General features: G+C 43.7%; 8 protein-coding genes across 11 annotated transcripts; 7 read left to right on the forward strand and 1 right to left on the reverse strand.

Annotated features, from left to right (window-relative positions):
- Window positions 1–6,875: 6,875 nt before the first annotated feature.
- Window positions 6,876–10,523, forward strand: PET117 (PET117 cytochrome c oxidase chaperone; the record flags this gene model as incomplete). Its single annotated transcript, XM_083857249.1, has 2 exons — window positions 6,876–6,971; window positions 10,362–10,523. 2 exons carry the CDS (start codon window positions 6,876–6,878, stop codon window positions 10,509–10,511), a joined length of 246 nt encoding a protein of 81 aa, XP_083713375.1. The 3' UTR covers window positions 10,512–10,523.
- Window positions 10,524–10,549: 26 nt separating this feature from the next.
- KAT14 (lysine acetyltransferase 14) lies at window positions 10,550–28,091 on the forward strand. Of its 2 annotated transcripts, none has more exons than XM_083857247.1 (10): window positions 10,550–11,032; window positions 12,729–12,847; window positions 16,145–16,266; window positions 17,847–18,028; window positions 18,552–18,971; window positions 19,868–20,439; window positions 20,950–21,086; window positions 21,591–21,766; window positions 24,787–24,977; window positions 27,468–28,091. In XM_083857247.1, the coding sequence occupies exons 1-10, from the start codon at window positions 10,777–10,779 to the stop codon at window positions 27,639–27,641; spliced, it is 2,349 nt and encodes a 782-aa protein (XP_083713373.1). In that variant the 5' UTR covers window positions 10,550–10,776; the 3' UTR covers window positions 27,642–28,091. The 2 variants fall into 2 exon arrangements, with proteins under 2 accessions (XP_083713373.1, XP_083713374.1); XM_083857248.1 differs by having other exon boundaries at window positions 18,555–18,971.
- A 1,916-nt stretch (window positions 28,092–30,007) lies between these two features.
- Window positions 30,008–31,425, forward strand: LOC310906625 (baculoviral IAP repeat-containing protein 5-like). The gene is made up of 4 exons (XM_083856041.1): window positions 30,008–30,128; window positions 30,211–30,320; window positions 30,446–30,563; window positions 30,777–31,425. Exons 1-4 carry the CDS (start codon window positions 30,015–30,017, stop codon window positions 30,855–30,857), a joined length of 423 nt encoding a protein of 140 aa, XP_083712167.1. The 5' UTR covers window positions 30,008–30,014; the 3' UTR covers window positions 30,858–31,425.
- A 426-nt stretch (window positions 31,426–31,851) lies between these two features.
- DZANK1 (double zinc ribbon and ankyrin repeat domains 1) lies at window positions 31,852–52,251 on the reverse strand. The gene is made up of 20 exons (XM_083857820.1): window positions 52,126–52,251; window positions 51,339–51,492; window positions 50,187–50,304; window positions 49,709–49,805; window positions 48,834–48,946; window positions 48,212–48,297; window positions 47,417–47,534; window positions 46,413–46,526; window positions 45,382–45,474; window positions 43,400–43,522; window positions 42,547–42,708; window positions 41,722–41,956; window positions 37,624–37,727; window positions 36,379–36,450; window positions 35,373–35,469; window positions 34,486–34,574; window positions 33,358–33,438; window positions 32,690–32,817; window positions 32,260–32,334; window positions 31,852–32,044 (listed from the first exon to the last, which is right to left on the reverse strand). The coding sequence occupies exons 1-20, from the start codon at window positions 52,232–52,234 to the stop codon at window positions 31,924–31,926; spliced, it is 2,289 nt and encodes a 762-aa protein (XP_083713946.1). The 5' UTR covers window positions 52,235–52,251; the 3' UTR covers window positions 31,852–31,923.
- Window positions 52,252–53,369: 1,118 nt separating this feature from the next.
- On the forward strand, window positions 53,370–59,936 carry POLR3F (RNA polymerase III subunit F). The gene is made up of 9 exons (XM_083857818.1): window positions 53,370–53,480; window positions 53,937–54,054; window positions 54,957–55,024; window positions 55,149–55,216; window positions 55,473–55,585; window positions 56,145–56,288; window positions 57,645–57,752; window positions 58,470–58,661; window positions 59,241–59,936. Exons 1-9 carry the CDS (start codon window positions 53,425–53,427, stop codon window positions 59,316–59,318), a joined length of 945 nt encoding a protein of 314 aa, XP_083713944.1. The 5' UTR covers window positions 53,370–53,424; the 3' UTR covers window positions 59,319–59,936.
- Window positions 59,937–65,190: 5,254 nt separating this feature from the next.
- SEC23B (SEC23 homolog B, COPII coat complex component) lies at window positions 65,191–79,691 on the forward strand. 3 transcript variants are annotated; one of them, XM_083856517.1, is made up of 20 exons: window positions 65,191–65,227; window positions 67,010–67,245; window positions 68,242–68,299; window positions 68,878–68,964; window positions 69,149–69,385; window positions 69,771–69,856; window positions 70,305–70,449; window positions 71,001–71,159; window positions 71,859–71,974; window positions 72,894–73,017; window positions 73,501–73,581; window positions 73,898–73,987; window positions 74,252–74,358; window positions 74,494–74,647; window positions 75,984–76,061; window positions 76,356–76,517; window positions 76,751–76,837; window positions 77,844–77,999; window positions 78,803–78,868; window positions 79,433–79,691. In XM_083856517.1, the coding sequence occupies exons 2-20, from the start codon at window positions 67,025–67,027 to the stop codon at window positions 79,520–79,522; spliced, it is 2,304 nt and encodes a 767-aa protein (XP_083712643.1). In that variant the 5' UTR covers window positions 65,191–65,227; window positions 67,010–67,024; the 3' UTR covers window positions 79,523–79,691. The 3 variants fall into 3 exon arrangements, with proteins under 3 accessions (XP_083712643.1, XP_083712645.1, XP_083712644.1); XM_083856519.1 differs by lacking the exon at window positions 65,191–65,227 and adding an exon at window positions 65,259–65,312; XM_083856518.1 differs by lacking the exon at window positions 65,191–65,227 and adding an exon at window positions 65,890–66,249.
- A 297-nt stretch (window positions 79,692–79,988) lies between these two features.
- On the forward strand, window positions 79,989–81,409 carry SMIM26 (small integral membrane protein 26). Its single transcript, XM_083858294.1, has 2 exons — window positions 79,989–80,131; window positions 80,922–81,409. The coding sequence occupies exons 1-2, from the start codon at window positions 80,008–80,010 to the stop codon at window positions 81,113–81,115; spliced, it is 318 nt and encodes a 105-aa protein (XP_083714420.1). The 5' UTR covers window positions 79,989–80,007; the 3' UTR covers window positions 81,116–81,409.
- A 988-nt stretch (window positions 81,410–82,397) lies between these two features.
- On the forward strand, window positions 82,398–94,395 carry DTD1 (D-aminoacyl-tRNA deacylase 1). Its single transcript, XM_083857821.1, has 6 exons — window positions 82,398–82,488; window positions 84,400–84,490; window positions 86,441–86,676; window positions 90,208–90,305; window positions 92,242–92,418; window positions 93,783–94,395. The coding sequence occupies exons 1-5, from the start codon at window positions 82,446–82,448 to the stop codon at window positions 92,395–92,397; spliced, it is 624 nt and encodes a 207-aa protein (XP_083713947.1). The 5' UTR covers window positions 82,398–82,445; the 3' UTR covers window positions 92,398–92,418; window positions 93,783–94,395.
- The last annotated feature ends 44,777 nt before the right edge of the window (window positions 94,396–139,172 follow it).

The raw sequence follows: 139,172 nt of genomic DNA on the forward strand, positions 1-139,172 counted from the left end.
AGCAAAGCTACTGCCCTGGGCACCCTCTGTGCTGCCTGCTGGCCTCTGTGCTGCCAGCTCTGGGGCCAAGCCTGGCCACTGGAAAGCCCTGCTTCCAAGCCAGGTTTTGGCAGCACTCCCGCTTAGATGAGGAAACACTTCACCGCAGCCGCAGGAGCCAGAGTGGCTCTACGCCAGCATTATCTTGGAAGGAGGGAACAGTGGCTCTGCAGGCTGCCCCAGTTTGGAGGGCGATCTGCTTTCCTTGACTGAGCAGGGAGGGATAGCGAAGGTGCCAGCTGGGGGGAGATGGCTCCCCAGGCTGCGGCAGAACCTGCCCTGCCTGTGCTTCCCTGCCACGTTTCAAAGCACCCCACCAGGCTGACTCACTGGGCTCCTGTCTCCCTGCCTCCCACGGCCCCTGCCACTCCCGGCGTCTCCCTGTCTTTCTCAACCTATAGCTCCACTTCCTTCCCACTATCCCCAGCCAGCTCAGCACTCTCTCTCTGGCCACCCATTCAGTGTGGCTCTGCTTCCTCAGGGCATGCAGCATCACCATGGATTCCCACTGAGCCTACAGGTCCCACTCCCTGTGGAAATGGCCCCCCTGTGAGTTCTGTGGTGGGTGTTAGACCCCAGCAGCATCCCCTGAGCATCCTGCCTGGTGCTATCCATGGCCCTGTGCTTAGGGGAAGAGGCTGCTGGAGGCTCTTTTGTGCCTCATATCCCCTACACATGGTCCAGCACCACTCTGGGAGGACAGTGACCCTCTTGGACAGATGTCTACTCTCACAAGGTGGTCAGCAGAGCCCTGAGCTCTCAGACTGACATGGAAAGGTGATGAGCATCTGTGTTTGGAGATCTCTGAAGCCCCTTGCCAGCTTTGCCTGCACTGTCTAGCTTGTTTTTTGCTGTTGCTTGGTTTCCTGCAATCCTACTGCCCAGTGTTTCCTCCCTGGGAATTTCAGTGTGTTCCTACCAAGCTTGATACAGTAGCAAAGGTTCCAAAGGTAATGAAATCCCAGGAGTATCCTACAAGTCAGCAGCTAAATACTGGACAGAAAGCTATTTCCTCTGAACGTTTCTGCTGTGCCTCAAAATACATCACCTTTATTAGACACCAGCAAATCCACATGGGCTCTAAATTCCAAAAACTTCCACACAAGTCAGAACCCCTCCAGCCTCTTCCAGTCACCAGTCACTACTGGTGGTGGTCCTCAATGCCCTGTATTTCTCTAGTGTCTTCATAGGAGACACCTCTATGCACCAAACCCCACAGCTGTGTGAACAATGAAAAGATGCAGCAGCAGCATCTTCCTGCCCAGTTGTTTCGATTTTGGATTCTCTCTGGCAGGTCACAAGAAGCTTCAGCCAGGTGGGTTTGTCCACATGAGCAGCTTCCCAGTTTAGTCTTTGGAGAGGGCTGCTGGAATGCAGTGGAAAGGATACCACAGGTGATCTGCTGACACTGCACTCCCTGGCTTTATCCTTGTGAGAGGCATTTTCCCTTCTTGCATTATGCTCCACTCATCATCACCACATCTCACTGTTCCCATTTTGCTGCCCAGCTGGAATCTGCTTCCCATGCAGATGGGAGGTCTTGTCCTGGAAAAGACACATTTTCCCTGACACTGGGATGCACAGCACATCGGGATGCACTGCCACCAGGATGCACTGTTGTTGGGATGCACTGCACACCAGGATGTGCTCATGGAGGCTGAGAGCTCAAGAAAGGAATGTGAAGCCCATTAGCTGAGTGGGATGACAAGCATTTGTTGGGATTTGGGGAGACATGGGGAAATCTCTCCTTGAAAAGCTGGTGGAAAAAAAGCTGGATGAGCCACAACTAGGAGCTGACTGAGCATCTTTCCAGGTTCCTAAAAATGATGAGTGTGACTTTGAAACCCGTGCTTCCCACGGCTGGCACGGCATGATAAACTGTGCTTCCTGCCTCCCACAAGCCCTGCCATCTCTGTCATCCTCCTCCAAGCTCAAACCACAGAGGTAGAAAATCCCCTGTCCCCTCCCAAAGGACAAATGGCACCTCTGGGGTCCCCCAAGGCTTCCTCATTCCTGCCGGATGATGACGGCTGCCATAAATCCCTTTGTATGCCTATGGAGCTCAAGCATTTCTTTACCATTTCAAATACCTCCAGGAGGGGCTAGGTGCTTTCCCTGCCATCCCTCTCCTTTTCCAGGATTATTAGAGTGAGAAAGAAGTGGCAAGGGCAGAGAGAGTTAGCTGGAAGAAGGAATAACAGTCCCCAGCTGGGTGCTCTGGGATAGTCCCATTGCTGTGACCTCTGGCCAAGCACACGGACAGTGCAGCTCCCTGAGGTTTTGGCAGCAGGAGAAAGAGATGGTTCTGCTGCACTCCTGTCAGCTCCTCCCTGACAAGGAAGACCACCAGGACAGCAGTGGTGATGCCAGCCTGAGCACAAAACAGCTCCAGGGAGGGCCAGGGGATGGGACAGGATGTTCCAACCCCTGTTCAGACACTGCCGTGTTAGAGATGCACCTTTCCTGCTCCTCGTCCTGGTGCCACACGTGCAGGGGGAGGCTCCTTCCCAACGGGAATCCAGCGCTGCTGCTGGAGAGTCTCTTCCTGTCCTGCCTGTGCTACAGCAGAGCATGTGCTCCAACATGCCCAGGATGAGTGAAACACTGGGATATACAGCCGCTGCCCATGGGCTGGCCTAGGGAGCTCAGTGGTGCTCCTTCCAGCTGGGCCCCTTTCCTTACAGCTCTGGTTTGACTGCTGAGGGGGTTCAGTGCTGGCTGCAGCACTCATGAGCGCCTCTGGCCCCTCCACACACACCCAGGTGAGCCCTCCTCTCTCTGTTGCCTTCATGGCTGCAGCCCAAGAATCCTTCCTCCTCATGGGAGGGTATGAGCTGGGGGGTGCAGCTCACCCAGATTTTGAGGCCAGGACCCTCCCCCCTACACACACCTCCCTGTCTTGCAGCAGCCCTACAAAGCTGCAAGGTGACTGCAGAATTACCCTGGCAACATTTCAGAGTTCCATACACAATGGTTTTGATCTCCCAGTGCATTTTGCAATGATTTCCAGGAAAGAAAAAACCCAACCCTAAGCCCAAAAGCACCCCAGCTCTCAGGTCTCAGCAGCGCTGCCACCATTCCCACCCCCCGCGAGCAAGGGTCTGTACAATTGCCACCAATATAATTATTATGTGCTGGGATTACATCCTCTCCCTGCTGCAGAGCAGGTAGACTTTGGCCTCTGCCAGCATTTCATCCCCCTCTCAGGGGAAGCAATTGCAGGAGGGAGCCAGGCTACACTCCCTGGGTCAGGTACCCTCTGCAGCACCCCAAAACGAGGGGCAGGAACCAACCGTGCCATGGGGAGAGATACGGTGGGGAGGTGGCGTCCCGACCCTCCTCCTCAATCCCTCGTGCTGGTGATGCCAGGAAAGGAGCAGCGGGTGTTTGGGGTCACAGGGGGCCCCTTTTCACCCTCTGGCCATGGCAGTAGGAGGTGTTGGCGCCTGGTGGCAGCCCCACACCTTAGTTGATTTAACTGGAGGTGACCTGATGACGTCCCTGGCGCTTGCTGGCTAACGTGTAATCTCACAAGCCTGGCTATAAAACCAGCAAGGTTTTATACAGCTGCTAGCAACCACTAGTGTCTGCCCCGAGCCCCTGCTCTCACTGCTGGAAGGAGGAAGTGCATGGGGAATTTAAAATCCAAAATAACTGTTTCACAGGCTGCCCTGCAAATGGAAGGAAAGTTTCAGTGCTCCTTGCTCGAAAGAATTCTGTCATCTTTCCCCCTAGTTTATCTTTACTCCATTATTCAAATCTCAGGACAATCAGATTTGCTTTGCTCCAGCTCCCTGAGAAGAACTATCAGGAGGTCCTGGAGCTTCTCTGAATGGGAGGAGCAACAAAATTCATCCAAATTGCTGGTGAGATTCATGGAGCTTCTTTCTGTACAAGTGCAAAAGGAATGAATTCCAAGGGCTTTCACTTCATTCACGCCCATCAAAAAAATAAAACACCCAAGCCAGACACACCTCCACCTGCCTGGAAAGGAGGCTGGCCTGGTCAAAATAAAGCATTTTTAATACATACATTTCATGAATTAAAACTATTTTTGGAGTTTCTATGCACAGAGAAGCCCTCAGTCAGGCCTCTGAATTACAGAGGAGGAACATAAAAAGTTACATTACAATTTTTTCCTCTGCAATATGCACTTTTGAATACCAACAACATACCCTTGGCCAGCAAATCCTACAGAAACATTTCCTGCAGGGACAGGGTGGCTGCACTTGGATCATCAATGCCTACACCACCTGTTGCCGAGGGACGGGAATAATTCCGTTTCTCGAAGGGGAAAAGGTATCATAGTGAGATAAAAGTGCCTACAACACAGCAATTAGTTATTTTTGCTGCTATAATTAGTGCTGCCATAAGGAGAAAATCAATGCTAACAGCAGCAGGCACAGCTCTGCCTCTACCCTGACACCTTGGTAAAGCCTTGCAGGCACCCACATTCATACTCATCAGCCACACTCAGCTTCACAGAGCATATGGAAGCTTAGGTTAGGCTGAATTCAGGTTTTGGGTTTTTTTTGTCTTCTTTGCCACTGAGGCAGCCAAGCTCCTGTGTCCCAGTGGAGAGCTCTGGGTGTGTGCAAAATTTCCCCATGTGAGCACACACACACACATATGCACTGGGAGGGAGGGAGGGAGGGAGAGCTGCCTCTGCAAAGAGGGAAGGACAGCTAGCAGCTCACCAGAACCCTGGGGGGAAAGCAAGAAAACATACCTTTAGGATAATTTTTTAAAATTATTATTATTATTTGTTAGTTTGCAGTTTGATAAGAGAGGTTCCTCACATTACACAGGACAAATGGAGCAGGAGGGGGCTGTGGTTCAGGACAGGAACCTGGAAATGGAGTATGTTTGAACTTTTCTCTCTCCCCTTCATCTCTTGCAGGAGTTTCCTAAGGCTTCAGTCCTTTTTCTTTTGCCACTAAGGAATGGCACAACTGAGCAGCCTGTTTTCTGGATTCTCTGGTGGCTAATACAGGGTTGAGCTGGCACTGCCACCCCTTCTCTTCACAGGATGCTACCCAGAGTAGCCACCCATGGCACAAAGCCTGGCCAGAACTCCCCATCTATCAGAATGGTTGGAATAGGGAAATAAGCATGGAAGTCTTACTGAGACAGGGCCTGCAGTGCAGCCTTATCAAAGTGGGTGCCAAATGCCTGTGAAAAGAGTGTAGAAGGTGGATGAGGCACAAGGGTTGCACAAGCTGAATTTTCTTTGAAATCCAGGATAAAAAAGCCTCCTAAGGATGGACTGCAGATTTTACCCAAGATCATTATCCAGGTCTGCGCTGTTTGCCCAGGGGAAAAATGGCCTTGAGCTCTCCAGTCTCCTCCTGGCATAACCCAAACCCTTCCCTCCTGGCGCTTGGCTCCGCCTCCATGAGCGGCTGTGCCGCTATTCCCGGGCACAGCAGAGGAGGAGCCCGGCACAGCAAAGAGAGCACCAAAGCCGTGGGCAGAGCATCATTTCACCAGCAGAGAAACCCTCCTGCTCAATCTCTCCCTCAGCTCAAGCCCATCCTCTGCCTCTCTGTTTGGAAGCCTCACGGACACAGCCACTAGGCTGAAACCTCTTGTGTCCTTCTGCCCAGCACCGGCTGGAAAGGTTTTCCCAGCGGCATCCCCATCCCCTCTGGACACTCCTGCCCTCTCTCCCACCTCCAGCACACCACTTCTCTGCTCCTGCAGCCCAGCTCCGAGATAGGAAAATGGGCTTTTCCACATCATGGCTGCTGCAAGGTTTTAAACCTGAGCAGCTGCTTATCTGGGCTTGGAAAAGGTCCCCTTTTACCCCAGAGCAGGGAAAGGGGGCAAAGCAGAAGAGCAGGGTCACAGCTGAGCCCTTCAGCGAGGCCCAGCCCTTGGGAGAAAGGGAGGAGCACAGGAATACCGGAACCACCGGGGCAGAAACTGAGATTGTGAAAGCGCAGCCTGAACGCTCCTGCCTGGGGATTTCAGCCCCTGCAGTGATTAATGACAGGGCTGGGCAGAGGCACTGGGGGGAGCTGCACCCTTCCCCGGTGCCAAGGGCGCTGTGCTGGCTCACAGCCACCAAGCCTGACCCCGATCTTGGCACTCCAGCGGCCTTGGACACGTTACAGGCCCTTCTGCAGTAAACACAGTAAACACAGCAGTGTGAGCGCAGCCATCAGACTCAATTGGAACATTATCGTTCCCACTAATTTCACCTTTCATTTTAATCGCGTTCATTCAGCACAGAGATGAAAAGGATGATAATGAGGAGAAATCGGCCTGACGTGTTTGGTTTCCCTCCTGCACTGCAGACGGGGCTGGGGATGGAATAACAGTGTCTGCAGAGCAGGAAAACTGGCAACACACGGGGCCTTCAGGCCACACACTGAACAATGAGAAGAAACCAAACAATTGAAGAGCAGCTTTCTCCAGCTGCTTCTCCCACGCAATTGGGGATTTCTGGGCGAGGAGAGCGCAGAACTGGCGGCCTTCACCCGACAAAACCAGGAATGTTTCTTGCACGCAGAAAGAAACCTCCTTTTGTTCGTGCTCGCCGGCAGGAAAACTCCAGAGAACAGCCCCGGGAGACACCGGCACAGCTGGGCACCCACTCCCCAGTGGCGCTGATGGCACAAAGGCCCGTTTTTAGCACCCCATGTCAAAGTTTCTGGGCAGGAGGCTGCGAGTTCCCAAACCCGGAGCGGCTGTTCCAGGGAGCCCCGCCCCGCATCGGCGCTCGGCTGCTCGGGCCTGGCTCGGTGCGCTCGGCGCTCGGCCGGGGCGCGCCGCCTCACGCTCTCCCGCAGCCCCGCCCGCCCCGCGCTTCCCCCGTCGCGGCCCCGCCGGCCATGTCGCGGGGTTCCCGCCTGGCGCTGGCCGTCTCCGCGCTGCTTTCCGCCGCCATCGTGGCAGCCGTGCACATCCAGCAGCGCCGGGAGCTGGAGGTGAGTGCGCGCCGCGGGCCGCGGGGGGGAGGCGGCGAGCAGGGCCCTGCCCTCACTGCGGCCACGCCCCCCTCTGTCAGGCCACGCCCCCGGTCATCAGGCCCCGCCCCCTCACTTGGCGCCCTGCCCTGCCCCCACTGTGGGCTCAGCGCGGAGCCCCGCCCACCCCTAAGCCACGCCCACCGCCAAAAAGCCCCGCCCCATGCTCCCTGCGGACCCGCACCTGACTGAGCCCACGTGTCCCTGCTCCATCCATCCATCCATCCATCCATCCATCCATCCATCCATCCATCCATCCATCCATCCATCCATCCATCCATCCATCCATCCATCCATCCATCCATCCATCCATCCATCCATCCATCCATCCCCGGCCTGGCTCCCAGAGGCCAGAGCTGCCCCTGCCCAGCGCTGCCCCGCTGGTGCTGCCTCGGCTGCACTGCCCCTGATGATGGTGCTCTCTACACAAGCAATCCCTTCCCCTCATCTTCCTGCCTTGGCGCCTGTGCTTTCCATGCTCTTTTAGCTGCACCAGCTCCCTAGTGGTGCTGTCCTGTGCATTTCCCTTCAGGGGCAAATAGCAGCGAGGAGCTCCAGGTGAGGCTCGATGGAGGTGCTTCCCTCCCTCCCCAGCAGCCAGCAAGCAGAGAGGATGTGGTCATGCAACCTCTAGGCCAAGAACAACCCCCTGGCAGTGTTCCCTGGGCTCTCCCTATCTGGCTGTGCTGCCCCACTGGTGTGCCCTGTTTTTCCTCAGCCCCACAAGTGCACCCTGCTGAAGGACAGACAGCTCTGTGCTGTGCCGTGCCCCTGCTCCCTTCTTGTTCTGCCGGAGCAGGCACAGTGCAACAAGTTGAACAGGGTTCAACTGTGCTACATTGACAAAAATAAGGGAATTCCTGGCAGGCAGCCTGTGTGCCGGAGAGCCCACAGCCAAAAGGTGTCAGGTTTGGCCGTGGTGAGTCCTAACACAAAGCTGTCCTGCCTGGGACTAAGAGCTGTGTGGTGGTGTAAAGGTGTGCTGTGTGGGCAGTGAGTGTGCTGGTTTGCACCCTGGTGATGAGCCAGAGGTTATATGAGGGCACACATCTGACCCTTCTCCACTTACATACAAAAAAATCTAGAAAATGCACACAGAAAATGCCTGTGTCAAATGACACTGAAGCAATCAGAAGTTACAGAACACCAGAGTTCAAATTCCCAATCCATAGCTCAGCTCAGCTGACTGCTGCTTGGGCTTTATGATACATTCTGTAATCAGAGGATTCTATTTTCTCCCCCTCGAGAGATTGTCTCTATCAGTGCTCGAGAGTGATGGAATTTGGAGGATGAGACTGGTCTGGGTAAGGAAAGAGGCAGGTTTGTGTGAGCAGGAGTTGGAGAACACTGTGAGTGGTTCAGGCAAGAAGAGGAGAGTTGGGATCCTGGAGTGGCAACCAGCAGTGGCTTTGCACTTGCCAGAGCTGATGGATGGGCTGGGTAGATCACCTAACACATTTTAGGTAGATCACATCACATATTTGTAGCTGGCTGCTCTAATTCAGGGCGCTTGCCTTGAGCCACTGAGGATCTGGCAGGAATATCTGCTAAATGCTCCTGAACTAAACTGCAGCTGCAGTTAATGGCAGTTGTACTTTGAACACGTGCTGCAGAATAAATATCACCCTTGGATGTTTCCATGGGACACATAAACTTCGTGGATCTTTTTGACCGAAATCCTTGGCTAATACCTGTTCAGAAGAGCCAAGGCTCAAAGCTTATGTTCTATAAATTAAATCTGAGGTTTTCTTTTTGTAATTCTTCATGGCCACGTCAAGCAGTAGTGGCTTGATGTTCAGTAGATCCAGTTATTTAGATAACATAATGGAAATAAATAATATGAGTATTTTACACTCCTAGCATAGAGATTGTTTCAGGTTTATCTTTATGCAGATTAATAAACTTTTGACTTTGAAAATTTATGAATTGATGTGGCAGGCCCAGAGTGATTTGAGCTTGAACATGCTTTTCATGCCTGCAGAAGACAAGCAGGGCTAACTTCTAAGAATAGAGGAAGATGAGAAGATTAACTTTTTGATAGATTTTTTCCACATGTGACTCTCAAATTATAAAGGTGTCTTTTGCAAAGTGTGCATTTTCTAAGTAAGTACATTCACCATCTGGAAGATTGCAGTGTTTTATGAAGGAAAAAGGATTATATTCTTGGTGCAATTGTATCTCCCCACATCTGGATTGTTACTAACTAATAGTAATGTAATAATAAATTTATGAACTTTGTGTTCAGTTTCAAATTACTGATTTGTAGCCTTAGTTCAGTTGATGGATGCTGGTGGGAAGGAACAGGTTTTATTAGATTAATTTCTGGAGAGAGTTTTGATTATTGGCTAACATGTGTCTGTGCATTTTCTTAACAAGAAAATGCAAGATAAAATTATTTCTTAAGCAAAGCCTTCCCGTTTTGATCTTGACAGGAGGAATGAGTGCATTTGAAGTGTGCAGTCATTAGCATGCTAGGCGAGGAATAAAAACCCTGTGATAACTGTCGAATAATAGTCACAAACATCCTCTCAAGTCACTTCAGGGTCAGCTTTCAAATAAAATATTTGCAGGTGCATTTTGGCATCATTCAGATGGGTCACCGATTATTGTTCTTTCACAGAATTATCAAAGTATCAATGTGAATAAAATGGTAAGAGGGAAAAAAGCATATGGAGGAAGCAAAGAGCAGCTGGAATTTTCTTAGGGCTTTTTACACCCATTGAGGGGTTGCACTCCAGGTTGAAAGCTGTTGGTGTTGTGTTCCACATTATGTATTTATTTATATAGACGTTATATATTTACATGATTTATAACGAACATTTTAGGTAAAGGGGATTTTTTTTTTAAGCAAGTGCCTTGCTTTTTCAAGAGTTTGGCATAAGCAGGCTGTGGGCATTTTTTTTAAGATTGAGACATGATCAGAAAGAAGCAAATGAAAACACGTGTGAGTTTTTCTTAAAATAGTTTCCAATTTGTCACAAAATTGCCTCCAAGCAGAGAAGTTTTGAGGAGCATTTTCTGATTTGGTATAGATTTAGGTCAGAGATAACAGGATATTTTAGCTCACATCCATCCTGCGTGGCATGGGAATTACAGGCTCCGAGCATTTATTTGCTCTGTAGCTTTGTCACTTAGTAAACTCAACCATCTCAAGTGAGTGCAAAAAAAGCACATTTTGGTGTAGCGATAGTGGACATTGGCTCCTGAAGACTCCAACTAGGTTAAGCTGCTGTGGTAAAGACCCTGTAAAGGCAGCAGAGTAAAGCCTTGCAGGAGGGGTGGAGCCTGGGTGGGGTTGATACCGATCAGCATCCCCCGGGCTGCGATAAACCCTGTCCCTTGTGTTTTCAGAGGCTGCGAAGTGGCGTCGTCAGAGATCTTGAGCGTCAGAATCAGAAAAAGGAGAACCTTCGTCTGTTAGAAGAGCAGATTGCTCTGACAAAGCAGCTCATGGAAGAGAGAGACAAGGTGCTAATGGAAAAACGTTCCCAGCAGCCCTAGGCGCGGGCCTGGCTCCTTAGAGGTTTGATTAAAGACGTTTGAAGGTCATTTGCATCTCACTTCTCGCAGGTGTTTTAACAAGCAGTCTGTGAAAGACTGGTCATTTTGCAAAAGTTATGATCTCGCCTCTAAAGCTTTAGGGCAGACAAAAGCCCATTTTCTCTGTGATTGGTACTTAGACTGTGGAGACTTAGCTGCGGCCCATCCCGCGTGGATGGACTGAAGGCGGGGTGGAGCAGCTCCCTGTTGTGCAGGCTCCTCTGGGATGGCCAACAACGTTCACATGAGCGGGCTGCTCAGCCGCCACGACGATGAGGCCACCAGGACCTCCACCTCTGAGGGCCTGGAGGAGGGCGAGGTGGAAGGGGAGACCCTCCTGATTGTGGAGTCCGAGGACCAGGCTTCCGTGGATTTATCCCACGACCAGAGCGGGGACTCCCTGAACAGCGATGAGGGTGAAGTGTCCTGGATGGAGGAGATGTCCTACTACTGTGAGAAGTGCCAGAAGTGGATCCCAGCAAGTAAGGCTGCCCGTTGTGTTGTGCCTGGCCATAGTGGGTGTTTGTGCTGTCCTGCATCCGTGTTTCACATCTAGTTGGGCTGTTCCCCGTCCTGTGCAGGTGATGCAGGTGATGCCTGCTGGCCGGGGCTGTGTTAGACACTTCAGTCCAGGGGCTGTGTGTGTCCAGAGCTGGCCCTCTCTCTACAGAAGTCAAACTGTCTTCTTCATTTTGTAGAGAACGCTAAAGTTCAGAACCGTGCCCACCCTCACAATTCTTGCAGCTGTTTGGGGGCTTGGGCCAAGTGACCTGACCTCCCTGCTCACTCAGATAATGACCCTTGCTGGAAAGCTCTGGGGAAGAAAAGGACTTCGTGTGTTACTTTTTTTTCCCCTTCCCTGTTGATTTGTCACATCTGTGGAGCATATGGCTAAATCTCAACCTTAACGTTTTCCCAAAAATGTGAATTAAAGTTGGCTTAGAAACATGCCCAGCCTTCTGGGGGGTGTTAGGTGCAATCTGCAGAATTTGATGCCTCTCCTCTGGCACTTGATATAAGATATATGGTGTTAGCAGTGTAATAGACAACTTTAGTTTCTAAATTCTGGACCATCTGATCTGTTATTACATCCAGATATTGCTAAACACTGATTGGCTTTGATTTTGGTGAGGGGATTTTTGTTTGGTTTGATTTGGGGGTTTTGTTTGTTTATGGTTAGAAATAATAAACTGTTTAGGTGGCACCTGCCTTGCAGATATGCCAGAGCTGCCCTTTTTGCCTTCTTAGAATTTGCCAAAATTCATAGTGTAAGAATCTCCTCTCAAGGCATGTTAGTGAATGTTTAGGTCTTTATGTAATGAAACCAGCAGCAGACTATTAAATTACTATGCAGTAAAGGGAAATATAACTTGAAATATATTAATTCAAAAAAATGAGGCAGAGTTAAAGGTAGCATGAGCTATCTCATGCTGGAGTGTGATTTAACATTCTTGATTTAACACTCAACTTGTTTTATTTTACAAAGATGTTCCTCTCTGCAGTTGCTGTGGAACAAATCCGAGGAGCAGAGAAGGGCAGTTGCAAGGCAACTGTAGCCACATACAAATGTGCCGAGTAAATGAGCTGTCAAAGGGAGATACTGTGCTTTTTCCTAGTCATTCACTTCTAGGGAGTTCAGTTGTCGCTTGTGAAAATGGCAAAGGTGCTCAGGCAAATAATCACCTTTTTACATTGAGCTACTATTTAGAAATTCTCTTAATCTACCAAGTGTGAGGGGTTTTCCCCCATCAGACACAGCTGGAACTTGAATTCTGCAATTCAGTATGGAAGCAGGGGATCCATGTGTTAAAAATGCTTGATCTGGTGGCGTTATGCAGTAAAAGAGATGACATCCTTGTAGAGAAATATCTTTTGAGTGTGACTTTTCAGAAACACTCTAGTCTTAAGTTTCTCTGTCCTCCGATGTAATTTTTCAATTGTTCATGTTTTTGTAAATTAACTCCTGGTGAGTTTAGAAGCCCTGATTGATATGATCTTTTTTCCTCTGCTGTAGAAACATGGAATTAGAGCCTGTAACTTTGGATGCATGGGGATTTACAGGTGGTTCTGTAATTTTTGTTCAGACAAACCCGATCTTGGAAGAAATCCAAATTTCTTTTTCAGCACTTTTTTCTTATAAAAGGACAAAAAGGATTGATTTTTACCTTTTCATTTTAGGTCAACTGAGAGAACAGCTCAGCTACCTCAAAGGAGATAACTTTTTCAGATTTACTTGCTCTGATTGCTCAGAAGATGGGAAGGAGCAATTTGAACGTCTGAGGTTAACGTGGCAACAAGTAAGTGAAATGTTTGTGCCAGCAGAACAACCATGAGACTTTCTGAAATTGTTGCTTGTTGTTTGTATGCTCCCTGGAATGGGAGGATCAGGTATTGTTAACAAAGGAACATTTGCATGAACTTGAGAAATTAATTAGCTGAGGATTGCTGGCACATGAGAACTTCAGCATTTGACAGGGAAATTGAAAGATAATGATACAAACCACTTTTTTTTGGTTGGTGGTTTTTTTTTTTTTTTTTTTTTTTTTTTTTTTTTTTTTTTTGTGTGTGTGTGTGTTTGGTTTTGTTGCCTTTTTTTTTTTTAATTTTTGTTTTTCCTTCCTCTTACATTGCTCATAAATTCATGGCTTTCAGACAGGTGTGGAAAAGCAAAATAAATGCAATTTGGCTTCTAGGCATGAACAGTTTTTTGTATCTAAGAAAATGTAAACTCGTGAGGTGATAACATAGAAACAGAAAGCTTCCAGCTCCCTGGGTACAAAGCTCCAACCTGGCTGCTGATGCACTAGCATCAGTCCTTGCTGGAATTCACTGTTTCCATCATTTGCACACCTGAGCAATCAAAATAACGTCTGTTTGCATCCTGTGGGCCTGTAATGGTGTGTTGTCTCATGGAATATCACAGGATCAGCTAGGATGGAAAAGACCTTTGAGATCGCCAAGTCCAGCCCATGCCCTGACACCACGTGGTCAACCAGACCGTGGCACTGAGTGCCCCATCCAGGTTTTCCTTGAGCACCTTTAGGGATGGTGACTCCACCACCTCCATAGGCAGCCCATTTCAATGCCCAATCACTCTTTTTGTGAATAAATTTTTCCTAATGTCCAGCCCAGACCTACCCTGGTGCAGCATAAGATGTGTCCTCTTCCCCTATCACTTGTTGCCGGAGGAAGATGCTGAACCCCCACCTGGCTGTACCCTCCTGTCAGGGAGTGGCAGAGAGTGATAAGGTCTCCTCTGAGCCTCCTCCTCTCCAGCCTAAACACCCCCAGCTCCCTCAGCTGTTCCTCATAGGATCTGTGCTCCAGACCCTTCACCAGCCTTGTTGCCCTTCTATGGATGTGCTCCAGCACCTCAACATCCTTCCTAAATTGAAGGGCCTGGAACTGGACACAAGGCTTGAGGTATGGCCTCACTAGTGCCGAGTACAGGGGAAGAATCACTGCCCTGGTCCTGCTCACCGCTATTCCTGATCCAAGCTAGGAAGCCATTGGCCTTCTTGGCCACCTGGGCATGCTGCTGGCTCGTGTTCAGTCTGCCATCAGTCAGTACCCCAGGCCCCTTTCTGCCTGGCCTCTCTCCAGCTGCTCTGTCCCCAGCCTGTAGTGCTGCAGGGGGTTGTTGTGGCCAAAGTGCAGGACTCAGCACCTGCTCTTGTTAAACCTCCTGTTGTTGGATTTGGCCCATGGATCCAGCCTGTCCAGGGTCCTCTAGATAGTGTCAAAGGCTTTACTGAAGTCCAGATAGACAAAATCCACAGCGTTCCCTGGATCCACCAGGCAGGTCACCTGGTCATAAAAGGAGATCAGGTTGGTCAGGCAGGACCTGCCCCTCCTAAACCCCTGCTGTAGGTGCCAAGTGATGGCACTCAAGATGATCTATTCCATGACCTTGCCAGGCACCAAGGTCAGGCTGACAGGCCTGGAGCTCCCTGGATCCCCTTTGCAGCCCTTCTTACGGATGTGCGTCAACCTTCAGCCATCAGGTACCTCCCTGGTGAGCCAGGACTGATGGTAAATGATGGAGAGCAGCTTGGTGAGCTCATCCACAGATGCCTCTGTACCCTAGGGTGGATCCCATCTGGTCCCATAGACTTGTGAGCATCTACAAGGCTCAGCACGTCATCAGCTGCTTCTTCCTGAAAAACAAGAGGGCTGTTCTGCTCCCTGTCCCCATCTACCAGCTCAGGAGGACACTTGTCCTGAGGCTGAAGCTGTCAGATTGTTGAAAATTATATCAGCCTTGTTGAAAAAATCATACCAGCCTTGTTGGCTTTTCCTTGATTCTTAGCCACAGGCACTCAGCCTTATCATCATGTAAGATAATTTGAAATGCCAGTTGTAACTCCTGCACTGCTTTCTTACAGTGGCTAGTGCAGGGAAAAAGGTTGGTGTAGGTAGGGGTCTGTACTGGCAGAGTTTCACCAAGTTCCACACTGGGAAAGCAAAGGCTGCTGGCGTTGCCCAGGTCTCTTCAGAGTGCCAGGGGGAAGGGGCAGACAAAATGGAAATGGGTGAGGAGGAAAGCTGGGACCACCTCCCTGGGCTTCCAGCAGCCAGAGCTGCTACTGCTTCTGGGTAAGTGGAATTGAGAGAAGTGGTCAAACTAACTTCTAACTGAAGCAGGGAGAATGGGGACAGTGATTTCTGGATTTTTTTCAGAATATGTGACCTCAACAGATCCGTATCTTTAGCCAGTTGAAAAGATATTTTTGACATCCTGAGACACTGTTCCACGTGACTTTAAAACCCACAAAATCCTAGTTATCAAACTGAGAGGCGTTACGAGGTAGAAATAGGGTGAAGGGGACATTAGAGCTGTCCATATTTCATAATTTTGACATCTTTTAAAATGCATCCCAGAAAGACTAGGTCCACTGTGAGGAGACCCATCTCCCTAAGAAAAGCAGATTTCATACTTCTCTGAGGATGAAAGGCAAATTGTTATTGGAAGAAGTGTCTAACTGAGGCTGTGTGATTGTTAAAAGATGATCCCAGCCTAGCTGACTTTAGTTTTGTTCTAATAAATTAATTAAAATTAATTAAGTAAATGTAATTAACAATTGGTCCTACTTGAAGGAGATGAGATGTTTTGCAAACCTGCCCTTTAGTTCGGGTGTGTAACAGGTCGGAGTGAATTTGGCTCTGAAGTGTGTGTGAAAGACCATTGTCACAATGTTTCTGATGTATTGGATAGCAGGATTACTTGTGACCTTTTTTTTATTTGAAAGACTGTTTCCCTACCTCTATTACATTGAGACCTCAGCTGTACTGTAATTCATTTATACAACAGCTGCTCAATTCTTGTGTCTCAGCACAAACCTCCATAACTAGGCAGCTTGTTATTCCCCTGGGATGGAGAAATCTCTGGAAGAATGTGCATCTAACAATAGAAAGACAAGAACGGGCAGCACGATACCAGGAAGAAGATGGATTGCAGAAATTGCCTGTGAGATGTTGCAAAAATAAGAATATTTATGAGGGAGCAAAGATTTGTGTGTGTGTGGTAGCTGTGGCAGTCTGTTCAGCAGAAAAAGCAGAAGGGATTCACTTGTGTCCAATACTTTCTGTTCCAGGTTGTCATGTTAGCAATGTACAACTTGTCTCTGGAAGGAACGGGCCGTCAGGGGTACTTCAGATGGAAAGAAGACATTTGTGCTTTTATTGAGAAACACTGGACTTTCTTATTAGGGAACAGGTAAAGACATGATATTTCCCTGAGGGTCTGGTTGGTGAGCCAAAGGAATTAAAATCTGTTATACAGATGGACAAGAATCCTGGTTAATTTGGTGTTTAGAATCTGTATGAAGGCATGAGGGGTACACTTGAGAAAGAATCAGCATTTCTTACTGGGGAAAAACAGCCCCAGGAAAGTCCCACAAAAGCAATAGAAATGCAAGTATTTTGAATTATTTCATATTTTCCTTTAGGCAGCATATGAACCTGCAAAGAACTGAGTTTTTCTAAACAGTCACAATGGATGGGCTGATCCTGGTATTGCCAAACTTTAGGGACAAAAATGTGGTCCAGCAAAGTGCTACGTTCCTTGGCTATATAGTTTGCAAGGACCAAGTTCTTCAAGAAGAACTGAGTCTTTTAGATTGATTGTTCTGGATCTTGATGAAATGGCTCATACATAGTAGCTGCTAAACAACTGAAACGTTTTTCAGAGTAGGAACTCCTCTCATAGAGGGCAGCCTTCATTTTCCAGGTGAACAGCACATTTTTTCTGAGCATGCTGAAGCTGTCAAACCCAAGCCTCACTGTTAATGCATGTGCTTTGGAGGCAGGAAAGGAACTGAGTAATCTTGGAAGTAGATTTGATTGACTTCACAGCTTCTTTTCTTCCCCAGGGATTTCTCTGTTGTAAGCTCTGGCCTTTCTTCCTAACCAGATTTAGTCTTTGGCTTTGCTTTCAGTGCTTGTTTGTGCCTGCTTGCTCAGAAATCTTAGCATTTGTCCTCTCTGGAAGCCACAGGGACCGTGACAGGAGGGCAGCTGGTGGCCCATTGTCCTCATTCAGGGAGTCTCTGCCTCCCAGCGTTTGCTGCTGCCTTTTGAGACTTGCCTTGGGAACTGGGCACTCCTTGCTCTGATTAAAATTCAGAGAGTGATTCCTGGCCTCAGACACAGCATTCCCACTTGCCTGGACAAGCCACTGATGGAACAGAGAGACAGATGAATTATGTGTGTAGCAGTACAAGCCGTGCAATGATCTTCTTCCCTGGCACATTGAAGCACAGCTTATCCAGATTTCTGTAACACTCCAAACTTTGAGCTGCAGTGGCTGGATTTCATCCCCCACCTTTGAGGTTCAGTATCCCAAGGTGTGTAAGGGCAGCACTTGGGCAGCTGTGAACATCATCAACTCAGCCAAACCTTGGCAAGCACAGAAGTTTCTGCATGTGGGGTTGTGCAAAGGCAAGAAGAAATCCTGAGATTCTGGGCAACTGAGGTTAGACACTGCACCTTGAACCTGACTCTCCAGAGTCAGGGCAATTCTTCAGTATTTGTTCTCACTTCTTTCCTAAGTGATATCTCAGTTAGCCCTGTGATCAATTCCTTAAGGAACAAAAAATGCTTAGATGCCCAGTAAGAGTGCACTGTCCAGCAGAGGGAAAGGCTTAAATGCAGCTCCCTGCCTCCAAGGGGCCAAAAAAGTGCTTCAGGAGTAGTTCAGCGGGTGTGTGTCAGTGCCACTGGCAGAAACACTGTCCAGGATGGAAGCACAGCTGGTGAGTGGGGACCTAACCCTTGTTTTCCTCTCTCCCACCACAGGAAAAAGACCTCAACATGGTGGAGCACAGTTGCTGGCTGTCTGTCTGTGGGGAGCCCTTTGTTTTTCCGCTCGGGAGCGCAGGAATTTGGAGAACCGGGATGGTGGAAGCTGGTTCATAACAAACCCCCAACACTGAAACCTGAAGGAGAGAAGCTGTCAACATCTGCTCTGAAGGCAAAAGGTAACTCTGTCCCCAGTAGGATGTAGATTCCTCGCTGGGCCAGAGCTGGGAGACATGAGAAAAGCTGAGTTGAAACCAGTTTGTGTGCATGGACAGCTCCTTAGTTTTGTTCTGCTGTAATGGTTGACTGAAGAGACCTATGGTGCATATACTGTAGCGTGAGAAGCCTGTAATATTTTATTACCTTTTTCCATTGTGCTGATTTATAGGGTTTTGAGGCTTGTGCAGCGTGGTTTTGGTTGCGGTTTTTTAGCTGAAATCCACAATTTTCCCACTTTTCTTTACCCTGGGGAATGTCTTTTATGTTTTGTCACTAGATGCAAATTCTCCTCTGTATGGAAGAACAAAATTTGGGCCTTAATGAGGCTTTAGTCATACACTGGCTTAATGCTACATGTCCCAGAGTGAATTTCCTGTACACATTGAAAACCCCATCTTTTAAGCTTTGTAGCCAGAGTGGTTTTGACTGCGTAGTGTGAATGCAGCGACTGCAGGAGCTCAGATAAGCAAACTTCCTCTTTAGCAGCTTCCAAGCCCCCGCTGGATCCCATCATCACTGTGGAAGGCCTTCGAAAGCGGGTGAGCCGCAATCCTGTTGAGTCGGCCATGGAGCTGAAGGAGAAGAGGTCCCGCACTCAGGAAGCCAAGGACATTCGGAGAGCCCAGAAGGAGGCGGCCGGGTTCCTGGACCGCAGCACTTCCTCCACTCCTGTGAAGTTCAGCAGCCGCTGCCGCCGGCCCGACATCGTCCTGGAGAAGGGAGAGGTCATCGACTTCTCCTCCCTGAGCTCGTCCGACCGCACGCCTCTGACCAGCCCCTCTCCATCCCCGTCCCTGGACTTCTCTGCTCCCGGCACTCCTGCCTCCCACTCGGCCACTCCCAGCCTGCTCTCGGAAGCAGATCTCATCCCGGATGTCATGCCACCACAGGCACTCTTCCATGGTAAGAGCCACCGTGGGTTTCGTTTAGTGATGAACTGTGTGCAGTTTTCTAGGAATGTTTTTTAAAAAAGAAGCTCCCAATGAGCTGCAGGGTCCTTTCAGGATAAGATGGAAAGTAACTGGCAATATTCTGTTGTCTTAGTTGAGTGTGAGAATCGACTGGTTTTCCATAGATTTATCACCAGCTTCTAAGGCCAGAAGAAAACCCCATTATCATTTTCTGAGAGATCCTGAATAAACAGTGGGTAGACTTCACACAGCCACTGCTGGACCACTCAGCATAAGCATTTCACTGCAACACAGATTGCACTGCTACACAGCGAGTCTAGTTTTGTCTCAAATATATTTGAGAGACATTTTATTCCCATGGTGATGTCCGAGTGTTTTATAAGTTTGTGCTAATTAAGGGATGCTAAATTTCAGTGAGATTGCAAAGCAGTGATGCAGACTGAATTCTCTTAGTTTCTTAAGGAGCCAGTCTTCTGGGTCACAGGAAGAATAGTGAGGTTCTGTAGAGGACAGAATCTCTCCGGGGTATGCCAGCTGAAGATACAGCTCACCAGTTTGACTTTTTGATCCCCGGTCTTTGGGAATTTTCAGCAGCTTAATGTTCCTGAAAGAACATGTGCTTGCAGCTCAGGAGGGGCACAGTTTCCAGATGCCAAACTACAAGAGCTTTAGGAGCAGGATTGATTCCGTGTCCTGAAATTGGATTCTTTTCAGCATCTCCCGTCCAAAATTAGGAGATTTGGGAGTACCTAGAAAATGAAGTGTGTTGGGTAAACGCACATTATTGTTCCTTAGCAGAAAAATGCTGTGACAACCAATTTTGAAATGGGACTTTGATGTTTAAATTACTTTTTCTTTCCCCTTGAATTATTTTGATCTGTTCCACAGATGATGAGGAGATGGAAGGAGATGGAGTCATAGACCCAGGAATAGAGTATGCTCCCCCTCCCAGTGGGGCAGCTGGTGCTGGCACCATGATAGCGAGCAGGAAAAAAGTGAAGACAGCTGAGCAGATCAAACAAGAGGTGGAGAGTGAAGAAGAAAAAACAGAACAGACAGAAGGTGACAGTGAAGATCCTGAAGAGTCAAACACACCCTTGCAGGTGAGAGGACGAGACAAGGGGAAGTCACAGCTGGAGAAGGATGCCAAACCCAGAGTTCTCAAGCACACCTCAGTTAGCATCTATGAGGAAAAGCTGCTGCTGAAGAGACTGGAAGCCTGTCCCAATGCTTTGAGCATGACCCCGGAGGCACGGAGGTTGAGGCGCAAGCTGCTGGTCAGGCAGGCCAAGAGGGAAAGAGGACTCCCACTCTTTGACTTGGACCAGGTTGTGAATGCTGCACTGCTCCTGGTTGATGGGATTTATGGAGCCAAAGAAGGCAGTGTCTCTAGGCCCCCAGTAGGGCAAGCAACATACAGAACTACTAGCCAGGACTTCAGGATCTTGGACAGATACCAGGTGGGTGTTCCCAGATTTAAGTTAGCTTTTGGCACTGGTTATTTTAAAGCTTTTGCTGCAGCCAGCAGTGTCAGATTGAGGTTATCTGAATCCTAAAGTGAAAAGGATTATGTGAACAAGACTCATTTTGGCTTAGGGCTGTGTCCTCGGCAATGCTCTCCTAAGTCCCTTTCTTCTTGGGACATGCTGGTTCAGCACTGCTGTCTGTCAGTGTCAGCACCACAAATGTTGATGTATTTGTACTCCAGCCCTGCCCAGATGCTGGTGGAGGGCTGGAAGTCAGGAAGGTGCTCTTTCATGTGTGTAGGAGGGAGATAACTTGCAGCGCTTTTAGGTTTGGGCACCACGTTTGGGATTGCCCAGCAGACTCCAGAGGTGGGAGCACCGTGGTCCAGTCCACCCTGTCACACTGAAAGACCCTTACTCTCCCTCCATATGATCCCCTTATGATCAGTTAAATCACTGACTGACCTTCCTGCAATTGTTGTGCATTTTTTTTTGTGCATCCAGACAGTGCTGCCCGCCACGAAAGGATATCGCCAGCAGACAACCAAGTTTCTGTACCGCCTGGTAGGCTCAGAAGACCTGCTGACAGACCACAGTATTGTCAGCCCTTACACCTCCCGTGTCCTTAAGCCTTACATCAGGTACAGAGGGTCTGAGCTTGCTCTTGGCTTGTGCACCGCCAGCCCACGGAGAGGACACCTTTCTTGGGCAGTGTTCCTCACTCTTCCTCAAAGTACAACCCAGTGCACCATGGTAACCCTGAAGGGATAGTGTTTGATTTAGCTGAGTAGTGAAAGGGATTGCATTGGGAAGGGGAATCTGCAAGAGGGGGCAAGGGCAGAGAGGGCATTGCTGTAGCCATTCCATGCAAGTTGCACCTGCTCTTGGGTCAGAACCATGATTTCCTTGCTCATACCGTAAGGAAAGACTGGCTGGACCTGCTGTGGGTCTGGGAAGTGTCCTGGCCTCTGGCACAAGGGTGTTTTTACTGAGCTAGGGGCTTTTTCCCCATGTGAATGGAAGACTTCTTTTTTTTCTAAAGTTGAGCATGTCAAAAGATATCTCATGGGCAGTACCTATTTAGCTGCAGTGGCAGTTCTTGTTGCTCACTTGCGTCTTGTGTTTCTTTTTCACGTTCCTGGCAGACGTGATTATGAGACAAAGCCCCCAAAACTCAGGCTGCTGGCAGAAATCCGGGCAAATCCACACAGGAATGATGTCAACTGGAAGGCTGAGCCAGAAGCACCCATTGATTACTGCTACGTTCGCCCTAATCACATCCCCACCATAAACTCCATGTGCCACGAATTCTTCTGGCCTGGTAAGATTCCTCCAGTGCTTGTGTTTCCAAGAAAGAAGTGGTATTGTTCAGAAAAAAAATGTTCTTGGGCCAAATTTTTCTTCAGTTGGTTCACTCTGGCTGATTCTTAGAAACCCATTATCTGATGTCACAGGAATGCATTTGAGGTGGAGAACTAGGTTTGGTGTCTTTGTCTCTTGAGATCTGTAGAACTGGCAATTAGCCCCTAATTAGCACAGCACTTACAAAAATAGGTGCCAGTAGGGTAATTTAGTAGTTAACTAAACTTAAGCATCTAGTGAAATGTTTTGCACAATCAGGGGTTGAAATAAACAGTTTTATACCAGGGATTACTGTTCATTACCTGTGTGAGAAGGTTTCTTCCTAGTAGCCATAAACTGGGTATGTCAGAGTGAAAGTTGGGAAGTTGTATGAGGAGCCTGGAGAGGAGACTGAGGGGAGACCTCATCGTGGTCTGGAGCTTCCTCAGGAGGGGGAGCAGAGGGGCAGGCACCCATCTCTTCCCTGTGATGACAGGACCCAACAGAATGGCTCTCAAGCTGTGTCAGGGGAAGTTTAGGTTGGATATAAGAAAACTACCCAGAGGGTGGTTGGGCACTGGAACAGGCTCCCCAGGACAGTGTCACAGCACCAAGCCTGCCCAGGAGGAGTTTGGACAACACTCACAGGCACATGGTGCAGTTGAAGTTGTCCTGTGCAGGACCAGGACTCAATGATCCTTGAAGGTCCCTTCCAACTCAGCTTATTTTGTGATTCACTGAACTGTTTTTACAACTGTAGACTCCACTGTGATGTCCTTTATTTCTTCAAGCCTCAGTACTTACAAGGTATGGGAAAGATTAGGTTTATATTTTTCTGTGTCATTTCTGGAACTGCAGGTTCTTTGGGGATAATGGCTGCCCTTTCTGGGGGTGGTTACGAGGCCGCAATCTTTAGTTCTTCTGAAATAATAATAATAAGGATGTTCATCTGCTGCATGCCTCAGCTTCTGATCACCAAACAATGCAGCAGACTAATTTAGAAAAGCCCAGTACAAACAGTACACACCTTTATTCCAGGCAACTGTTTGCTTTGTGTTTTGATGTGCAGATAGTGATTCAGCAGGGTTGTAGTTCAGCAGTGCTCATGTGCTGCAGTCAGGATGGGAGCTCTTTTTGCTACTCATTACATGCAAATTGTACAGTGTGGTGAGAAATAACCTGGTACGCCTTTTCTTTCTCAAGCTGCTTCAGAGCTTGTGAGACACTTGCAATCCCAGCAGATGCTGAACCGCTTTGTCATAGTCTCTCCTCTCCTGAAAACGCATTTGAAATTCTGGCCAAGTTGGGTTGCAGCTTCATTAAGTTCTTCAGGACTCACCCTGTTCTATTTAACCTAAGGAGCCATGGGCGTGTTCCACCCAACTGTGAACTGTTCATCATTAAATCAGAAGGCTGACAATCCTATCACTCTCCTGGGATGGGAGGAGGGGGCTGAGATATGATGGTTGCACCTTGGTTCTGTTTTAGCAGGAGAGGGAAATGAGGAAGTGATGCCTGGGAGATAAAGCCTGGATGCAAAGGGTTTAGCTGCTACAGCTTGGGGGTGGGAGGCAGGGATATGCAACTGAGTGAGCATCATTAAACCAGCACTTAGTTCTTCTGTCCCTCCAAAGCCTTCCTTTCAGAGCTGTTCTTGCCTCTCCCAAGGCAGAACTATGTTTCCAGGTGACTGCAAATGAGCTGGTGGAAGAGAGATTCCCCAGTGTTGTTTCTCACAGTGCCTTGGTCCCCTAATAGGAGACCTCTCCCTGGTGGGGAGTGTCTCCAGTGGTGAACCATCCTGAACTAAGCATCTTCCTACAGGAAAAACTGCACCACTTGCAGAGACGCCAGCGCCCAGGGCAGTGCGTGTTCCTGTCCAGACACGCTGCAAGGCACTCCAGAGGCAACGCAGCCTTGCCTTAATTAACTCAGCTCCCTATTGCCAATCGATCCCTCCCACGTCTTGCTCCACCCAGCCTACTCTGCTCCACCCAGCTTACTCTCCAGCAAGAAAATAACTCACCCACATCTTGGTGCCTGATGCCTTATGAAGTGTTGCATCTCATCAAGAGTGATTACAGGAAAACGTATTCTGCCATTCTGTTACTCCATGTTCCAAATACATTGCAATTGCCAACTGGAGGCTGAGGCAAACTTCTGGCACATCTCCTCTGTGTCTTGCATCTCATCTAAGGTCTGTCCACACAAATTACTAAGCAGTCAGTCTTCAGTGCCTCAAGCTGCACTGCTTGGTGCTGACAGGCTGTGTGGATGCTCCAGGACTGCAGCAGCAGGGTGGTTGGGCAAGGTAACAAAGTCCCAGCCTCTTCCTGTGTCAAGCCTCTGACTCTCACTGCCTGAGAGGCTACTTCATCCCCCAGATTAGAGGATTTGCATGCTAAAAGCAAGTGTTTTGATAGTGTTGGAAGTTGTGGTCAGGCCCAGTGCAGCTCCACAACCAGCTGAGTGTGCACAAGAGACAGCAGTAAGAGCTCCAGGCAAGGTGGAGGAAAAAGACAGGAACTATAGCAGGCAATGCCGCCAAAGCTGAAGCCCAGTTTCATGTGTGCTGCTTCTGAAGAGCTTTTCATCCTCAGGTCATTTAAAAGGAAATCAGCTTTGTTAGTTTTTCCACGCAAGCTTCCCTGCTAAACAGATCTTGTTTTGTCTGTTTTGTTGTATGATCTTTTCCCTTTCATACTTACCTGGCAGAGGAGACACCAGGATCAGGCAGCTGGTTTTCCCAAGGCAGGGTTCATCCTCTGCACTCTGTGTGTCCTGACCCCTGGGATTTCCCAAAATGCAGGAAATTTGGCTGCATAATTCCTAGTAACAGAGGATTACTCTAGCAGGGGCCTTGGACTATTCTATGATGCTGTGACCTCTTGCTATCACAAATCTGAAATAAAGGTAAAAAGAAGGGATCAAGTGTCTCTAAAAAGCCTTAAGCCCCTGGATTTCAGTGCTGCCAACTGCTGTTTCTCTCTTACTCCCTAGGAATTGATTTGTCAGAGTGCCTGCAATATCCAGACTTCAGTGTTGTTGTCCTTTACAAGAAAGTTATTATTGCCTTTGGCTTTATGGTGCCAGATGTAAAGTACAACGAAGCTTACATCTCTTTTCTGTTGGTACACCCTGAGTGGAGAAGAGCTGGGATTGCAACCTTCATGATTTACCATCTCATCCAGGTAATGCAATGAATCATCCTGTGAACCTGCCAAAGATCCAGCTCCGCTTCCTTCCTTGTGCACACGTGCAGATATTAGAGAGTAAGAACCCTTTTTGTGAGTGTCTATGGGGGGAAGTAGCTCCTGTGTTGGAAGTTAAAATGTGTTTAGGAAAACAACCATCCTGGTCGTGTCCTCAGAATTATAGAGGGATGCTGCACACTTCAAGTGTTTTGGGATTAACTCTTCAGCAGTCAGTAGTTTGTATAAAAGGGATGCTGTAAATAAGGATTTAAAGGAGAAAATGATGTAAGACTGGGCAGAGTCAGTTAGAATTATTGCAGCTTTCTTGACTACACCTGGAGATTATTTCATGCAGTAAATCACTTACTGATCTCAATCACTCACTTTCACTTTTATACTCTGGTTCAAATACAGCCAACTTAAAGTGTTTGCAGCCTCATTGTTTGTTTAAACTGGCTTGTACTGGACCTTGTTCCACAGGACTACTTGGAAAAAGTAATTTTTCTAAAAAATAAATGGGTAGTATTAAAAGAGTTAAACTTCATTGAATCTCTGAATGAATACTGTTATTCAAGTGACTTTAATTCAACTGACTTTCTTGAATTAAACTGCAGGAAAGGCAGCTTAATTGTGAGTAAGGATGCAGATATATGTCCTTGACAGAGCCCAACTCCAGTTTTACCACTCCCTGAACTCTCTTGGCAGAGCTGCCGATGGGAAACGTTTCTTAATTTGTTGTAGTCAAGATGAGCTGCACTAACAAACTCACCATTGAAACTGTTTTATCCTCTTTCTTATTTGGCTGAAGCAAGGTAGGGAGTGCTGGCAGAGCCTTGAGGAAAGTGATTTATGCTTTGGAAAAACATTTTCCACTTTTGGGCTGCCTGAGGGGTAACTGCTACCTGCACAGCTCTCTGCAGTGCTGACACAGGCCTCTAATCAATATTCCTTAAACTCACCCCGTGCATTTCCCAGGCAGCTCTGTGTGAAGTGTTGAAGGAAATTGCCCTCAGCTCAGTCTGCTGATGTGAGATGTCAACACTCAGTGGGAACAGGCGCCAAGGTTTGCAGGGATCCAGCAGGTGGACTCTCAGAGACTTCCCTCTCCAGCAGAGCTGGGATGCTGGAGTTGGCGAGTCAGCCACAGAAAATCCTCACACCTTTTTGTGGGGTGTATCACGTCAATTAACCTAATCCTGCTTGCATGAAATTCCTTGTTGAGGAAAGCCAAGCAGATTTAAGGGATTTGGGTCTGATCAGGCACACTAGCAATGAGAGATCAGCACTGTGTGTTTCGCTCACATTAGGTTTATTTTGCTGTTGCTGACTTTCTGACAGTGGTTTGAAGGGGTTTAGTACTGTAGAATAAATGGTGGTTGTGACCTTCTGTTCCTCAGTCTCCAGGTTGTAGGTGCTGCTTTGCAGCCTGCTTGGGCTTGGGGTCTCCTCTCTGTAGCTTGAGACACTTTGATGCTCTGTTTGGATTAAGAGCAGGTCGCTGACTTTGGGATCAGTGTGATGACTTTGGGGCTGAATTCTTGGGAACAGCATAACTTAACAGGAGAATGTTTTGATGCAAATGGTGGTGGCTGGTTTTGCTGTCAAAATTTTTCCTCTCATGCATCTGTCCCAGAGCACTGAACTGGATTTTCTTAATGATCTCATTCAAATTTTCTTCTCCCCAGAATAGCTTCCAATTATTTTTTTTCCCCCTTCCCTCCTTAAATTCCTGAGAGTTTTCCCCTTGAATGTTCTATCTTGGAGATTTCCCTAGAGGGTATTACTGTTCCCACTTAAGAGTTACAATACACTCAATATACATGGAATGCTATTAAAACACTAGATGATAGCAGAAAATAAATTATCTTGGCATCTTCATTAGAGTGTCGCTGGTTAGAATAATTTAGGATCTTCAAGGTAACTTCAGCCATGCTATTATTTGCTGTCTGAACTGAATTTCCTGCTTTCTCAGGAGGTGAGTGCTGTGCCCTGAAGGATGGGAGAGGAGATGGGTGGGATAGGCAGGAATTCCAGCATGACAGCACAGAGGTGCTCAGGCAGTCCCAGAGAGCTCAGCTCTGTTTGCTGACAGGGAGGAGTGCAGAGCCTGATCCTCTGGCATGTTTTGTCTTTTCTTCAGGCCATTGTATTTGCAATCAGGGCTGTACACCAAGCTTATTTTTAATTAACAGTTACTTTTAGTAATTGACAATGGAAGGATGACAAATTACAGTCCCGAACCTGCTTTCATTGTCAGAGAATCCACGTTTCCCAGAAACAAAGGTTCGGAGGAGCAGCAGCAGCGCTCCCTTTGCTGTTGCTATGTGTGGTAACTCATGTGCCGGGGCCTGTGACTTTTCTCACATTTCCTCAGCACCTTGGATCCCTGAGCTGATGAATCTCCTCACCTCCGCATTCCCCCAGAGGCTGTCTCGTTCTCTTGCAGTGATATCTCCTTTTTTTTCCCCTCTCCCCCTCCCTTGGCAGACCTGCATGGGCAAGGACGTCACCCTTCACGTCTCTGCAAGCAACCCTGCTATGCTGCTCTACCAGAAGTTTGGATTTAAGACCGAGGAGTACATTTTGGATTTTTATGACAAGTATTACCCCTTGGACAGCAAGGAGTGCAAGCACGCCTTCTTCCTCAGGCTGCGGCGCTGAGCTGCTGGAGGGGTCTGGGGAGCTGGGAAAAACCCAGTGCATCCAAAAAACTCCCCCAGCTTTTGGTGGAGGATGTTGGCTGCCACAGGAGAGCTGGAGCACGCTGGTGTGTTTATCCCTAGGACTTTGGATGTCAACAGTGAGATGTTGTACATGGAAAATGCAATCCCAAGAGGATTGATTCTTGTGCTCCAAGGGGAGAGGCCTGGAAATGCCAACTAGGATACACTGAAACCACTGGAAAATTGAAATTCCTTATGGGGAATTTTCCTGCCACTGTTACTTGGGGATAGCCTCCTTAGCAACAGACAAAAATACCAAACAAAAAAGTGTTTCTCATTTCAGAGGGGCCTCATGGATTTCAAGTTTTGAAACCAGTCCAAAAAATGTTGCGGGTTTTTTGTCTCTGTTTTTGTTTATGAGCAAAAATGAACACCTAAACTTAAATCATTCAGTGTTTCTGTGGTTTGATTGCTTTGTTAGGAACTGTCTTGAGTTTGTGAAGGGAAATAAGGTATTGGTGCCTGTAGCTGGATGTTAACTTTAGGAAAGTTCTACACATGCCAGAACCATAGTCCTGGAATCATGTTTCAGGAATATTGAAGAGCATGTGGATTCCTGTTACCCCAAGTACAAGGCTCAGAGGAGGCACTTGTGTTTTGCTGCTTCCCTGCTGCCTTCCCTTGCCCTCCTTGCCCTGTGCTCAGTGTGAAGTTCTCATAGCACACTGTGTTTTGTGTTGGGGAACGGTGTCAGGTGGGTTTGTGTCTAGGCAAGGTGGGGCACCACAGCTGCCAAATTCAGCTCTTTGGAATCTTTCCACCTCTCTGCTGGTTGTTGGTCTGCAGATCAGCCCTTGGGGCACACCTCTAACCACAGAGCAGCCTCACAGGCTCCAGCACCCACCTCCTCTGGCTGGAAGAAAACCCACAGCAAAAGTCAGTGGGGATGTTTGAAATGCAGGCTCTGATTTGTAGAAGCAGTCTGGAGCTTGGAGGGAGGAGAGGGCAGAGGTGGCCTAGATCCAGTTCTTGGAAGCACCTAGGCTCTAAGCATCAGTAAAGAGGAGAGCAAAGAATAAATAGAAATACCCGAGAATTACAAAATACTACCTAGTTTCTGTGGTAGTGGCTCTTGTCCTTTTCCACAGTGTAGCAGCTTCTCTCCCTGACTTTCAGTGCAGGTGAACAGAAAGCTGCACTGACCAAAAGCCAGGCTGTGCATTTTAACTACGGGATGGTCCTTTCACATCAAGCCCATAGAGAACTACACACCAAATGTGACTTTTTTGTCCTTAATCTAATGTGTGTACCTGTTGGCTACCTGACTATATCAGTAGTTGCCATAGTGGAGTCTTAATTTTGGTAACAGAAGAGAAAGGGACACAAAATATGTTTTTGTGTAGCCAATCCATCACCACCAGCACAAAAGCAGTGGTAGTGGGAGGGGAAAGCCCAGCCAAGGGTTGTGTGCCCAAACGTCCGTGCACATTTCTATCTGTTTCATGACTGTGAAAATTTTCAATGTTCTTAATGTTATGAGTTAGTTGGACTTTGAAAGAAAAGAAATATATGTCTTTATGAATGGAATTAAAGTCCTTCCCTTGGAAAAGCCTGTCTGTAGTCATACTGTTTGTTAAGGTGTCTCTCCATCATCTTATTTCATTGGAATCTAGCAAACTCCAGTTTGGTCCTAAGAGGATATATGGGAGCAATTGACCAAGGCAAGAAACTCTTTATTTCCCTACAGAAGGCACAGTGCAGGTATTAGAGGCTCCTCCTTTCCGGACAGAATTAGGTGATGCAAAGTATTCTGAAGGAAGATGAGCAGTTTGCATTGTGTTCTCAAAGGCGACCATGACGATTTTGAGCAGTGTTGCTGTGTGGTTTTGTCCCTCAGCAGAGTCTGCCCAGTGACAACAGTGTTCCAGCAGCCCTGTGACTCCTGCTGTGCTGCAGACAGCTTATTATCCAGGTCCCTCATCAAACCCCGGATCCTCAAAGGCGATGCAGGGATCCTCGGAGCCAGGGCTTTGCAAGGGCTGAGGTTCTAAGGCAGACAGACGGTGCTCAAGCGCTCTGCTCCCTCCTGTGCCTCGGCTGTGCTGGGTCACCGGGCTGTGCCTTCCCCGAGCCGGGCAGCGACCGCGGCACTGAGAGAGGAGGAGCCAAACGCAGCTTCACAAAGCAAACCTTTCCTGGGAAATAAAGGTGGAGCCTTTCCTAACAGGGCGGCAAAGCCCGAGCGTTTCCCCGGGCTCGGATTCGTTGGGAGCAGGAAAAAGGCGTCCCTGGGGCCGCGGGTTCGAGCCCCGCCCCCGCCGCTCCGCCCCGCTCCCGGCGTGCCCCGCGCGCGCCGCCGTTTGAACGGGCCATGGAGGCGCTGGCGGCGCTGCCCGAGCCCTGGCGGCTCTACTTCCCCTCCGTCCGGGCCGCCACCTTCCGCAACTGGCCCTTCACCGAGGGCTGCGCCTGCACGCCCGAGCGGGTGAGCGCGGGGCCGGGGCAGGGGTGCGGGAGCGGCGGGAGCGGGGCCGGGCGGGCACTCACGGCCTCCCCTGTGCCCGCAGATGGCGGCGGCGGGTTTCGTGCACTGCCCCAGCGAGAACAGCCCCGACGTGGCGCAGTGCTTCTTCTGCCTCAAGGAGCTGGAGGGCTGGGAGCCCGAGGACGACCCTCTGTGAGTACCGGTGATCCCTCGGCCTCCATCCCCCCCGGCTCGGGGAGGAGAGAGGGGCTGCGGGCCGCTCGTTGGGAGCTGCTGCTTCTCTTTTATTTTATCTTTCTTGTCGCTTTTTTTTCCAGGGAGGAGCACAAAAAACACTCTGCGGACTGTGGCTTTCTTTCTCTTCAGAAGGAACCTGCTAACCTGACGGTGCAGGAGTTCCTGAAGCTGGACAAAATGCGGATGAGGAAGGCACTTGTACGTACCCTGGCTCCTGGTCTTTGGCTGGTTCAGCCGGCCTCATTCCTTGCCACAAGGCTTTGTTGTGTCCAGGTTCGGGCTGGATCGGCTGCTGTGCCCTTTCCTGGTTCTCAGCCATGCTTTATGTGGGATGTGTCCCACTTTCCCCTCGAAGCTGAACGATACTCCACTTAGTGGTAGGTAGTAACGTATTATTTTTACTCTTTGCAGAAAAAAGAGATTTCTCAGAAGATGACTAAGGTTGAAGATAAAGCCAAGATCCAGCGTTGTAGTATAAAGAATCTGGCCTAGACTGTTCATAGCTGCCAGTGATGTCTGTCTTGTCCACATGCTGTGGCACTGCCCCTGTGTGACTGAATGGCTGTAATTCCTGAGGCTGCTTCAGACTGGCTGTCCCTGAGAAGCAGAGGGAATTCTGCTTCACTCCTCCGAGTCTGTCTGGGAAGGACCTGGCGTTTGATGCATTGCATACATAATCTTTCTGCAGGGACTCTCCTAATTTTCCTGCTGTTTTTTTAAGGATTATTACTTATGGGTTGACTTGTTTTCTTCTTACCTTTTTTTTTTTTTTTGTAAATCCAGCTGTTTATAGATATTGCTGTCTTACAGAGATACTGGTAACTGGTGCTAAGACTTGTATTTTTGCTAGGAGCTGACGTGCATTTCCATTTGAATATACTGATGCTTTTAGATACTTTGGGACGTAGAAAGGGGGAGGAGTTTTAAAAATACGTCAGGGATTTAGGATTGTGGCTAATAATGTTGAGTTATACCACACCTTAGTGTGCCTGGTATTCTTCTGTTTATTTTTGGCTGCTGCCTCGTGTTGATGCATTTATAAATAAAAGTTGAAGGCAGAACAACAAAACAGTTTTACTCGATTTTCTGGAGGACAAGAATTTGACCTTTATTGCAATGGGCTGCTCTGAATGCAGTTTTAACATCAAAAAGGAAAATAAGGTCATCAGTTACAGCTTGCAGTGCCATTGCTCAAGTGTCAAACTCTAGTAAGCAGTGTTCATTAGGCATTATAGACATTTCAGAGACATTGAAATTTGTGTCTGGGAAGGCTTGGATTTTCCCTTTGTTTGGAAAGAAGAAGAAAATTTGCAGAATGTGTGCAGTCACAGAGGAAGAGGAATTGTGCTCTGAACTGTCAGAAAGGAATGGGGCAATCCTGGAGAAAATATCTGTTACAGGGCCCTGGCTGATCACACAAGGTTGTGGATTCTACAGACAGAACTGGACACACGATCAGGTGCTCCCAAAGTCAAAGAACCTTCAGATTTATTTGGGGAAAAAAGTTACTGTAATAACACATTGATGAGAACAATGTTCCTATGTCTCATAAGTTTGTTCAATGTTCTCTATCCAGACTTACTTGGAACAGTGAAATAACCTTATTATCTCCAGCTGCAACAGCCAAATCCAGTGCTGAGTGCCCTGCTGCATTCTTCTTTTGCACGTTGGCATTGCAGCTGTAAATACAGAACACATTTAAATTGCTTAATTCATTGCAAGTGACTGCACTTAGTGATGAAGTGGCTTGTAGGTGAATGCTGATGTAGAGTAACTTTGGGATGTCTGGATGCTCGTCCCCGTGGGGGCACAGGGCAGGCTCTGGCCCTGCAGTGGTGCCAGGCAGGCTGTGGGGGAGCCTGAGCTGAGCTGGGGGCCCAGCCACAGCACCTACCATAACAGGGCTCGGATGCACTCCTCTCCCTCCACTCCCTGCAGAACTGCCTCGTGGAGAGCTGTGTTGTTGTGCCTGCACAGGAGGAACAAGCAATGCGCTTACTACCTAAGGAAACTAAGCAAATAAAACTTAGGAAAATTTATAGGAGGATACAGAACACACTAGAAGCGTGGTAGGCTTTGGTAGCATTTATCATATTGAAGTGAATGGGAGAAGGAACTGAATATAACAGCACTTTTATAATAGAAGTTATAAGAAATCTTCAAAGCTGGCAACTGGAAGAGAGAGTGTGGATACTGTCATTGAAAGGAGCACATTTGTGGAGGAGAGGTGGAGTTTAGTTCTCTCTAAAACTTGAGCATGTGTGATTTTTTTTTTTTTGCTAAAACTTGGAAAGAGGTGAGGCAGAGGATCAGAGCTCACTTACGGTCCTGACTGCTGGTCAATGTCAGCCCCTTTCTGCACGAGGGGGGAGATGGCTCCTGTGTGCTTGTTCAGGACAGCAACTGTGAGGGCAGGGCGCTCTTCCTCACTCACGGAGTTTGGGTCAGCTCCCTGGAACAGAGCAGAGCCAAAGGGGGCTGGTAAAACCATACAGACTCTACAGCTTCCACCTTGCTTTTGTATTATGCCAATTCAAGTTGGCAGATGGGCTTCATGCTCAAGACAGAGAGGTTCAAAGTGGGTTATTTTGCTTTCTTCTGAAAATGTTTGTCATCTAGCTCAAAGCCAGAATAAATATATGTAACAGTAGCCAAATGAGATCCCAGAATAGAAACACAGAGACTATGCTTGCTTTTGCTATACAGAGGACTTAACCCTATATTATAAAACTAATACATTTTTTTGTTTGTTTGTTTGGCTTTAACAAACCCAGAGAAGACTGCCTTATGCACTGACCAAACAGAAATTTGGGGAGAACATCTATAAATGTAAAACAGGCCCTATGTTCTCTAAAATACTCTTTGAATTTGAAGACTGGTATTGTAAGGCTGTTGCCTCCTAATCATCAAGCTGAAGTTGCATCCCAGGCTAATATTCATGCAGTAAACAGTCAAAGAGTCGAAAAAGGAAACTTCAGCAAGCGTAACTTACGTCACTGAGCAATTGTTCTATGAAGGTGATTCTTCCTTTCCCAGTTTGACCCAGTTCATCCAGCAGCTGTCTGGACTCTGCCTATGGAGACACACAACAGCCAGGAACATGTCACACAAGGAAAATACATGTAAGGGGCCAGATTCTGCCTTGGAATGAAAGTGCAAAATGCACGAATTTGATGTATCTGAGCTTCGTTGTTACTAATCCCTGACTTTGGGAATGTCTTTCTGAACCCAAGCAAGTGTTGGGTAACCCTGGCTAATATCTCACTACTGAGGTCTTCATCCAGCAAATGTGTCTGCAGATGATTCACTTTACATCACTGCAGCTCTCCAGGGCTGTACAAAGATCTGCTCAGCACAGTAAAATTAAACATGGGTACATGTTTAGGAGTAAAGTTTGAAGCTTTCAGAACTTGTGGAAGTATTTTGATTTTAAAAGGTGTATGTTTTGCCTCAGTGAAATTAGTTTATTAAATCTTAACAAACAAACAACAAAACCTAAAACATTTTCATTTTATTTCTTCTCAGCTTTCAACCTTTTCTCATTTTGAAAGCTCAGTCACTTGACCAAGCATTTTTATCTCTAAACTCATCAGAGAGCTCTGTATCTTCTCCCACATTTGATCTGGCTGACTGATCCAAGCTTAGATTCATGTACATTTCCCTTTTGAAATTTTCCATGTCATTATTGACAATCCCTTTAGTAGACAGTTCTTTCAGGAAATTTGATCTCCAGTGGAAGTAAATCCTTGCTTCTTGAACTAAACTAGGCCTCTATGGAGTCAAATGTGGTAAAGCCAAGGGAAGATGACATCACCTCCATATGATGTTGCTTCTGAAAAAAATCTGTAAGAGAACCACTGCAACAGTCCTTAGGCCGAATGCAGTGTCAAAATTGAATGGGTTCAAAATGAGAGAAAATCTAAACTCTTAGTAGAAAAACAAATTAGTTATTTTCAGTCCTGAAGTAAATGTCAGTCACCAATGTTCAGGTTTTATATTAAGTTGGACTTTTACCCCCTGCCCCCAGTCAGGGTGTGAACTTTTCTAATTTAACGCCTGGATACTCTCCTTCATACTGCTCTATAAATCTTTTTTTCCTGTATTTGCAGAAGATACTTACAGAGAGCTTATATTCCTGTCCCATGAGTGTTCTTGACTTGGTTCTCTTTATTTTGCCTCTTGAATTGAAAAGATTATGATCATCTCTGCCTACCAGAGAGGAAAACAAATATTAATTCAAAGCAAAGTCAGTATTCTAACTAGAACTTGGAGGAGAGATCTGGAAATAATTTATCCACAATCAAAGCAGTATTTATCAGTTTCCCACATGAGAAAGTGATGAAGTACTTGTTGCAGTTCATACTGGTTTTAACAAAAGGTTTGCACAGCTCCCAGTGCAGTGACTGTCTCTTGCCAAGCCTCAGACTGGAGGCACGAAGTGGATGAAACTTACATGTGAATTAAGTATGTCAAATGATGCTATAGGAATTTCTGAATTGTAATGCTGACTTCACAACTGGTTGATTTAATGAAAACCTAAGTCCAATATGAGATGCCCAAAATGCTGAGCTGTTACTGACATCAGTGGAAGATGGCAGTTAAACAATACCTCTGCATGAATGTATTTCATAATTTCTCATCTTTGCCAAATATGCCAGAGCTGGCAGTCCCTGGCAGAGCTCAGAAGTAGAGATAATATTGATGCTTATGGTTGTAAAAGAGTACATGAAACATCTAAAGTTTTAGTGCTATAATAAAAACACCGCTGTGGCCTGTGGCTGCAGTTCACTGGTCTCCTCAGCTCTCTGGGGATGAAGTATTCCCAGGAGTTTTTGAGAGAGTCTGTGCTTAAATCTCAACTCAGACACATTTTGAGACTTAAAAGATCAACCTAAATAGGCACAGAATGTTTGCCTACCTTGGTGTCTAAGCTTCCAAGCACTACTTCTGTATTCCTGACTGCTGTATTTATGGTCTACTGTAAAGACAGGAGGAAAAAAATCTCACCAAAATTAATCTGACTGCCATCCTGTCCATCTGTGACTTCTGTTCCAGCACTCAGATAATCATTGCTGAACTTTGCTGTTCTGTTAGTATGAATACCCTGTAGAATCATCAAATGCAGGCAGTTATTAGGATTATCATGTAATGCTGCTATAACTTAGTGGCACAACACTGTTGCATATGAGAAAATACATAGGCTTTGAATATCAGTGTCAAATTACCACAAGACATTATCATATGTAATTAAAGTCTGTTTTGAGGCAAAATTATGTAGCATTTTTTTCTGAACCTTGTGTTAGGTATTACTTTTGACTTAGAAAAAAAAGTGATACAACTTCACTTAATGAAATGAAGATTATAATTCAAATGAATGTGTTTCTATAACTTGAGAAATTTCACTTCTTAAATGATGTGATACAGCATTTCAGGCCTCACATGGCAAGGTAAGCTTTCCAAGATTCCACACAGGAGACAGTCTGAATTTTGGATTTTTGAAATTGTAGATTTTCATCTTTGAAAAGCTGGAAATGCGTATGTTGCAGTTTTTGGAACATGGTAATTCTTGAGACAGAGATTCCAGATTTTGAATAGAGTTAACAGGATCTCTGACAAAAGTTATCTCCCAACCACTAAAAATTACTAAGCTTAGTTTTTAAGAGCATGCTTTGCAGGGTGAAGAAAAGCAGAATCTGAGATCAAAAGCTGAGGGGTGCTAGAATCATCAAACAGCATCAGCTGAAAGAAGAAAGTTAATACTAATAGCAAACTAGCAAAATGTGAGATGATATTACCATAACCATGAAGTCTGGCTTAATCAGATAAGGGATACCTGTTCATCCAGCTCCAACACAGACAGAAAAAGATTCTTTTCTCTGAAGTGATAAGTTAACACCCTCTGAACAAAAGCATTTCTTGTTTAGACCTGAATTTAAAATACATCAGCATTACACTGCTCTAGTGACAGCTTTAGACCAGCTGCCTCTCAACAGGCCCCATCTCGTGAACTGACCTTGTTGACAGCAGCAAAATTCAATGTAATAGTGACTTCACAGTCATCTTCAGAGATGGTGGCATAGTTAATCTAGAGGGAAACAGCAGCTGTTAGTATATCTTAGCAAAAAAAAAAAAAAAACCAAAAAAACAAACCCACAGAAGTACTTTTAAGAATAAGTCTTGCTGATGGTGTTTCTTGTGCAGCCAATGCACAAAGTCACACACATGTGGCCTTTGCCTACTTGTAATATTGTGCCAATGTCAATGAGAAAGGGGCTGGTGTTTTTTTGAGTTACTGGAAGTTTCACAACAACTGAAGTGCTAAATGAATCCAAAACTGTAATGAGGCTGCATTTCATGAATGTTCAGTCATTCTCCACTGAGATTTTGTAGCTGCATAAAAGGCTGTGTTGTTCTTGGGACTCCCAGACCCAGGAGAACTGGTGGCTGCTTTAGTGACACCAGTCTGGGGAAGCACAGTCTTATTAAAACTTTGGTACCTTTGTGTATCAATTCCTTGAGGCAGTACTGCTGGCAACAAGTCTATGGAAGTCATACAAAAATGAGCGCACAGGGGATTCTGAAGAAGTGGAATGAAGATTATATTGCAGCTGGTTGAGAATTTTGAGGTAAGGTTGATTATATTTCTAATCCACATGAAAAACTGGAAAAGCAGCATTAAATCCAGATAGTTGGCATCTACTTTGAACCATTTCAGTTACTTTTGGGGGCACTGCTTTTAAGACAATAAACAGACAAAAAGCCAAGAAGCAGCAGGAATAGCCTTCCCTAGGCAATTTTTTATTCTTCAGGCCTATCCTTTTGAATCCTCCAGCAGAGGAAAAAAATTGCAATGGACTGTACCTCAACTTATACAGTTGCACTGCAGCTCCTGAAGATCCTGGTGGACAATAGGTCTCAGGATATCAGGTGCAAAGTATCTACTGGAGTATCTACTCCTTAGGAAGGAGTCCTAGAAGGTTTCCACCTTCTTACTATATAAAAGCAGCTGAGCAAAAGCTTTCTCCTATTACAGCTCTTAGGTGAGAGAATACAAATTGCCATTGGAAAAAAAGCAGAAAAAATATTCAGGAAAAGACTGACCAAAACATGGAACAACCAAATGAGACAAATGGCATACACGAACAGGTCAACATTTAAAAAAAAGGGACACATTTCTTTTTCCAGTGTTAATGAAGCAGCCACAATAATCTTTTCATGACCTGCCATAGGGAGATATTACTCACAAGCTCCTTCCTACCTTTCCCATTTGAGGTTCTCCAATCAGTGTTCTGAATTCAAGGTTGTTCTGGGCATAGCTTCTAACATGAGCACAAACATGATCCAGCTGTTTTCTCCAGTAACCTATTCACAGGGAGTTAAGCAGGGGAAAAATCCTTAAAATGTGATTAACATTCCTTCTAGTCAAGTGATGAAGGATTTAAAAGATAGTGTAATTTCACTGAGGTAAAAAACACTGTAGAAAATTCATCTAATCAAGAAAATGAGAAGGCAATTATATCCTAAAAAGCCAGGCGAAAGACTGTTTTATCCATAATTCATCCTTAGGGCCTTCTTTTCACAGCAAAGCCATGTCTTGGAATGATCCTTAAGAGTCCAGACTGGTCCTGTGTGAAGGGAAAATCTCACACTATTCCAGATCATAAGAAAAGAAAAAAGTAAAATATTACAATTAAGCAATTATGTGTTATTGGACTGAATTTTAGTTGATTTGGGATAACTGACAGGGAACAATAAGCCAAATCTGAAAACTGCAAACACAGAAACTCAGGACACACAACATTTTGGTCTGTGTAAATTATCCTCCAAATAAATTCAGTCCAATTATACATGTGAGAGTATATTAAAAGCTTAAGCATTCCTGCTCTTTTGCCTGTCAGGATCTCTGGGACAGTGTCAGCATTCCTTTATGCTGATAGAGGACAAAAAACATGAGGGGCTGAATGTGTCTGGATTAAAAACTCATCTTAAGCCATCTAGAGCTTTTGCACCTCCTGTCCAGGCAATTTCAGAGCTACATCTTGTTTTAATCTGAGAAAAACAAAAACAAAAACCAAGAGGACTTGTTCTCATTTTTAACTGATTATTTTAAGGAACTGGCTAATTTTCTTTTTTAGCATCCTTATGGTAAATACAGAGCATGATTCATTTTGTTGTAAATAAACTGTGTAGGCTTGGCAACCTCATTTAACTTACACAATGCAGCTGCTCTGAACCTTATCCTTTCCTTCGTGTCAAGTGAAGCTTAAAACAGTGAAAAGAGACCAAGCCAGAAGGAGAGTGCTGCTCTGGCTTTTACAAGACAAAGCAAGAGCACAAGGTGCATTGTGCTTGGAAGACTCAAGGTTAAACTGGTATGACAAACAAAACCAACAAATCTTACTTTTTTAGCAGCTTTAAATGAATAGAAAAAGAAGGATCCACGGAACAACATAAAGTGTCCCCTGCTGTGGTCTCATATGCAAAAACTAATACAAGTTGAAAGTAGTATTTAAAACATCTAAAATAAACCCCTTGGTGAGTGATCTCTCCATGGAAGTCAGTATTATTTGCAATAAAGTGGTTCATACCTAGCCCAGATCCCCAAACTTAATTTGAAAAAATCCACATGGTCAGGAACATGCTCTTGCATGGTTGATATTTTATTAGATCTTCAACGATTTTTGGCAGCATTGATGGAATACTTGAATCCACGCTGCCAATAGCTGATTACACCTATATCATACTGATTTAACCTTTGTTACAGTAGAAAAGGGAAATCTTCTTTGTAAAGTTTACCTGGTAAATGTCTTGGCTCCTGTTCAAAACAGACTGAAAGTCCAGCAAAAAAACCCAAAAAAAAACCAAAACCAAAAACAAACCCAAAAAACCCCCCAAAACAACAACAACAACAACAACAAAAAAAAAACCCACACAAAAAAAACCCCCACCAAAACACAGCAGAGGATTAGTGCTTTGGTACTGCTGTTTTTTTCCCCTTTCTTAGCTGTTTAGTATTTTTTTAATCTTCACACATAAAAAGAAGGTTAGTTGATATGGTCAAGAAATAATAGCCTCCAGCATTTTATTTAATCACTTGTATTTAAAAACTTCAATATCAAATGTTTGGTCCTATTTTGATTGAAGAAAGAATAGTCATATTTGGCATATATAGACAAGACTTTCCTCTATATATATATATATATATAATATAACAAGGGTTATAGTGCATAGTCTTGTTGATACAGATAATTTCAAGCCATGTATATAACTCAGCATGAACTGACTGTAAGAGACATTTATTGATTTATGAAATGAAATAAGTTCCTCAGTCCTTGGCAGGATTTAATGGAGAATACCTTACACAGTGCAACTTCAACAAAGTTACCTCTGGTAAATGGATAAAAATGAAAATAATTCAAAAGCAGCTCAGAATTTATTCCTGACCTTTCCCAGTGACAGCAGTTCTCACAAGTCAAGAGCTGTACTTCTGACAGAGACAAACAAATATTCAGTGTTACTTTGCTTTTTTCTTGGCACTATTCTTTCTTATCTCTGACTAAATTAAGCTCCCTGACATGTTGAGTCAAGTGTTGTATTTCCAGCAGCATGCCCAAGAGAAATGTCACATTTCAGAGGAAGGGAGGAGGAAAACAGATTTCCCGAGTGATTATTTTAAAAATCAGAGTCCATCTGAATACAGACACACATAGTCAAAAGAGAAATTCCTAACATTCATTACCAACTTTTACTACCCAATAGAAAACTAATTCTGGTAACAGCCTGAGGAGTTGACCATCTGATTGCTGAAGAGAGCTAGATGGGAAAGTGGAACTAAAAGAGTAACTAACTGCTCCTCCAAACCAGGGTTTGGTGCTGTAATGACTTAAAATTAACTCATTCTATGGATTACCCAACTGGACTGCCCTGTGAGATTAAAGACAATTTTGCCCTCTTGTAGGTGTAGAAGAAAGACTTAAAGATGACCTTACCCCTGATAAGTCACAGCTGTACTAATTATAAAGAAGAGGAACAGCCTTGCCCTTAATGGGTCACAGCTGTGACTAATAAAGCTAAGTGTGATAAAAAAGGGTGGGTGGGCCAGAGGGAAGATTTTGAAGAAGAAGAAACTGAAGGAGGACCTGGAGGAAGAACACCTTGAGGAAGGAGTTACTGAAAGAATGCTCAGAAGGATCGAAGGAGTGGGAAAACAGGAGAGAGAATCACTGTTGCGAGGTCAGTGTGGGTCTGCAGTCAAGCCTGTTGTTAGAACCTGCACCCACAGTCTAGCCAGGTAAAAGCCTGCATTCAGAGCCTGCAAACCAATACCTGCAGTCATAATTTAGCAGGAAATAACCAGCAGTCAGAGGCTGCAAAGGAAACCTACAGTAGGAGCTTCCTGCAGCTCAGAGTCAGTGGATGGTTGGAGTCAGGATGGCTGAGCTGTAAAGGGGAATAAACCAGGACCCTTTTCATGCTGTGATAAATGAGAAGTCTGTGTCTCGATTAATTTCTACCCTCTAATGAGAAGGCTGCTGCAACACCCACTGAGCCATTTATTAGATCCCTAATTAATACTGATGGACTGTCTTTCAAGGGTTTGAGATCCAAAAAGCTGAAGACTTTTCAGGATAATAAAGCTAAAGCTTCTAAAAATGGCAAGCATTTAATGGCAGCAAACAGTCAAGTGATTTCCACAAAGAACAAAATTACCACAGAACTTGCTGTGGATGAAAGGTGTCTGCAGTACTGGTACTGCTCCTACTGTAGTCTCTGAGAGGAAAGACTCTTCAATGAATGATGTTTTCATAATCCTATTAAGAATCCTTTCCTCCAGTTTAGTTTTCTTTGCTTCTGAAGCTTCTACAACTTATTCCACAACAGCACCCCAAACAAGTTCCTCATGTAGACAAAGCTTCATTGTATTTTCAAGAGCTCTGACCCCTGTGTCTCAGTTTTGTTTATCAATATCCCTGCAGGTGCCACCACAGCTCTACCTGAAGTTCACATTGTAAGGGCTGGGGAGGACCCTGGGAACTGTTCAGGGGTTTCCAAGTCAAAAACATGACACCTGCCTCCAATCTTGTTGGATCTGAAAAAATCAAACTGCTACCAAATTAGTAAGGCTGTACAGGGCTCAGTAACCCCAATTTTGATACTGCTGATAGCTTTCTTTTAGCTATTGGTGGAAATCAGTGATTGACTTCTAAGGCAGTGGATTTACAAGTGACTAGTGGAAACACAGACTTGTAAAGATGTAAATCAGTCCTACTGATGCCACATTCCATAAGCTATAATATTTTCAAGAAAAAAGCAAGGTCATAAATTGTTTAGAAATCATGAAATCAGAACTTCTAACCTTTTCCAGGACTTATGGCTGTCAGAAGAGGCTTACGATCGTTCATCTTTTCCACCTTTTCTTTTTGTGAAATCAGCTCAAGCTCCTTCTTCTCCAACAGTTTGCTGGATGGGTAAAAAAGTCCAACGGTTTGGGTTCCTTTATCTTCTCTTTCTGTTAGTTCTGCCCTTGATTTGTGCAAGGAAACAGGACAAGTTTGCCAGGCTACTTGAGCCTGTGATTGTTTTACCTGTGGCTGGTGGAGGAGAAGGACAAATATAAGTAATATAGATATAATTCAATGGCTTCCAAACATAACTAACCAGAACAGTACACCAAATTGTAAGGGAATGAAAAAGCTAGCATGAAGAATAATTAACAATTTTTAAATTTAATTACCAGTCTGTAACAGCAACGCGACTTATCACAAATATTCAATTAAAATCCAAGTTCTTCACGATTGTTGGGGTACGTGGATGCTTGTGTAGGACAAGAGCTGGCCTTGCTAAGTATTGGGTTCTTTCTTGAAAGTTTTAAAAAGCTATTCCATTTGAGTGAAAGAATACCTTGTATCAGCAGACCACAAATAATTCACAGCCAATAAGATAAAAATGCTTAAAAAAGCTAAGACTTTCTGAAGGCTGATTGTTTCACACTTTGCATTTAGAAAGAGGCTGGATCAAGGCTACGGGACAAGGCTGCTTTTCAGCAGAAAGCAAAACTAACATTTTTGCTTTCCTTGTGCTTCCAGCCCACAGCATTGTCCCAAGTAAATGAATGGAGCTGTGCTAATCCATACCCCCAGTGGAGCAGCCTCTAAGTTACAAGGCTGGCTTTGTGTGCTACCTGAGAGGATCCCAGTGAGTCCCCAGGATCCACGGCACTGCCAGGAGAGCTCTGTCTGGATGGGGGCTCTATGTAGACACCACAGGACACGCAGAAGTGAGCGTAGGGCTGGTTGCTGGTACCACACTTGGAACAAGTAAAGTAGGATGGAAGAGGTCCAGGCTGGAAAGTTCAATGCAACATTTGTCACTAGAGAATCATAGGGTGAATGACTCAGAAATTTTAAGAGCAGAGGAATGAATTAACAGGAAGTAAAGTACCACCCTAAGTGTCCTGCTACAATACAGGATTAATAGTTATTTATGCATATAGGGGAGTGTTGTTTCAAATTTTACAAAGAATGAATTCTCTTTGAATGTGATTTTGGGTAGAAGTACTGTACAAGGGGAAATTGTTTACATTGATTGTAACTCTACTGAGCAGCAGTTAAGTACTTGTCCTTACTGAAGTTAAGGAGGCCTTCAGTCAAAACAATTGCATGCATCATCTCATATCTGGTAATGGCCTGTATAGGTGATTATAGCCCAGAGTTGTTATGGCAAAACTTCACTTGGGTCAGACTATACTTTAACCTTTGGTGGTTAAGTTACTTTGCTTGAGCACAGGGTTGTTGCATCTCAGCTGATGCAATGATAATTTTTTTGCAACTCTAAACCCTGGGATCACTGACTGATGTGGGGTTAGCCCTTCTAAGCCCTTCATTTTTCCATACACAATCTTCTATGCTGTAAGCAAGTATCTTGATAATAACAGTATTTGCTGACTGACAGGAATTTTGCAGAGAGAAATTGCAGTGACATTGCTGCAGAGAAGCAGCAGCAGGTTTGTCCCCAGAGAGAGCAGGAGCACGTGCCTTGGCCCCACACCAGGCACAGAAGCGAGCATCGCTCTGGTTCACACCATTGCACTTTGAGCACTGAGCTGTCTTCCTCTGCTGGCCCTGGAGAGGTGGGCAGGAGTCTCCTCCAAACACGGGCTGACAAAACAAAACAAGCATTAGGAGGAAAATGCTCCTCGTGAAGAAAAGTCCACAAGCCTAATAAGGGGAAAGAGGAAAGCAAGCTGCTCTCACAACATGAAGTAATATTCAGCTTAAAAAAATTATTGCAGCTTAAAATGAGCAACAGAGTGACTTCCATCTAACCTATAATTTTGTTTTTCATTACAAAGCCATGGTAAAATGTAGCATTAATTAATTTGAAAATATTTTTAGCAGAACTAGCACCAAAGAATAAAAACCTTATCAATGGTGTGCTTTTAAATTGAGTATTTATTAACAGGGCCCTATGTATCAGTACAGATGAAATTAAGATTGAGGCTTCTCTGCTGACAAACTTGCATTTTCAAATCCAACACACAATTTTCTTTGTATCTTTCTTTTTTCTTTTAGTATGGCAGGGAGAATGTATTCAGGCAAGGAGTTTCCTCACAGTTTGGAATTTGCTGCATAAATATTTTTTGCACTCTTTTGCCTTGTGCAAATTATATATTACCCAACTTTTCTACAATTAACTTATATGAGTAAGCAAAAGAAAACATGTTTTTCATCTGAAACTTCTAGAGCTTAAGTATAGATCCCAGTTAAGACAAATAGGACTTAAAAATGTTTTGTTAGGTTTTGCCTTAAGGCTTATGCAGTTTATTTTCTCTACAAGTCAGGAATATGGATAAGGGACAGAACCCAAGGAAAATTATTTTGATTACACCATAACAGCAAGTAAGCAAACACAAAATAACCCTGTTTTAATCTGTGGCCTGCACTGCAATTTGAACAATGTAATCTGGGGGTCCAGTTGGAAAATGAAATTTACAAAAGCAGTCTAATATGTTCAAAATAAAAATTATTTAATAGCCATTAATAACAATATCAGCATTATTGCTATTTATTAAAGACTATTATCACTAATTACTATTATTAATAAATTTTCTGATTACTATTAATAATTCTTAGTAAGCATTTAACTTTCTCAGCTAGTACAGGTCTCACATTCAAGTCACATGCCTAAATACATATACTACATACTATCTACACACATACCTGTATTCAGTGAACCAGCCAAACATACATTTAACTTAGGTGAGTACAGCATCCTACTGAAATTCACTTTGAAATAACAGTTATGTGGCTATACAAAAGACTTTTGCCTCTAGCTACAGTTTTAGAACTCAGGATGTTAATCATTATAATCAAAAGATTTTAACTTGCAAGCCATTATTGTTCTATCATTTTTGTATTTACCACAACCTGGAGAAGTGAAACGTACCAGACACTTTTCATACAAGGCTTTTCAGAATGAAAATAAAATTCTTCTAAGGAACCAAGCTAAACAGAGAGTTGAAACAGAGCAATTTTAGGGGTAATATTTCAGTGCTTTTCTCACCTCTGTGCAGAGTGACAGCCAAACACAGGCATGCTAGCTGCATGCGTGTAGGAGAAGCAGCAAGTGGAGATAAGAAAAATAATGTAAAATTGTATTCTATTTTCAGAAAATAACTGAAATCAGTGTGAATTATGTTCCTGATAAATACACTCTACTTTTCTATTGCAACTGAAAGTAATCTGGACACAAACTAGACTCCCTTGGAGTCAAGACTACACATTTTCTAAGAGCCTTCTGAGCTTTCTCAATGGCATTCACAATCCTGAATTCCACGTCAGAAACTTGAAGGTATATGAGACACATTTGTGGTGGAGCTTCTGTGGGAGGACTGGGCTTAAATATGATGTTTGGGAGAGAATCTCTGCGATGGTAACATGGGGACATGACTTCAGTTTTCCAAAGATAAAGGATGTTCTGCTGTGGTTTGATTCACTCAGTGTGATTGAAGTCTTACCATCTGTACTTCAGGCAGTTTGCTCTCACAAGTTGCACAGTGTTTATGATGGAGAGGATTTCCTGTGCCACACACCTGACAAATGACTTTGCCCTTTTAAACAGAGAGAAAATACATTTCATATGGTATTTGAAAACTGTCAACAAAAAGACAACGAAGAAGACTTGATCTTACAAAGTGCTGTGGTTATTCAGCCCTGCAGATAGAGGATAGCCTTCAAGTCTGGGCTGTTTCACACTTTAGTTAGGCCATGTTGCCTGCTCATCACATGGGGACTAATTTTTTTTAATTATGGTATTGTTTCCTCAGGACATTCATTATCAATATCTCCAGGTCTTTGCATACTCTGGTTTCAGTTTGCTTAGTCACTATACTCACAAGAAATAGACAGCCCAGTATCTGCATTGACAATTATTAATAATAATACAATACCATAACACTATGAGGTGCCTTAAAAGACCTCTGGCGGTGAGTTGACTCTGGCTGAAGAGCAGGTGCCCACCAAAGCCCTTCTATTACTCCCCTCCTCAGCTAGACAGAGAAGAGAAACTATAACGAAAGGCTCATGAGTTTAAGGGCAGGGAGAGATCACTCACTGATTACTGTCAGGGATAAAACAGACTCATCTTGGGCAAAGTCACTGAATTTATTACCCATCAAATCAGAGTAGAAAAAAGAGGAATTAAATCAAATCTCAAAAAAACTACCTTCCCTCCTTCCTGGACTTAACTTTCCTCCAGTCTCCTGCCCTCCTCAGCAGCACAGGGAAATGGGGGTTAAGGTCAGCTCATCACACATTGCCTCTGCTACTCCTTCCTTCTCAAGGGAAGTGTGTCCATGTCTTTCTTGTACTGGGGAATCTTAATCCCTTTTTTCATTCAAACTGGTTTTAATCCCACTAACTCTTAAAGCTGTCCATAATGTAATTACACAAAGTCAGGTTGGATCAAAACATTTGCAATGAAGTCAGCTGTTAGAAAAATGCATACCAGGAGTTAAATCACTATTTTGTTTTACTTCTTCTCAATTACCTTTATGCAGATGTTGTTTTGGGGCTGCAGCTGTGGAGCTATTGGTGACTCACAGATAATGCAAGTGGGTGTATTCATTGGCACAAGATGTCTGCATTCAAGGCAGGGTGCCATCTGAAGGAAAAGCCAACATTACAGTTATGTTAAGGACCACAATAAGATCATGAAGATTATAATGAAATTTCAGTATTTTTCTAGCTGGAGTCTACATTGGCAGCAAGGTCACTGGAAACACAGAAATTGACAGCAACTAATGCTGATATTGATCCTTAAAGAGCAAAGGATCATATTGAGAAAATATTAAGACATCTGGTAAGAGAATGCCAGAAAGGTATGAAGGTAATTTTCAATAAAATTAAAATGTTGCTATAAAATATAGTATGACAGGCAAGGTGGTGTGGTCCTTGAGGGGTTCTATAAGAAGGCTTTATTTCTGTTTCCAAGACTAAAATTACAATACTGTTATTCCACTGCCATCCACTTCATACAGGAGAATGAAATTCTCCTTACTATGAACCTAAAGAGGTGGTGAATCTTGGTCACTATGTAAAACTACAGCATTGCCCAGACTAGACAACTTTCTGATAGTACAGGAAGGGAAACACACCAATGACTTGTTAGATCAGATTATTATGTCTTGGGAAGAGCTTAGAGAAGACAGTTAAGCACACCACTGCAAAACCTGATGCATATGCCCACACATGCCATCGTTTAAAGTTTCAGGGCGGGTACTGTTGCCTGACATAGGCAAATAATTCACTTTTTAATTGTTTTCCTTCTTAGAATATATGTCACTTGAAGAAATTTATGGTCAGTTTTGCCCATTGTCGGAGAATTTCATTGGATCCAGTGCTAAAGGTATTGAGCAGAACAAAGCAATTGGAGCAAAACTTTCAAATGAAAGTGTGAGTAGGTAGCAGGTTTGCCAGCATTGACTGTGTAACTTGCAGAGGCTGTTGTTCTCTCCAAGGATGAGGTGTGGATTGCTATGATGTTTTGCTGACCTGTTTTCCTTCGGGGAGTGGGAAGCGCTGGACTGGCACAGGGGGCATAGGAGATCCACATTTCTGGCAGAAGTGTGCCAAGGGCTCAGACAGGCGAGGGGCAGAACAATGTGCACATCTGAAAATAAGAGCAAACTGCCTGAGCTTGGTTTAGTATTGCACTGCTGCATAATAATGAATAATCTGGAATTTGTTGTGACAGGACTTAGGCTACTGATTTCTCAGTGCTTTCCAAACTGTGGTGGGACACCAGACCATGCCCCAACATCCATGATATGGAGTTCTGAACTCCAAACAGCTTTGCAAGCTAGAAAGGTCTCTGGATACTATGGAGTTTAATACTTTCCTCCTCATCATGGGAGGTAAATAGGTCTCCTGAGAGGCAGTCTGTGTCAGGCCTCAGTGCTGCACCACAGTTCTGGGAGCCATCTGATGTGGATCACAGAATCTTTTCAATACTGATAAGCATTAATGTTCTGGGAGATTACTCCAGTGAGCAGTGTTGACCTACAGCACTGAGGGTGTACTATAATTTGAAAAGACAGTTTATCCCCTGATCCTACGGGTGTTAGGAGTTTTTTTAAGGGAGCTAAGACAGCTGATAACTGGCAGTTGAAAACTACATTTAATAAACAGAATTTTCAAAGTCCTACCTAGATTATACACTCCAGTTATGAGCCAGTGTCTATCTTTGCCTTCCTGATTTTTATAGAGCCTCTCAGTATTAACAGCTTGGTTGCAAAAGGCTCAGATACTTTCCAAAGGACAAATATGTTAAAAGGAGAAGTCACTTACTTAAGGAAATCTGTTTTGCTCTGGATCCTTGACACCTGTGTGCTTGTTAAGCTTTTTTGGCTAGTCACTGCAGAGGAACTCGCAAACTGAAACAGAGGTAATTCTTCAGGCTTTAGTAAGGAAATATTTGCAAAATGCACATAAAGATAGAAAAATCAGCTACAGATGTAACTTGAAATAAACTGCACTGAAATGCACTGCTTTGAGGACTACTTACTATCCTTGATTCCCCCATTAGCTGCATTAAGGACATACAGCTTCTTCCAATAAAAATAAATCAATGCCTTTCTATACACTTCTACCACAGCATTACTGAATATTGAGTTTTAAATATTAACTTGCCAACAAACAGCAGTTTCAGGAATGTATTAGAAGAGAATAAGTAGGAATGCAGACAGTGTTGATTTCCTTTGTCAGATTTTGTCTGTACTGAAAACTGTGTCCTGTTTTGGGTATTCCCATTCTAGTACATCATTACTGTTACATTTAAATCAGGACTGTAGAATGCAGGCAAAGGCATCAATAGCTGAGAGAGATCATATATCTTCACCTCCTCCTATTTTTAGACCTCTGCCTTGATGACAGCCTTGTACAGTTTTCTTCAGTTTACCCCTTTGCTCACCTGCAATGACTCCTTTGGTTGTGCTGAGGTGGATTCCTCTCTGTACTCTGTGGCTCCCAAAGGACTGGCAAGGAGCTGAGGTCCTTGAGGGGACCCGTGAGAAGGTTTTGTGTCTGTTTCCAAGATTAAAATTGCAATCCTGTTACTCCACTGTCACCCACTTCATGCAGTTAATATCTGAACATGAATGTTACATACTCTCACTAAGCATAATTAAAACACACATTTGGCATCCATATTTTGGGTCCAAATAAGCTGCAGGGAATTACGGGAAATGAAACTACAAGAAACTCCACACTTCTCTGACAGAGCTTACTCTTGTGTTTTAATTTATTTAGTTTTCTTCCCTCCTGCATGCTCAAAAAACCCCAGCTCCTAGGAGTAAATTAATGAGTAAACATTTACACAATTCCCTGCTCTAAAACAGCTCTATTGCTGTTGCCATGGAAAAAGAAGCTTTATCTACAGAGAAATCTGTGAAGCTTTCATTTCCGTTTAGTGTATTTATTTTGGAATCTTACTGCAAGCAAACATCAGTAAAGAAATTCTGTAAAGGATTTGCAATCCCATCAGTTTAACAGCATTTTCTGGCACAAAGGGAAATACAGACAGGGCTTTGTTGTGTTGCTGAGAAATTAATGACATTTTAATATGTTTTTAAGAAGTCACGTGAAATGTATGGAAGGTAATTTTTGTTCTCTATTTGCAGTGCAAATAGTGATTTGAGCAATCAAAACTGGAATTTCCAGAGGATGTTTTGTCTTCTGAGAGGGTTTTAAAATTACCCCGATTTTACAAGTGATACAAGAGGAAAATTCTGTGCTATTTTCTGCTAGAACAGAAGACTATCTCAGTTTCACGAAGTGATACTGTACCTTGAAGGTCTTGGGGCCTTTCATCCCAGGCAGGCTTGATTTCCACATTCAGTCTATTCTTCTTAGGTTTTGTAGTAAATGTTCTACATTCCTTATTCTGAAACATAATTCCATGTGAATTCCAAATAACATTTGCTTTTGCTCTAATCTTCTCTTGCTATAGTTATTTGTTAAAATTTTACAAGTACGTGCTTAAGGTATTTATTTTCAATATAAACATTTGAAAAGCCTAACTTATAAATGTATTTTTTTAAATATTCGACCTCAATTAGTCATAGAATACTACTGGGGGGGGGGGGGGGGGGGAGACTGTCCCCTTAAAATTTTAATATTAAAAAAAGAACCAAAGCAGCAAAGATGGGCAAACAGAGAAAATAAGATATATGAATAAAACTGGCAGTCAAAGCTCAGTCTCTAAATAATATAATATATACAACATTTTATACCCACAAAAGGGGCTACAAGTTCTAAAACTTACTTGTGTGGCCATATCTTTTAGGAAATTCTTGTCATCATCTTCAACAGAGAAAAGAATGTTTGGTTGCTGGTACTCTACCACAAACACCTTTGTCATAACTGAACTCTCCCTGTAGTCCCTGAAAATCAATATTGAAAATCAAAGCTATGAACCTGCCTCAGACCTGTGTGCTGCAAAAAGAAAATCACTGATGGATGTGGCTTATTAGGTGGAACATCCCTTCCAAGCCTGCCAGTCATTATTGCAGTAGAATCCTGAGCAATATTTATTTGATAAAACTGTCATTCTCTAATATCTATTAAATTACAACAGTGGATTGAAATGGCTGTAAATGTCCAAACCACTCTTTAATGATTTATTGTCATTATAGTGATTCTCTGAAGATGTCTTAATAAAACTAGACTGGAAACAGGTGTTAGCCTAGGTAGTGATGGCAAGAAAACAAACACAGGCCTAGGTTTTGTGTGTTATATAATATTATATGCCAATGCTTACACAAGCACAGGCTGGCTGCAGGTGCTGCTAACAGGGAACAGCAAACACAAACTCCAAGTGAAGTGGAAGTTTCTGCTCCCTTGGAAATAAAAGATAATGCAACACAGTACAAACAGAGAATTTATGTGTCTTCTCTGTCTCTAAGCATGAAGTTAATTTGGACAAAGTCAGTAGCTGTGCAGCAAAATCCAGCTTTCTTGCTATGTATAATATTTTTGCTTCACCCAACGTTGTACTTAAGCTGTGAAATTCAGCATTCTGTGATCCATTGGAAGAAACTAAGCAAATTCCTGGGACAACCAACTTCTATAAATCCACTGAACCACTGGATGACCCCAGAAACACCACCCTGGTTTCTCTGGTGTTTCTGATGATCACATTCCTAAGGATGAACTCTAAGGACAGTACATCATTGGACACCCAGAGTCCAGGAGATAACATCCAAGAGGTAATGCAACCACACAAACACTTGATGGATAAAGGTTATCCTGGGAAAGCCAAGTCAGTGCTATCCATGAGGATCATTTAGATTGCAAACTGCCTGGGGAAAGGCTCATCTCTCACCTGCAGGGTATGGAGTGCTTTAAACAGCACATGACAGGGATGTCTGTCCCTTGCCATAACAGGACTAAAATAAACCAAAACCAAGATACTCACTTTGTAACTGCCATGGCCTTGACCATTATTTTCCCCACTGGTAATGTGATAGGACCCTTATACTCCAAAGTGTTACATGCCCTATAGCCAGGTTTCTTAATGAGTTCTGGTTTACTTCCATCCAAAGTGTAATAAATAGAGGCCCCAGGTGTATCTGAAAGACACAGAAAAAGTAATTCCTCAGGCTGCAGACAATCTTAGAATAACAAAGTACTCACTTGATTTTTCTCACGTAAAGAAAATAAAGCAGTTCCATAAGTGACCAATGTTTGAGATGAAAACTGTTTCTCACATGAAATATCAGTTACTCAACAAACACAATTTCATTGTAAGCAATATTTCTGACAGCAAAGTATCTGTGAAATGATTTTGCATGGAAACACTGCAGAAACTTATGCATTCCAATGACAGAAAGGGTATTTTCTTGCCATAGGAGCAGGTGACAATTCAAAAATTGTAATGACAACATTAGGAGTGAGCCTGGCACAGGATTCTTTCAAGCATTGTTTTCACAGTCAAAGCAAAATGCAACAGCTTAAAAGATTGGCCTTGGTAGCAATTAAGACTGCTAACAAATCCAACTTTTATGTCAGTAATATTGTTTGGATGCATAAAATTACATGCAAGTATATTTGGTGCATCAAACCTTTTAGTTAATTTTGTAAGTTCCTTAATGAAATGCCCACTCCAAAAATCGTAATTAAATGTGAAAAAGGTATAAAGTCCCAATATTTCAAATGGACCCATAGGTAAAGGTCTGAGATGGAGTTAAAGCTCTTGTTCTTACCTGATTTTATTTCTATGAGAGTATTTGTATCTATTTCCCGTTGAGCTTTCCCTGGAGGTGGGATTCGAAGTGGGATAATCTGAGGAACTGACACAGAACCAGCTGTCATTTTTCTCAGCAGTGATCCTTAAAATAGAAAATAAAAAAGGCAGACAATCATTTTCCTAAGAAAGAAGAATGCACTGAGAAATACAGACTTTTAGCATGACTCCTCGTCTTTGTTTCTCTTTTGAGAGAGAACACTGGATTCTTTAAACCATCCTGTGGCTGTGATTCCATGTGTTTGAGCTAGAACAGCTTTAGCACCACATGTCAGTGATCCATGGAAGGAGTAAAGGACAGGAATCTCCATCCTATTTGTCAGCCTTGTTCCACTAAGGCCACCTGAATAGGTACAGGATGCCCTTGAAAGGACTAAAGAAAACCAGCTATTTCTTAAGCTTATGCCAGTTATCATGTGAATCAAGAACACATCCACAAAACAGGTGCCAAACCTGATTTATCCTGACGTACAGCCATTATCATGTCATGTAATTCAGGAATGAAAAATCGCATTGGGATATAGGATGACACTTTACAAAACAAAGATATGTACTCCAGATCTTGGGAATTGATGCTCAGGGCCAGGAAACACGTCTGTGCTACAAGGATTTGGTTTTGTAACCAACCCTCCAGTGCTCCAGAAACAATTCTTACGATATTTATCAATGCAGGCAGTGAGGGACACTCCCCACCCTCTCTGGGCAATCTGTCCCAGTGCTCAGTCACGCTCGCAGGGAAGTTCTTCCTCAGGTTCGGGTGGAACTCGCCGTGTCCCGGATTCTCCCTTGTTGCCTCTTGTCCCATTTTTCGGCTCCACCGAGCAGAGCCCGGCCCATCCTCTGACACATCAGCCACAGTGGGATCAGGTCTTTACCCGACCTGAGGGTGCTGATAACCTTTCCCTCACGCTCCCAAACGCTTTTGGCACACCTGGACCAAAGGTGTACGCGGGACTTCGCTCCAGCCTTTTGGGAATCGCATCCCTGGCGGAACCCGGACGCGGCCGGGCCCCACTGGCCACCCCTCCACAGCGCGGTCCCCCGCCCCTCACCCCGCTGCACCCCCGCTGTCCAGCCCCGCTCACCCCGCCGGATCCGCTGGGTCCCGCCGGATCCCGCCCCTCCCGCTCCCGTTTCCAGGGACGCCGCGCGCCGGCCGCTCCCGCCGCCCATTGGCTGTCGCGTAGCAACCGGCCCCGCCCGCCGCCTTCGTCGCGCTGATCTGACGTCATCTCGGCGCGCCGCGTCCTGCCGTGCTATGGCGGAGGTGAAGGTGAAGCCGGAGGTGCCCGACCCCATGGACATCGAGAGCAGGTGCTGCGGGCGCCCTCGGGCAGCCGAGGAGGCTGCCGGGCTGGGGGTGGGTGTGTGGAGGCCACGAAGGACGCGTTTTGGGGCGGGGGGGCAGCGGGCGTGGCGGGGCCGTGTTGTTCAGGGCCTGGGGAGGGTGGTTCGGCGCCCGAGTGTTAATCGGGAAATGGGTGCTGGAGGAGAGGGTTGTTGGGGGCACTGAGAGTTTCGTGCTGGGAGGCGCTTAGCGGGCAGTAGGGGTTGGGTCAGGCCACTTTCGGCTGTCCCGAGTTTTTCTGGCCTTGGAAAGGGAAAGGGCTCACAGGGAGTTGGTGCCGAGCTCCCTCAGGAAGCAATTGATGGATACCTTCCCCCTGAGTTTCTCTTGTCGTTCTCTTCCATCCCGACTCCTGTACTGTTTGGACTTGGTTTTGGATGCAGCAGAACATGACTTTTAAAGCTGCTTCTCTCCTCCTGCAGGATCATTGAGCTGTGCCACCAGTTCCCCCACGGCATCACAGACCAGGTGATCCAGAATGACATGCCTCACATGGAAGCCCAGCAGAGAGCTGTGGCCATCAACAGGCTGCTCTCCATGGTAAGGACCAGCCCACCTTCCTTATCTTCCTCAGCACATACATGACCACAAGGGCCATTAGTGATGGGAAATGAATTAGCTGTAGAGAAAAGGATGGGTGTCAGCCCCTGCTCTCATATGTGGAGGTGTTCTCTGAACCCCTCACAAAATCTCAAGCTTGTGGATTGCTCTGATGGCCCACAGGGGAAACCTGCCAAAGTAGGAACCAAGGCTGTAACTGTACGAAAGGATCAGCTGGCAATGAAAGAGCAAATGTTAATGCTGCACTTACACTCTTAGGCTTGTCTAATTGCTTTCCTCTTCAAAACAGGAAATAAGGACTTTTTCTGGCCATGAGCATCCAGAGCAGAACAATCTTTTTGTGTGTGTGTGAGATGCTAGTAATTGGCTTCTAAGAGTCACTGCCCATCAAATTTGGCAGCTTTCCAGTGATGGCCACTTAATAAAAAGTAGAACTTTGCTACTGGAACTTGGAATTGTTCCAGAGCTCCACTGTAATTTCTGGGTTGCTGTGCAAATGAGTGTTTTGGTGGAAACTGAGAGCAAAGTGTACAAGAACTCGATGTGCCTTGTACCATGTGAAAGTCAGGAGAAATAATAGGAATTGTGTAGATGTTGTGGGAAGAGTCAGGACATGTTTGTTATTTCTGATAGCTGATGATAAGTGGAAACTTGCCAGGGGAAAAAGATAATCCTCAAGGCTGTTATTGTTTCCAGTGGTTAAAAACGTTAGTTTTCATTTGTCTTTATGTAGGGTTAAATAAGCCTTCCAAAAATTCCAAATTCTAAAATAAAAACCTTAAATACAGTTTTTATTTTAGAATTTCAGAATATTCCTCCAAACCACCTTCTGAAACAAGCTGTTTGAAGGAAGGTAAATGCATTGTGCCCATCTCTCCTAGGGGCAGCTGGACCTTCTGAGGAGCAGTGCAGGCCTCCTGTACAGAATCAAAGATTCCCAAAATGCGAGGTAAGCCTGTGTTTGCTGGGTAAGCATATTTTGGAACACAATTCTTGTTTGTAGTTTAAGACAAATCCAACTTCTTTCTAAATTTGGACCTTTCAAAAATCGTGATGTTTGTCTTGTTTTGCAGTAAAATGAAAGGCTCTGACAATCAAGAGAAGCTGGTTTACCAAATCATAGAGGATGCAGGCAACAAAGGTACTTTAAATTATGACTCTGTTTACTTGTGGGACCATTCCTGTCCAAAATCATAAATGCTTGCCCAGACAAAATATAAAATCTAATACCCCCACACCTGCTTGTTTTTCCCCAGTCCCTTCTGTCCATTCCTTCCCTCTTGCTGGAAGTGGCAGGCAAGCAGCCCAAGCAATGTTCTGATGTGACTTTTGATTGGTATGTACAGAAACAAATGATTTCTTCTATTTATATTTGTTCACTTCTCTCTTTTTAACAGGTATTTGGAGCAGGGATATTAGGTACAAAAGTAATCTGCCTTTAACAGAGATAAACAAGATCCTGAAAAACTTGGAAAGCAAAAAGCTAATTAAAGCAGTTAAATCTGTGGCAGTGAGTATTTTATGACTTTTTAAAAACAATTTCAAACATCTGCTACCTGCTTTTGTATGCTTTTAATTTCAAATATCTGCTGCCTTTTGTATGCTTTTCTCCGGGGGCAGAGAAACCTCATTTTGCCTCCAGCTTTCTCTTTGACTGTGCACCTGTGTTTGACTCTCTGCCTTTAGTGTGCAGGTTTGAGGTGCAAGAGATTCTGGGTCCACAGGTCAGCTTCTCTGCTGTCTGTCTTCAGTTATCTGGTTCACACTGGGTCTGGTAAAGCAGAGGGAGGTAGAGAAGTTGGACATAGAAAAGCAGTAGCTTTTTCGTGTTCTTATGAAAGATGCTGCCTTCCTCTAGTCTTCCAACACTGTTGTAAAATTATTAGGAATCTAAATGGATTGATTTCTGTCTTACCTGAGGGTCAAATAAGTTGAGGATAGCTTGAGTTAGGTGGATTGCTGTGCCTTAGGTATAGGAGTAATAAACTTCTTTTGCAGATTATCTGTTTGAATGTTCCTTCCTCATGAAGGCTTTCAGCTGTTGAGAGCTGCCAATTTCCCTCCAACAGGCATCCAAGAAGAAGGTCTATATGCTGTACAACCTGCAGCCCGACCGCTCTGTCACCGGAGGGGCCTGGTACAGTGACCAGGACTTCGAGTCTGAGTTTGTGGAGGTGTTAAATCAACAGTGCTTTAAGTTTCTGCAGAGTAAGGTGAGTGACAAATTTACCTGCCATTTGTTTTGTAAACAGGTGCTAGGCAAGGCTTATGTTTTCCAAAGGTGTTGGCCATTATTGCAGCTAGACTGGCAAATCTGTACTGGACTATTACTTTTGACACAGTGAGCGTGATGGTGTTGTATTTTAATGATGGATATTTTTACACCCTGGACAAGGAGGGAAGCCTTTTATATCCAAGGTCCAATGACAGACTCTCCTAGGTGACCCAAAATTGTGTATTCCTTATCTTTTGTATGCCAGCCCAAGAGAATTACCATCCCTAAGACCCAGCAACCCAGGAGGGAGGAACTTTTGTGTTTTATCCTGGAAGGGGGTGCAGGATCCCTTTAAAAATGAGAAATGGATGCGAGGGGAGGGCTTTTGTTCTCCCTGGTACCCAAGGGGGTTTCCTGGGGCAGATCTCCAAGTCGAAACCTGAGAAGCTGCATTTTGCAGTCCAGACCAGCTCCAGAGGAAATTTCACAATACCTGTTCCTGATGCTGCTCTGGACAGCTGAGGAGGAGTCAGACCCTCTCTCCAGGATTTTCTGGCCATTTGTCGAGGAGGGGACAGACCTGCCACTTGCTGGGAAGTTTTCCCCAGCTTTTTTGGCAGCACTGGAGCCTTTTGGATGAAAATTGTTCATTTGGGGTTTTTTTGTCCCTGTCCCACTCTGATTGTTGTTGTGGAAGTTCTGGAACCGTGGAAGCTGTTAGCTTTAATCTGCTATTTTTTCCCTTCTATCTTCTCCCATTGTCTCTTTATTGGTGAAAGGAGATTGATTAAAACTAAAGGGGAAGTAACTCATTTTGGCATCTCCACTGTGTATAATTGTCTCAAACTAAGACACAAACCAGGCAGCGAAGAGCACAGGACCAAAAAATCTGGGAAAAGTCACTGGTTTCTGCAGAGCACCTCATTTCTGATGGGATGTAAGGCAGCTGTTAGTCAGGTAGCTCTGCATAGCAGACAAATGCCCCTAGTCTAAATTAAATAAGTCTGCAGATTCTAAACATATTTAATGCATTTGTCTCTTCTGTTACAATATATTTTTAACTGGCTCTAGGTACAGCAGAAACTTTTTTTTTTTGTCAACAAAATGCCAAATGCTGATATTCCTTCATATTAATCTGAATTACAGTGTAAATTTTATGTAATTTATTATAAAATTATATTTGATTTTTCACTGCATTGTCTCACATACACTAGTCTTAAGAACATGGCTTTAAATGCCAAACATGTCCCAGAAATGGAAAACAAGTTTTGTTTTTGAGTCTGCCTGAAACTGAACCAGGAAGGAGGCTCTTAGCAGTGAGTGCTGACTGTAACTAACCTTTGCTTTTTCTCAGGCAGAGGCAGCTCGAGACAGCAAACAGAACCCCATGATACAGAGGAACAGCTCGTTTGCCTCATCCCACGAGGTGTGGAAATACATCTGTGAACTGGGCATCAGTAAGGTGAGAACAGATTCATCTCACTGCTATTCACTATATTGTCAGTGCATGATTAACTGTAGGAGCTGAGTACTGCAGACTTGCTGAAGGTCTCATAAGTGTCTTAGAACCTCACAGCTTGTATAGTGGAGGTGAGCTTTGTGGGTTCAGTGCTTTTTGGGGAGGGTCACTGGAACTGCCTGGCATTCCAGGATTGTGCATGCATGTTTTGAAAAATATGTAAAAGAATAAACATTCACATCCTTGTTAACTGTCCCAGCTGGTTTAGATGTCATAATTTCTCTTAAGTTTGCATATGTGCTTTGAGAAATTTGATGGGAGGGAAAAAAAGAAGGGGAAAAGTACCCCAGCATTACTGGTCACCATCAACAAGTATATCTTTAGCAGTCTTGTCTTTTTCTTCTTTCACAATTGTTTTCCTGCAAAACTGGAACTGTATTGTGTTAGGATAATGGAGACATCTCAGGTACATTGGGCGGTTCTTTTTGGTAAGACCAAGGTTACTGCAAATTGAAAGTGCTGAGGAGATAGGAGGTATTAATATTTGCTTTTCTTCTTGCATCTGCACAACTCCATAAAGTTCCCAGTGAGACTGGTGTCTTTTTCTGGACTAGGTTAGAACTCTATGGATTTGTTACTCATGGTATTTACTCATTTCCTCCTTGCAGGACTCACTGGGACACATGTGTCCTAACATCTATTTCACAAATTGTTTCCTAGGTAGAGTTGTCAATGGAAGACATTGAGACCATTTTGAACACTCTGATCTATGATGGCAAAGTGGAGATGACCATTATTGCTGCCAAGGAGGGGACAGTGGGGAGTGTGGATGGGCAGATGAGGCTGTACAGAGCCGTTAGTCCTCTCATCCAGCCCACTGGATTGGTCAGGACACCCTGTGGACTCTGCCCTGTGAGTAACTAATTGTTTATTGTTAGTGGTGCATGCAGCTCTTGAACACAGGCCTTGCCAGATGGCATATGGCCACTTCTGCCTAGGAGTCAGCCTTGGGGCTAAGCCAGCTGTGCTTAAAAACAGCCTGTGATGCCTTAAGCTGTGGTGTAACAGGTTTGGTAGTTGGTCTAAACACCTGCTCTGCCAGGTGTTTTTTACTTCTAGCCTGTCTCTTTACTGGACTGTATGAGAAAGGATGCTGTCAAGTGTAGCCAGTTCCAAATTATGTTGTTATATTTCTGATCCCAGGTTTGCCTGTGTTTTTACCAAGCTAAATTATTTCTGTCTTGCTTTTGGTCTCTCCTCCCTGGACTGTGAACTGGTTTGTAGGTAAAACTTGCCAGCATGTCTCTTTGTGGTGGGATCTGATTTTCTCTTCTCCCTCAGGGCTGCAAAAAGACTTCCTAGGTTTTGGCCTCTGTTACACTAATGCTGATCTACTGGGAAAGAAGCAGAAAACATGAGAGCATGTTCCACACAGCAAGTACCATCCAGCTGGAAGTCATTACTCTGCTGACACAAGGCTTTCTTTTGCAGGTTTTTGATGATTGTCATGAAGGTGGTGAAATTTCTCCATCAAACTGTATCTATATGACAGAGTGGTTGGAGTTCTAAAGTGAAAGAAGACTGTAAACTGGATTCATTCTTCACTGCCAAAGTGACAAAGCAGCTTGCTTTTTTTTTTAAAAGCAGATTCCTAAATTTGTAAGCAACTTCAGGATGTGGAGTGACAAACCAGCCATGTATCAGCTGTGTGAATCGTCCTGGGAGTGGACTGGAAGTGGAGTCAGTGCTGAAGATCAAGGTTGAAGTGGAAATGTAGATGCATTCTTGGATCTAAATTGGAGATGGTAACTAAGATGGTTAATGTTAAAACAGATTTCTAAGCAACAGTTCAAAATCAAGTTCAAACGACTTTATTTTGAAAGGTTGAGCATTTTAGTCTTAACACTTATCAGTCCCTCACAGCTGATCAGAAAACCTTGCTAACAAGTGATACCAAGAATGAAATCCCAGATTTTGCTTTCAGATTATTGCTTCTGATGGGTGCTTAAGTTCTAAAGCTGACACTTTTCTCCCATGATAGCTTCCATCTAATTGAAGTTTATGAATCTGATGTGGGAAAGATTCTGAATATGTCAAACAGACACTGAATATGTCAAACACTTATTGGCTCTTTATTATCTTTCTTACTTGCTAATTTATCATTAAACCCCTGATTTTTCTTATGTACATCTGTGCTTCGTTTCCTCTATTGCTGCCTAATGATGCATCTGCTGTATTTATTCCTTCATCATCAAATTTCTGGTGGTGTGTTCTGCAGCTGTGTCACATACATGGCTATCTCCACTGGAATCTAGAAAAAGAGGTGTTCTGGCAAAGTATGTTTTCCACAAGAGAAAGGGTTCCTCTGGCCTGATGATACAGAGAAAAATTTTATAGATTCCAGCATCCAGAGTAGCAGAGGGCTGGAATGACACACTAGGAGGCAGAGTGGGGTGCACAGGGGCTGTGCACAGTCTGGCCCCTCTACCACTTGCTGCCTGTGGCTTCCACTGGCTCTGGCCTGGCTGGATCTCTCCACAATTACTCAGTATCTTCACAACGTCTTCCAGCACTTGGAAGAACAATCAGTGTGAATCACAACACAGGGTTTGTTTCATCTGGCTATTTTCAAATGTGCCTGGCTGAAAACAAGCCCTCTGGACACTGTGTTGGAGGAGCGTGGTGGGAAAGCACCTCTGGCTGAATTAGCAGCATCCTGGGTGCCCTGACAGAGAGTTAATGTAGACTTTGGAACAGTTTACCTCATAAGGTTAAGAGACTTTACATCAGCACTTTCAATATTGTCCAGGAGTTTGCACTTCTAAAAGCAGTCTGGATCACATATGAAAGTGTTCAAATCTTACTTGATTTCTATTTCTCTCCTTAAAATGTGGATGGAGGACAGAGGCTAATGTTCAGAGAATTAAAAAAACCTCCCATGGCTCCTGTCCCATGCAGGGAGGGTAAGGCTCCTTGTGTGGGAGCAGTTAGGTGTGTCCTGGAGCAAACAATGAGCACTGATAAGCTGGTAAGTCCATGGAAGGACTTTGACTGTCCCAGCGATGTGAGCACCCCCAGCAGGCTCTCCTTTTGCTGCAGTGTTGACTCCAGGTAAAAGGGATGCATATCTCTACAGAAGCACAAGAGCTCTTACAAAAGAGATGGGGGGGTGGTGAAATGATGGGAGCTTTGTTCTTCCTCTGCCTCCTTTAGCCACTCAGTACAGAGAAGCCATGGGGAAAAGGCTGCTCTCTTCCCTGGAGGCAGCCTTGGATCAGACATCCTTTATTCCACCCAAGGTAATTTCATTGAGATATGGGGCTAGGATTGCCTTTGTCTTCCTGCCTTCAAAGGGGACCTGACACAATGGGGTCCTGAGTCCTGCTGCTCCAGAGATAACACAATGTGCTCTACTGCAGCTGGAAGATAAAGTCCGGTTGTTTTCCTGAAGTTATCATGCAGGTATGTCACTTTATGCTCTATAATCACATTCGCTGGCAATAAGATAAAGGAGAGAAGGCTTCACCTCAAGGAAGAGCTTTAGGAAGTAGAGAGATGGTTTATTAAGCTCTTTAAATTTTGGCATTGGGTTTATCTGGCTTAGATGACCTTTGTGGTATCTGAAACTTCCTAGTGTTGAAACTGTAACAAGACTTCTCAGATCTGGAAAAAAATGCCTATAAGGGAAAAGTAATTTCTATTTTGTTTCTTACTGATAGGGATCTGTCCTATCTATTTCTATATGAATCAGAGAAATGATCTTTCTGTCATTCTGGTTCTTCATGAACCTGGCTGATCTATCAGCCTGACATTCTTATCTGGAAAGGAAGTAAATGCTAAAAGGTAGCATTAATAGTGTCCTGAGTTTTGTCAGTCTCCCTGGCAAAGCTGTCTCTATTCCGAACTGGTATGAAATGTAATGTTTTGAGGAAGCTCCTATAGTAGCTTCAGTATTCAATATGAAAACACTTATGTGTAGAAAGCCTAATTATCCCTTAAAACATGGATGACAAATTGGAAGCATGATCTGCTCATTTATTTTCACAGGCCTCACACAAGAGGTGAGAGTTCAGCTGCTGCAGGACCATGAGATCTCTCCTCAGCTGGAGAGAGCTCATCCTTGTTTTCATGAGCCCCAATTCTGCTGTCAACCCATGAGCCTCTTCTGTGTGGTTGCCTCACTAGTAGTAGCCAACTGTCCAAAGGCTAGTTGGAGGGTGGGCACACACACACATGCCATTTTCACACGGAATCGAGTGCAAAATTGTTTTTAATTCCAAGAGAAACATTGACTGTGGTAGCTGGCTGCAGCTGCATTGTGAGCTGACAGTGTACAGCTGGCAGGTATTGCCTGGCACGTGTAGCAGTCACACTCCAAAGTTTAAAACATTAGGATGAATGGCGAACTTGAAGCTTTGGTAGTGAAAACATTTACCCCGTGGCTGAGTGGCTGTTTGGCTTTTTCCTGGGGTTGGTTGGGGATTTTTTATTTTTATTTTGATGGTAATTGACCCGTTGGAGGTGTGATGGGTAATTGTTCCTCTGGTGCTGTTAGTGCACCATCTCCTGTCGCTTCCTGGGATGGCTCCCCCAAGGCTCCAACAGGGAAAAAGCTCGGTCTTAAGCCACATTGGTTTCTTTTTCGCCTGCACATGCAGAGCAGATTTTGGAAAGGAGCTGTAGTGAGTGGAGATAACTGGGTCTCCTATTGCTGCTAAACACTTGATACTTTGAAACAGGGTACAGACACCTCAAACAGAGCTGTCCTCTGCCACACACAGACCACCTTTCCCTCCTCTTGCTCTGCTTGGCTGGGATTTTCTCTCATTTCACCTGGGAGAAATGCATGGCCAGGCTCTCCTCAGCCATGCTGAGCTTAGCTGAGCTTGCAGACTGGAGGAGACTAAAAAGTATCAAGACAAGCTCCATGGATGATGTCCAAGTTTTCATTGAAAATGTTCACTTCCAACATGAGAAAGTTGGTCATTCACTTTGCTTGTTGTTTGGGAGAATCTTCTGGGGAATGGGGAGGACAGGAACCAGAGCTCAAAGCTCTCTTCTCTTTCAGCTGTGGAACACAAACCAAGTTGGGGCTTGTGTAGGCAGCCTGTGGTGTTTTCCTTGAAATCACTTTTTGAGCAAGCTTGTGATTCTTTCAGGAAATGCTTTTGGGAAAGCTTTTACTTGGGTTATTTGGGCTTTAAGGTTGTGTTCCTCTTCCAAACTGCTTTGGTTTAACCCAGCAGGCAGGTAAACACCACATTGGTGTTCCCTTACTTCCTCCACAGTGGGATGGGGGAGACAACAATTATTAAAAAAAAGTAAAGCTTGTAGGTTCGGATAAAGATAGTTCATCAGGGCAGAAAAGGAACGGGAAAATAATGGTAAGAGATTATATAAATCAAGTGATGAACAATACAGTTGTTCTTCCTCTGCTGACCATTGCCCAAGGAGTACCAGAGCAGTGAGCTGGAAACCAGCAGCCAACTCTCCCCAGTTTTATTGTTCAGCATGACGCCATATGATAAGGAATAAGAAATATCCCTTGAGCCACTTGAGATCAGTTGTCCTGCCTTTGTCCCCTTCCAAATTCTTGTGCACCCCTAGTTTCCTGGCTGGCAGGGCAGCATGAAAACCTGTAAAGTCCTTGACTTGGCATAAGAACTGCTCAGCAAGAACTAAATTATCAGGTGTTGTCAACATTTTCCGATTCCTGAATCAAAAAATGCAGCACTAAACCAGCTCCAAGGGAGGAAAATTAACTCTGAAAGTTGAAAGCAGGACACAAACTCACAATAGTTGCTCAATATTTTGGTTAATCTAAAGTTTGGAAGGGGGTGTACTTGGCCTTGAAGCCCTGGGTCCTGGTAAGGCTCTTTGCTGTTGAGATGTGGCAATGGGAGGAAGATGTAAACAGGCAACTTCAGAAAAGCAGATTTGCTTTGCCTCCTACTTGGAGAGCCAGTTCTGGGCCTGAGAATGTTAGCAATACTAGTAATTTGAATTTTACACACTTTAGCATACACACTATATTTATTCCCACTGTATTTGGGATGTCAGGAAGCTGGGAAGACAAAACTAATGTTCAGCTCAGAGAGCATTTCATTTTGCTTTGCTTTGAACCTGGAACTGTACTCTACACTTTCCAAACACAGATTTCTGTTGCATTTAAAAGAAAGAAAACAGAAAAAAAACCCCAAAAAACCCAAAAGAAAAAAAACCAAAAAAACCAAACCCAAAGCTGGACAGTGCATGGATGAGTAGACTTGATCAGAGGGCAATAATTTCCTTTAAGCAAAGGTGGAACAGTACCCACATGGAAGCCTGGGGGATATTTATAAGCTGATCGCTGCATGATTGTAAGGTAAACACCCAAACTATTTAGAAGCAGATTGAGGTATTTCACTGCACTGCCTGTGCATCTTGAATACATGTGAAGGCCTGCAGGATTCAGGAATGGATTTGCATCCACGCAAATGCAGATAGGACAAATACCACTTGCACAGCATCACACAAGGCTGCAGGGGAGGATTCCTGTCTTGGACTCTCTAGGAGAACGCCTTACCTCCTTGGATTTGGAACAGAGTCTGGCAAGCAACACAAGATGGAAGCAATGAAAGCGGGAACATATTTGGATAATTTCAAGGCAGTGACAAAGTCCTGGGGCAAGTCAGGTGTGCCAAACCTCTACCTCAGATCCGCAGGCTCCCTGAAAATTGTGTCCATCCATGGACGTCTCCTCTCCAGAGGGTCTGGGCCCTGCAGGGGTCTCTGCAGTAGGCTGGGTACAGATTTCCTGGAGGAGTGATGAACCCCTGTGGCCTCAGGCAGGTGTGGGGGTAAAGCTCGGCCAGGAAACAGGGCGGGAGGGAAATCCAATGGATCAATGGATTGTCCCGGCCTTGCTGCTGGGCCGGGCGGCCTCGTGACTGCCCAGCGTGCTCGGGGACAGAACTCTCTGCCCCAGAGAGGAGCCGGGAACCGAGACAAAGGTGAGACTGTGTGGGGCTCGCAGTTTATTTCCTTAAAAAGTGTCTCAGTGTTATTATGGAGTGTAACCTCTTCCCCGGAAGTTCTGGGCTCCTTGCTGAACGCGACAGCGCGCTCCCAAGCAGCCGAGCCCCTTAAGGGCAGAGCTGCTTCCCTCAGGCCGTGACAGGGTAGGAACGCGGCGCTGCATCCCACATTTAGCAGGGACACCCCGTCCGTCGCCATTCCAACCCGGACCCTGCCGCCCTCAGGCACGAACGGCTCCCTCCCGCAGCCGCCCGCCATGTTTGGTAAGGGCACGCCCCTCCCCTCAGCCTGAACGGGGCGGTAGTGTGCCCTTAGCCAAGATGGCGGCGGAGTCTCCGCGGGGCAGAGGCGGGTGTGTCGCCGCCGCCGCCATCTTGGCTGAGGGCAGCGCCTGCTGCTGAGGTGGCCTTGCGGGGCGCGCGGGGCGTGCCGGGAGGGAGCGGCGCGAGCGGCGCGGGCAGGTGGGAGCGGCGGCGCTCCGGGGGATGGGAATGGGGGCGGGAATGGCGGTGGCCGGTGTCCCCTGAGGGGAGGCGGTGTGGGGAGGTCAGTGACGGCCCCTGTGATGGGGAAGCGGTCAGGGGACCCCCTGCTGCAGGGTGTGGAGGGGCGGTCCGCGATGTACCCTGGCGGGTGCTCAGCGTGGTTAGCGTGTCCCCGGCGCGGGGCTTTCGTGGGGACAGCAGTGTCCCACAGAGCGGCTCGGGCTCGGCCGTGCTGGCTTTGGCCGGGCTGGGCATCGTCAGTGTCACCCAGGCAGGGCTGGGTCAGGCATGTCCCCGTGCAGGGGCAGCGGGTCAGTCTTTGCCCCGTGGCCGGGCTGTGGTCAGTGGTCTGGGGGCGGAGGTGGCACCTGTCCCTGCACGGGGGGTCTGTGTGTCCCCTGCAGCCGCTGGGTGGTGACATCTGTCCTCCCGCTGTCCTGACCCCACATCAGGGCCACAGCCCATGGCAAACCCAGCATGGCAGTCGGGGCTTTGCCTGCGACAGGGAAGTGCTGCTGGCCTACAGTTCTTTGCCCTGTGGCTGTGCTGCATACCTTAGATGTCAAATGTTTGTATTGCTGTTCTAATGTGCAGGGTCTTTTACAGGAAGACTCAGCTCTGACTTTCACCTTGACAAACCTGTGGTGGGGATGTATTGTGAGCCCTTCTGTTTGTCTATCTAGTGAGGGGGTGGAAACATGGAGCAATTCTTCCCAAGATTGATTGACATCCTTAATAGCAAGGAAGAGGAAAATGTCAGTAAATTTGGAGTTCTGTAGGAAAATGTTACACCAAAACTCCCAGTTCTCTGAGGGGAGGTGTTTCTTCTGACTTCTCATGTGTGTGGCTCTCCTGAATATCCCACCTGCACTGAGGACCAGGAATAAGATAATCCTGGAGCATCTGCAGCTGTAGGTGAATCTCTGAGTTTCCTTGTCTGAAGCAGGTTATGGAGTTGCTGCTAGTGCTGTGTGGTGTTTGTGGTCTGGATTTGACAAGTAAGGTTTTTGGCAGGCTTGTCCTTGCCTTTCTCAGGGAAATCAAAAGTAGTGATGGCCTGGAAGCTCCTGTTGTGACTTAGTTTGAAGAGTTTGGTAAGAATGACTCCTCTGTTGTGTTGGGGATATTCCTCCTTGATGTTTTCTAAGTCTTCTGGACTATCATTTCGTTCCTTCCTGGCAGTGGGAAAATGATGCCATACAGAGAGGGTGTCCAAAAGACCTTTTTTTACTTTTTGTCGTGCATTCCTTTCTCTTTGTAAGCAGGTCAGGCTGGCAGCTTGATAACATTTGTGATTGTTTTGGTCTCAGACTTGGCCTCCATTTCTCCCTGCAGCATTTCAGCTGAAGGATCTGGGGTGTGTTACAAATCTGGCCTGTTTTCCTTTACTGACCCAGTCAGGCAGGATTGCCTCGAGGCCAGCATGAGGCTGATTGGATTTTGAGATGTTAAATGTGACTCATAAGAAAAAAAAAAAAAAAAAAAAGAATCTCTTGGTTTCTGACTTTGAGTGTCAGCTTTCCTTGTTTCTTTGTTGGATTTGGTGGTGTTTTAATTGGCTGTATTGTTGATGAGAGCACTGGACAGAAGAGATTAACGGACTCACATGATTCATTTGATAACGGGATTAATTCATTGTACTGTATTGTCTTTGTCCTGCGGTTTCTCATGCCCCCACCTGTAGCTGATCTGCTGAGCTCCTTTGCAGGCCTGTTGTCCACACAAGTAGCTGCCTGAATGTGCCTTCTGTCCTTCCAGAGGTTCTGCAGGGCCATGGCGACATACCTGGAGTTCATCCAGCAGAACGAGGAGCGTGATGGAGTGCGCTTCAGCTGGAACGTGTGGCCCTCCAGCAGGCTGGAGGCCACCAGGATGGTTGTTCCCCTGGCCTGTCTCCTGACCCCGCTGAAGGAGCGTCTGGACCTGCCCCCTGTGCAGTATGAGCCTGTGCTTTGCAGTAGGCCAACCTGCAAAGCTGTGCTCAACCCACTCTGGTAGGAATCGCTCGACTGGGGATGTTGGAAGAGGCTGGATAGTACATAATTTTTATCTGAACTTCACTACTTCCTTATTCCCCTTTTTCTCTGCCCAATGCCTGGCAACCTCTTTCATTTAGATGTGGTGGGCTTGCTAAAACCCATACATCAGCATGCCTGTTAGTAGAGCTGGCCAGGGCAGAGGAGACAGGAGGCTCTTTCGGGAGGCTGTTAAGGCAGAGTCCTCTCACCATCCTAGAGAAATTCCTGGTGAATGAGGAAACTCGTAACAGACAAACATGCCCATTATGCTGATACTGTGCTCTGGACTATGATGTACATTAGTTTTCTTGGTTCCTGCACATCCTGATGTTTGTAGGTCAGTTCCAGTATGAGCATGATGAGATAATTTTAGAGAAGTATCTCGGTCCCAAAATCATATGATGATCACGCATACTTGGAGTGTGGTGTTGGGCTGAGGAAAAGCAGGGAATGCCAGTAAGAGGAAGTGAAATGAGATCAAAGCCATGGAATGAGAACGTGGCGAGGCATCCCGCACTAGCAGGATGTTGTACTGGGTGAGGAAAGTAAACTCTGTGGGGCAGGGAACAGCCTGTTTGTTCCGTGTTTGCACAAGATCTGGGTGGATGGCTCCTGCTGCTCTGAGACTGGAGCACTTGTGTGCTACAGCTGCACAAACAATAAGAAAATGAGATGACCCTAAGTGTAGAGAGAGATTTATTAGACCCAAGTCTGTGTCTGCCAAGGGCTGAGCTTCAGAGAGCTGTCAGTGGTCACTCGTGCTGACAAGCCTGGAAACAGCATGCCTGGATTAGCTAATGACCTTCCTGGTGATAGAACAGGAGTCTGAGTCCCTAAAACACTTGCTGTTCAAGCTGGAATGTCTGTTTCTTCCTCAGTGCTGTGAACCAACACAGATTAATGAATTAATTGTGAAGCTGTGCTGTAAATTTTTTCCTGAAGTCACACCAATGCCTCATCTTTCCCTTGCAGCCAAGTTGACTATCGGGCCAAGCTTTGGGCTTGTAACTTCTGTTTTCAGAGAAACCAGGTAAGTTGGAAAATGCACTTCTACCTTTTCAGTGAACACTTTATTGATGGCCTTCCCTGGACATGAAACATATATTCTGCTTCTCTAGATCCCTTCCCCTGGCCTTCTTCTCTTGCTGAACCTAGGCCAGAGTACAGTCTGCTGTACCTGACTGTAATTTTACTGGCACATAGAGCATAGTAAGGAGATAAAAATGCTATTTTGTTCCATGTGTCCCAGTGTGCTTCTGCATTTGATATTTAGTATTCCTGCAGAATATAGAATTCATTAGATTTGAGTAGGCTTTTGCCATCAGAAACTATGGCTAAAAGAATTTCAACTAATACATTGTTGCTGCTGTAGTCTTACCTTTTATTTACACTGGATTTAGCAGCTGTCCATCCTGCTGGCCCCTTGTTGTCTGTGCTTAGGAAAAGTACTGTGGGTTTCTTGTCGTGAATTAATCAGCTTGGTGTAGTGGCAGTAAATAAAAAGTTGAACAACCACATCATCAGCAGGGCAGGCTCTGTGCTGCAGGGGAGAGCCCTACATTTTTGTCCTGCAAATTCCTTGTCCTAATTTTGTGTTCTCTTTTTCAGTTCCCCCCAGCATATGCAGGCATTTCTGAAGTCAATCAGCCAGCAGAACTTATGCCTCAGTTTTCGACAATTGAATATATAGTGCAGGTAAATGAACCACAGGCGAGTTTGAAGCTCCGAGAATTTTTTGTCTTGTTTGTGACAAATGATATATGTGTAAAATTTTCTTAGGACAATGCAAATAAATACCATGTCTGCAAGGTGCTTAAGAAGGGGCTCATTTTATTCCTTGGCTGGAAGCTTTATAAAATGTTATTTCTTCCCACATCAGCGAGGCCCGCAGATGCCCTTGATCTTCCTGTATGTTGTGGACACATGCTTGGAGGAGGAGGATTTGCAGGCCCTGAAGGAGTCCCTGCAGATGTCCCTGAGCCTGCTGCCTCCCGATGCCCTCGTAGGGCTCATCACTTTTGGCCGCATGGTCCAGGTTCACGAGCTGAGCTGTGAAGGGATTTCCAAGAGCTACGTGTTCAGGGGAACCAAGGACCTGACAGCCAAGCAAATACAGGTGTGTTCTGCCATCCCTGCCTGCTCTGCCATCCCTCAGGGCAGGGCCTTGTACCTCTCAGCTCTCTCAGGCTCTCAAGCACAGGGCTCTCTGGGAGAAGGAGGGCTTAGTGCTCTCAACTGTCAGCTTGTTGCCCTCCCAATATCTGTCCTGTCTTTTTGCCTTTGTAAATTTCTTGGAAGCTTGTTCAGGATTGGGTTTGTGTATCTCACATAGTGGACCCGTGATCCATTCCTAATGGTAGTGCAAAGATGAATAATTTTACAGATTTAAGTATATTTAATGCTGGAGTATTGCAGGCCTCAGAGTATATTAAATAATAATATAAATAATATTTTAGTGTTTGAACAGTACATCTCATTTGCCTCCTCTTTATTGTTCTTAGGATATGCTTGGGCTTTCGAGGCCTGCTGTCCCCATGCAACAGGGAAGACCTCTTCAGACTCCAGAGCAACCTGTTATTTCCAGCAGGTAAGCTTCACCAGCAAAGCACACAGCAGGGCAGATGTTTTATGCCCCTTTATGCCTGTAGGTCACACTTCTAACCCTGGGTTCCCAAGAGGGGAAAAGAAGATTTAAATGGTATTGTCTTGTCACAGTTATTTACCTCCATTGAACAATTTTCTCTTTCTCAGTTGCTCTTTTTTAGCTCTCATGCCTTTCAGCAAACTCACCTTTGAACTTCTTTCCTGTTCTTTGCCTTCTTGTCAGTTCCTGATGTCTTGCCTTGATCAAATTCTTAGTTTTGCATAGGCTTGTTATCTTGGAAAGTTTGGATGTAAGAATAAAACCTGCTTCATGTCTCTTTGCTTCTGATTACTGTCTCAGTGATATTTACGTGTGCCAGGAGCAAAGAGGCACATTTTTTCTTCTCTATACTTAGAAGCAGGAAAAAACACTGTGTTTGCATTTTTTGCAGGTTCCTACAGCCCGTGCATAAGATTGACATGAATTTAACAGATCTGCTTGGTGAGCTGCAAAGGGACCCATGGCCAGTGACCCAGGGAAAGAGACCCTTACGTTCTACTGGAGTGGCTCTTTCAATTGCAGTTGGCTTATTGGAGGTACTTTTAATGCTGTTGTTTGAGTAAGCACAAAGTAAGCACGTGGCCATGCTTGCTGAGATGAGTGCAGGTGTCAGTGCAGCTGGGTTACAGTGGGGTGCAGAGGTGCAGTTTGTCTTTACTGACGTTTGAGCTGTGCTAGCACCAGCTGATGTAGAGTGGGCTGGAAGGTTCCACCTAAATGGTAAAATTTGCAGGTGTTTAAAGGTCTCTGATTCTTGTGTGTATTGCCACACAAGAGGTGCTGCTATGTACTGGATTTATCTGAGTATAATCTAAGATACAAGCAAAGAGAACAGAAACTGCTTGCTTCCTGTTTTGAAGACATGAAGCTTGACATGGTTTGGGTTTAAACTTTATCTGTGTGCTGTGACTGTCAGGAAATGCATCACTTTTATTGAGGTGACCTCTAGCAGGGACAGGTCCCCACTGACATTGCAGAAGCACGTGCAGACCTTTCTCTAAAGAAAGCATTGTTACCGTTTAATCAGTTTCCTTCTTTCTTTTCTTCCCCCCTCCCTCTCTGATATAAGTCTTTGTTTTTATTTTAGGGTACATTTCCTAACACAGGGGCCAGAATAATGCTGTTCACAGGTGGGCCACCAACACAAGGGCCAGGCATGGTGGTGGGAGATGAACTGAAAACACCCATCCGCTCCTGGCATGACATAGAGAAGGATAATGCAAGGTTCATGAAGAAGGCCACCAAAGTAGGTACTAGGGCTTGATGGGTGTGTTTAAAGCTGAAACTGAATGTTGTGTCAGAACACCACATGGGTTTCTGGTTGTCCTTGAAATAATCTGAGTCTTTGTGTATGCCAAGTTTATGAGGATGGTTAAGGGAAGGGTAAAAAAAGCTTCCTCCTAGTTAGTATCTCCATCATGGTCTTGTGCCTTCTCAGAGAAGAAAGTACTTCAGTGTTGTTTCTTAGCTAATGGTGGGTGGAGGGTTTGTTCATCCACATCATTGTATCTCCTTCTGGAGAGGAAAAATCTATCTCCTAAGAACTGGTTTATTTCCAGAAAGCTGCCTTTGTCTTCTTGACATATAAAACAACCATTAAAATAGTAAAAACGTCAGATATGAAATGTGCCTGTCAGCTTAGAGAAAGCATGATGACACCCGTTCTCTTAACTATCGCCTGGGTTCCCATATCTTTGGGTTCCTACCAAGTCATCACAGACTAGATGATCCTATGTCATTTACACACTGTTTGTATTTGAGACAATAAGATCAGCCTCGTCCAAATTCATCCCTCATCCTAGAAGGGAGCAATGTGCTTCAGCCAACATTTCTTTAGCTACCACAGCATTGGTGATTGTCCCATCTGTTCCTGGTGTTGGCCTGAGGTGGGGAGCAGCAGAAATTGCACATTGCAGCCTCCTAACCCTTGTGTGTGTGTTCCCAGCACTACGAGACTCTAGCCAACCGCTGTGCGGCCAACGGGCACTGCATCGACATCTACGCCTGTGCCCTGGACCAGACGGGGCTGCTGGAGATGAAGTGCTGTGCAAACGTCACTGGGTATGTTCACAGCAGGGCAGCACACAGCTGGCATCTGCTTTTTGGGTTTTTTTTTTGGAGGGGTAGAATAGTTCTGGAAACAGTTAAGTGTGCTGTTAGGGCAGAAGAGTTTTTTATCATTCTGTTCTAAACTGTTGCTTGAATTTGCCAGGAATTGTATGGCAAGTCTTACCTGATCCCAGTGCACATTTCTGGAGTCTCAAAGCAGGATGTGAATTAGCACTGCTGTTAGAAAACTCAGTGGTGGGTAGAAGCTTTCCTTGTGTGGGCCAGATTTTCTCTGCTTAACAGCTCACTTACGCTTTCTTCAGGGATTCTTGACTTCCTGGGCCCAGTTTTAAGTGGTCAATGTCTGTGTTCTATACTGCTGGAAATTGTCTCTGTGAGGAAGGCTATGTGTTAACCCAGGCCTTTTGGGGACTTACATGTCTTACTGCAAGTGCAAGGTGTTTGTAAATAACCCCTCAGTGCTCAAGAGGGAGAAGAGGGACTCTTTGAACCCGTGGATGTGTTACTGAGCTGGTCAAGCCTGGGTTTGCCAGGGCACTTAGGGGAGGCACAGCACCTTCCTTGTGCTGCAGTGGTGCATTCACCCATGGTGTGGGTGGTTCTAGCCCTGCTCAGGGAAAGCAGGCTGAGCAAAGAGTTTTCCAAGGTTGACACACAAACATTTTGAAGGCAGCTGAAGGAATGGCAAGAAATAGAGTTGGGAAAGCAAACTAACAAAGGTGGAGCACTAACCTGTGTGGCTTTGTAGGAGGCACCCATGAAGCTGTGCTCTCTGGTGTGAGTCCTGCCTATGCAGAGGCATACTCTAAAGCAGTAACTGCATGTGTTTGCACGTGTGAGGGGTTCAAGGATGTATTCTTTGTACTTCTAGTTCCAAATTGCTTCAGTTCCCTTGTTTTTTCTTTCCCAGAGGACACATGGTGATGGGAGACTCCTTCAACACTTCTCTCTTCAAGCAGACCTTCCAGCGGGTATTTAGCAAAGGCTACAATGGGGAATTTCGGATGGCTTTTGGTGCAAATCTGGATGTGAAGGTGAGAGGTGTGTTTGATTGGATGACAGTAATGGGGAAATACAAGTGCTGCTAATTAAAAAGTCAGTTTAAGTCTCTGGGATATATGTGGGTGTAGGAATATCTCCATTTTGTTTGAGGTCAGATGTAGTGCTTCTTTGGAGAAGCACTGTACTGAAAGGATGTTTTATTTGGAAGCTTAGTAATTTTTGGGTTTGTTTTTGGGGTTTTTTTTTTGTTTCTTTTGGTTGGTTGGTTTGTTTTTGTTTTATTTTAAAGCAGCCTCTCCTCACTCAACATGGAACATTTCATGCTGTTTCATCCCTATAAATGTCTTTATTATTAAAATGTGGCTCTGTAGATTCTTTTATCTCAGTGGATGGTCTGGAAAATACCATCTCAATAAAGCTGAGCAAAACTAATTTTCACTGTGTGTATTCTATTTGACTGACTTAATGAAAAAAAAAGCCAACTTTTTTTTTTTATTTATTTTACCTTGTTCAAGACCTCCAGGGAGCTGAAAATTGCAGGAGCCATTGGACCATGTACATCCCTGAATGCTAAAGGGCCATGTGTCTCTGAAAATGTAAGTTTCTGACATGGAAAAATCTTTCATAAAGAAGTAGATATACAATACAAAGTTTCTGTCTAGACCTACAGTTAAACTAGAACATCAGAGTTTTCCAGGAAACATCCCTAGGAAATTATAGCCTTTCCTCAACTAAATTCTTGCTTCCCAAGGCTTTCTTTTAACTGTATGGCCTTCAGTAACTTCATTCACACTCAAAAGATAAGGAATCTAGGAGGCCTGACATTACTTGTACCTCTGGTCAGAATTTAACATAAGCTTGCCTTTCCTGCTGCTGGAGGAAAACCGCTGCTTTCTTTTTGATTCTGTGCAGGAACTTGGAATTGGAGGGACATCTCAATGGAAAATCTGTAGTCTGGATCCAAGTACAACTTTGGCCATTTACTTTGAAGTGGTAAATCAGGTCAGTCCTGGCTTTTTTTTTTTTTTTTTTTAAACATCTTCTTTGCTTATGAAACTACTTGTTACAGGTCCAGAAAATGCAATGGCACCCCCTGTGTTGCAGGTGGCTGGCTGCAAAGCAGCCTAGTGTTTTGTGATGAGAAAATAATTTCAGAAACTTTTTGCATGTGTCCCTTTCTTTTATGTGCTCTGGGGGGTTGTTTCAGTGTGGAAGAGTTGTGAAAAAGCCATCATTATTTGAAGGCTGACCTTGTTTCGTTTGCAGCACAATGCACCCATCCCTCAGGGAGGCAGAGGGGCAGTGCAGTTTGTCACTCAGTACCAACACTCCAGCACCCAGAGGCGCATTCGTGTCACCACCATAGCCAGAAAGTGAGTACCCCGTGCCAGTGCTCTGGCAGAGTGGCAGCAACTTCAGCTCCAGTCTGTGCTGGCATTCCTGGCTTCTTGTTGCACGCATTGGCACACATGGATGCACGTGGCACTAACCCTTTGCTAACCCTGCAGCTGGGCAGATGCACAGACTCAGCTCCAGCACATTGAGGCTGCGTTTGACCAGGAGGCAGCTGCCGTGCTCATGGCACGGCTGGGAGTGTACAGGGCTGAGTCTGAGGAGGGACCTGATGTTCTGCGTTGGCTGGACAGGCAGCTCATCAGGCTGGTAAGATCAACACGCTGAGCTTGGGGGCATTCTTGATTTCAGTAAAAATGGAAGATACTACAGCAATCTTTTCTCAGATTGACTTGCTTTGTTTGTGCTTGCATCATGGTCACGTAACTGTAGCATGGAGTAACTCAGAACCCAGTGTGATCAGCAAATTTAAGATGGGATAGGTGAACATCCCATCATGCTGAAAGGGTTAAACCTGAGGTTGAATGAGGGATGGTAAAACACAGAATAATGCAGGTGGGATGGTCACTGGTTCAACCCTCCTGCTTAAAGTAGGACCAGCTTTGAAGTTGGAGCAGCTTGCTCCAAGTCTTGTTCAGTTGTGTTTTGAAGATCTCCAAAGATGAGATTTCTTATGCTTCTCTTGACAGCCTGTTCCAGTGTCTGATCACAGTCGCTGTTTTTTTTTTTTTTTTCTCTCCGCTGCCTCTATCTCTTGATCAGAATTTCCATTTCCCCAGTTACCAGTCAGGTAGACAGCAAGTTGACTCCCTGATCCTACTCTTCACCAGGCTGAACAAACCCAGCTTCTTCAGATTAATTTTCTTCATAATATGCTCCAGCCCCTGACTAACTTGGTGGCCTCTGCTACACCCAATCCAGTATATCTGTGTCTCATACTGGAGAACCTAAAGCTGGTGACAGCATTCAGATATGGGCCAAGTTCAGGACAGTAATCTGAATTAACTCTGCACCCTCTTACTGTCTCTAGATTTGAATTTCACAAGCCCAGATTGTCTAAATCAGTGCTCGTCTTGTCCAAACACCCATGTGGGATTGGTACTAATACAGTAAGGCACATCAGACCCTAAAAAACCAGGGCCAGTCAAATAGAGATAAGCACAAGCATAAACAGGGGCAAGCTGTGTGCTGAAATGACTGTGGTATCATTTAGAGTTTAATTTCTAAAACCACTAATACTTATTTTCAGTGAAATGGTTAAATACTGGTCTGCTGTTGTTCTGCAAGAAATATTCCATAGTGTATGGAACAGTTTAGGTGTTAGAGCCCTGAATTAATGGAAAACAAATGGGTAGTCCTGTAGAGGCACCATTTCTTTCATTCTTGCTTAATTTCAAATCTAGACTTTATCAATATTTATATCAAAATAGATTGAATCTTCATTCTCATTCCAGTAAGACAGAAACCACTGACTTAAAGAAAAATAGCCTGTAAATGCTGTAGTAGTTGTTCTTGTCAGGTTCATGCCTTGATTGTTTAAAAATTAACAGAAGAACAACCTGTACAAAAAGAGATGCAATTTCTGTTAAGAAAAAAAATAGAAAAAAGAGAGAGATAACTAAAGTATCCATTTCGCTTCCAACAGTGTCAGAAGTTTGGACAATACAACAAAGATGATCCCAACTCCTTTAGGCTGTCAGAGTCATTTTCTTTGTATCCTCAGGTAAGAATGTCACTTCCCACAGTCATGGGAAAAGTGTGCAGGGATGAGTGGGAATGATGATAAAACATCTTGTACTATTTATCACATTCATGAGGGGAGGTATGGGTGCTTTTTAATTTAATGGACTGGTCCTGTAGTTCAGTGCTGCAAGAGACTGATAAGGGAAGAAGCCTGAGGAGTTACAAGGAGTGGACTTTTTCCCCAAGAATTTGCTCTTCAAAAATACTGAACTTGGGTCCAGAAGTTTTGGCAACTTTGGCTGACATTTTTGTCTCATTCCCCTTTCTGCTGCAGTTCATCTTCCACCTGCGGCGCTCCCCGTTCCTGCAGGTCTTCAATAACAGTCCAGATGAATCTTCCTATTACCGGCACCACTTTGCCCGGCAGGATCTCACCCAGTCCCTCATTATGATCCAGCCCATCCTTTATGCTTATTCTTTCCATGGGCCTCCTGAGGTGAGTCTGTGTTTTCCAGGAAGAGGTGAATCAGCCCAAAATAATCAGTACTCAGTCAAAGCAACACTATTTCAGCCAAAAGGCTGCTATAGATTTTTAAAAAACTATTAAAGGACAAGGTACTTTTGTTCAAGATCATACAAATTACACTTGGGTGGGCATGGAAATTGCTCTCTGGCACCCTGAGATCTGAGGGCTTAGGGGTGTCTGCCCTTGTTCTTTATTTTCCCCAGCCAGTGCTTTTGGACAGCAGCAGCATTCTTCCTGACAGAATCCTACTGATGGATACCTTCTTCCAGATAGTTATCTACCTTGGAGAGGTATGGTAAAACACGTTCTCTTTCTCTGTTTGTGCTCCTTCCCTCCTGCCATGCATGGTAGTATGAAATATTAACTGGTAGTATGAAATATTAACAAACTAACTTCTTGCAAAGCCCACACAGCACAATGACCATGTCATGTACATGCTGCCTGTTGGAAAATAACTCCCACTACTGTCAGGGTAAAAATAATACTGGAATCACTAAGGATATGTTCTGCACCAAATAGCTGTTGTGTTAGCTTGGCCATGAATGTGGTCCCTTACCATGCCTGGAAAAGGCCAGAGAAACTGGAAACGAAGCAGGGCAGAGATACAAGATGATATATATTTTAACAGAGTTGCGAGTATTTTCAGAGAAGTGACAGTCTTTGCTTGCAGGGTTTTCATCCTTAAGTACTGCAGCTCTTGAAGAAATCAGTTTGGCAGTTTTCCAGTTTTTGCTTTTAAATACTGGATGCTTTTGGAAGCTGCTGCTGTATTCCTTCCCTCATGACTGAGGGAAGTGCTTAGATACTGGCCCTTTGCAAAAATCTTCTGGAGTTACCTTAAAGAGTTTCTGTCTTCTGTTGCAGGGCAAGACACTCAGCAACTGGCTAAAATTCAGACAAGGAAAGAGCTGAGTGTCTGACCTGTGTATGTATAGAGGAATTGCTGCATAAAATGGTACATGCAATGGATACCTTGAAAATACTGTAAGGTCAAGTCAGATTTAAAATGCCAGTGATTTATTAATGCTTCATTTCTTTGTTGGCACACGCTGAAACATATTGAAGTTTTTCAACAAATTGCTCTGGCACTGCACAGATTGCTGCCAGCTTTTGTATTGGGTGCCTGTACTTAAATTCAGGGACAGAAAGTGATGTTGCCAGAGTAGTGAAGGTGTGTGTTTGCCCCCTAAGCAGAAGCACACTTAGCATTCTGCTGCCTTAAGACATGCAGGGTAAAAAGGGGAGGCTTGTAGACATCTCTGCTCTGTTTTCATTTCCTCCCTGTCTCATCAATAGACTATTGCACAGTGGCAGAAAGCTGGATACCAAGACATGCCTGAATATGAAAACTTTAAGCACCTCCTGCAAGCTCCATTGGATGATGCCCAGGAAATCTTGCAGACCAGATTCCCAATGCCACGGTACATCCACACTGAGCATGGGGGCAGTCAGGTAAGGAAGTTTCTGGAAGAACTCTTTCTGTTGTTGCCTAGAGCAAATGCCTCATTCTGCTTTTCTGAAAGGATGGTTCTGGTAGTCAAACATAGTTTAGCTCTTCAAATGACAGAGCTTGCATATTTTCTCATTGCCTTTTACTACAACTCTGTCTTTTAATTTGCTGGATATGCTTATGAAATCTGAGGGTGGAAAAAAAATTGAAAAGCTGACTTAAATATGTTTTTATTCCCCAGTGAAAAGGTGGGAAATAAATGGTTTGGTTATGTGCCTGTAGTTAGCTTGCCAGGAGAGTAATGCTGAGTGATTGACCATTTGTTTCTTCATTCTCAAACACTGAATTAGGATATAAAATTGTTCTTATTTTCGCTCTTCCTGGAATTGCAGTGTGCTGTGCTTGTTTGTAGCAGTGAAGAGACAGGAACTGATGCTCCAAACCACAGATTTGGTGTTGATTTTTGGTATGACCCTGTTTCACTGGTCTTGCACTGAGTCGTTTTCTGAAGAGTAGATGTGGCATGGGGAGAAGAACAGTGCTGGTATTTCCTGTGCCATGGATTCCTGTCCCATGGAATCAGAGTTGCCAGGCAAGCACAGCCTGCTGTAGCAGGGCACTCAGTACCCCTGAGAGACAAGATGTCTATGGAGCAGGGATTTCTGGATTTGAAACCTGCTTAAGTTAAATTAGTATCTTGAAAAAGCAGAGAAGCACTGCTGGCCGTGCATCTAAGGTGAGATGAGGCCTGAGGGAGCAGACAGGTCTGTCATTTTACCAAACTCCTCCTCTTTTGTCTTTATAGGCCCGGTTCCTCCTGTCTAAAGTGAATCCTTCTCAGACCCACAATAACCTCTATGCCTGGGGCCAGGTAAAGCAATGGAAGACCTGCTTGTGTTTGGGAATGCTGTAAAATGTGTGGACATGTTTGTGTGTGCAGTAGCCATCCTCTCTCACCAAGCAGCCACAAGCTGCTTACATTTGTCTTTCCTTATCGTGGTTGTTGATAAGCAGGTTGTAAGATAAGCAGCAGTGGTGGGCAACACTGGGTGGTCAGAATGGAGTTTTCAAGCCTAGATGTCATGCATTTCCAGTATTCTGGAAAAAGTAACTAGCATATGGATACATATAGATGTAATTTAGCTGAGAATACCAGACTTTTATATCCTCTTTGCTTACCTTGTTTGTGTAGAGCTTTGGGCAGCAAAATTCCTAGTGCTTTAGGAAGAAGAGACTTCCCTGCAGCAGTTCAGATTGTAGGAGAGGATAATGTCAGTGCTGTTACTAAAGAGTAAGATCTGTCTTTTGCAGGAGAAAAAGGTGGTTGTTTTAGCAGGCAGTTACTTCAGAGTGCTGACATTTGATTTGCTTTCAGTTTGTCCCCTGTGTTAGCAATAGTATTTTAGGCTCATTATTTTATTTTTTTTTTCTGCAGGAATCAGGAGCTCCAATCCTGACAGATGATGTGAGTCTCCAGGTATTCATGGACCACCTTAAAAAGCTGGCAGTTTCCAGTGCCTCGTGACTGATCAAACTGAGCAGCAGGAGCAGAGGATTTACATGGATCCTGTCGATGACAGAAGTGGAGCAATTTATTTACATTTCCTTGTCTCTCCTTTAAACTAGGGGTTTTAACTGTTACGCGAAATAAACATTCAGGGAGAGTTTTTTTTTCCTTCTCCCTTCTAATTTATTTGTATTCCTCTTTGTCTATATTCTGTAATTAACATTGTAATTAGAGTTGAAAGGGGTTTTAGCCAACAGAGATTTTAACAGCCTTTAGCTTAACTTTTAACGTTCTTAAGAGGTGTCTCAGCACGCAGGGGGGTCTGTATTAATGAAAAATAAAACCGGGTGGGAGCACTGCTCATTAGTGTTGTCCCCAAACCCTGCTCTTGGTGGCGTGGGTGAGTCTTGGCTCCTTTTTCCCTTTACGGCTCCGCCCCCTCGCTCTTGCCCCGCCCCCCGGCGCGTGCCCGTTCGGGGGCGGGGCGTTCCGCGCGGGGGGCGATGGAGCCGGCGCGCGCGGCTGTGTGGAACGCCCGGGCCGCGCTGCTCTACTCGCTGGGCGGCTGGACCGCGCTGGGCGGCCTCATCTACTACAGCCGCCTGGACAACACCAAAACCGGCACCGGTACCGGCAGCGGGGTCTGCGGTCACCTCCGGGGGCTGAGGGAGGAATGACGCGACCGCGGTTCCGCCGGGGGAGGGCCCGGCCCGCGCGTGTCGTGTCCGGGGCGGGGCTTACCGGGGGGTGGGGCTTGCTGGGGGCGGCCTTGGGTGGGCGCCGGGATCCCCCCGGTTCCAGTCCCGGTCCCACCGCTTTCCGCGGCCGGGGAAGGCAGCACTGGGTGTTGCCTCCCCTGGGGCACTCGGGGTTGTGCGGTTGCCTCCGCTCGGGCCGGCTGAGTGACCCCGGTGTCCGCCCCCGGCAATCGCTCCTGGAGGAAGAGACATCCCGTGTTGATGGGAGAAGCTCGTGCTTTGTCTCAGGTCACAGGGATGGAGACCAGACTCTCCCAGCCTGTTGTCTTTTTTTCGCGCTGTGGGAATGGTTCAAAGCTGTGCTGGAGGAGGATTCGGCTTGACATAAGGAAGCGTTTCTTTAGTGAGAGGGTGGGCAGACAGTGGAATAAACAGGTGTTTGCAGTGGGCTGCTCGGGCTAGCTTTAATGTGGATATAGCTTGGGAAGCCTGTTGGTACTGCTGCTCTAGTACTGATAATTGTCCAGTACCGGTGCAGCTGTGTGACCTACCCTAGTAAATCACTTTTTTTGACAGATCTTTGCTATCTGGTCCTCAGAATGCAAGGAGAAAGAAAAAGAATACGGAACATCCATGTGGCTGCCATGATAAAGGGATAAGACATTTTTATTGCTGTGTTGTTTTTTTGTCTCCCCCCTTACCTCCTTTCTATTCCTTAGAGAATGAAAGTGATCCTGAGGCAAACCCAGGGACCCGCAAGGAAATACACACTAAGGAATATCCTTTTGGATTGACAGTGACAACAGAGATAACGTACAAAGAGGTTCAGCCTCCTCTTACTCGACTGCTCAGGCGTGCAGTATCATTCTTTGTTCCCAATGACGACCCTCCTGACCCTCCTTCTGAAAAGTGAGCTGTTCATGTTGTGCTGGACCTCTGAGGACATCATCCCAGTTCCTGGCACCAGACCTCTGCTGGAAAACTGTCCCTTGGATTGCTGAAACAACAGCTCTGCGCAGCTGGTGTGATGTTGCTTTTCCAGCTGGACCTACCTGGGTGATCCAGGATGTGCCTGGGATGGCTCCTCAGCTGGGCAGCTCTGAAATGGATACTTCAGGAATGATTAGTAAATGGGAAGGAATGTAGTTTAATGTTTTGGGTACAAGAGTTCTCAGTGGTCCTTCAAATAAAAGCTCACAAGAAATGAGTTACAAGTGTGGAAATGTTTCTGAAAGCTAAAAACTTACTGAATGTTCTGCTCTGGGCTCTTGTTTTTTAAGGGTTTTCCTGATCCATGTGCTATGTCCCTTTGTAGGGTACTGTCCCTCAGCTCTGTGGCCTGAACTAATGTTCATTCTGTAGGGTTTTCCCTAGTCTTTATGGACATCACCCTCCCTGTTTCTATTGGGGTTCTCCTTACAGCCCTTTTAGGACACATCTTGCCCTGCCCCACACAGGTCTCTTAAGGTTTCCTGTCTTGCTCTGTGGAAAGCTGTCTCCATCTCCTGTGCCCAAACACCTCAGCTTCCAGATCCTTCTGATTTCTGAAGGGGCCCTGCAGGGATGCTGCAGGGAGAGGGACTCTTCATCAGGAGCTGTGGTGATAGGACAAGGGGGGATTGGTACAAAGAAAAAGAGGGGAAATTTAGGTTAGATATTAGGAGGAATTTCTTGACTGTGAGAGTGGTGAGGCACTGGAACACGTTGCCTGGGGAAGGTTTGGATGCCCCAGCTGTGGAAGTGCTCAAGGCCAGGTTTTAGGTAAGACCTTGAGCGACCTGGCCTAGTGCAGAGTGTCCCTGCCTTTCCAGCCCACACCTTTGATTCTACAGGAGCTTTTACAACCCAAGCCCTACCCAGCCCATGCACCTACCTGTCCACATGAACTCCTCAGGTCCTTACAGTAACCACCTCCTTTCCTCCAGTGCTCCTCACACCCACTTATTTTTACGTGCACTCCGCTGTGTCCCTGTAGCTGTTCCTATAGCAGATGCCGCTCCGCTTGCGTGCATATTCTCCTTTTCGTATTGCCCCAAATCCCTTTGGGCAATAAGAGGAAGGCCAAACCCTTGGGCACGCCTGTCCCGTGGGCACTGTCCCTCTCTTCCCGAATTCCCAATGGTGCCGGGGCTGCGGCGGGACCTCCCGTGCGCTGGGGGGCGCTGCCGCGGGGCGGAGGGAGCGGCCGCCGCTGCCGGAGCCGCCGCTGTCCCCGCTCGGCGCCGGCCGCGCTGCGCTGCGCCATGAAGGCCATCGTGCAGCGGGTGGCCCAGGCCAGCGTCACAGGTCAGTGTGTGCCCGCTGCGGGGCTGCGGGGGCCGGGAGCCGCTCTGTATGTGTGTGTGTGTATGTGTATGTGTGTGGGTGGGTGTGGGTGTGTGCGGGCGTTCCCCTCCCCTTGTCCCCCAGTGGGTTTGATGCGGGTCCGCTCGCTTTTGGCTGCCCCGGGGCCCGGCCCCTGTGGGGTGCGGGTGTGTGTGGGGTGTGTGTGTGTGGAGCTCTGTGCGCAGCCCTGCCTGGCGCCCCTTGGTTGGCTGTCACTCTGCCATCACCTTCTCCAGCGCCTTTGTGTCGGCAGCACAGTCGCAGTCATCTCGCTTCGCTTGTGCTCACGGTTATCGGAGTGTTCCGAGTTGGAAGGGACCCACACGGATCTTTGAGTCCAAGTCTCAGCCCTGCACAGGACGTCCCCAAGACTCGCAGCGTGTGGCGGAGAGCATTGTCCAAGCGCTCCTTGGGCTGTGGCAGGCTGGGTGCTGTGTGTGACACCGCCTGGGTGCTGTGTTGGTGCCGCTGCCTTGGTCCCGGCCGTGCCTTGCTGTGCCTGCGGTGGCGGTGCCATCCCCGTGCCCCTCTCTGTGCCTTGCGTGTCCTGGCCACGGTCACCGTCACCTCAGCCCATCGAGCCACGCTGACAGTGCAGCCGGGATGGATCATCTCTTGGCGCTGCTCGTGTGTGTCAGTGGTGGCGTCCCAGTGCCGCGGGGCGCTGCTCGCCCGGCTCCAGCCCCGGTTGCGATAGGAATGCTGTGTCCTGATGGAATGTCCCTGCTATTGCGCTGTTCTGGACCTTCTGTGCTCAGGGGGATTAAAATCTCCGGGAGGTTTGCCCGTGGAGCAGTGAGTACCTGCTGTGGGAGTCTCTGGTGTGCAGCAGGGGGGCCTGCAAGTTATGGAACAGCTTCTGCCTGTGTGTCAGCCCTGGCACAGTGTCTCTGTGAGGGCACAGCTTTTGTGCACAGCCGGGACTGTGGCCACAGCTGGGCACACCTTGTCAGCACTGGAGTTCTTGCTGGATTAGTACCCCTTTTATGGAGAGAATTTAAACTGTTGTTTCTGGCTGTTGAAGAGTTTGGGAGGCAGTGCTGTACTTGGCAGAATAAATTTCTGGTCTGGAGGACTCATACCCTGATTCACAGACAGTTTCAGCTTTCGCTGGTGGCCTGTTCTGCTTTCATTCTGTGGGATGTTTGGAGCTTTTTGTCCCAGTCATGAACCTGGATACAGTTTTAACAGTTGGGTAACTGGTGCTTATCTCAGTTTTAAGACTGCATTTATTCTTACTACAGTCATCTCAGGGTCAACCACATTACGATTATTTAATCAAGATAATTTAAGACATTTCTTAGGAAAACACAACACTTCTGTGATAGTTTGTGTTTTATAGTAAATGTCATTAAAAGGGTTGTTTTCCCAATTAGGAGGGTGGAATTTGCAGGTTGTTGAAAGTCATGTTTCAAAAAAAAAAAAAAACCCATGAGGACTCTTGCCAGGTAGAAATCATCTGTTAAAAAAAAAAAAAAAAAAAAAAAGAAGCAAAGTGTGAAGGGAATGGTGGAGTAGAGAAATTGATTTGCACTTAGTGGTGTGAGCTGGGTGGATTTTCAAGGACTGGGGAGAGTTTTACCACCTTTCTGTTAAGGACAACTGATCCAGTTGTAGTATAAAAATCTTTATACAGTGTTTTTAAATGCTGGAGTAAGTAACTCAGTCTCATAAAGAAGTGGTGGCTCTGGAAAGCTTTTGAAAGAATGCTTTTGTGTGATCTTTCAAATCTACAAACTTAAGATAGAGGAAACAGGGTTTAGAATGCTCTTTTTTTTCAGTGATTGGACAGCTGAAACCAGTCCTAACTTGTGCCAAAAACAAGACAGTGCATTTAGCCTTATTTTTCTTTTCCCTCTGTCCTTTTTCCAGTGGGTGGTGAACAAATCAGTTCAATAGGACGAGGCCTCTGTGTGCTGCTGGGCATTTCTTTGGAAGATACACAAAGAGAGCTGGAGCACATGTAAGTCACTCCCTTCCTTTTGCCTTGTACTCTTCCATTTGTGCATTGCTGGCACCTGTGCAGTAGCCAAACAAATCAGCTATTCCTGTTGGGAAATTCAGGTTTGTCTGTCAGCTCCTTCAGGTTTTACCTTGAATACAGATTTCTTAGAGTTTTCTCTTCATGTTCCATTGAGAAAAATCTGTTCCCGTTTTCTGCTATGTGTTTTTTATCAAGAGTGAACTTTTTTAGGTGTCTGTCCTTTTTGAGTCTGTCCTTCAAGGATGGGATTTATGAGAATCCTCAAACTCTCCTTTTAGCTTGCACCACGAGTTGTGTTGTTCCTAAAGGCCAGATAGTCTTGTCAGTTGCTTGTCTGCAAACAGGAATGAGTTTTGGCAGCCTGGAGGACTGGCTCTGGCCATCTGTTCCATGGCCACAGAATAGTGGGATTCAGCCAGCAAACACGTGCAAGAGAGAGCTCTCCAGGGGCTTCTTCTGTCTCTTTTGGACTGGTTATTGCTCTAGGGATGACTTCAGTCCTTGCAAAGGCAAAAAAGAAACAGGTAATGGAGCTGACTGGTGCCAAGAAGGGGTTTTTATTCTCACATGCTTGTTTGCCTTACTGTTTGCTTCCCTTAATGTATAACATCTGCTCTGCCATTGCTTCCCATCCCTACCTTAGTGGATGTGGAAGCTGCTGCTGAATTTTGCAGGCAGGAGGTTTGTAGCTATCGTGCTCTCAGCACCAGGTTGTTGGGATGGCTGACACAGGAAGGGCAGGAAGCCAGCATCTGGGCAAAAGGAGCGAGAGCAAGCAGCTTAACCAGGCTTTTCAGGTCCTATTAAAGGAAACTTTAGTAATCCTGTAAATGAAGCAACGAACATCTCTATGAAGAAAACAGAGCAGTGATGATGATTTAAGCCTTCTGCTGGGGCCTTCCAGTGGATGCTTCCAACAATCCATTTCATTCAGGAGTCAATTCTATTTGCTGTTGACACAAAAATTGGCAAGGATATTCTTGTGACTGTGCCTTAGTGATGGCAAACTAGACCATAACAAAGTCTCAGCTTTGTGCTGGACTGACTGCCTCATCTGGTGCAGTGCAAAATGCCTGGCTGATGACTGCAGCTGAAACCCTTTGCATTTGATAGGCTCCCTTGGTGCTGCAGGTGTGGAGAAGCCAGAAGAAACCAAAGATAGGAGATGGGCTTGGATGCAGTCCTGTTATCAGTCAAAGTCCTGACATGGACTGGGTTGCAGCTGCCTGCTGCTGTTCAGGATCCACTTGTGAAGGTCCCCTTGTTGTCTTGAGCCTGTCAATTCTGTCTCCTATCTCTAAAAAATCGCCCAAAATTTGAACCACTTTGCTGCCAGCTGCAGTTCTGCCCTGTTCCTTGGATTCTTCCTCTCATCCTGATGAAAAAGTGTTGACGTCATCTGGCTTGTGGGGTCTGGTTTGGGAATAGTGCTAGGAAGTGAGAAAGCAGGAGGAGTCTATGTGAATCATGATTGGAAACAAAAACCCACAGTTTTAAACACAGTTTAGGATGATCTTGTTTCCTACTGAGTGTGATTTCCTGGTGCGGTGGGAGGATTAAAATCCCCAAAGCTGTTCACATGTTAAATAATGTTGTGACACATAAAATCAGACAGTAAAGAGTGAGCTTTCTCACTTCCTGTGCCATCCTTATGTCACTGTGTAACGTGCAGTTTTTCTGTCCTGGTACCACACTCTGTGAAATGATGGTGTGGATTAATGACCTGGCACTGCTGTGTAGCTGTATAAGGACTCTCTTGGTTAAGGCTCTGCCTAATGTGGTGAGATTCCCATGGCTGGGAATGAAGGTGCAGAGGGATACCTTGTTATGTGGAGGCAGGTTGAATATGCATCCTTAGCTCATTCTGTGTGGTACCTGTTGACTGACCCTACATGGGACAATTTAGGAATTATCTTCTCCTCCTCCCAGGGTTCGGAAGATCTTGAACTTGCGAGTCTTCGAAGATGAAAGCGGGAAGCACTGGTCCAAAAGTGTGATGGATAAACAGTATGAAGTGTTGTGTGTGAGCCAATTCACTCTCCAGTGCATCCTGAAGGGAAACAAGCCCGACTATCACATGGCAATGCCCACGGAGCAGGCCGAGTCTTTTTATAACAATTTCCTAGAGCAGCTAAGAAAAGCCTACAAACCAGAGCTTATTAAAGGTAAGGATAGAAGGTTGGTAAGGTCCTTGCTGTTACCAGTGGACACTTCCTGTGTGTGTTCTTTTTCATTGTTGCTTGCTTTATTCTGTGATTTTCTGTAGCTGAAGGAATGTTAATACTTTCACTAGAGCCTCTCAGGGTGATCACTCCAGTCTTCCTCTAGCCAAGCCATTTCCTGGCTTTCCTCTGGGTGACATGTAGATATTTTTGTACTCCTTTTGGCAGCCCAGAGAGGCTGCAGCATGAGAACAAACTCTGAGGTCAGGCTCCCTCAAAGGCTGGATGCTTTGTGCTGTATAGATAGATTAAGGCAAGAGAAGCTTTTTTTCTGAGAAGTGTGTTTAGTGAGGCTCGAAGGTGTCACCAGTGTATGATGGACAGCACAGTTCCATCTGTCACTTCCACATCCTGTTAAATGGAATTGTGACAGTGGGAGGTGTAATGTGCTACTTGAAAACAGGTTTTGATTTAGACTCTCTTTCCTCAGCTCTGTGTCATGTGTGGAACAGTTTTCTCTTTATCAGAAAATGCCTGACTTCCCTGTGCATTTGTGCTCTGTCCACACTCAATCTTTCCTGTTTGGTTTTCTGAGTGATTCCTGTCTGTTTTCATATTCAGACATGACTTTTTGCTGCACTTCACCGAAGACAAGTTTCTAGAAAAGACTATTTTTTAAATGGTGTCTGTTAATAGATAATGGTTGGCCTTACTTTCCTTATAGGGAAAAAAGTAAAAAAAGACAGAAAACTGATAGCTGGGGAAAGATTTAGAGGCTAATTTTCATATTGATGCTAGGTTAGGGTAATTATTCCAGTGCTTTCCAAGGAGACACAGTGAAGTGCACATGTCCACATGTCCAAAAATGTCCATTTTTCAAGTTTTTCTAGCTTGATATGTTCTTCCAATGGTCGTTTTTGATAAGGAATGCATTTCTGGTAGCCTTTCAATCAGTTTGTATTTTGACAGCAGCTTTTTGAATTCCTTCTCTCAGAGAATAGCAGTTGTGTACCTGAAATTAATATTAAGTGCCCTTATTTTGGCACTTTTTTTGCCAGTGCTTTCTGCAAAACAAGCTTTCACGTCTGCATTTTTTTTCTCATGATAAAAGCCCAGATTTGGAAACCCAAGAGTGCTGTTGTGTCAGATAACACATGCATTTAAAACTGCTGGCAGCACTGGAACTATCTGTCAGTTTATGATTTTGTTTTCTCATTAAACTGTGCCAGTTATGGTGTGTAGCACCCAAGTTTGTTAAGATTCCCTTAGATTGGAGTTTCTGCTGTGCCAGTTGTTTTGCCAGTGTTTTTTTTTTTTTGTTTCTTTGCTGTCTGGAAAATCTGTACGCAGATTGCCCCTACATACACAGGCACACACACACCAGTTGTAATTATTGAGATTAGAGTTTGATTCTCTGGCTTACTGTAGATGTCCTTCCCTTTTGATCCTACAAATTGCTTAATGCATTTTAGAGGAGCAATTTAATCACTGAAAGTGGAATTTGTGTAGCTGAGGCAACGACAGATCAATAAAGGTCTTGTCCTAGCTCCTAACGGCCTTGTGTTTTCTGGTTCCTCTTTGTGTCCCGCAGAGAATTTGGCTGTTGGAAGTTGTAGGTGCTGGGCAGGCACCTCTCTCTCTCCCTGGCCTACCTGGAGCTTGCCAGCCAGGAGCTCAGAGTGGGAAGTATTTCCCAAAGGGAGGCACAAACCATCTTTCTTAGCAAGTGCAGCGGGACACTTGACAAACAAAATCTCTGAGAAGGTTCAGAGCCATGGTTCCTAGTTAAGCACAGTTTAACACACGGACAGCCACATCTAGGAATTAAAAGGCTGCATCAGAAGTCCTTGCTTGTTGTGCTTCAGTGCTTTCTTGTGTTCTTAAACATCTCACTGCCCTCTGAGGAGCAGAGCTGGTGGCTGCAGGCCTGAGCACTCTTGTGCAGTTTAATATCTGAATATCAGACCTACCAAGGCTCCTCCTTATGTTTCAGGGTTCTCTGTGTTGAATGTGGATTTAGTCTTCTGAGGTAGTAAAGATTAACATGACAAGGAGTGTGAAAAGTTTCACTCTCTTAGTAGTAATATCTAAGTAAATATGAGAAGATTGTTCCACAAGGAAGAGTTTAACTCAGATTAAGGTTTGGTCCAAGTCGAAAGCACAATTATTCTCCCTGATTAATTCCTTTCGTGAGTGTTGTCACTTCAGAAGAAGTGCAACAGTATCTGGAGCAACAGTATTCACATGAGGTTAATTAAGAATAACTTTCCAAGTAGACAAGCTTAGAAGTATAAAACCAGTGTGAAATTTCTAGGTCGTGAGGCTTGAAATATGTACAAAAATATTCTGGAAGTAAATGATACCTCTTTTCAAGTCTGTATGCTCAGATGTGGCTTCTCTGACTCTTGTCAGGTGAAAATCTTCCATCTGAGGAATGCATGCATGCTGGACTCTTAGAGGCAAGGAATTTGGAGAGATGGGTGTCCAGGACTATGAACTTGTCACTTTAATAATACTTCTAGTATCCTGTTTCATTGCAGAAGATTTTGCCAGATGAATTGATCAGTCCAGAAGTCTTAAAGTGAGGAAAGATGAAGAGGAGCAACTAGAAATTTTAATGTGTGAGGAGAATGGGAGGAGCTGTTACAGAAAGATGTTCCTTGACAATAGTTCTGGTGCCAAAACAAGATAGAAAGTGATTATGACATAGGAGTACTTTGAGTGTTCTGGTGAAGGTGGGGATTTATTTGACCACTTTGTCAGCCTCTGGAGAAAAGGGCTTGTGGAGTTTACTTTTTTTTTTAGGTCCATACACATGAACCATACACATGGGAAATGGAAAAGACCAACCCTTTTTGTGAGGGAAGTACAGCAGATTGTAGAGAGCAATTTGGGAAGTTGTGCTCCCACTAATAAAGTTTAAAATAATATTCTTTATTATTTTGTTAAAGAAAGATGCACTAATTTTGACTGGGTTTTGTGGTCACAGGGTGTAGGTTCCATCTCAAAGACCAGCCTGGGTTACAAGCAGGAATGTAGAAGTGGCTGTAGCAGGTTGGGACTGAGCTGCACCCCAGTGTCCCCTGCTCTACAGTATTCAATTGTCAAATGCTTCAGAGTAGACTCCAGGTCTTCTTACCTCTTGCCTAAATATAAGTGTCATCAAAACATCAGATGGTCAGTTGGACTGGATCCCTAGGCTGAGCTGTTACATCCTTTAAAATGTCATCTCCTGCCAATGAGAAATGCCCATCCTGACCTATATTACCTCTGTTATATCTCTGATGACCTGTAGGCTTGGTTTGTTTTGTGTGTGTTTCTCTACTAAGCTGTGTATTTATCCTCTCTGAATGTCAAGCTACATGCCTGGGTGCACATACACTGTTTTTTTTTTCTTAGCTTTCTGCAGTTCAGTAGTTGGCTGCTCTTTTATGTATTTTTTTATTTCTTTTTGATACCACAGCTGGTAAAAGCTTTGGTGAGTGTGTTATCTTCCCAAGGGCCCTGAGCACTTGTTGTCTCTTCCCTTTTCAGATGGCAAGTTTGGTGCCTACATGCAGGTCCACATCCAGAACGATGGTCCTGTCACAATAGAACTGGAGTCCCCAGCAGCCACTGTTGATCTTAAACAAGTAAGTGACCCCTAAGGTCTGTCTGGAAAGGATGATGTATCCTCTGCACATTTGTAGCATTCCTGTTGTGAAGCAGAACCCCTTAGGTACAAAAACCTTGTCCTTCCTGTGCAGCCTCTGAACAGTCAAATAATTGCATTGTTTTCTTCAGTTCCCTGGCTGTAGGTGCTCCTTCTCATTAAAGCTGTTTAATCATAACTCATTAATATTTTTAATAGGTCTGGATCAGCCCCCTTGCTTTTAGTGAAGTTTCTTGCCTCCTGGGAGCTTTTGCATGTGCGTGACTGGATGGAAGTGGAGAGGTGTCTGTCTGTCAGAAACAAGGGAATAGCAAATTTCAATCCCAAATTTGAGTCTGGAGTGGACAGGAGAGTGAGTTAGCTCTGTTGAGGAGCAGCACAAACTGTGCTGAAAACCAAATGCAGTGATGAGGTTTCCTCATCCTCTAAACACAAGAGTGGCCAGCTTTTCCAGGCTGAAAGAAAAGGGAGAGGGATTGTTGTGCTTCAGCAAGGCCACACCAAACTTACTTGTATAATACTTCACTAAACCTTGATGAAATTGTTACTGCAGTTTATAAAAAGGGCATGAGGGAAGAACCAGGGAACTACAAGCCTGTTAATCTAACCTCAGTGCCTGGAAAAATTGTGGAAAAGATCATGCTGGGTGCTGCTGAAAGGCATGTAAAGGACAGTGCACAGTCAACATGGATTCAAAAGGGAAAGTCCTGACCAACTGATTTAATACTCTTCTACAATAAGGCCACCTGCCAAGTGAAGAAAGGGAAGGTGGTGGATTTAATTTTTCTAGATTTTAGTAAAGCTTTTGATACTGTCCTTCATCCTTCTCAACAAATCCTCCAGCTATGAAATGAGCAGACACAAGTGCCCTGTCTTGCCTTAAAAAGCTTGGTTTGAAGTTGGTTTTGTTTTTACCTTCAAATTCTGTTCTGAATTTTTGTGTCATGTTTTAGCTCCTGAAAAATCTACTTCCGTTTCTAGTATTTCTTTCTGTACCCTCACAGTATTAGTCCAAAGAGTTTAACTTTGCAAACTCCAAACCTGTCCATTTTAAGTTGCTCAAAACTTGGAGGAGAGAGAATTAAAAGAAGAAAGATACAGAAAAGACACAGAAAAAAACTATTATAGCTCCCACTCCTGGTCCCAGCAATGTTCAGCTGATTGAAATTCCAAGAGGGGTTAAGACACCCCTCATGCAAAGTTTGATGAGGAAGAGCCTGTTTAAATTGTTGTTCTCTTTCCTCTTCCCTGCTCGTTGCATTCTTTTTTTTTTTTGTTTTGTTTTGTTTTGTTTTGTTTTGTTTTGTTTTGTTTTGTTTTGTTTTGCTGTCAAAAATGTATTGGTTCGTTTGTAGCATGGGAACTAAGGGTAAGAGATGATGTGGTTTTATATTTGGTCTTTCAGCTTTAGCAAGAAGAGATGACTGAACCATCCTGCAGTGTTTAATGTGATGTTAGTAGGAAGAGATGAGACAAATAATTGCTGATGAATAGCTTTTTTATGTCATTGGATGTGACAGTGAAATATCTCATTTTGTCTGAGCAATTGTCTGTGTTTCTAATTGGTAATCGGAACTTTATTAGTCATTTGCAATGTAATTAGTAAAAATACATTTGGATTAGTCAATCCAAATGTATTTTTTTGTATTGCTTGTTCTAGAAGGATATAAATAAATCCCTTCTCTTATACTTGGGGTGATCATGTTATCTTATAGTGATAATTCACTGTCTTTTCTAAATTTTTGAAAATCTCAGCCTTTAGCTTGTTTTTCCTTTCCTTTCTGTTTTGTCGATATATGTATTGGTGGTGTGAATCTAAGTTGCAAGTTTTATACAAATGCTGACATTTACAATTTTTTAGAAGTAGACTTCTGAAATTGTTTTATGATGTATTTTTCTCCTTACTTTGTGAATAGCTGACAAAACTTGAAAAACAGCAACAAAGAAAAGAGAAGACCAGAACCAAGGTGCCCTCTGAGTCAAGTAGAGAAAGAAATGCTCCCCGAAACAAGGATGACCCCAGTGCCAGCAGTGGAGCAGAAGGAGATGTGTCATCAGAAAGAGAGCCTTAGCTCATCCAGGGCAGGCCACAGGTTTGTCTTCTCCTCTCCTCTGTAATCCTTGACCCCATGCCTGTTTCAGTGAAGCAGCACATGCAGAGAGAAGAGCACATGCATTAGAAGAGCTGGAAGATGAAATTTTATAATCTTGGTGGTTTTATAAAATTTACAACCTCTGCTCCCACCTGCAGTTGCACACCAGAATGCTGGGGTGGGTAAAAACCTATTCCCAGCTGTGTGATTGGCTGGAGTTGTGGATCTGGCCCAGTTGTGACTATTTCCATGTTGACTTGGGAAATCTGAAAGTTTGATCTGATAATACAGCAGTGACTTAACTCAGAATCCTGCATTGTGTTCTTCAGATACATGGAGACACAGGGCTGTATTTCTGTCTATCCTCACCTAGCAAGGGCCTCACTCTGGGACAGCCCAAATACAGCACAGTCCCCAGCACTGGGTGTGGAAAACAGCTCAGAAGCTGGAGACAGGGCAGAACAGCAGCTTCCTTTCATGGTTCTTACCTGCCCCTCCTCAGTTTGTTCTTCCCCAGGATGAATTAGTAACAGGCTGTTTTACAGACCTCCACCATCTAATAAGGACATTAGGGCACGCATTGAGAGCCTCACTTGCCTCAGCAGCAGGAGATCTTCTCTCCCTTCAGGCACTTGACCTGCAGGACATGCCTAGACATCAGTGAATGGAATTAGGTTGAATATAGACCTGAATCCTTTGTCATAGATTATCTGCCTGTGTAGATATGTCTTTATCATACTCTTCTAGTCAGCTTTAAGCCTTCAGGACACAGCTTTCATTACCTTCCTTCCTCCAAAAAGCTACATTGCTGATTTTGACTTTTCAAATGTTTCCAAGCTCTCAAGAAAGTGTTATTATCCTCATCTGCACACTGAAGCCCTGAGCTGGCTGTGCGGTTTCATTATTAACAGCTTTGCAAAGTTAAAGTTTAAGCTTTCTCTAATTTTCCTGTCCCCAGAGTTTAGTCTGCTGGTGATACATACAATTCAGCATAGTTCATTGCTCACAAAGTTACTTACTTTTTATTTCTTTTTTAAATCCATGAATTCCCGGGTGGTCAGACATTGGGTGATGATTTCTGTTGCATACAAGGTTTCCCCCCACTATTTCTGGGTTGTGTGTTGAAATAAGAACATTTCAGAGGGTTTGCAGGCCTTCTGGAGTGCTTTGGTCAGTCCAGTCTTTCCAATAACATTTGGATTTCTAAGGAGCTGAACTTCTCTGTAATGTGGTATACAGATAACCTAGCATTAGTTTTTATGCTGTGACAATAAGTAAAGATTCTTTTCTGTGTGGGATTTGAAGGAATCCTGCTGTTTTTCTGCTCTACCTACAATAATGTTCCTGTTTGTTGCCTTCCACAGTTTCTTACACAAAAGCTACCCTGAATTCTTGAAGAAAGGCCCAACATTCGCCTCAGCAGCGCTCTTCAATGACTTTGGAAAAGGATGGAAAATGGGAAAGGAGAGCTGAGACATTAGAAACTTGTCATTCTGTATTGAACCAACCAAAGCAATGCTATCAGATTCAGTTGTTAATGTGTAGTGTCTGTAGTGAAAAGGACTTGTAACATTTTTGTGTATGCGTTCTCACACGACTGCTGAGTAAAGGGTGACTGTAGGCAGATGGTAGCAGAACATTTCACTCTCAGTACATAAGCTCCATTTAAAGAATAAATCAGGGTTTTTCCTTAAACTTACACTTGAATTCTGAAAATTCTCTGAGCAGGCTTGTGTATTGATCCTCATTCTGTGATGTCATGTGCTACCTGTTTCCATTGCAATGTGCAGATCTGTTCATATTTTGGTAAATTGTTAGCTGCTGCCTAACACCAGGTTAGGCAGTCCAGTCTTTCTGCATGGATTAAGTTATTACAAGGGAAGATCAGCCTCTAGTTGTTTGTCATGTGAAAAACATCTGTCTTGTAAACTTTTTTAAAACCAGAAAAGACTTTATTAAACAAATGATGCCAGCTGAGTGCCTGTTGGTGTTTGTGTATTGCATTCCCTGACTCACTCCTGGGTGTGACAAAAGGAGGGGACACAGAGCTAAAGTTGTAGGCCAAGAAACACCTATTGCTTCAACTCATCCACCTTTCCTATGGAAGGCTGGAAAGTCAGGCTGCTGACCTGAAATCTTTGCTGTTTCTAACACATCTAAGTAATTTATTTTTTGGTGGCCATAAAAATGCTGCACAGCTTCTCCACCTACTGTATCCAGGGCTGCTGACACTTCTGTCAGGTCCATGGGAGGCAGAAGAGCATTTGGAAACTGCCAGCCAAAAACAAGAGCTGAGAAGAAGCTGCAAAACTGCCAAGGAAGCCTTGGAGGAAATGAAAGACTGCAGGTTGTTACACTTTTCTTTCAGAGAGATGGCACCTTTTATATTTGCCATTCCCAGATCTGCCTTGCCCTTCCAGTCTGCTCTGGGCACCTGCTGTGACTGCCATCAGAGCCAGGATGCACAGCTCTCCCTGATTGTAGGGATAACTCACTAGTCAGAGTTGTTAATCCAAATGCACGTCACAGTTACAATGCTGCACATTGTGTAACCACTGTGGTTTTTTGTTTTTTTTTTCTTTTTTAAACTTGTAGGCTGCTTGTAACCAAGATAGTCAAACCAATATAGGAGAGATAGAACTGCACCCTGACATGTTTTTTTAAAAAACGTGAAGCTAGAGTAAAATTTTGGCAAGCTACACAGCTGGCATTTCAACAGGAATGGTGATTGGGCAGGATAGGTGGAAGTGTTACACTTAGTCTTGCCTTTAAGAATGACATAATTTTCCATCTGACCATTATATGCAATATATGGAAAAGCTGTATGTTTGGGACAGATGCTTCCTGTTGTCCCGTGCCCAGAATATCTTTAAGCATCACAATTAGTTTCAAAAAAAACCAAGCAGCCATGCCCACTTAATTTAAAAGTACTGTTTTCTTTAGCAAAAGTTACTGCCTTACTCTGGCAGCAAGGCCTGTTGGGGTACCCAATACCTCTGAGGATCCAGCCCTTGCAGATTGGCTTAAAATAATTATAGTGAGACTGCTCTTAAGAGGTGTTGTAAAGTGTTTTGTAAAGTAAAGGGCTTAATATATGAAAAATAATAAACGTTACGGAAACAAAGCCAAGCACAGGTGTCAGAGAAACCTCTAAAAACATTCCAAAAAGCCCCTTAGTTTCTTTGCACACCTTCTTTAGATGGTTCAGGTGGGCTGTTTGGCCCAAGGAAATCAGCAACAGGCTTTGAGCTACATATTCCAAGCCCAATCAGTGCCTCTGTGCTGCACTGAGCCAGTTACAATGAGAAGGGCACAGAACTTTATAGTTAAACTTACTAAAATGTCTAAAGATAACTGAAACTCTTTCCTTATACAGGGAACTTGGGGGTGGGGGATGCTTTACTACAAAGGCCGCTTTTCCAAGTACAGTTACATGGCTTTGAAATTGGATATTTATCCCATGGATTTTTCTGCTTGTAGAGAGCTGCAAGCAAAAACCAGGAGACATGAATTCCTGTCTCTTGTTCCTCTGCTTGATATTTCATAGGAAAAAATATTTTCTCAACAAAAGACACCTCCAATGAAAATGTGCTGTTAATTGTGGACTGCTAAAAAACAGAAAATACAATTATTATAACACTAAAAACTTTTGCAGGTGTTTTTCCAACATCTCCATTCAGATACTGGCTCTAGGGGCTATGATAGTTTGAAAAATAGAATGTTAAGAATGGAACAGTCAGAATAAATGATGTTTCTACAAAGCTGTTTGGGAAAATTATCAGTATTTTATTTTGGAGTGTGAATACAGTAATCAAGGTCAAAATGACATGACTATTGATGTAAGTACACAGTGGCTAAGCTCACAGTTTAGAAGCTGGTGTGGACAATTAATTAAAAATGTTCTCATTTACAGAGATGCTCATTCATGGAGCACCCCCACACTGATTAGTGGAGTTTCTTCTTTTCAGTACCTGCCCAACAAGGGGCAGACAGACCTCCCCAAGCAGGTTTTCAGCTGGTGTGAGGTATCTGCTCTTCTCTAGCTCCCAGTCCATCCTGAGCATTCCCACAATGTTCTCAGAAATGCCCATTTTTGGTAAATTTTGTACCTGAGTGTTTAGAAATGGTTCTCTCTCAGCTCAGGTGCGTGTAACTACAGATTATAACTGCTGCAGACAGCAAAGGTTTGGTGAAAATTTAAAAAGATTCCCAAACTCTTTGCATATATCTGGTTCTCAGTGAACGTGAAGTGGCAGGGCCCTGACAGGAATCAGAGCAGATGCTGTAAAAATATAATGGAGGTTGGGCACCTTTCTGGACTCTGGAGTACACATTCATACCAACCTCAGTTTTATTTTAAGTCATTCTATTCCCAATGCCTTAGGAGGAGAGCAACCCTGTCTTCTCCCCAGTCCGTGGTTTGCCAGGCCAAATCCCAGTTCTTCCTATGAAAACTGGCCTCCTGTTCACCCTGGCATAAACGGCTCAAAGCTGAGCTCTTTCAAAGGGGATGAGGAGCCAGGTTGAAGCTTGAGGGGTTTTTGACAATGGTCTTTGAAAATAAACCATGGAAATGCTGAGCTGTGGCTGATCTTAGATCTCCAGACTCAGCATGGAAGGGCTGGTGGGGCAGGTGTAAACCCATCTAAAACCCCCCCTATTTCCTTTCTAACCCCATCACATGATGCCCACACGATGTGTGGGATATTTTAGGAAGCCACAGATGTAAATGGGACTGAGGTCAGAGCAGCACAGCCTTGGTGGAGAAGTGGTGCCAGGGGCTAGAGACAGCCCACAGCATGGTGGGGTCTCAACAGCTCTGCTTGCACCGCAGGTGTTATCAATAACCTGCTAATCTTTGGTCAAGGGCTGCTTGGGAATGGCAACAGCAAGTGCTTCAAAAGGTCAGGCTGGATGAGGGAATGGGCCAAATATTTTATTTCTCCTTGCTGTTTTCTTTCAGAGAGCTCCTCTCATTTAATAAGTGGTTTAGTACTACAGCCAGCAGCATCTGGATATGTTTTTGTTCTTTGTGAGTTTAACCTAATACCTGCAGTATTTTAGAGCTGCTCCTTGTATTTCCATACCAAAAAATTATTATTGATTTAACGAATATATTGTCAATGTATTGGTGCATGGAGAATGTGCCACAGTTGTGACTTAAGGAGAGGAGATTTGCATTTTGTGTAAGAGAGTACTTTGCTATTCATCCGAAAGTGTTTTTTCCTCTTGTGTTTAGGTTACCTGGGGAATGTTGACCAGTGCCAGATGAGGTATGATGGTAAATTTTTTTCCAGTTAAGAACTGGGACTCATTTTATGAGGGTGGTTGAAAAGCCTCTGGCTGTATAGAGCATATATATGTCTTTTTACTAATCCTTCTGCACTAACACAACTGTATGCAAAAGGTTGGAGTACTTTGGGGTGGTCAGTTCATATGGCAGATGTTATTAACCTGTAAAAGCCTTCCACGGCATATCTTCTAAATCTTTGAGTTTATTGGTTTTGTAGTAATAGAAACGGCAAATTTTGACTCTGAGAGGGTGAGGTGTGATTGACTGTGAAGCAGGACCGAAGATGTTTATTGCTTTAAGACTATTTTCCTTTGTACCACCTGGTGTCAGCAGAACCTAAGAAACTGAAAACTATTACAGTGACTTAAGGTGGTTTTCATTAAAGTCTCCTTCCCTAAAGAAAAATTATAATTTTAGTGATAATTGACACCACTGTTTTTTTTCAGAGTGTGTTGTGTATTTGCACTCTCCAGGGTTCAAAAACTGTGCAATACAATAATTTTTTCTGTGTGTTAACCCAGTGATCTGCATTACATTTGTGCAAACCTCTCAGCCCTGCAGAGAAGCTGCAAGGAGAAGCAGCAGCCCTTTGTTACCACACCTCACACAGCCCTGTGATGGCACCAGCATTGTCTGTGCTGCCTTTTGGAAGCCTCAGGCTCTGAGCTGTCTTTGGTTCAGAGCATTTCTGTCAAGTTACACGACTGCAATTTTGGCAGCACCAATAGATGTGTTCTGAGTGTCAAGGCAGGAGGTGGATTTCATGAGATGAGTCCGATGCTTACAATCACTCCTTAGGACTGGCAAATATCTGCCTGGGGAAACAGGTGGGTGCCTTTTGAATGAAATCAGAGTATGGTCCTACTCACACTTGTGTTTCCAAGTCTTCTTTTAGGGGAGGAGGTTGGCTTTAATAGTGCAGTTTGAATCAGAATACGAATATGTCTTTCATTCTGTCATGAGTTTGTTTCTTTGAGGTGCTCTTGCTCCTCAGAAGCCAGACACTGTTCTACAATGGATTTTTATTTGTATTGCTTGATAGCTCAAAATAAGTTCTCTCTAATTGCTTTTGTTTCTTTGTTTGGGGTTAGGGGGACACAAGACAGGAATGTAAAGAGCAAGTGCAGTTGGGTGTCAATCCTAAAATACACTCACATTCTAAAAGCTATCATTTCAGGGGGGTGCTTCAAAAGGGCAGTCAGGTGGAATATTTCTCCCTGTGGAGAATTGATTGTTGTGTCATGGTCTTGCAGTGCTGAGGTTTGCAGTCCATGAAGCAGGCACAAACAGCAATCAGCCAGGCAACATTCTCTGGTGTGCTTTAGGAAGTGGAACAGCGTGGGCAACAGCCTTGTGATGCCCAGCCAAGGAACTCCTGGCCAGCATGGAAGATTTCCTAGAGGTTGATAAATGTCCTTAGAAAAGAAACCTGAACAAACGTCCCTGAACCTGCTTTATGATATGCTCATACATAGTGAGGAGCTGATGAAACGGGAGGGAGGGTGGAGCAATGGAGAAGTTTCTTATGGATTAAAAGGAATAACAATGAAAACTTTAAGTTTTAGGAAATTTATGGGAATATAGCCCATGGGCTTCATAAGTTGAAGTATCCACTGCAACCATGAAGTTGTGTGCCCGCTGCAAAATTGCCTTTGTGTTTCAGGGGAGAAGAAGGAGGTGAGAAACTCTTTTATTCCAGTTAGTTTAACATATATATATTGTTAACACATCTAGCAAAACATTTTATGAATAAATTTCCATTTCCCCACCTGTGTTTTGAGGATATCCATGTTGTTCTTCTATAAAACTGATTAGAAATATTTCTAATGGTAGGACAAATTATATTTTTTCCTTTATGCTCCAGTGGTGAAAGTATACTGAGCTACCCAGAATGTTCCTGCAAAAATTACAGTGAAATATAATGTATTATGGATTGAAATCCATGAATAAAATTGATCAGAGTATTTAGATTCAGAGTAATGTCCCTTTCTAATAGGAGATATTGTTGAGAAGTCCACGGAGTCATATGCGGCCACATGCTGATAAGAAAACCATCTTGAAAAGCATCATAGTGCATTCTTGCAAGGATGAAAGTGCTGACATTAAAATTGGAGTTGATTATGTTCAACATGGTTTAAGAACAAGGATTTCAAATTAGCCCAGAAGTTTTGGCAACAACCCCTTAACTTCAAATCTTGTTTGCTGTTGTCTGCTTTGGTGTTCAAACTGTGCTCTGTGTTGATGTGTTTTCACTTGTTTCACAGGTTTTTTACCTGTGCCAGCTCCAGGAATGTCTCAGGGTGAGCAGGATCTCAGGCTGGGAGAAGGTGTGCTGCTCCTGATGTGAGTACTGGTGTTGGTGATCCTACAGTGTGCACCAGACAAGGCAGAAAGATTTTGCATATCAATGCCAGGTCAGTCACAATTATTTTTTCAATTCTTTCCTACCTGAAATACATGTGTCTATAAAGATAAGCACAGAACACATTTAATTCCTGTTTCTGCCTTGTGCCTCCTAAAGAAGGTGTCAGATGTACTGTCTTTGAGCACATTTTATCTTACCTTCCAGCATCCCTTCTTTCTCCATCATCAAGCTGATCAGCTCCTGCTCCTCTGTCCTTTGTAACCCTATGTTGGACCCATCCTCTTGGGGCTCCTGCATAAGCCCAATTTCCAGCACAACTTGCAAAATGGGCTTTGTTTTGGTTTTGGAAATGTTTAGAAGGATGTAAAAATAAAATAAAAGATCCTGAGAAGGAAAAAAAACCTGCTTGCCTGTGCAGGCATAAATCCCTTTGAGGTCCTGGTGGGGAAATGAGGAGTAAAGGGAGAAGGGGAACAGCAGGAAGCTTGAGTTGTATCTGTGAGGTTTTTTCCTTGGAGCAAACCAAGTGGATTAAAATTGCCTCATGTATGAACAGGATGTTTCTACACTCATGGCAGCGTGCCCATCATTACCAAAAGCAAATGCCATAGATTAATTAAATGCACCAGAATAGTGTTCCCATGCTGTTGTAAATAAAGTATGAAATGCATTGACCAGTAATCTGAAGAGCTCTGAAGTGGAGCCTGTAGGCTGATCATCTGTTTGTCCCTAAATGTACATGAGGCAGGAATTTGGGGCATCATTTGTTGGCATCTTTCCGGCCTGCTACCTTTGTGTAACACAAGATTTTTCAGTAACTGTACATCTCTGAAGTGTGGTGTTTGAGCTCTGAGGTTCATCTGCTGTCCCCTCTCTACTGCTCCTGTTAAGTCTGTTTTATACCAAACCACAGCCTTACTTTGGACCTGCTATGGAGGCCAAAAATCAGGGGGACTGATGACTCCTTGAAACAGGAGGAATGAGGAAGAACACAGATATCCTGACCTTTGTGCCACGCAGTCCTAGACAGATTCTGTTACTGGTCCCCCATTCAGAATGTACAGAAGATGCTGAGACCTTTTGGGCCATGGCATTATTTGTATGATGATAGTTTTCACCTTCAGCTTGCCAGTCTGTCATCAGATTCACTTGATTCAGTTTTCTTACATCACCAGCGTCTGGGTAAAGTGGAGGTTTAGTTCATGAGTGTGGGTTGACATAGGATTAATTTAAATAAACCAAAAATTATGTTTCTGATGAGGAAATCCAGAGACACTGGAGAAACTGCAGCAGCTCTTTGTATTCAGGAAATCTGTCAAACCAGCTTGGATTACTGAATGTAGGTATTTTGTGTCCTCAAAGCAACAGGGTTGACCATTTCTCTTTCTGATTGGTTTGAGATTTGCCAGCTTTTCTCCTTCAAGCCAGATCTTGTTGGAAAATGCATGTATAATGCATGCATATACACGTGTATATATGTATACACACATATCTATACTAAATAAAATTTATAAAGTGGCACTATAAAAGTGCCACTTTGAAATTTATACACATGCATATGTCATCTATATAAATATATGTAATATATAATATATATATTCATCTGTGTCCTGCAGGGTCTTAAAGAGACAGTAACAATCTTGCACACAAAGAAATATTGGATACAGTAACATTTTGGGCTATCCTCAACAGTCTGTCATATCCAACCAGGAATAGTTGATATTTTCTTATATAAAATCCACCTTGAATTTACCTTAAACTTTAGACATGAGTAGGCCCAGCAGGTTTTTGCTTCCCACGGCAAATTCCGTGTGCTTCTGTTTTTCCAGACTGATTTGATTGTCAAAATTCTCACTCAGAGACAATTTACTTCTACCCTTACTGGAGTCTGCTGAGATGTTTTGCTTAGCATGGGCATTTTCCTGATGTGATACTGCTCATTTCTTGGGACCACTGCCTTCAGTTCACCTCATTTCATCCAATTCTCAAAAAGAATAAAAATAATTAGTGTATAATGAAACACAGTGTAATAATACTTCATGAGATTTTTGTCTAGACCTATGTTCTCATGCATAAAAGTCTTGTTTACAGAAATCTTGAACAGCCTTTCAGTAACAAAGTGGAATATATGGAATATATTTAGGCCCTTTAGATGTTGCTGTACAAGCTTCACAATAGGTGGAGAGAGACTATAGAAGCAGTTTTACTTCTTCCTTCACCCTAAATTTATCTCCTTGAGGGGTGCAGGGCAAATTGAAATTTGCAGCATCTTATTTCATGATGCTGCCATGTGATACCTCTTTATTGGTCTCTCTGGGAAAGCCTGCAGTGTCTAGAGAGGCCTTATCAGATGAGAATGATCCCTTGCCTCAGCTGCAAGATTTTGCCTTTTTGATCTCTCCTAGTAGGTCCATGAGAGCTTAAATGGATGTGGGAAGTGGGGAGTCTGTCAACCATCTACAGCTGTTAATGCTCCTTTTATTATACAAGGGACAAACCACTGGAGAAAATTACATGGTTTCTTATTATTTTCATCTCTCCCCCACTCCCTGCCCTCTTTATTTGGTCCTCGAATTTAAAAGTGTTTGACAAGAGCCTGTGCTGGTGAGCCTGTGAGTGAGCAGCTTTGCTAGAGCACCTGCAGCAACTCCAGCTGTCAGCAGGAGTTGCTCCTGGAAGCAAAACTGAAGGAGGAAAAATGCTTTATAGGAATACTTCAGGTGATTTCTGGACAGTTATGCATACATTGTACTTTGTTTTAATTCTTTGCTGATCTTGCAGTGAAACCTAAGCCTTCTTTGGTACTTTAGAGACTTCTTGGAGTTAATTCTTCCGAGATTTCTTCCAAGCAGATGGTTCTTAATTTCCATCACAGACTATTTCTGTTGAATTTCTTGCTTTGGCTGCCAGTACTTTGAGTTTTACTTTTTTCTAGTGGTAGGGGTTTGGGTTTTTTTCTTTCAGATGTGTGCTTATATAAAGTCCAGAAATGCAGCCCACCAAACCAAAACTGTAGTTAGATTCCTACTATTGTAACAGGATTTTGAGACACTGGAGGATGGCCAGAGAAGGACAACAAAGCTGGTGAAGGATCTAGAGAGCAAGTCCTATAAGGAGAAGCTGAGGGAGCTGGGGGTGTTCAGCCTGGAGAAAAAGAAGCTCAGGGGAGACCTTCCCACTCATAACAAATCCCTGGAAGGAGGGTATAGCCAGGTGTGGGCTGACCTCTTCTTCCAGACAGCCAGGACAAAAGGGGACAGCCTCAAGTTGTACTAGGGGAGGCTGAGGTTAAACGTCAGGAAGAATTTCTTTATGGGAAGGGTTGCCAAGCATTGGAATGGGCTGCCCAGGGAGATGGTGGAGTCACCATTCCTGGAAGTGTTCAATACATGACTGGATGTGACAGTGCTATGGTTATAATTGGCAGGGTGGTGTTTGGTCAAAGGTTGGACTTGGTGATCTTGGAGATTTTCTCCAGTCTTCATGATTATGTGATTGTAAGGGTTTCTCCTTTTCAGTGATTGCTTTTTGGGGATCTGACAATTTGCAGGTTTTTTTAATATATTGATTTATATCTAGATTTGTATCAGTAAGAATGTTTTACACATACTTTTTAAGATTAAGGTAAATAAGGAATCTTTCTATGATTCTGTGCTTGTCACCTATGGTATAAATTAGAACTAAACCCCCTTGTTAACCTGGAGCTGGCATTGGCAAGATCAGAGACCTAAATTGTTACTCTCCACATAATCAAACCATTACATCCCATGCCTAGGCCTAAAAAGTTCCTACAGCTTCAAATTACCTTTTACGCCCATCTGATGAAATTCTAACTGATAAGAAAACCAGCATTTTCATATGAACACACAGAGAGAATAATATTCCAAGCACTTCTTAAACATCATCAGATGGTAAATCCAACACTAATCCTGACTGCTTTGCACAAGTGATTGTCTCTTATTTGCAGTAACTTCCACATTTCAGTGTGTGCGGGCATAGTGAGTGTATTTAAAATAAAGTGCCTTAAATCTGGGGGCAAGAAATCAGGTACTGATGAGTTTTCTGTGGTTTCTACTGCAGTGCCTCCTGAAGGGAGGGGAATGTCTTTTGTCTAATCACTGTCTACACCTTAATTTTCATCTCGGAGTCTGAAATATTTTGTCCTGTCCCTAAGCAGTGTTGCAAAGAATTTTTTTGACATGAAATACAGTAGATGTCAGGGAGGGGCTGCGTGTTTGATTTTTAGATCAACCACAAACATGACCAGCACTGTGTGATCATTTAGGAAAAATTAGTTTTGCTGGGATGGGGGGGTAGGGACAGGACAGGGAGAAGCAAAAGAATTATGATTATTGCAGTAAAAATTTAGTGGGAAAAAAATTTGAGATTTGCACTGAATCATTTAATTTTATTTTCTTTATGAAAATGACTTTTTTCCTGTTGGCCTTGAGGGTGGTGAAAATGGGCACACAGGCAATGCACACAGGAATTTTGGCCTGTTCCAACATGGATATTGGTTGAAATTCCATGTTCCAAGCTTTGTGTCAAGTAACCTTGGAGTCTACCAACTCATTTTCACCTAATGCCTCATTCTGAATGACACTTAGTACAGTTTTTCCATTGTTGGGTGATTTTTTTTCCTGCCCTATCCTTCCAGCTGTAAGACAGTCTGAATGCTAATGGAGTTGGAATGCACTTAAAGAATCCATTGAGACTACAACAGCAATAATTCTTTAGGTATTATGAATATTGTGTCTATTTATTACTTCATTTGTTATGTTTGGGAAGGGAATCTGTTAAGAGATTTTTTTTTTTTTTTTGAGAATGGTTTCTGTTTAATGACTCTCCATAAGTAAGACATAAGGCCAATTTCCAGAACAGAAATGTATTGGCTTAGTGGTACGAATATGCTAATTTCAGTTCCATTTCTGTTTACTGGGTAAATGAGCAAATGTGAAAAATGAAACTAAATTTGTCTAATTTGTTCCACCACCAATTTTTCAGGTTATATTTACAGTACTGAATAGGCAGCATTTTTTTCTGATTTCTGTTTGGATTGTGTAGGGAAAAAAACTGGCTATGTCAGTTCTCCAGCATTTTTAAAGGAAAAAATACTTATTTTAGAGATACACTAAGAAAATAAAAACAACCAAGGATAAAGGAGTAGCTCAGCAGTGTGAGGACAATTTTGAATTGCACATTTGTGTGTTGCTGCTCAGTTTGCTGTTCAGTTTGCAAAGCTGGAGAACTCAAGAAAATTTCTACCCCTTGGTAGTGGTCATCATGCCTTTAGCCTGGGTTTTTAGACTTTCACTGATTTATCATTTGATACAGTTTTACAGGTTTAGTTGTACTTTCAGACATTGTAATGTCAAATTTCAATATTTTCAATCTAATTTTGGTTGCAAGCAGGTCTGCAAAACCGTTTGGAGTAGGAATAGAAAACCACATGTAACACTTAAGTAGGACTGTAGATAGCAATGAGCAATGAATATGATTTATAGTCCCACTTCTTACATATTATTTTTTTTTTTAATTTTAGCATGCAATATGCCACTAATAATATGTGTCTATATGAACCCAACAGTTTGTCAGTTGAGGAAGATTATTGGCATGTGAATTAACCACTGTGTTTTCTACATGCAGGAAGTGATTCTCCTCTGTTTTATGTTATTTTAGTGCAGTTTTAATAGTGCAGCAGAAGTAACTAATACCAAAGGATTACGTTTTTAATATTTTATTAACCTAATGACAGGGTGAGCAATGTGGTGGGTCTTCAGCAGACCATTGCACTGGTCTGGAGAACCATGCAGTCCCAAATCTTTAAAATGCTATTCCTTGAAGATAGGGTAATTGTGGTGGTGTGTTTTTGTTAAGTTATTGTGAAGTTATTTTCCTAATGGTTTGTACCTGTTTTCCCCCTGACATGTTTTGGTTTTATCCCAAATTTTCCCCTCCCTTGCACGGCTGTCATTCACCTCCAAGACACACTTGTTACCTCATTTACATGATGTCAATCCTTCCTAAATCCTTCCCTTAGTTCCAGAGAGTTTCCTGTCAATCCTTGCTGTCCCTACCCCCTGCCTAAACTCTGTCTGGGAATTCCCCTATTCTTCCATTTCCCGTCGGCCCATGTGACCCTTTCCACTTTCCAGGTTGTCAGACTGTGAACCCCTCCTCACTCCTGTTGTGGTTTTGGTTTGCTTATCTGAGTCATGGCACCATTTATGTGGTGGCTTTACATTTGCTGAATTTTGTTTGCTAACTGGGAGATAGGATTTTGGGAGAAAAAGGCAAAAGCAGGCTCAACTTAAAAGTAAAACAGATAGATTTTAAGATTTATTTTATACACTATGAGAAGAAAATAAGAAAAAAAAAAACCACAAAAAAACCCCCCACAAGTGAATTTTTAAACCAACCCTTTCTCCCACCACAAACTGTTCATTTTCTACAAACAATGTAAAGAGGCAAAACTCAGAACTCCAGGCCAGTACCACTTATACAACAGTCTTTCATTCAGCCTTTAAGAGAGAAAAGTCTCTCCTGTTTTTTTGGTAACTTTCCACAGGAGAAAACAGTCTGCTTGTGGCTTCCAACTCACACAAAAGCAGCCTGCCCAGGAGATTCTGCATTTGTGGAACTTCCCATATCACGTAGCCTTTCCCATGACTACATATGGGCTGTAGGCTCACAGATTGGGGTGGTACCTTTTAAAAATGAGCAGTTTCAAAGGCAAAGGAGTTTTTTTTCAACTCAGGGAACAGAGATGTCTTCTCACTTCTTCACTGGTAGAGGGCTTCTTGTTATCTCTCTCTCTTCAACCTGTCATGAGGTCACAAAATCACAGCTGCTAATTCAATATTCACTCAGTTCATCACAGATACCTTTGCTTAAATCCACAAATCATCTCCCCAATTTATATTGTCCACGATTTAAAAGATTGTTCTAGCATATTACAGTCTGTTACCATAATCCACAGGAGATTTTCAGCCTAGAACCAAGGCAACTTGTCATCTCTATCTCTTTAAAAGTCACTCTTCCTTTACTAACTTTGAGATCTCCATACTGTCCCTTTACGTGTCTCGATTTTGGCCGTCTCTCATCTCTGAGAAAGGTTAGAGTTTAAGAAAATCTCAATCTGTGTCAGGAAAGACTTAAAGCTTGCCCAGGCCTGTGATGGTCAGGCAATCTCTGCCCCAGCTGCTGCAAAGGTTTCAAAGCCATCCTGGTGGTGGCTGGTGGGCACCTTTTCTTACCCCCCTCCATCCCAAGGTGTGTGCTGCTCGCAGCTGCTCTTTGGGGCCCAGTGTAGGGAGAAATCTCATCCTCCCCCAGGCCAGAGGTGCTGGCAGCCAGGAGCTGGGGCACAGCCCTGCCACAGCCTGTCCTGATCCCTGCCATGGCCCTCTGCAGCTGCCCATGTTACCTGGTCGACAGGTAACAGATGGGAAAAGAGGAAGTCTCAAACCCAGCTTCAGCTTTATATATGGGTATTACCAAAAGCCACATTCTGTTTTCTGGGTGGTCAGAACTGCATGCCAATCCAAATCCTGACCCCTACTAGGTCCCTGTCCTTTCCAGAGAATTTTAAGGTCCTAGCAGAGCATATTCTATTAACCAAAAAACCCCCAAACTTTATCAACCCATGACAAACGTTATATCCCTGGATTGGTTAAATAATTTTATCCTTCCCCCATTCCTCCCCCATTTAAAAGACTGTGTAAGTGTGGACTTTTCATTTTTTTTTTCCACTGCACCCCTTGGGGAAGTCAATCCTTTGAGAAGCACGCAAGAAACCCCTCCCTGTTCTTTGCTCTGATCCACAGCACATCACAAGTGATTGCTGTTTGAGAGCAGCTGTGCTGCTGATCCAGCAGCCCTGCTTTACTGGTACCCCACCCTGAAGTGGCACAGGAATGGCCAACACTCTTGGCACAGAGCTGGGGTGAGTGCCAGCTAGCTGGGGTTTCTCCAGCTTTGTGTCAGGTAATTCTTCACTACATAGAAAAGAGTTGCCACAGGTCACACCTGTAGATTTCAGGAAGGTGTTTTGGGATGTTACTCCAGAGTTTACCCGAGAATCCAATGACTTGCACCTGACTGGCAGCATTTAGGTGCAAAGATATTCATTACAGATTAAAAATATTTAAGACTGCAAAGTAATGAGGAGACAGTTGATCTTAACCCTTAGAAAAAAGGGGATCTTTGGCTGAGCTGTCATTGAAGCTGTGTCAGACTGAGGACTCTTACCAGGTTTATGAGGGTTTTCCTTAAAGTCTCCATGAATGAAAGATGGGCTGGCAATGATGTCAGCACCAGAAATGTCTTTAAATTAAAAACAGCCTTTGCAACTTTTCCAACACTATGAAGTTCGCAATCTCTGAGCAGCATCAATAAATGAGTACCAGAGTGTCTCTCCCCCCAACCCTTTTTAGCTGGGGAGGATGAAGGTCAGAGGGGCAAGTTACAGAATAAGATTATTTTTCTGCTTCAGTATCTCAGTGTTCAGAAGAAGGAAATATTAATTTTAGCTGCAGCTCACATGCTTGTCTCTAAACTCCAGGGAAGCCTGGATCTGAATGCATACCACGGGCACCAGTATCACTGTAAAAGGGACTGCTGGATCGTATCAAGTATCTGTTTCTGGTTCCAATTAAAACACATTATTGCTTGGCTACTCAGAATAATGGAAAACAGGGTGTTAGAAGCACCTGAGCCTCTGTGTGCAATGTAATTTACACAGCCAGTCAGAGATGTAAATCAGTGCTGAAGCACGTGTTGTTACAAGAATATTACTCAATAAGAATTGCTGTTCTTCAAAGCAATCTCAGTCATGAGAAAAAAAAAAATTAAAACGTAGTTATTCCATAATGTCTCACAGATAATTAGTGACTCCAGATATTTGAAGTAATCTGGAGTTGCTAATACTGGTGACAGAGCTACACCTTTAATACCTGGATGTTGTGTGGGGCTGGGGCCACCTGCAAGAGCCAAACCTCCTTGCTGAGACCTCCTCTGGGAAACCCAGCTCTTTGAAGAGGTGCCTTGTAGAACATAATTGCAGCCTAGATTTTGTGCTTTTAAAAGGCCTTATCAGCCTCATCTCTGTCTTCTGGGAACTTGGCTTGAGGCTGTAATTGAATCAAATTGACTCTTAATTAGTTAGATTCTATTCAGGAAGGATAGGTTATTGAAAAATACTCATTGACTTTCTCTGTGTGCCGTGCTGTGCACGAAGCCAAAGCTGCACAGCTGGATGTAAATCTGAAACCAGCTCCCAGTATTAGGATAGTCCCTGTATTTGAGATGCAGTGCTTTGCCATTTCACATGACACAGCCTGAAGGTGAAATCCAAGCAGGTGGGCACGGTGTTGTCTGTCCCTTGGTTTCTAGGGTTTTGATTTAATAAATATGCTCAAGAAACATGCAATCCCTCTACTTTGGATTAATTTAGGATACACCTTGTAACAGGAGAAGTTTATTTGATTCTTAAGTAATGCAGTTGAAGCAGATGAGCAGCAGGAGCATCAGCTGCCTTATCTGCTGTCAGGTGGCTTTAATCCAGTGAATTTACTGTGCAGGGCACCTGGTAAGCAGATAATGCTGTGTTGCTTATTTAAATAAGGCCTGCTAATCTCCAAACTTCTTGCCTGGCTAGTCCAACATATGCTTTCAAAGGATGGTATGTAGTAACTAATTACTGTGATCAGGTTTGGTGAGGGTTATAGAAAATCTGAAATAAAGAAATGAGTGTGTGAAGGCTAAATTCTGTAAAACCAATTGCTTTCCTCTCTATAGGAAGAAAGCCATAAAGAAAAATTACTTGTTACCGCTCTGGAGAAAAGTATCTTTTCTCTATGCTTATATCAATCCCCAGATTTTGGGGGTTTGATATCTAATACAGATATGTTTGTATTAGACCCCAGATTTTGTTGAGCAACAAGAATAACTTCAAATGAATGGAAAGAGGTCTGAAGATACAGGAGATTAAAGTAAAGATTAGGAAATAGGTTCAATTACAGATTGTGTGAGACAAAAAAACAGGGCAAAAATGCCAGTCTGATTTTGGTATTTTATCACATAGAAGTAATTGTGTAATAATGTGTAGCTCTTACCTAGGCCCTATAGAAATAAGCTTGTATTTAAAATTATGGAGTATTTGTATTTTCTTCTGTTTTTTATTGAAAAGATGCTTAGACTTCTATATTTATGAGCTTTTACCAAAATAACATAAGCTTTATAATGTCATTAAAATTATTACTCAGTTACAAGAAAAGTGCAGGATTTTAAGATTCACTTAGTTTTAAATATTGATTTATATTTCAGATATCATTGAGATGTCAAATGTATTTCAGTACGACTTTTTTTAGCTGGATGTAAGTTTTAAAAGTGTTTATGAGAGTTTGATGTTGTGTTCTTTCAGTTTACCAGTTACCAGTGACAAAGCAAAATCACCATTTTCTTAAGGAGAGCTGGGCTTTTGGGTCTCTCCCTTGTATATTTTTTAGTCATTGCTTAAAAATTTTTTTTCTTCTGGCTGAAGTCAAACATGAAGTCCCTTAATGTGGAAAGAGGAAACCGTTTTAAAAAAACTAGAGTGTGTACAAGAGAACCTTTGACACAAATCTCTTGGAAAATAGCAAATTATTAAAGATTTTTTTTTTTTTTTAAATTCATTTAGCACATATTATTTCCCATTCAGAAGGAAATTCAGGGATGTTTGTACATCTAGGCAGGAATGACGTGGCTTTTTATCCTACATAACACCATAATGGTTGCTCAAACCTCCAGTGTTCCCCACTTACCCAATTAAGCCATCATTAAAAGTTCTTCATGCACTCTAAAGATATGAAACTTAAGTTAGACCAATTCCTGAATATGTATGAATGCAATCTCTGGTGGAAGGAGAGTTTGAAATGCTTGTTAATTCTGTATCTAAAACCTCCAAAAGCTAAATATACTTAATCTGAGGGGTTTTTTTTCCCCTTTTCTCCAAAAGTGCCTCCCTGGTAGCAGGTGAGGTTGGAATTAGATGTGGGATAGCAAAATGCTGTAGAGGAGGGTGCTGCCTGAGGCTGAGGCATTCCCCTTTGAAAGCAGATACACTGTCTTCCAGCCTAACTTCCTTTCAAAAAGAAACAGAGGGCTATCTGGTTGCATTAGCAGGGGTGATACTGTCAAATTGACTGTAGAATTGTCTTTGATGGTTTACTAGTCTTATGATAGAAATCAGGTGAGGATTTGTTAAAAAAAATAGCAAAGCTGTGTCTGTGTATTGTTTCCTTCATTATTTTAGTGCTATTGTGTGCAAAATTTTGTAGCAAAATTGTAGAGGAGTAATTTGCTATGTAGGATTTACCCTGTGGATAAGGATGCCCTTAATTTCATTTTGGAGTTAATGAGCTGGGAGGGACTTCTTCCACCTGCAGAGCAAAACCTTTCAGGCTAGGAAGAGGACACTGCCTGGGCTGTCAGCAGTTCCTTTGGTGAGTGGTACAATAGGCAAAAACCCCACTGTATGCCCTAATTTCTAGAACTTAAGTGGGAAACAGCTTTTTGTGCTCCTACCCAAGAGCTACAGAACATCAAATAATCAACAGTAATTATCCAGAACCCAGGGAGGGGCAGAAAGTTACCTTTGCAGAAAACAAAAAAAATTGAATGCATTTTGCTGATTGTGGTGTTTATTTCATGCATGTAATGTTTAAAAGAAGTATTTTTGATATGTGTTCACTTCCAAGTAATGTGTGTGCCTCATGTTGAATGCTCTAGAAAGTCCTAGAGATGCTGTCACACGAGCCCCAGCACAGGTGACAACGTGATGCTGAGCGTTCACACATCAACCCATGCTCCCAGTATAGCTCCAAGCTCAAATGAGGGAAAAAACTGGAAGATGGTGACATGGCCTTGCTTTTTAGAGACTACCTTTGATACCCAAAGGGAGCTGGGATTCACTCTGGGAATTGTGTAGAGTTCACTGTGGAGGCCCCAGGGCCTGCCACTAGGAGAGATACCCTTTTAAATTAGGGTGAGAAAAACCTTTCTCCCGTGTTCCTTTGCAGTAACATGTTAATATTGCTTAGGTTTCGTTGTTTCATTGGTTTGTCAAGTTATGTCACCCTGTTCAGCCCGCATTCACCATATATACACCCCTCCTAGAATGTTCTTCCTTCTTCTGAACCCCATTGGGTTATTTTTGCTCCAGTGTTCCAACCCTGTGATCCCATTAATCCCCCTAGTTCCTAGCCCTCCCTCTGCACCATTTTTCCCTATCCCTATTGGACCTTGACCCTCAGAAACACCCCTTTTACCTGGTATAAATTTGATTTGGTATTGGCCTGGATCTTTGGCCTCATTTTGGCTCTTGTGCCTGGAACATATTTGAGGCTGGACCTGCTGTGCATGTGCTGATGATAAACAGCCCTTGGATTTTCAAATGGGAGCTGTCTCCTCACTTTTATGGTCAGCCCTGTCTTAGCAGAGAGCACCCAAAGGCACAGGTCACTCTCAGGGACAGCTGTTGCATGATGTTACAGTTTACATGGGAAAACCCAGGTATGGAAGGGAATGTCAACGAGCACTGCACTTTCCTAACATAATTTGTTTAGCCTCTTGGAAAATTTGGGAGATACTAATGAGTTTTATTTCATTACATTTCCTAGACAATATCCCACTGACTTTATTAGTTTTGGATTTTGATTTGTATTTATAGCAAATAAATAGCAAAGTGTCTACCCTGCTATCTTAGCACTTGTTAGCAACTAAAATGCAAACAGCAGAAATTAGCATAATAAATATTTACAGCTTACAGAAATGTCAGTTCTATAATCAAAATGAGGTCAGCCAAAACAAAAAGATTCAATTGTTCTTTGTCTTCAAATGCCCCTGCCAGAAAAGCAGATTTACTATGTAGAATTTATGATACTATACATATTGTTCTTGAAAACTTGTGCTCAAATGCCTTCAGTATTTACTCATATCTAACAAAATTCTTCTTTGAAGTGTGATAAAACTGTGTTAATAATATTAGAATTTCTTTGGAATTTATTTACTCTTAATTGGTATAAGTTTTTTAAAATGACAAAGGGTGTTGCCTGGAGAAATTTCATTACAGTTCTTTGTTTCCACTTCCATTTGAAACTTTACATACGATAAGCATGATTACCTTCTTTCATTGTTTTTTTCTGTATGCAAGTTTCCTACCTCTGGACAAAAGCTGTGACAGTGAGCCTGTCATTAATATTTTTGAAGGAGTGTGTTTGATGAGAAGCAAGGATATGATGGGCAGCTGAATTGCCCAGGGTTTTGGGAAGCATCTTTGGTAGTCTTACTGAGATTACAGCAGATGAGCAACTCTATCATTGCACAGTGGGCTCAGTTTCCAGTGACCAAACACAAAGAGAGGAAGCAGAGAGGGAGGGGAAGAAAAAGTCACAAGGTTTCCCTTTCTCACTCTCTCAACCAACAGCAGGTAGGGAGGGCAGCTGCTCTGCTGGGATACAGCCTTTCTCACTCCAACAGGACTAAGAGCTTGGGCTGAGCTAAGCTCATCTCATGGCTGAGATGGGAAATTAGAAGTGGAGTGTTCATTGGAAGTGAAGTGTTCATGTTGGCAAGTTCAAGAACTAGTATTCACACCTCCAGCTGACATCTGTCCCTGGCACACTGAATCTAATGCCCATTGTGTCTCCTTTAAAACAGAAACTACCATTTTTTTTTTCCACATATATGGGAGTAAAAGGTGACATAATGAGGTCTTTTTTTGTTGTTTTTGTTAGATAAGCTTTTTCTTTGGACCCCTGCAATATTGTAAAACTAAAAAAATTCAAGAAGGTGCTGTCTTCTGGCAGCTGTTGCTTTGCTCACCATCATCCTTGTAAGAATGAGTCAGTTTTCTTCTCAGTGTGGAGCTTTTTTAGGAAGACAAGACTGTGTTTTTAGAGGAAAGACAAAAGGGTATCTCTCTTAACTTTGTATTTAATATAACCTTTGAGCTGCAAAAGACAAAGTTTGATAACAAATCTAAAAGTTTCAGTGCAACCCCCAGCTTCTTTTGTGCCTTAAAAGACCTGTTTAGGGACTTGATGTATATGCAGTTGTCTTCAAACACATATTTCATATTATGATAGAAAATAGAAGTGTGCAATGGAAGAGTTTGTTAAGAAGCTGAATTCTGCTGCAGTCCAAAGTAAGACTTTCATTTTAGGACGCCAAAGATACTGTAAAACATCTGAATATTAGGATTGAACTGAGTGAAGCAAACACCACTTTAAAAAACATTTATTCATGTTTTTTGACTGTTGGTATGGCTGAATGATGTTGTTTTGTAGAAGCAATGAATAAAGCTGAATGCAGGTCATTAGGGGAGTAGGCTGGAGCCAAGACTTACATTTGGGAAGCTGCTGCCTTTTTTGTTTGAAAACAACATCAAAACTACTAAAGTGCAATAAGATTTAGTGCTTTTTAGAGACTACCATTTAAAAAATCCCATTTTTATTAGTAAGAATGTGCTAAAACATTTGATCTCACTGCCTCTGTCATTAAGGAAGATATTATAATTGAAGATTAGGATAATCATGTCCTAATGTCTCCAGTGAATGACTCTAAAACTTCCCCTTATACTCTTTCCCAGTCCTTAATGGCTATTACACCATTGATGACTGGAACAGTTTTATTTCAAGGTCAAATTGGTGCAGTTTTATTCATATTCTGGCCATGTAGTTTTGCTGGCTCATCCCTCTCAAGGTATTTAAATACACCTTAAGATAGGGGGAAATTCTGCATTGTTCCACTGCACATTTTGGATCTGTGTCTCCTGAATTGACCTTCTCAGGTTGTTTAGCTTTTAGAAGCTGAGTTTCCAACAAAATGCTTCCAGGCAGTAGCACTGCAGAAATTAAGTGACATCAACAAGACACCTTACTATACACAGGCAACCAAAACTAACATGTGTAACAGGAATTGGCATGAAGTGTGAATGAAATTCCCAGCCCAATGTCACAAAGAATGATATCAGGTTTATGGAGCTAACAAAAAGCAAAATCTATTTTTACTGAAACCCCTTTGAGCACTTCCACCTCTCCACCTGAGTCTGTGGTTAATCCTTGTGACCATCCTGAGGGTTTTTTTCAGTCTTCACCCCTCTTCCTGTAAAAGGTGGTTTGTGTCAGCTAATCTGGGGGTGGACCTAGGTTCAATTTAGGTTTCTGAATTGAAGCAGTCTTCACTTTTTTCTTGTTTGCTCTCTCCAATGTCTTCATTGTGATCACTACAAAGCTGAGTCCTGACAAGTGACAATATAATATTCTCCAAAGAGAAGGGGTAGCAGGGCCCTCGCCTGTGGTGTTCAAACTGCATCGTGCAAAACAAAGTGAGTGCTTATGGAAGACATTTGTGTAGAGAGGGAGAGATTAAAGCAAGGAGTGTGTCCAGTTCTGTGGAGGGCTCAGCTCAAGCTTCTGCATTCTGCAGAGGGTTTGCCATACAGAAAGGTGCCTTCTTGAAGACCTTGAGTGAAAACTCAGCCCTGTTAAAATCCAGGGATTGCCACTCATAATGGGATCTCAGAGTTCATTCCAGGTCTCTCCACAGCAGGGCCCTGCCTATCTACAGGGGAAGTACAACAAAAGTGAACTCAGAGCTCGAGTGACTTTCATACCACCACAACCAGTGATTCTGAAATAGATCAGAGGGGATTAAAAATCAGCAGCATTAACTCCAGATGACTTCAACCAGCTCTACTAATTCTAGAAACAGTGAGGAGCTCAGCATTGCTCCTTCTTGGGGTAAATGGAATAACAGTGTCTGCAGAAAAAATTAGCAACTGCTCAGAGAGGAGGGCAAAAGTCTAAGGAGAATGGCTGTGCATCCCTTTCACTCTTCTTATCCATGAAATCTGAAATGGCTTTAAGTCCCTGCTATTTTTTTCCTTCCTAAATGCCACATTATTTTTTTTTAAATTTCTTTCTTGACTTTTCGTATTTTTTAGAGAAGGAAGGCGTTTCAGGCTCAGGGTGAAAACAGTGCTAACCTCCAGCACACACACACCTGCATGAAGCTTTTGGAAAACAAGGCAGCTGTGCTTGCCTGTGTGGCAGAGAGCACCTCACGTCATTTGGGCCAGAGAGCATGTCTGCTGGGGAAATAATTTCTCCCTTTTTGTTGCTCAGGCAGCTCTGTTGTGAAGGATCACTCCCAGGAAGGTAATCTGTCTTCCAGGCTCTGAGCTAAACACAGGCAGGATCCTATTGATTTTTGTGGGAGCTGCATGGGCTCATAAAGGCACATTTTTAGACATAATTTGCTACTCTCAGCTCTGGTCAGTGCTTTCAAATACTTGAATTTCATTGAATCAAGAGTTTTTTTGAAGAGGAGATAGTCTTTACTAGTTCTGGCTGCATGATGAACAAATCATGGGGAGGCAGGAGTCTCCTATTTTATATTTTTTGGTCCATTTTCAGGTGACATCAATAAGTGGTTTGACTTTTCAAGGTTCAAGGTGTCAAATGCCCCCAGGGTAACAATCCCATGCTTTAAAACCAGGAGAGGATTTCTTCACTCAGCAGACACTGAGTTTGAAGGACTGTGCCTTGTGTTCCTTGGTGTACACATATTGAGGTTACAGTGGTGAGTAAGGACATGCAAAACCAGAGCACCCTTGTACAGGGAGCTTGAAGAAGCATGGCAGCTGCTCACAGAAGAAAACTGCCCCTGGAAGGTGGCAAGAAGTGTATCTATTTTAGCTTTTCTTAGTAGAAAAAGCTAACTGAAAGATCTGAGAAGTACTGCTCCTCTAGAACATGTAAGCAGCACATAGGAGGGTCCCTGGCTTCCAAAGTAATGTAGCTGTTTTTTAGCCTTTCTTGTCATAGGGTGGTTAACAGACTTTATGCTCTTTACCATCAGAAAACTTGTGTGAAATTTTCATGTATCATGTGTACGTTCACTGAAAAATAATACATTTTGGGATTCGGAATAAGGAAGGAATGGAAATGAGACACCAAGCAAATGGAGAGTCTTTTTGAACAGATACATTTGAAAATTCAATCTTTCCCACGTAGACAAAAGCTTATCTGCTTTTAGTAAGAAAATAAAAAGCAAACCCCACACCAGAGTAAATCTTCTGCTCTGCTGCAGTTCTGGCTCTAACCATACAATTTCTTTGCAGGTGCTTTTCTTGCCTCCCCCTGATGTCAGCAGGGAAAAGCTGTAGCTCCCCACAGCTTGGGAGAGCCCATCCATGCCCATGTCTGAACCTGTCTCGGTTCAGCCAGGCCCACTATGGATTTAGCTTCAAGCACAGGTTTAAAGTCCCATTGAGGCACAAATGTATATATTTTGTGCTTGTGTAAACATTTTAGCTTGTGGTAAATTTGTTGTGGAGTGCCTGGCTGAATATGTGTTTGAGTTGTGGCCTCTGAAAGAGCGTGTTTGTATAATACAATATCTTGATTTGTGAAAGGAGGGAACATAACATTTACTGGGATACTGAAGGAGTCAGGTTAATCTTTGTGCATCCTGAAATCCTCCTATAAATCCCTGCAAGACTTTGGGCTCAAAGACCCCTGTGCTCAGAGTGCTGCAATGTGAAGAAAATCAACCATAATGTCTTTTTATTTATCAGTGGCAAGGAGTTCCCATCAGAAAATGATGCATTTAGAAAAGTAACAGAAAAACTAAATTTATGCAGTACAGCAGTTTTGAAGTGAGCAGGCAGTCTAGACACCTACAGTTGTTACATAAGCATGCATTGAGGACTCATTAATATTTCACAAAACAATAAAATGTTGTATATTAAAGTATTAAAATATAATGTTATCCATTTAGTTGCCTTGCAATGGGAAACAAACCACAAAAAGGTGTCTCATAGGAAAAAACACCAGGGTAGACTTGAAAAGTACTTTAGATGTAAAGTTTTGTGGGTTTAAAAACGATGCTGGGTAGGAAAAGGGGAGCAATTTTTGGAGTCTGTTCTGGTTTTGCAGCCACACACATTTTAACTATACATTGTAACCTGGGATAAACCCAAAACAGCTGATTTTTGTGGGTTCACACTGGTTATGGCAGTCAGGTTCAGGGGCCTGCTGCTGGCTTTATGCAGAGGTTTGGGAAGCCTTATCCTTTATATGTCACAAATCTTATATTTACTTCCCAGTCAAATGAGTTTTTGAAAGTGCAGTTGTAAATTTGGACTAAGGCAGCTGCAGGCTTTGAAGGGGTTGTGCTTGAAGGAACTGGGTGCTTAGCTTGCTCTCCAAACCTTTTCTTTGTGCCTTGGAAAAGGCAAATATCCAGGGAGAGTTTCAGATTGGAGGGGGTTGACCCTGGCTGGATGCCAGAAAGGCCACCCCTGTACCTACCCTGCTACCAGAATCTAGCCACACAAACCCAGTTCACATATACACAAGGTATGGTTATTTCTACTTACAAAAGCCAAAGAAAAACAAAGCAAAACAACCCAAAACCCAGGAAAACCCCAACAAAATCAAACCACCAGGAAATACAAGTAAAATCCAACCTCTCTTTCTGGCTTTGGAATTACACTAAGCAGTTAAAAAGAATGGCAGCCTTTTAAATAGGGCTGTTTGCAGTAGGTCTTGAAATACTGTACAAAAAAAATAAATTTGTGTCATCAACTTTTAGGCAGAAAAACTGAGACAGTGCAAATTCTTCCCCTGCCAAGTCTCATCTCAGGCTGTGGGGGTGAGACATAAGGTGACTGTGGCTGTGTCTCATTTGGCTGTCAAGGGAACCAGCCTGTGCATCAGGCCCTACAAAGAAGAGTGCTTGCTGTCAGGAAATTTTGGTTAGCATTAGCAGTCCCAAATAAAATAAACCCCAAAATTAAAGCTCTCAATACAGAGAAATGATGGGGGGGGGTTAACTAGGATATGGTTCTAGTTTTACTGGGAAATGGCTACACCAAAATCTTCTGGGTTATACATATATATGAATTTAGATCAATGCAGGGGTGTGTCAGTCCTTGAAATAAATATTGGTGGGGTGAAAACCTTTATTATATCTTGGATTTTGGCAATGAATTTCTTTGAAAGGGTGGAAACATTTATATTATTATTATTATTATTATTATAGCTCTTGTAAGATGCTTTTCATCATTGTTTCAGAGTAAAAGTATTCCGTAAAGTGCTTACACAGACAACTAATATTGATTACAATTAAAGTCTCTCTTTTTGAATTTGAACTTAAGGCATGCCAAATATGACAAGAGGTTGTGACTTTGTTATTGATACATGTTTTTTGATGGCTGATATCAGCCTATAGCAGTTTAAGAAATTGATCTCCCAGAGAACATAACTATTTTATTGACTCACAGCCTCATTCTGGATAATGTAGTACTAATTTATTGTTGGTTTAATTTTGTAGTAATGGAGATAAAGTTGTCTTGGGTTTAATATACAAGCACCTTAAGTAAACATGCCTAATGTTTAGTTGTATGAGGTATTGGTATATTTTTTATTTAACTTTTTAACTAATGCTGCGTGTGTATGTACATTTAAAGGCCAATGTCAGTTGTGTTTAAAGCTGCAATGAAGGCAAATGAGGATTTCAACATTTAATTCCGTACAAGATGCCCCTCAAATGTAATTAAATCTGATCTCACTTACTAGCAGACAAATGAATAATTCATGGGGTTTAGGCATAATCAGGTTATGAACTTTCTTAAAATTTCAGATGATGTGCAAAGGTTAATCTTTGTAGTAAAAGAAGAAAAGCTGAGATAGTTGCATCTCCAACATGAGACTCCAGGTTGCCTAGGATACCATATCAAAGAGATAGAAAGTTCAGGATATATATACATCCATCCTCTCTACACAGAGTCAAACACGACCTGCTATTTATCTGATCCAGAAGATGTATAGATTTTTGTGTCTGGATAACTCATTATTTTCTCTCGAAAAACACAACATAGAGGGAGGGAGAAAGGAATGGGGGCTGAAGAGGGAAGGAAGGGATTGTGCAGGGGAACTGGAGGCGAAAAGCAGAGATGGCAAACATCCAAGTGGGCAGAAGGAGAGGGAGAATCGTCCGGCTGGGAGGAGCAGCACATGCCTGGCAGCTTTAAAGAAGCCTGATGCAGGAATTAAACCGATCAGCCGCTCGCAGGCCTTCAGCAAACAAACAGCGAGGATTCCGAGGGCTGGCAGAGCCGCCCCTTGTCCCCCCTGTGTCCCCAGGTGTTCCCAAATGTTGCCTGGGGGCACCGCCCGCATCCCGGGGCCCGCCGCAGCCTGGGGGAGCTCTTCCCACGCCGGAAAAACACAGCCCGGGATGGGGGAACCGGTCACCTCCCAGGAGAGAGTGTTCCCGGGTGTTCCCGGTCATTACCAGCTATTACCGCAGCCCCCGTGCTGTGATGTCTGCAGGGAAAACCATCCACCGCTCCTTCTGCCCCCTAAGGGCATCTTAGCCGGGGCTCTCTGCTCTGCTGGTCCACCCACAGCATCTCCCTTTCCTTTTGTTCTCCTCCTTGCTGCTCTTAGAAATCACTCGCTTTGGAAACATCTTTCCACCATGGATTGGATTGAATATATCCAATCGAGTCGCCAGTGAAAAAGATATCAGGGTTTGCTCAGCTGAGCAATAAATACATCTTTCATTAGAAATGCAAAATAGATGTGAGAGAAGTAGTACACACTAGAACAAAAAGTATTATCTTTGGGGTACTTGCCTGAGAAAGCAGCACACAGTGTCATAACAGAGGGGGGAAATGGGCTTTAAAATAGTAAATCTCAGCTCTGACAGCTCTCACCCTGTGTGTTACAGAAATCCCACTTTTTCTTTAGCATCCTGTGTAAATCTGCAGGAGCTGTGCCACGAGAAACACTAGTGTAACCTGTCTGGGATCTCTAGTTGTACTCGGAGGCCTTAGCATGGAATTTATCTGGCCTCGTTTGTCTGTATTTTTGCAGGAATACGTGGACGTTAACCCTGGAGGGGGTGGTGCTCAGATTTTCCCACAGAGCAGCTTTAGAGGTTTCTCTGTTGTGCATGCAGATGTTAGGGGTGCCAACATGACATCCTGTCTTCCTCTGCCATCCAACAGCCCAGGAGCCCACTGAGAATGATTTTAACCACCCAGTCACCAGTGTGGTTTTAGATGAACAATTTATTTTTGCTGACTTTGTTGATATGTTGCGTGTGTCCACCACCTTTTTTTTTTTTTTTTTTTTTTTTTTTAGGGCAGCCATTATTTCTGTCTGCAGACTGTTGCTAACTGAAGCTGTGAAGCTGCAGCACTCAGCACTGGCTGCTCACAGTGCTCAGGGCTGCATTTGCACTGGACATACTTGCCCAAGTCAGCTGAGCTCCCAGGGAGGAATGCTGTCACCCAGGGGCTTCCTCCAATTTCTCCCATTTCCCTCTTACTGAAAAGAGCTTTGTTTGCACCTGTGCCAGCATCAGGGCACTGTGAATTCAAGGCTCCTAGGTTATGTTGGCTGAGCTTGGCTGCCTCTGCAGACTGGGGCAGAGCTGACATTTTTCAAGCAGGAGTGAGGTAGTTCTGATACTCTGAAAAGCCTTGGCAATATGTAAGAGTCCTGCATCAATGGTCTGGAACTTCACTCCTGAACACTTCAAGATCTTGCTGCAGTGACAGGATGTTTGGAAATAATAACAAAAAAAAGCTGTGTCTACTCCAAAGAGACACAACTTATGGCACTGTGCTGGGCCTTGGATACTCCTCTGCAATTTTAGAGCAAAAGCCATACACTTGCTGATGAAAGTAATAGAGAAGGTGCTCTGACATTCTAATGTTGGTCATTTGCAGCAGACTGTACTTGGCTGACTGAACTATTCAATTTCTTGCTGAGGCAGCTGAAAAGGCAGGCGATGCCAGTGAAATGTTCCCTGGCATGCCTTGGAAAGGAATTTGGGTGAAACATTTAAAGTCATTTATCTCTGAGCCCAGAAAGCTGAGGTTCTGAGGTCAGCTAAGCCACCGAGTGATGAGACAGTTTAGCACCAAATCCCTGTGCTCTAATTTAATGTGCATCCTTATCTCAGTATGAAGCCTGGTACCCACTCGTTTTTCAAGGAGCACAGGGTTATTACTCAGGATACACCTGGGGAGGGGATGGAGAACAGCTTCATCAGGCAGGGGGAGTTTGAGCAAATGAGTTCCTCTGGCTGTTTTCTCTCTTTTCTCTGGTGGTGCTGCTGCCACGTGCTGAATCTGTTGTTCAGGTAGCATGGATTAGTGATTGACTGATTCATTAAAAGCCTTATTGGCAGACGAGGAGTTCACCAAAAGCCACAGTCTTGTCTCAATTGCTCAAATACCAATTTAAGGAATAAGGTTTATTTCCTTAGCAGTTTCTGCTACATAAGGTTGGGGGAGGAGGGGTGCAGGGCAGGGGGAAGAAACCTCCCAAGAGATTTAAGAAGAATAATCTCTGCAGACATCTTTATAGGAGAGTCATGGGACAAAACTACTCTGGCATGTTAGTAAATGTACCTGTGTCCTATACCGTGTACAGGGAAGATGTATTTTGGTATCTGTAGCTTCTTTTTTAAGGTGTTTGTTTTTTTTTTTTGCTTAGCCACCCTTGCTTTGAAAATTGCTGTGCAGTTAACCCTCAGCTGAGAGCAGCCTTAGTACAGGACAGACAGCCTGTTGTATATCTGACTTTTAGAGGTACCAGTTTCTATAAACTGTCTGTTGGCATTTTATCCTCTGACTTTAGCACTCACAAGAAAATTTTAATCCAAATAATTTCTAAATCCCAAATAATAGGAAGGGAATGATCTATCAGAGCTGTGTTTGCTTTCTGAAGTTCATTGCTCAATGCCTTGAACTGAATTTTAAGTATGTAGAAATCAGGGATGCTGGTGGTACCTTACATTGACCATTTATCTGAAGTGCAGGGTGAAGTTGTCTCTGAGGAACACAACTTCATGTGAGAGTGGCCATGAGTAAATGCTTGGATATGTTTCCGGACTAAAATATTTTCTGTATAATGACAGATATGTTCTATATAATGACATTCTATACAGAAAAAGTGTATGCAGTAAATAATTTTGAAGTACAAGTACTTCAAAATTGTGCTGATTCTTAAAAGTACAAATATGCTCTCTTGCTTATACTGGCTTATCTTCTTTGAACCATAGACATTTATGGAGTGACCATCTGTGGCAAGAAACATGTTTCTCGTCTTGTCAGTTCTTTTCTTCCTAGCCTCTCAGAGCTAGGATTTCAGAACCCTTGTGCTTGGCAGGTCCTTGAATTTGTTATGCTTCTTTTTTTTTGCCTGGAATTGCATTTTTAATATGTTGGCAGATGGTGTCCAAACAAGTGTGAGTTTCACACTCATGGTTCCCCTGGTGCCTGTTAGGGCATTTATTCTGAGGAGCACTTTTGTCCCCAGTTATATCATTGTGCAGGGGTCTTTTTCTCCCTCTCCCCAGCAGCAATGGATTTTGCAGTCTTAAGTGTTGCATGATTTGGAGCAAGTTGGAAAGAACTTCCACTGACCTTCAAAACTGTGCCTGTCCATTTACGTTTTTTTTTCTCCTCTGAGAAAGGAACACTTGTTCCTCATTGTTTGCAAGTTCAGGACTTAGAGGGTAATTGAGTCTGACCAGTTTACACTTACAAAGTAGTAGCAGCAACAATAATGTGCAACCTTATGGAAAATTGTATTGCAAGTTTTAGGATGGTGGAAGAAATAAAGGGAGCTCTGAATATCCCTTGGTCTTGTGTGGGTACAAATGAGTTGTTGATCTCCATTCCCCACAGAGAGCAACAGCTGGCCTAAAAAGTGGTGACTTCTATGAACCAGAGTCAGGTTTGGCAATGCCTAGAAATGGGCAGCATTCAAATGCAACTTTTGAATTGCTGGATTGTCACAAAGGGAGATATCGACTGTTGGATGTTTATGCTGAGTCAGAACAATATCGACTAATGTAAGAATCTGCTTGTTAGCTGTTAGTAAATGCCGGATTATGCTTGAAGTGAGCATTTATATTGATTTAAGACTTATTTTCTTGTAGTTTGCCCCCACAGCAGCCAGAAATGTCTCAGCTTTTCTCCCCACCTTATATTATGTCAGGCAAACTGTTTGGGGTACTTAACAGAATTTGCGTCTTCTCCATGAGTTATTCTAAAACTTGAAATGTCTAGAGACCAAAAGATTAAAATATCTGGACCTCCCATTTTACTTGCAGGGCCTTCTCCTGTGGGTTTTTGGGGGTCTGTAGGTCTGTCAGATCCCATACATCCTGGCAGCTACAGTGCACTAACTTCTGTTCCCAATGATGGTGGACACTGCCCTGGCAGTGCACCAGCATTCTGTCCTCAGCTGCTGCTTTTCCTTGAATATAATTAGAGTGGTAGCATAGGGAGAATTAGCCTCTAGAGCCATATTTGCAGGCCCAAATTAATCTGCAAAATACATCAGGAATTTTACAGAAAAGTTCCAATGCTGTGAGGGAGGGTGAGAAAAATCCACGATGCCATAATGTTAAAGCAAGTTGCAGTCCTTTCCAAGGGTATTTTTACAATGCCTATGTAGGCCCTGTGTAAATTCAGATACAATTAGTAGAAAATGGTCTTTAAAACCTCAGGAGTAATTAACTCTTTCAAATTATTTCTCTCCAACTTCTATTACCTCCATATACCTCAGTACTATCAGTACTGGGATTAACTCCTTGGGACTCTGAGCATGCAACAATGATCAGGAGGGTTGGAGGGAGGCTTAGTTGATAGAAAGAGCTGGTGTAAAACTATGGAATAAAATTCCCTTAATTCCTGAGAGATTGGATTGTGCATAATTGGTGAGTTCAGAAGGCTTTGTGCAGCCTAAGGAAATGGGGATGAAGAGCAAATATGACTTGGGCTCCTTTGACAGCATATTTCTTTTTACAAATTCTTGACATCCAGTTGGTCTGTGATTACTGTGGTTGTGTTATCCTTACCAGCCTCTGACTATGCAGCTCTGCCTTCTCCTTCTGGGTGAAAAGTTTGCTTCTATCATCCTTGACCACTCCCTGTGCTCATCATGGAGCACAGGGAGAAATTTATCCCATTTTCCTTTGCAGTATCTTTTTGAATACTGGAAGGCTGTTTCACAGCTCTCTTCTATCTTCCTGACATTAAAACCCAAGTCCATTAGTCCTCTGATTAATCCTATGAGATCATGTTTCCTAAAATGTTGATATCTCTTAGTTAGGTGCTTTCTCATTAGTGCATATCTTTTGTGAAGGGTGGTCCTCATAAACAGACACTATTTGAGCTGAGACTTAGCAGGAGACCCCAGGCTTGACTCTCAGAGCAGTTTTTCCATCAGCCATCAGTAATTTGGTGGAGACTCCCCTCTGCGAGGCTGTTGATGGGCATATCAGGTGAGAGGCTGTGAGGACTGTCTTGGAGTGGGAATTGAAATTGAACCCTTCATTAGAATAATATTTCATTTTTAAATTAAATGAATTAATTTTTATTTATTTCAGTTTATTCTAAGTTCACTCCACGATGTTTTACCTCAAGGGATGTTTTGATGTGTGTCTGCTGTGTGTACTGGGGAAGAAAAGATAAAATTGAGTGAGTAGTCAGCATTTCTGCAAATCTCTCCATGTGTAAAAATCCATTGCTAAAAATGTTTTTCAGTGCTCCCTTTGTAATCTTGCAGGCTGATACAGCAATATCTGCATCTCCAGGAGGCATGATGATTTTCTTATGAAAGAGTAAATCAGAAGAAATGCAATTTGTCAGCTCGCCCCCTGGGTGGGGTAATTTATTATCAAGTAGCTTGGCAATCTGTGCTCTTGAAATGTAATGGAAGCAGAACTGCTTTCCCTCCAGTTTTCCCAGTTCTGGCTGTTTGCAGTGGATGTGCTCCCCATTTGAGTTGGGGCAGGAGCAGACCAGGTCCTTGCTTGAAAGTGCAAGGTGAACTCTGGCTGCCAGTGCCTACATTCCTTGTTTTCATGTAAAGTCAAATGCCAGCCTCCTGGCTGGAAGGGAGGAGGAGGAGGATGCTTTTCCTAAAAAGACATTTAATTGTGTGTATCCATTCCCTCTGCAATAAAGACTGAAGTGCTCTATTTACCAGTGACTTTACAGAGCAGTCTGATCTGTGATTCTGTGGTGCTGTACTCTGTTCCCACTGTGAAATCCACTATATCTATCTCATTTTAATGTACAGGGATTGCTGTGGCTTTCAACCTTCCACAGAATTAGCTCCTTCTTTAGTTCAGAAATCACTTCTATCAGAGTGCAAAGCTGCCTTGCACAGCCTTATCCACTGTATCTGAATAATTGCCCAGAGATTGCTGCACTTCAGACCTTCAGAAATTCTTGCTGAGCAGCAGAGTATCATTTTTTCACTTAGCATATTTTCCCACTGTCATTAGTTTATGTCCTATTTAAATGAGATATCAGAATGCTGGAAGTTATTATGTGTCTGGTATGATAGCTCCTGTAGGTTTCCAGCATCTGGGAGGTTTCTTGGTGTAGGCACATCTTTACTTTGTATGATCATTTTTATTTGTAAACAGAGAGCTGACTTTTATGGCTGATCCATCCCAGGTTTAGCTGGAAAACTTGATAGTAGTATTCATAATAAGGGGTAGATTTCCTTCCCAGATGGATTTTTGTAGTTCTCTTTTCACCTTTTCTTTCCTTACACAAAATGACTTAATGGGACCCCCCTCTATTACTGTTCAGCAGCCAAACCTTCAAGTGAGAACTCTCAGATTCTCATTGTAACAGTTTGTCTGCTTAGCCCAGCTCTGAGAATTCATTACTCTGTGGTAATTCCTTCTTTTTCTGTTGCTGGTTTCTTTTTTTTTCTTTCCTTCCAGAGAGTGCACTTTACTCAGCCTGTTTGCTGTCACTTTGAGATGTCAGAGATGCCATTTGGACATTACTTTGCAGGAAAACAGTGGCAGGTCAAGAAAAACCCACAGATCTTAAAGAAGTGGAGCTCTGGTACAGTCCAATGTTTCTCAATATCTTAATGACATCAGGTGCCAACTGAGACAAGGATATTAATTTCACAGTAACAAAGAGGAAATGGGTGAGCTAGACTGTGCTGTACAATCTCACCCATTTCAAGGTTGTTTTTTTTTTTTTTAATTCTGCATTCAGATTTGAAGATAATTCATGGCATGAATATTAACTGGTTTGCAGTAAATCAGAATCTCTCTGAAAGTTATTACTGTGAATGTTTACTTCTGGTTTTTGAGTAGGATAGACCCCCCACCCCACCTGAACCTGAATGGGCTAATGAACATACAATTGGTACAATCTTAACAGAGATTCATAGAGTGGTTATAGAATGATTAGAGTTGGAAGGGACCTTAAAGATCATCTAGTTCCAACCCCTCTGTCATGGGCAGGATGGGTGTTCCTGTCATTTCTTTTTAGCTCTGTCAAATATCTTTGGAAGTATTTCAGTGTTTTAAATCCTTTTCTTTTTAACCAAGGACTAAAATAAGGAGTGAGTGCCACTAGGAAATGAGAGTCTGGATAGGGAGCAATTACATATATGAGCTGTTTTAAGAAGTGGATGGGTGTAACTTGAGGTGTGTGAAGAGTTTGGAGTCTGGTTTGTCTCTGGCCAGTGGACAGGTGTCCTAGGGTGACTTTATGATGCTTATATCCCCAGTTGTCTGTTCTGTATGTGCTGTATGTTGTGTTCTGTACCTTTAGGACTGGTTCTGAGAGTGAAGCAGGGGAAGAAGAACTGTGTAGTTTGTTTTGAGAAAACAGTGTTCACTCCTACACATTTTTTCTTCAGACTTTGTGTGTTCATGGGGTGCACAAACAGTGGCCAGACAGAGGTGGTTTTTTTTTTTTTTTTTTTTTTTTTTTTTTTTTTTTTCTTTTCTTTTCTTTTTTTTTTTTTTTTTTCTTTTTTTTTTTTTTTTTTTCCTTTTCTTTTCTTTTTTTTTTTTTTTTTTTTTTTTCTTTTTTTTTTTTTTTTTTTTTTTCCTTTTTCTTAAAAATGTTTAAATCTGCTCTGGGCTGAAAACCCAGAGGAGGACTGGGGAGCCAGCACCTGCAGCCCACGGGACCTGGACCTCTGGGGGGACTGAGACTGCTGAGAGACTGAGTGAGCTGAGCTACACTCATGGCAAGGACTTCCTCAGTTTTGCCATCTCTCTTTGGAGTGGCAAGAGGTTTTGTTGTTTCATATTGTTCATTCCTTATGCTTGTGAGCATTTTGTTTGTCAAATAAATGTTTTCTTCCACTTTTCTCCGAGGAAGTTAATTTCCTGGACCAGCTGGGGGGAGGTGCTGTTTGAGTTTGTTCTCCAGAGAAACCCAATTCAAAAGTTTCCTCCCAAATTTGCCCTAAACCAAGACAACAAGTCAATGTATGGTGCTAACAGCGAAGCACAGCCTGGGATTTAAAGAAAGCATGTGTTTGCTTGCCTGGTCCCATAGCTTCTGCTGGCAGGAAAATAGCTATTATTAGCTATAGGAAAGGAAAGAAATTGAATTGCTTGAGAGCAGAAGAGAATTTTTACATGGGGCAAAGAAGAGAAGTGTGTTTGATCTCTTTTGATGTCCTAGTTCGATATATTTTGATAGATATGGTTACATGTGAGCTTTGTCTCCAGATGCACTCAAGAGAAAGTGAACTAGTAGCTAAAATCTCAGGAGAAACCAGTGGAAGAAGAGGGAGAGAAAAGAGTTTCTGTCCAGGGCTCTTGGCAGTCTCTCCAAGGCATGGCAGCGGTGCTGCTGTGCCAGAGGAACAGCTCCACCCTGTCCTTGAGACCATCACAAGCTTTCCCAGCCAGGGCAATAAATCCAGTGTTGGTTAGCCCAGCTATTCTTTGAAGTTTAAAAGAGGGAAATGGGAAGAAACAAGAAATAATTTCTGGAGAGCTGCAGAGTCTGCATGAGTATGTATCTCCTATGGGAAGTTGTGCTGGAGTCTGGTGGCAGCCAGTGAAGGTGGGATGGTTTCAGGTCAGTCTGTGTCCTGACTATGCTGGAACAAATGACTGGGGTAAGAGGATGCTGTAGTAAATCTTTGATTTATGTGGGTAATGGAGTGGCAATCAGTGATTAAAAATTACTCCTCTAAATCCATCTGACCTCCTGAGTGATGTGCCACAGCCCTTCTTGCCCTCAGGCATTGCTTTGTGTTTCCTAAAAGCCTCCTCAAAAGCGGGATGGGCTTATAAGCAGCTTTTAGTTAGCAGTGAGATCTAATATGATTCCCAAATTGTAGTCTCTGAATTTTCATTCTCTTGTATTTTATGTTTCCAGGGGCTATTTTAATGTAATGTAGCAGTAAACCTTTTGTCTACACTAATTAGATCATCTAGGTTTTTTTACAGAAGTTCTGCAGTTACAATTATGTCTCTTATACTCTAGGAAATAGCTTCTGTTTGAAATGCTACAGCTGCTACATTTGATTTTTGCAATGGTGGAACAGGTTTTATGTAAAAAGAATTTCTGATTCACCTCATTTACTCCTCACTTCCGTCAATTTCTTCCTGTTGCCTCTGAAGCACAGTAACTTCATTTAACTGAATTGCTTTTCAAGAAGGTACAACTCTCTGGTCCTGGCCCTAATTCGGGCCCTTCCTTGGGACAAGATTTTTCCAATGGATATTTAGCCTCCTTTTCACTTTTCCTAATGATACATGCAAAAAAACATGGCTAAGTGCAGGGAAAGTTAACTGAACTGAATTAATTTTTTATTTAAACTCACAGAAGGAGAATTTTTATCACACTCCTGGTAGTGGTGCTTGCTGGTCTATATACAAATTGCTTCTCTGCTGTGAAATGCAGATTATGTGTCATGCTTGTGCTGTTGAAACATCTAGTCACATCCTGTTGGGGACAAAAGGAGTTTTCTATCTTTTTCAAAGGTCAGATTAATTTACCTCCTGAAATTAGGCTTCTGCTGCACAAGAGTTGAACTAAGACCTCTGGAGAGGGGGTTATAATCTCTGTAGGAGCTGTAAAATCCAGGGACATTTTCTTCTGCAAAGGGAATAGAATTTTCTGGAAAGTTTACCGCTGACTTTGAGGCACACCTCTGGCATTGCCTGTGAGGGAGCTCCTTTATAAGGTATGGGATGAGCTGGGAGCCAAGGGAGACCCCAGAACCTTCACTGGCCAGAGAGCAGCCCCACAGGGTTTGGGCTACCAAAGCAGGGAGCTGGTAACAGGGTTGAGCAGCTCACAAAGAGGAATCACACTAGGGGCCACACACACCAGGAGAGGACAGGAGCAGCAGGGTGGGCATGGATGACTACAAGGTAGGTCCAGAGTCTATGTTAGGAGACAGGGATGAAATCAATTACACAGCCCAGGTGAGGAGTGAGAGTACAGCCCCAGTTTATACAGAGCTCCTGCACTGTGGCCAAAGGTTTGGCTGGGGGTCCCAGGTGAGGATGGTCAGGGTGATTGAGAGCCTTTGAGTGCACTCAGGGCTCTGATACTGTTTAATTATGCTCTGTGTGTCTGTGCATATGTGTAGGGAAATGCTTTCATTAGGTCAATTAATTGTGATTGATTTTCTGATTGCATTTAGGGAAAGACAATTAATTAAAAAAGGTGGAAAGAGACACACATTTTTTCTCCCTGTGTGGTACACAGGGAACAGGGATCTCATACTGCCCAACTCCCAAGTTACCACCTTGCCCAGCTCCTGTGGGTCATCTGCTGGCTGAAGCCACCAAATTCCCTGGCTGGCACCAGGAGTGCCAGTAAAGGTAAGTGCTGGGACCAGGCAGAAAAAGATTCAGTGTGAAACTCTTTGAAAGAAACAGCACTTGAACAGAGTGAAGGAACAGTATTTGAAGTCAGGGGGGTAAAAGTAGGGTGTACTGAGTGCAGAAGTGTTAATTTGGCTAGTAATCCAGTGGGTGTATTTTATACTGGTTCTTTGATTTGTTTTCAATTACAAGCTCTGGTTAACAATTCTGGATTATTTTGCACAATCTGAACTAGAGCAATGGGCCCTCCTTGGGCCTTTGGGGAGTCTGATAATATTTGTGTCATCCAAAGGCATTTCAGCCAAATAAGTACAAGCAAAGAAGGGATGAAGCCATTTTGGTTATCCATGGTACAATGTAATCTCTTCTGCAAATAATTCCTCATTTCCACCTACTTCTCTTAGGGCTTGAACCAAATGCTGTGTTAGCAAGCTACAGGCAGAGCTCAAGAAATTAGTGCTTATGCAGCTGGTTCTGGAGGGAAGGAGTAACAACTAACAACAAAACCCAAAGGCAGTGAAAAGGAAGGAATTTTGGGATTATGTTGTCACAAACATGAGCAGTTTTGGTCGATTCCCAAAGAAATAGCTCTCGCAGATTATTGCTAGCTTCCTTTTTTATTTTATTTATTTTTTTTTTTTTAAATTTTTTTCCCCTGTTTTCAGCAACAGGTAAAGTGTTGTTTCTTGCTGTCGTTTTTCAGTTACTGCAGCACGGGTTACTGCTTGTTTTTCAGCTCCCCCATAATATCTGCTGAACCTTGCCAACACTCTAAAATTTTACAGGGATGCTGGCAATGTGTGAGGAAGGAAATAAGCCCCAAGGTTTGCTGCTGAAAGGATGGTTTGCTGCAAAAGCAGGGAGCAGAGAAAAGGTGCAGCAGAAAGAGAAAAGATGAGCATTTAGCATAACATAAACAAACTTCAGCTGGTGCAATTATGAAACTCTCAGAAGCAGGGTTATATTGAGGGTTTCAGGATGCAGGGAATAACAGGATGCATATGAGGTGCTCCATTTCAGTGTCACTTCCACATGTGACAGGCAAGGTAAATACTCCCCAAGAATCCAACACTACTTTTGTAGCCATGGAGGCTTTTGCTTAGAAATGGTAGTGCACCACCAGCATGGATCAACAGTTGTGAACACTTTAACTTAAATTAACCTGGGAAAGGGCAGAATACTCTGGTAACTTGGGAGTTATTTTGGACTCTTGGGTAAACACCATTTAGACTTGTGTAAATTTGTAGGAGATATTTTGACAAAAGTATTATTTACCCAAGTTAATATGTGCTTTATTTTGCTGCGTGCTCCATATGTATTTGATCAGTCAGCACACTGTTTACTTAGACTCTTCCTCTGAGGGTTTCAAGACATCTACACCACTGGATGCAGTGTATTTTCAGTTTAACTCAGATTTAAGACAGTGCTAATGGATTAACACCATCTAACATGAGTAATTTTGAGTGACAGGTTTCTCCCTAGACTATTTCTCCCTAGAGTTGGGAGAGGCTCCTTAGATGTTTAATTCGTTGGGTCAAGGCGTTTCTGCTGATAGAGAGAGAAGTAAATATACCTAGGGTAATGGTTTTCCTTTTTAAAGTGTGTTATTTGCTGGATGCTTGTTAAAAAGCCTGTGCTAATATTTCTAAGGGGTGTACATTTCCTGCAGATGGCCCTTGGATCCTCCTGGGAGTCAGGAGTAATCTGTTTCATAGCCAGTAAATATTCCTGGCAGTGTAAAACTCACTAGAGCCATTTGTCTTGCAAAACAATCTTGACAAGCCATCCATGAAGATAGCTTAGTAATTATTAATTACAGGTCAGGAAGAGGAGGGGAATGGTGGAGAAACTCTCACTTTCGGTTTGGTTTTGGTATTTTGGGTTTTTTGTATTTATGCCAGAGGATTGGATAATAAGGAACTCAAGAATAGTCCTTGTCTGTGGTGTCCTTCAGCTTATCCCACCTCTGGCTATTCATTCCTCTTATCCAGCCAAAAGGGCTTTATTTTTCCTTCCAAAGAAGTTTGTAAAGTTTCATTTTTGTCCTGGTTTTGTGAGATGTTGTCTGGGAAAGGCTTGGCAATTTGTCATTGAATTGAATTGTTTTCATTTAGTCCAAGTTCCTTGAGGTTCCTTCTTCACCAAGCTACTAATTTCAGAGCTTGCTTGTCCTTGTGCCTCTCAGATAGCCCCATTTGTTTCTTTTCTTTCTGCAGCTATTCCTGTCTTTGTTGGGTTTTGGAGTGACAGTGATGGGACTGGAATGAGGGCTGGTAGAGAGTCCCATAGAAGGCTTCCTTTGAGTGACTCTGTTATGATTTATTGCTTTTCAACTGTTGTGTGCATGTGAAGGATGAAAAGGAAATACTCTATGGGCCGTTCCACTATTTGCAAAGATGAAAATTCAGTTCAAAAGGAAAAGGTACCAGTCAGCCCACAGCTAAAGCATTAGCCGGTGATGGCAGGTAGGGAATCTCCATGTGTTTATCTACCATAATTAGCAGGTACTAATTTCTACCATATTAAGCAGTCATATCTTTGTTTATTTCCTCTCTTGACATGATCAGACAAATCACAGGAGATGTTCTTGTTCCTGCCTAGAGCTGTGTCAATATCCAGCCATCTGCAAAGATGCGTCCTCTTTCAGGATGTAATTATCTTAAAAACAACTGTCAGAGCTGCCTCTTAATAAGCCTTCTTGTTTGTCAGCACCATGCCTGGTACTCTGCTTCTCAGAGCACAGACCTGTGAGGGGTTGTTCTTGTACTGGAGGTGATGGCAGCTCTCTGCAACGGAAGAACCCTGAGCTGCCCCACACTGCACTATGTGTTTCAAACACCTTTGGTGTGATCATCCTGACTTTGTGCTCACTGCTGAAAATTTCTGTGTGGTGTTTTCTGTATGAGTAAGAGACACCCAGTACAGGAAAAGAGCCAAATTTAATACAGTGTCAGCTAAACAATGGGACAAATCTCCCCGTGACAACTCTTCAGCTCATGAGAAAACAAAACTGTTCCTTACCTTGACTTACCTGTAGGTAAGTAATGCACTGAATGGCCACTAAAATAGTTCCATAGCCTTCTGAGGTTCAGCAGAGGGGATGGCATGCCATGGCATTGCTGGGGCAATGAGGCACTTGCTGCACTGAGCTCTGAGGTTGGGGGACACATCTGAGGCCTGAGCCTGGTCAATGAGGGGCAGAGCATGCAGTGAATGTGGAGCCAGTGCTGCTCCAGCTGTGGGCTGTGAGGCAGGAGCCAAAGATGTAACTCCATGGTATTGACATGGCTTCAGCTCCCTGTGAACCCCAGCTCTGAGGCAGACTGGGATCTGGAACAGCTTCTTTCAAATAGCTCTTGGAGTTCTTGCTTTAAAGCATCACATTGCTTGTCCCTATAGTCTGCCTGTCTGGATGTCTATGCTGTGCCTCTGGAGCTGAGTGGCATTTTATAAAACCAGTACTCCAGACTGGGAATAAAGGCACTGTGTTTCTAGTATTTCAGGCAAGCTGAGAGGCCCTTTTAACTCTGTGACCCAAATAATACTGCTGGAGATACCAGCATTAGCTTTTTGATCCAGGGTCTTTGCAGCAAAAACAGCAGGCTGAAGGACCCTCTTTATTAGATATACAGTCAGATACCAGGATCAACCTGCTACTTACCATCAATTCTTTCTTTAATAAAATCTTTAGTTTTTTACATTTCAGGTTAGTCCAAACTACACCAAGGGGTGCCCTTCAGCTCCTGTGAGTTAAGCTTTCCCTGATAACACCCACCAAAGGTCCCCTCAAACCCTTCAGTCTCTCACAGCAATTTTTTTCAAACAGCAGAACTCTGCTTTCCTCACAGTTTTGAAAAAATGTTAATGGTGCCATTAAGGATCACTTTGGGTGGGTACAGAGGAAATGGGAATGGGAAAGCAATTTCCCAGGTGCATGGGTCCTGCTGGAGGGATTTCCAGGCAATGGGAGGCTGTTACCTAGGGTTTAACACCAGCTTGATAAGCCTGGTTTATTATCAGAGCAAATTAGCTCCCTTCTGCTCTCCAGGCTGAAATGGCTGTACCCTTGTGCTTGGCTAAGCCAAGCTTCCATCCTTTCTCCCCTGAGTGGAGGAATTCAATGTGTTGGGCAAGAAGAGGCCTTAGGGAAGGGGGTACACTCTTTTTTGGGTTATTGTCACTGTCTCAACCTTGTAGTGCTCCCCAGGGCCTCTTGGGGCCGTGTCACCCTTAGCTGAGCAGGCTCCAGGCTCAGGAGTTGTTCTCTATGCATAAGAAGGCACAACGATGCTGACTTTGGGATTTTCCTCAAGCTTTGTGTTAAAATGAGGTTTTCCTGTTCTGGTGTCCCTAAATCCCAGTGCCAGGAAATTGTTTTTACTGGGTACTATTTTAAAAAGAGAATTTGATTATTTTCCCCTCTTTTTTTTTTTTTTTTATAATTTAACACCAATATCTATGTTTAATTCTTCAGTGGTATCTATTATGGGGGACCCTAAAGCCTGTTTTTCATGCTACTTAATCTCACTGTTTCATCTCATATTGGATATTAGACCTCACAGCATCTTGTAAATCAGATTAGGAAGAAACAAATATGAAGATGGAAATGTACAGGATTTCAGTCTTGTTCTGCCTCAGACTTAATTTAAAAATCTCTTCTTGTTAATAGCATAGACGTTGACAGCTCTGTATTTTAATTATATTAGTGTAGTTTATCTACATTTAAAGCAGAAATTATCAAACTCCAAATGGAGCTAAATGTTGTCATGTGTGAAATTTATAATTTATTTAATGATAAGTTTTCTTTGACCTTAACCTGAGCTTCTAACTGGAGTTTTATCTGTTTTTACACCAGCTCTGATTAGTAACTCAGCTTGTCATTTGTATAATACTGTTGATTATCTTTGCTTCTTGAAAGAAGTCAAGTAATAAATCAATTTCTTTGTGTACAAAGAAATAGATGAAATGTTTCTTTAGCACAGAAGGTGTTTATTTTAAGAATGTATGCATATTGCCCTTGCTATATCTCATCCTTTCCTTCAGTGCCCCTCCTGAAAGCCAAGTGAAACTGTTTTGAATCAGATTTTTAAAACTAATTTGAGGAAACTGGTGGGAGAAATATACTCAGAAATAAAGCCATTTCAATATTTTAGTGTGATTAATTGCAGAATAATTAAAGCATGATTCAGGTAATTTTCAAAATTAGATTGTCCAAGTCTGCAAAACGTGTTTAAACTCTAGGCCCTAGAGCAGAGGATTGTGAGGGTGTTAAATAAGACGACACATCTCTGTCCCAACTGGATCAATAATTGAGTTTCTTTTAGGTCTGCCTGTCACAGACGAACAAGCAGATAAGTGGTGTGAATTTCTAAGTAATATTCACCATACCAGCTGCCAGGGATGTTGCTTGCTTCTAAATACAGAATCTGCTTGAGTGTGATGCCTCCCCTGAAGGAGGGGAGCCTAAGAGCCCCTGGTTGCAAGATGCTCATTCAAAGTGAAGGTGTGACACCTTCAGGGCATTGTACAGGACTTGGAGATGGGGGTTTCTGTGTCTGGGAACCTTAGCTGCAATCTGTTAACAAAAAAAACCCAAAAAAATCTCACAGGGGAAGAAAACAAAAAGGCCTGCTGGTGCTGTGTCTGCTTTAATTTGCTATGATATTAGACCTTCTGTGGTGGCAAAAAAACATCCTTGAAATCTGTGATCAGACCTAATGTTTCCTCTCATTTAGGTCAGTCTTGAAAAGTGATATGAGACTTATTTATCTATTTTTTTTTCCCCTTGCTGATTTTTATCACTCCCTTGACCTGTTTTCTATGGAAAAGACTCCTGGGCTGGGAGATGAGAAGCACAGGCTTGCTGAGCTCAGTGGGAAGCCCCACGCTGAGCTCAGTGTGTGTGAGGTGCTGAGAGAGGGCAAACTGTGGCAGGGACCTGATGAGACAAATCTCTGCCTGCTGCTCAGAGCTCCCAGGCTGGAGGGCTCTGCTCTCCAAACCAGCTGCTTCTTGTGTCTCTCATCCCCTCTGAGAGCCCAGAGATCTGAGCCTCCCTCTCACACAGCAGTTAGAAGGAGTAGAAAATTTAATAGGCAGTGGCAGACCAAAGAGCTGCTAAGAATAGGGAAGATGAGCAAAGGGACAGGAAGGTGAGGGATTTACTTGCTTGTCATCCTTGGTAGGATGCTGCTGTGAAGTTTAGATGGCAAGTGCACAGATTTATATGAATACCTACACCTTGGAAGCTGCCTGACAGTCAGGGTACCTCTGGTCCCCTGATGTGATTGTGGATCACATAAAACCCAAGGTATTTTGGCTGGGAAATGCCCCAAACACAAAACTACGTTTATATCTCCCTTCTTGGAAAATATGCATCCACTTGAATTTGAAATCTGGGAAGTCTCATCTGCATTCACCCTGACAGGTGACACACAGCATTGCTTGAAATAGACTTCATGATGAATAAAATGTGTTTGGAAGGGAGTAGCTCACTGTCTGGTTTGATTTTTGGGGTCTGGTACATATTGCAAGGGCCAAGTGGGTGCTGTCCTTGAGGTTTGATGCCTTGGCTACATCTGTGTAGTGAGGTGAGCTCTGAACTTCTGGTTACCTTGTGCTGAGTTGCTCTCCTCTGGTCTTCATCTGTACTGGAAAAGGAATGCAGGAGGAAAGAACTGCTGATAGAAAACAATGGAGCCTGGAATATCTGCAGGGCAAGGAATTTTAAGCAACACCATAGGGCACTGTGCATTTGCAGTTGGCCTTACTGCAAACCTTTGTAACTCAAAAATGCTGTCCCATCACAGCTGACACTTCTGCAGGCCTGGTGTTTGTGGTGACCTTCCTGCTTGTGTCACCTCTCTGTCAAAGAGCTAAAGGTGATTTCAGGGGGAGGGTAACCCTCTCAGCTGCTGCCTGACAGTGCAATATGCAATAGGCTTATCAGTGGAGCACAAATGTAATTATTTTCTTTTAGCAGATTTAAGGCTTGAATCCTGCCTGAGCACGGCAAAAAAGAGAAACATCATCTCCTTGTTGTATCTCCAGGTGCATGGAGGATGCTCTTCTGCTGGAAAAAGCTGCTTGTACAAGGGGCAGAGATTTCTTCCTGAAAACAGGAGGCTTTTATGCTCAACAGCCTAATTTGTCCTGCATTACTGAAAAAGAGTTTGTGAAAGAAAATAACAAAATTCTGATTTTCTTTGTCTACTTACATATTAAAAGATCTGGAGGTTTTGTGGCTTTTTTTTTTTTTTTTTTTTTTTTTTTTGCCATGTAAGCATAAAAAATGGAGTAAATCACTTCCAGGCTTACCTAGAAGGCTGTAGCTCTTAGTCATTGGTATTCTACTTGTTTTATTCTGTTTGAGCAATTATTTTATCTTACTGGGCCATCAGTTTCAGAGCAATTTCTTGACTCCCAAGCTACTATTTCTCTTTCAGACTGCCCTGTGTTTCAGTGTAGGATGTGCACAAAGTATTTATTCTATCACCATCTTCATGAACTGTTAAACCAAGTGGGGCAGTGTCTTCCCAGCCCCCTTCCTTTGGGGTGTCTTCTGCTAATGGCCCATTAACGCCTGGCCCATGACTCACAGGTAACTCCCTCCAGGAGTTATCTCTGTTTAATGGGCCATCAAGGACCCACTTCACACTCATCATCCCATTGTGAGATGCTCTGCCCAGGGAGAGGAGCCAAGCATTCTCACCTGGATATAATCTGGGATTTGGGACAGTGCAGACAGCCCTTACCCACTGGATTCCTAGAGAACCAGAGCTACCAGACCTGTCTATGGGACCGCTGATTCTAGCAGACCACATCATCTGGACTGCTTCCCCCATCCTGCTCAGGTTGAATTCTGACTCTGTCAGTGGTCTTTTGTATTATTGTCTTTATTTTATTTTACATTTTTTTCCTCTTCTTATTAAATTGTATTTCTGACTTGGAGTGTCTCACTGGTTTTGCTGTCAAACCACTATGCAGACACACGCATTGCATATATCTGATATTTTCAAAGAACCTCTGATGCTAGAAAAGCAGACAGAATCATTTGCTCAGCATTGTACTCTGCTGAACAATTTCCTCCCTCTGATTCCTTATAACTGCTGTTTGCATGGAGCACAGCCTCCACAGCAGTATCCATGAAAAGCTTCTGTACCACGCATTTTTCAAAGAAAACATTTGGGATGAATTTGTCATAAAGAAAACTGTTGATCAAAGAGATTTGCTGCTCAGTTGTTGGAAGGATTTTAAGATAATACATAGAAATCTGCAAGCTACTAATAAATAAAATCTTCTTGTAATTTTCCTGTCTAATTTTTAAAAAACAGATTGGTTTTATGATCCATTGAATGGCTTCATAACTCACAGAAACATAAAATGGTTTGGGCT

The sequence above is a fragment of the Zosterops lateralis genome (genome assembly GCF_965231275.1).
Source record: "Zosterops lateralis genome assembly, chromosome: 3".
In the NCBI taxonomy this organism is placed as follows: domain Eukaryota; kingdom Metazoa; phylum Chordata; class Aves; order Passeriformes; family Zosteropidae; genus Zosterops; species Zosterops lateralis.

What these genes read in the sequence shown, in the direction of transcription:
- DZANK1 (XM_083857820.1), bottom strand. Translation starts at nt 52,234, where the DNA reads ATGACAGCTGGTTCTGTGTCAGTTCCTCAGATTATCCCACTTCGAATC. An exon ending in GAGAACCTCAAATGGGAAAG is followed by an intron (nt 36,451 to 37,623) that starts GTAGGAAGGAGC and finishes GTTTCCCTCTAG; the next exon opens with ATTAACTATGCCACCATCTC. An exon ending in TGCATCCGAGCCCTGTTATG is followed by an intron (nt 32,045 to 32,259) that starts GTAGGTGCTGTG and finishes CTGTATTTACAG; the next exon opens with CTGCAATGCCAACGTGCAAA.
- SMIM26 (XM_083858294.1), top strand. Translation starts at nt 80,008, where the DNA reads ATGGAGCCGGCGCGCGCGGCTGTGTGGAACGCCCGGGCCGCGCTGCTC. An exon ending in CAACACCAAAACCGGCACCG is followed by an intron (nt 80,132 to 80,921) that starts GTACCGGCAGCG and finishes TCTATTCCTTAG; the next exon opens with AGAATGAAAGTGATCCTGAG.
- POLR3F (XM_083857818.1), top strand. Translation starts at nt 53,425, where the DNA reads ATGGCGGAGGTGAAGGTGAAGCCGGAGGTGCCCGACCCCATGGACATC. An exon ending in CCCATGGACATCGAGAGCAG is followed by an intron (nt 53,481 to 53,936) that starts GTGCTGCGGGCG and finishes CTCCTCCTGCAG; the next exon opens with GATCATTGAGCTGTGCCACC. An exon ending in TCAACAGGCTGCTCTCCATG is followed by an intron (nt 54,055 to 54,956) that starts GTAAGGACCAGC and finishes CATCTCTCCTAG; the next exon opens with GGGCAGCTGGACCTTCTGAG.
- DTD1 (XM_083857821.1), top strand. Translation starts at nt 82,446, where the DNA reads ATGAAGGCCATCGTGCAGCGGGTGGCCCAGGCCAGCGTCACAG. An exon ending in GGCCCAGGCCAGCGTCACAG is followed by an intron (nt 82,489 to 84,399) that starts GTCAGTGTGTGC and finishes TCCTTTTTCCAG; the next exon opens with TGGGTGGTGAACAAATCAGT. An exon ending in CAAAGAGAGCTGGAGCACAT is followed by an intron (nt 84,491 to 86,440) that starts GTAAGTCACTCC and finishes TCCTCCTCCCAG; the next exon opens with GGTTCGGAAGATCTTGAACT.
- SEC23B (XM_083856517.1), top strand. Translation starts at nt 67,025, where the DNA reads ATGGCGACATACCTGGAGTTCATCCAGCAGAACGAGGAGCGTGATGGA. An exon ending in TTGCAGTTGGCTTATTGGAG is followed by an intron (nt 70,450 to 71,000) that starts GTACTTTTAATG and finishes TTTTTATTTTAG; the next exon opens with GGTACATTTCCTAACACAGG. An exon ending in CTTTCCATGGGCCTCCTGAG is followed by an intron (nt 76,518 to 76,750) that starts GTGAGTCTGTGT and finishes TATTTTCCCCAG; the next exon opens with CCAGTGCTTTTGGACAGCAG.
- LOC310906625 (XM_083856041.1), top strand. Translation starts at nt 30,015, where the DNA reads ATGGAGGCGCTGGCGGCGCTGCCCGAGCCCTGGCGGCTCTACTTCCCC. An exon ending in GAGCCCGAGGACGACCCTCT is followed by an intron (nt 30,321 to 30,445) that starts GTGAGTACCGGT and finishes TTTTTTTTCCAG; the next exon opens with GGAGGAGCACAAAAAACACT. An exon ending in TGCGGATGAGGAAGGCACTT is followed by an intron (nt 30,564 to 30,776) that starts GTACGTACCCTG and finishes TACTCTTTGCAG; the next exon opens with AAAAAAGAGATTTCTCAGAA.
- KAT14 (XM_083857247.1), top strand. Translation starts at nt 10,777, where the DNA reads ATGGCCAACAACGTTCACATGAGCGGGCTGCTCAGCCGCCACGACGAT. An exon ending in GTCCTTAAGCCTTACATCAG is followed by an intron (nt 21,087 to 21,590) that starts GTACAGAGGGTC and finishes CGTTCCTGGCAG; the next exon opens with ACGTGATTATGAGACAAAGC. An exon ending in TGATTTACCATCTCATCCAG is followed by an intron (nt 24,978 to 27,467) that starts GTAATGCAATGA and finishes CTCCCTTGGCAG; the next exon opens with ACCTGCATGGGCAAGGACGT.